Below are 121,896 nucleotides of genomic sequence, written 5' to 3' on the forward strand. Positions count from 1 at the left end.
AGATGTTTTTCTGGAACTCTCTTGCTTTTTCGATGATCCAGGGTATGCTGGCAGTTTGATCTATGGTCCTCTGCCTTTTCTAAATCCAGCTTGAACATCTGGAAGTTCACAGTTCACGTACTGTTGAAGCCTGGCTTGAAGAATTTTTAGCATTACTTCGCTAGTGTGTGAGATGAGTGTAATTGTGTGGTAATTTGAACATTCTTTGACATTGCCTTGTCTTCTTAGATAGGTTTATTCCTAGGCATTTTATTCTTTTTGTTGCAATGGTAAATGGGATTGATCCCTTAATTTCTGATTTTTCATTGTTAGTATATAGGAATGCAAGTGATTTCTGTGTATTGATTTTGTATCCTGCAACTTTACTAAATTCACTGATTAGTTCTAGCAATTTTCCACTAGCATCTTTAGGATTTTCTACATACAATATCATGACATCTGCAAATAGTGAGAGTTTTACTTCTTCCTTATCAATCTGGATTCCTTTTCTTTCTTTCTCTTCTCTGATTGCTGTAGCTCCTTTTGTCCCACTTCTTTTGTTTGTGGTACCCGAGTGGTTCTTGCAGCGTGTGGGTCTGTGGCCCCTGGATTAGATGGTGTCAGTGATTTCTCCTCAACCTTGAGAGTTGCTGTTTTTTGATCCACGTCACCCGGCCCAGAGTGGTCAGGGCATTCATCAATATTTAGGTCTTAAGCAAAGGGTCCAGGATGCTGGGCTCCCTCAGTTCAGGACTTCTGAGAAGCAGGAACATTGGGGATGGCCATTGTTCATGAATGGTCACTGTGTTCAGGAAGGTCACTGTGCCCTGTGACATAGAGTTTCAGTGAACACTGGGCCCCTGCAGCCTGCCCTCCCTGGACCAGGGGCTTGCATCTCACTTGAATGGAGAAAGGAAGTAATGGAAACATGAACAAGGAGATTCTGAAACCACGAGGGATGGTGCTAGGATAAATGAGGACACACCCATTCCAGGAGCAAGACAAGGTAATTACTTAACCTCTCTGTGCCTCAGTTTCCTCACCTGTAAGTTAAAAATAGTGCCTACCTCTCTGGGGGATTGTGAGAAGCAGAGTAAGAAGCCCTTTGGGTTACTAAGGACTCTGTGATCTAGTCCTTTGGCCATCATGACTCACCACTGGTTTCAGGAAAGAACAATCTATCTCTATTTAAAAAACAAAACCTGGAGAAGGAAATGGTAACCCATTCCAGTATTCTTGCCTGGAAAAGTCCATGGACAGAGGAGCCTGGAGGGCTGCAGTCCATAAGGTTACATAACTGAGCATGCATGTATGCATGAGGGTGGAGGGAGATGAGTTGGTTGCAATAAACTGGTAGAACTAAAAAAACTAAACAAAACACTTTCCACTTAAGCTAAGCTTGTATTGTATTTTACCCACCAGAAAGTTAGACAGAAATTACTTAGAGATAAAATTCCACATTACAAGTCCTTCAGTTCTATGTGCTTTTTCAAATATTCTCTTTCTAAATGGGCCTCTGGTGAAGATAATGATTGGTTCATTGATTTGTTCCCAGGAGAACTGGGTAAAATGAAGTCCTGTTCATCAAATTTTTTATTATTTTTTGTCTAATTACTTTGGAAAGGCTTGTATACCAGTTATCCTTCTCCAAGCTCTCCCTCTTTACCTTTGCCTGTGATCCTTTCTCAACTCTCAGGCCACAGGAGGAATCACAGAGTGGTGTTGCTCTATGAGGTCCTTCTCAATAAGATTTCTCTCAGACCACACTCTCCAAGCTGGGTCTACTCTTTCTTCAACTGAGATCCCTCCACTGGGACAGGTGCTACATCCAGTTGGAGACCAGTATATTCAGAGCCGCTGTTATCTGCCTCTTCTTGGCTCTTCAACATTGTCTTCAATCAAACGAACCTCCCCTCAACTTCCATCTTCCCATAACTGCTATTTTTTAAATTTATTTATTTATTTGGAGGCTATACTAGGTCTTCCTTGCTGTTTATGAACTTTCTCTAGTTGCAGTGAGCAGGGGCTATTCTTCAATGTGGTGCACAGGCTTCTCATTGCAGAGGCTTCTCTTATTGTGGAGCACAGGCTGTAGGCATGTGAGCTTCAGTAATTATGGCACATGAGTTAGTGGTTGCGGCTTGTGGGCTCTAGAGCACCAGCTTTAGTAGTTCTGGTGCATGGGCTTAGTTGCTCCATGGCATGTGGAATTTTCCTGGACCAGGGATCAAACCCACATTCCATGCACTGGCAGATGGATTCTTATCCACTGCACCACCAGGGAAGTCCCCATAACTGCTATTTTTAATAGGGAAAAGTTGGTTCCTGCTGCTTGCAACCTAAGAACCCTAGCTCCAATATGGTACCTCAATGGTGAGAACAAGGGAATAAATGTTAAAAGGGAAGTGTTTCTATCTGAATTTCAAAACGGTGACAGCAGAGCATTAAACCAAGCATGATCCCTTCTAGATGAAGGTTCCAGTGTGACTGAACAGATCGCACACACGTGAAGCCAGCCCTGCCTGCCTGTTACTTCCCCTGAGTGTACAGTCCCAATGCCTGCCATTGACATTTATGCAGCCAGTCTCCCTACATGTCCCCTCCAGCCCTGAGCAGAGCCACATAGGACCCCAAAGGAACAATATTCTTCCTTCCTCATCCTACTGTCTCTCTCTCTTACTCTCTGAGCCTAGGAAACTTGATCTTCCCACCATAACCACACACCCCCATCCAGGCATATGTCCTGGTCTCCATCCTCAATGTTTCTGGCCTATCCTATGCCTCCTCTGTACAGTTCTTTTCCTGTTTTGGGCAGCAGTGGTATCCTTACAGCTCATGCCCGACCTTTTAAATCACCTTCCAGTCTTTTCCTGTCTTGGGTTATCCTCACACACTCCTCTCACCTTAGCCTACTCCTACTCCATCTCTCACCATCGTTCTCAAGGCCTTTCCCCATTTTTCCCTCTGTGGTCACCAAGTTTCTGCCACACACAAGAGTTCTGCATGCATCTTGGCAATACTTCAATCCCTTATCATAATCCTGTACAGAGCTGTATAGTACAGCCATATTTTAAAGATATTTTATACAAAAAGATACACACACCCCTTTGTTCATAGCAGCACTATTCACAATAGCCAAGACATGGAAACAATCTAACTGTCCATTGACAGATGAATAGATAAAGAAGATGTGGTATATATATATATACACAATGGATATTATTCAGTCACAAAAGATAATGAAATAATGCCATTTGCAGCATGACAAATGGACCTACAGATTACTATACTAAGTGAAGTAAGTCAGAAAGATTAAAAAAAATACTGTATGATATCACTTACATGTGAAATCTAAAATACAGCACAAACAAATCTATCTCCTAAACAGAAACAGACTCACAAACATAGAGAACAGACTTGTGGTTGCCAAAGGAAGGGTCGAGGGAGGGATGAACTGGGAGTTTGGGGAGTCAGTAGATCATTGACTCAATGGACATGAGTTCGAGCAAAGTCTGGGAGATAGTGAAGGACAGGGAAGCCTGGTGTGCTGCAGCATATGGGGTCACAAAGAGTTGGAACCAATGCGACTTAGTGACTAAACAACAAAAAAGATGCCAATTATTGCATAGAATGGATAAACAACAAGGTCCTATTATATAGCACAGGGATCTATATTTAATGTCCTGAGATAAACTGTAATGGAAAAGAATATACAGAAGAACGTATATCTGTGTATAACTGAATCACTTTGCTGTACAGCAGAAGTTAACACCACCTCAGAAATCAACTATACTTCAATCAAAAATTTTAAAAAGATATTTTACAAGTGACAAAAGATATCTAAACATTTATTTCATAATAAATATCTTTATCAATGAGAAAACAGAAATTTGGATGGGTGAGATAACTTTTCCAAGGTCACACAGCTAGTTAGTGGCAAAGCCAAGGCAGGATGCTAGCACCTGCTGACTTCACGAACAACTCCTATGTCATCAGGGATTCATGGAGTCATAAAGGAATGAGGACATAAAGGAATAAGACAATATTGTGATTTTCAAAAACAACAGCTATATATTCTTCACCACTAGTAGGAGGTAAGACCTATGTTCCTTCGCTTGTGACTGCTTTGACCAACAGACTGGAGTGGAAGAGATATTAGGTCTTCAGAGATCTGCCTGGGGACTTCGCTGTCGGTCCAGTGGCTAAGACTCTGTGCTCCCAATGCAGGGGGCCCGGGTTTGATCCCTAGTCAGGGAACTAGATCCCACTTGCTCCAACCAAGAGTTTGAATGCTACAACTAAAGATTTCACAGGCCACAACTAAGACCCACCACAGCCAAATAAATAAAATTTGGATTTCCCCCTCAGAAAAACAAATATAAAAAATAAAAGATCTGCCTGGTTCTCCTGGGAGGTTCATTCTGGGGGAAGCCAGCCTCCATAGAGGAGTATCAAATACCCTAAGATTGTCATGCCAGGGAAGACACATGTGGTACACTGGTCTACAGCCCCAGTTGAGTTCCCAACTGACAGCCAGCATCAGCTAAAGGACATGTGATGAGCAATCCTGGATGTCCAGCCACTTGATCCCTCAGAAGACTCTAGCCTCCAGCTGTAAAGTGACTCCCTACTATATGTCTTCCCAGCTGAGGCCCCAGACATCATTGAACAGACAAGGCATCCTCAGTGTTGCCCTGCCTGAATTCTTGACCCACAGGCCCTGTGAACATAATAAAATGGTATTTGGAAGACAGTTTTGGGGTGATTTGCTATGTAGCAGTAAATGGAATAGACACATACAACTCGTGCATCTGTCCAGTGATATTTAAGTCATTAATTTCACATGATTTCCTCTAACAGCTTTTCAGAATTCTCTTAGCAGGCACTGAGAAGGTGCCACTTTCAGGGAATGTGCTTAGAGAGAACAGAGCTCCCCCGCCTCCTCATCCATACTCCTCACTCCAGTGAGGTCTGCTTTCTGAAAGTAGAGAGGCGGGGGTATTAACGCCAGTGTCACGTTAACCTCTCTTTAGTTCCATTCCTCCTCTCTCAAGTGAGAGATGGAGAGTAATTCATGGATCTGCTGGACAACCCAGGAAAGCGAAGCTGGGAATCTGCTCTAGGAATGCCTCAGGGTACTCTAAGGATAATCATGGAGGCCACCTCTGAAGGCCTAGTCTGTTTCCCCCTCGGCCCAACCAGAGCCCCTCCTTTTGCCTTCATGTCTGGTAGATACTGACTCTGCTGAAATAACTTTCTCAGCCCAAGCTATTAGCTCTACAGAGCCTCACACAGCTGCCATCCTTCCCCTCTTGTTTGCACCTTTCCAATAAAAGCACTGCCTCTTTTGATTACAGGAGAATTCTCCACTCTAATTGACTTCCAGGCATTAAAGTTTTACTGAGATGAGCTCAGAGGCTCCCTGGGGAGAGGAGAAGTGCCGGAGCATCAGCGCCCTTAGGGCCCTGATGCTAGCAGAGAGTTTCTAAAACCGTTTGCTCTAAATTTTGGCAAGGCACCTTCTGGTGAATATAAAGAGCAGCTCAAGGCATCGGCAGCTGGGTCCCAAGCTCCCTGACTTCTCACTGACCTCTGCGACATCTGGCAGAGCAGGACACAGACCTGGAGACCCTCGAACCTGTATCCCTGCCTACCTCTGTTCATGGGGGTGCCTCTGCAGAGACACAGAGAAGTGAGAGGCATGGCGACTGCCCTAGCAAATCAGCAATGCGCGGGCACACATGACCCATGCTGAGACAATGTGAGACAATATAATAAGGTGCCAAATTCGGCGGCATCATCATCACTAAAAGAGGTAAGTTGGAGGAGGAGACAGGAGCAGGAATTAAGGATGATTGAGGAAGATTTCCTAATAGGAGAAAAAAAAATGTTAGGCCTTTGAGAACAATGGTAATAGTAAACACCTATATATTACTTGTGTGTGTGTGTGTGTGCACGCTCAGTCATGTCTGACCTTTTGTGACACCATGAATTGTAGCCCACCAGGCTCCTCTGTCCATGGAATTCTCCAGGCAAGAATACTGGAGTGGGTAACCATTTCCTCCTTCAGGGGATCTTTCCAACCCAGGGATCGAACCTGAGTCTCTTGTGTCTCCTGCACTGGCAGGCAGATTCTCTACCACAGTGCCACTACTTGTTTGGTGCCAAATCCTGCCACGTTGCCTTCAACGTATTTATTTCTCATAACAAACTTTTGAGACAGATTCTGGTTTTAATGCCTTTTCTTAAAGGTTTTTTTTAAATGTGGCCCATTTTTAAAGTCTTTATTGAATTTGTTACAATACTGCTTCTGTTTTACGTTTGGGTTTTTTGACCACAAGGTATGTGGGATCCTAGCGACCCAATCAGGGATTGACTGCACTGGAAGGCAAAGTCTCAACCACTGGACCACCAGGGAAGTCCCTAAGGCCCTTTTAATAGATTGGAAAATCATGGCGTGGAAAGCCTGAGTAAGAGTCAGCTAGAGTCAGAAAGCCCAGCTAGAGTCAGAACTAGTAAACAAGAGAGCCAGACTGTGGAAACAGAAAGTCTGACTGAGATTCTGTGTTTTTCTGTACTGTGCTGCCTTTCAAGGCATTTATGCCAGGAGAGGAAGAGGAAGAGGAAGAGAAAGGCCTTCCACGCAGGAAACACTATAGACAAAAAGGCGCAGAGTTGGGACTGTGCTCTCTATCTAAAGGCCAATCATCTTTCCTCTATCTCCTGGGGAGAAAAAAGAAATAAATCACATATGTGGTTTTTATATGCTCAGAAAATTTCTGGACTAACAGTCAAAAAATTTAACAGTGATTATCTCTTAGAAACGGAAATAGAGGAGAGGGGAGAAATGGGAAGAGAGTTCTTACTTTTTATTTTATACTCTCCAAATGTTAGAAAATTTTGTCTCCGATCACTTAGACAATTCCATACTGTTTTGCTTAAAAAAAAAATGAATAGAGAAAATTTTGCCTCCGATCACTTAGACAATTCCATACTGTTTTGCTTAAAAAAAAAAAATGAATAAAAGAGACTCTTCTCTTATTGTCCCCACAGTTCCTCTAGGGAATAGCTGCTAAGAGGACAAGCAGACGAAGTCAGAGCCAGTCCCTGGGCTATAGGTGTGTGCTCAGAAGATATGCCTCTGCATCCTGCCCTCCACTCAGAGGGAGGTATGGACCCACTGTCCTGCTAGTAAGAGGGTCCATCCAACAGGCCCAGGATGCAGGCTCCCCCCAACCCTCTTCTTTCTTCTCTGAGCTTCCCTGGCTTTCCACTCATCACCACGTGTTTGCAAAGATCCCCAAGAAAGCTGCAGACCCATGTTTTGCCATTTTATTAAACTGAGGACATTTAAAAACTGAGAAATTCCATATAAACATCAAGATTTATTTCTTCTTTTAACCAGACCAGAAGATCTGGAAATTATAGACCTGTTTTCTCACTGGGCTCCTTGAAGCTGAGTTGAGGCTGCTGTCCCTTTTGAAATGACACAAGCTATTTGCCTCTGTCTTTGTTGTTGCTGTTCAGTCGCTAAGTCAAGTCTGACTCTCTGCAACCCGATGAACTGCACTGTGCCAGGCTTCCCTGTCCTTCACCATCTCCCACAGTTTGCTCAAACTCATGTCCATTGAGTCAGTGATGCTATCTAACCATCTTATCCTGTTGACCCCTTCTCCTCTTGTACCCAATCTTTCCCAGCATCACGGTCTTTTCCAATGAGTCAGCTCTTCACGTCAGGTGGCCAAAGTATTGGAGCTTCAGCTTCAGCATCAGTCCTTCCAATGAATATCCAGGGTTTATTCCCTTTAGGATTGATTGGTTTGATTTCCTGGCTGTCCAAGGGACTCTCAAGAGTCTTCTCTAGCACCACAGTTCGAAAGCATCGATTCTTTGGCACTCAGCCTTCTTTATGGCCCAATTTTCACATCTGTACATGACTACAGGAAAAACCATAGCTTTGACTATATGGACCTTTGTCAGCAAAATGATGTCTCTGCTTTTTAATATGCTGTCTAGGTTTGTCATAGCTTACCTTCCAAGGAGCAAGCATCTTTTAATTTTATGGCTAAAGTCACTATCTGCAGTGATTTTGGAGTCCAAGAAAATAAAATCTGTTACAGCTTCCACTTATTCCCCATCTATTTGCCATGAAGTGATGGGACCGGATGCCATGATCTTAGCTTTTTGAATGTTGAGTTTTAAGCCAGCTTTTTCACTATCCTCTTTCACCTTCATCAAGAGGCTCTTTAGTTCCTCTTCGATTTCTGCCATTAGAATGGTATCATCTGCATATCTGAGGTTGTTGATATCTCTCCTGGCAATCTTGACTTCAGCTTGTGCTTCACCCAGCCCAGCATTTCGCATGACGTACTCAGCATATAGTTAATAAGCAGGGTGACAATATACAGCCTTGATGTACTCCTTTCCCGATTTTGAACCAGTCTGCTGTTCCATGTCTGTATCTAACTCTTGCTTTCTGCCCTGCATACAGGTTTCACAGGAGACAGGTAAAGTGGTCTGGTATTCCCATCTCTTTAAGAATTTTCTACAGTTTGTTGTGATCCACACTGTCAAAGACTTTAGCATAGTCAATGAAGCAGAAGAGCTTTTTTGGAATTCCCTTGCTTTTTCCATGGGCTTACCTGGTAGCTCAGATGGTAAAGAATCCACCTGCAATGCAGGAGACCTGGGTTTGGTTCCTGGGTTGGGAAGATTGCCTGGAGGAGTGCATGGCAACCCATTCTACAAGTGAAGGCAATTTGATCTCTGCTTCCTCTTTACCACTCCCTATGTTCTCACATATAAGTCCACTGTCGTTTATATGCATCCATGCAATTGCTTTCTTATAAGCGACAAGCTCCCTCAGGTACATCCCCTGCTCAGTCCTGGTAAGCAGCCAGATTTGCAGTATGTAGTTTAGATTGCAAAATAATCTCCAGTTATTTCACAGTTCTGTTCCCCCCAAGATCTTGAGTGCAGGAACCAAATCCAACACAGCCTTTTCATTTCAAACATCCTCTCACAGTGAAGCTTTTCCTTGACAGCCTGATGAACTGATTCATCATAGTTAAGATAGAGAATAAAGCCCTGGATTGCAATCCATCCAAAACTGGCTGTGGCCAAATCATTCATGTACCTCGGTGCTCAATCCTCAAGAATGGGTTGTGCTTTTATGCCTGGAAACATGGATAGAAACACACTGCTCTCCCCTCAGCCTGTAGTTTTACTAAAAGTAACTGCTGGCTTCTGTTTTATATCTTTATAGACAACCTGTATTCCTCTGGCTGATCTTTCTTCCCTCCTTGACAATCAACTTCCCATCACATCACTCTCCTGCTCATACTTACCACATGAATGATACAATGAAAAAAAGGAATCCCTTTACCTTCTACTTGATAGAAGGTAAAAGTGAAAAAATAATGGGAAAAAAAGTGAAAAAAAAAAAAAACTTTTCCTGTCATGCTAAAATTCTTTCACACCTTTAACCTAACTTAATCCTTACAAAAACCATAAAAGAGGGATCCTCTGGTTTTTAAAATGGGCTTCCCCCTCCCTTACAATTGACTCACTTTATAAAATTTTTTTATTTACCTGTATCTTTTTTTTTTAATGTGGCTGCTGTGCTGTAAAGGAAAGACGAGCAGCCAGTTATATCAGCAGCTGAATTTCTCATAGACCCCAAAGAGCAGCTTCTGTGAGCCAGTCCAGCACTTCCATGAAATTCAAGTCTGGAGCAAGTAGATGTAGCTGTCACAGGGAAACCTCACTCCTCTTGGAGAAAGGAACAAGGCCAGTGATCTGGAGCCAGGTTTGCAATCTTCACTAACCAAAACACAACACATCTAGAATATCTTCATGCCTAGGGCACCCTATAAGCTCTTCAGTTCAATTCAGTCAGTCATGTCCAACTCTTTGCAACCCCATGGACTGCAGCATGCCAAGCTTCCCTGTCCTTCACCATCTCCCGGAGCTAACTCGAACTCATGTCCATTGAGTCGGTGATGCCATCCAACCATCACATTCTCTGTCATCCCCTTCTCCTCCCACCTTCAATCTTTCCCAGTATCAGGGTCTTTTCAAATGAGTCAGTTCTTCACATCAGTTGACCAAAGTGTTGGAGTTTCAGCTTCAGAATTAGTCCTTCCAATGAATATTCAGAACTGATTTCCTTTAGGATGGACTGGTTGGATCTCTTGCAGTCCAAGAGACTCTCAAGAGTCTTCTTCAACACCACAGTTCAAAAGCATCAATTCTTTGGCACTCAGCTTTCTTAATAGTCCAACTCTCACATCCATACATGACTACTGGAAAAACCATAGTTTTGACTAGATGGAACTTTGTCTGCAAAGTAATGTCTCTGTTTTTTAATATGCTGTCTAGGTTGGTCATAGCTTTTCTTCTGAAGATGGGCACAACAAAGGACAGAAATGGTATGGGCGTAACAGAAGCAGAAGATATTAAGAAGAGGTGGCAAGAATACACAGAAGAACTATACAAAACGGATCTTCTTGACCCAGATAATCACAATGGTGTGATCACTTACCCAGAGCCAGACATCCTGGAATATGAAGTCAAGTGGGCCTCAGGAAGCATCACTACTAACAAAGTTAGTGGAGGTGATGAAGTTCCAGGTGAGCTATTTCAAATCCTAAAAGATGATGCTGCAAAAGTGCTGCACTCAACATGCCAGCAAATTTGGAAAACTCAGCAGTGGCCACAGGACTGGAAAAGGTCAGTTTTCATTCCAATCCCAAAGAAAGGCAATGCCAAAGAATGCTCAAACTACCACACAATTGCACTCATCTCACACACTAGTAAAGTAATGTTCAAAATTCTCCAAGCCAGGCTTAAATAGTACGTGAACCGTGAACTTCCAGATGTTCAAGCTGGACTTAGAAAATGCAGAGGAATCAGAGATCAAATTGCCAACATCCGCTGGATCACCAAAAAAGCAAGAGAATTCCAGAAAAAGATCTATTTCTGCTTTACTGACTAAGCCAAAGCCTTTGACTTGTGTGGATCCCAATAATCTGTGGACAATTTTTTAGGAGATGGGAATACCAGACCACCTGACCTGCCTTCTGAGAAATCTGTATGCAGGTCAAGAAGCAATAGTTAGAACTGGACATGGAACAACAGACTGGTTCCAAACTGGGAAAGGATTACATCAAGGCTATATATTGTCACCCTGCTTATTTAACTTATATGCAGAGTACATCATGAGAAATGCTTTACTGGATGAAGCACAAGCTGAAATCAAGATTGCTGGGAGAAACATCAATAACCTCAGATACGGGCACAAAGCTCTTACAAAACAGAATTAAGGAATTCTTAGAAAAATGTTTCTGAGGATAATTAGTCCTAGGAAGAGGTTACTTTAAGAGAATTCACTTAAATGAGAAGCAACAGTTTAGAGCATCGAGTGTGTGTGGGGGTGGTGTGTGAATTGGAGTTTCATCTTAAAAGGAACTAAAAATTATGACAGTAAATTTATTTTATTTTATATTTAGTCACATTTTGATCATATCAGCAAAAAATGGACTAATTCTTAAAACACAAAAATGAATCAAGACTTGTTTGGGCCATGTTTTTTCTGGAAAAATATTATGTGACAGCAAAATATGACATCAATCGTTTCTTATTTGACTTTCACAAAAAGGTTTTTTTACGGAAATTTTGTAAAATAGTCAAGGGCTTCATCATTTTTCCCCAGGACCTCTCCAAATCCTTTGAATTTCCAATCATCTCCTACTGAGGCCCATATTATTATCTTTGTTGATTCGCTCTTTTTCAGTTGTAACCAAACTCTGCCAGACTCTCATTTCTCGGCAGTTTTCCAACAATTATTGAATCAGTCCTTCATCATCACTTTATTTATCTTAGTGGAACCCTGCATTTTTTGCAAGATTGGCAATTTCACTTTGCAGCTGGTACACACAGTAAGCACAGTGACACTCTGACTGGGTGTGGGGTAGAGGCTGTGTTAAGCCAGAGGAAGTGTGAAAGCGGACTAGCTCTTTAAGGACTGATTTGTTAGTGAACATTTCATGTTGGGATGACCTTTATTTCCCAGCTTGTAATTATGGGTACTCCAATAGTAAGAACTCTGATAATGAAGTTCCCTTGCACTTAAAAATACGAATTAACATTGCAGGTTCAAGTGAAAGGACTCCACTGGGAGAAGAGTGATGAGTCTACTACTGGTGACGGTGGTCAACTGTAAACCGTGTGATGCTGGCTGAGGGACTGACTAAGGTTCCTCCAGGCTCCGGCTTCCAGACCCAGTGTGTTTAAACCCTAAAGGTGCGTCAACACCTAAAGCTAAAATAACTGAAAAGGAACACAAATATCTGCTTTGTGACTACTGCCACCTACTGAAATTAAGCTTCATTTCCAATTTTATTATTATTACTATCATCAACACAATAACTGACTCTAGGGGGCAGTGCATTGCAGTCTATCACTTGGATAGGTTGATGCTGCTGCTGCTAAGTTGCTTTGGTCGCATCCGACTCTGTGCGACCCCATAGACAGCAGCCCACAAGGCTCCGCTGTCCCTGGGATTCTCCAGGCAAGAACACTGGAGTGGGTTAGCTTAGCTCTAAAGAGAAGCTTTAGAGAAGCTTTGCAAGGTCTGGTAAGGTTTAAAACCCCTTCTTCCTGTTGGGAGTCTGTTGGGAGATTCTGGATTTGTGTCTGGTTTGGTCTGGACTGGGTGAAGTTTGGCTCTACAAGTCTTGAAGTCATGTGTAGTAATTGGGAAATTCATTCTTGAAATATAGTTCATTCTTTCATGTCTGCTTTGCACACAGTCAGACACTGACTTTGCACAGTTCTTTATACTGTTCTCCTGCAAGATCAAATTTCAATGTCCCTTCTAGAAAGGCTTTCTCAACCTCCCCAAAGTTTTTCTCCCTTTCCTCTGTGTTTCAGATAAGTTTTACTCAGTTCTTTACAACACTCACCATGTGCAACTTAATTATTTAATAGCTCATTTCTTCCTCTAGACTAAAGCTTTTCAGGTATAACTGCCATAATTTATCTTGTTAGTATGTGTTTCATTAACTAGTATATTGAAGATACTCACTAAACATTTCTTAAATGAATGACTAAATACTATGATCATGCCAAATGGCTCAAGGTTGCATCAGCCCCCTAAACGTGGGAGTTTCGTTTGTCTGCTTGCTTTTGTTGAAGTATAGTGGATTTGCAATGTTGTGTTAATTCTGCGGTACAGCAAAGTGATTCAGTTATACATATACATATACTCCTTTTTTTTTTTTAATTGGAGGATAATTCATTTACAATGCTGCATTGCTTTCTGCTGTACATCAATACGAATCAGCTGTAAGTTTACATATATCTCCTCCCTTGTGAGCCTCCCTGCCATCAAGCTTTTTCATATTCTTTTCCATTATGATTTAGTACAGGATATTGACAATAGTTCCCTGTGCTATATACAGCAGGACCCTGTTGTTTTGGTAGAACTCTTTTGACTTTTTGAACTCTAATCATGTAATTTTGTTAACAGAATTTAACATGTAAACAGCTAATTCTGTTAAAGGTAAAAGCTGAAAATAGAAAAAAGATAATACAGGTAGAAGTTTTAGTATTTTTTTTTTTCTGACCTCTAGTTTGAAAACCTTAACAATAAGCTCCTGCATCAACAGCAGGACCTGTGCCCCTTGACCCCAACACAGAGTCTGGGATGTGAACATAAAGTTTTAGGAAATGAATGAAGAGAAACAGACAAAAACAAGTTACCTTAAGAAAAGGTCCTTCAAGTTATCGAATTATTTAGCCCCTATCATATAGATATGATCTAACTTGTTTAAGACTGACATGGAGCTAGACAAGTTATTTCCATATCTTTCATATCAATTTTTCTGTGGAATAAAAGAATAGAATCTAGAAAAATGGCATTGGTTTGTTCATAAGAGATAGTTTAATCTTACACATCAGAGACTACCATCACAGATAAGTTGGGATTTTACATTTTGATTTGATAAGTGGAAGATTATAAAATGCTGGTTTTCAACTAGGGGAGGGAATGGAAGAGAATCACAAGGGTAGAAATGCTGAGGAAGGGTACCCATAGTTTGAAGAAAAACTACTGTTCATTTAAGAACCACTAACATTTATAGGAAGCAGTGAAAATAGAGTCAAGAGGGTGGTTTGTGGTTCTGGCTTGCCACTTACTCACCTAACCAAGTCATTTGGTCTCAATTTCCTGTTAAATGCAGAGGGCTGCACTTGATGGTCACTAAGATTCAATTAAGTCTAAAAATTGTTGTGTGTTCTACCAATATCCTAAATGGCAAAGTAGGTCAGACTGATGTAGACAAGGAAACATTTTTATCTTTAAAATAGAAATAAAAACATTTTGGAAAAGAAAATAATATTTGATTTGAGCTTAGAAATTTACCAACTAAGTACTATATAATTCTATTTTTGAGTAAAATCAGTGTACTGGATACAGTTTCTTTACATGAAAATACCATGGTGTTTTTATCAAGGCTCTTTGCCAATAGCTTCTCTATTTCATAAATTCTATTTAAGATGCTATTTTCTCTTTCTGATCTCTATGTGGCTAGGAAAAAAGAAGGTATGCTTAAGTAAAAAGTGATGATACTCATCTCTTACTTTTTGTCATGTTCATTTCTATAGTCTACTGCAATTATGTTTCTTTACTGAGGATGGCTAAAACTGAACCTGCAGCAAGAGCCTGTAAATCCAAAGTAAATGCTTGATTAGCTGCAATTAGGGGCTTATAAAAATAAATACCAGGTGACAGTTTGCACTATTCATCAAAGAGCATTAATGGAGGAAAGGGAGAGCATACTTTTTTCCTTTTTAAAAATAAATGAGGAAAAGTCATCTTAGAGAAAGCCCCCTTAAATAGACTGCATCATTAACAGTCTTCTAATCCTTTTCCTGGAGCTATAGCAAACAAGTGATCCACAGACACATTTCAAAGGCTTAGCACCCACACAATCTTTCACGTACAAAAAAGTCTGTACGTGCCATAGCTGATCTAGGGAGGAGACACTGCCCCTGCCAGAAATGATGCCCGGAGCAGAGAGGAAGAAATTCCTTGGCATCTTCCTTTCTTTTTTCTGAAGACTCTTAGTAGTGCTAAAACTGACCAAAAGTTGACAAGAGTTTGGAAAATGTGGGCTCCAGGAGACAATCCCAGTCAACCAGGGCAAAGCATGAACAAGCACAGAATCAGCATAGTCTCCACACCTACCCTTATGCTACTCAGCATTCATTCCCATCCTTTAACCCATTCTTAACTCTCTGAAATGACATCATGCTTATACCTAACACAGAATGGCAGCATAAGTGCCTGACATTAGGCTTTTGACTGTTCAGGCATCCATTTCAAAAGATAACTTAAACAAGCATGTTACCAGTTGCATAACACAGCTACGGGCAAATAAGGAATTAGGGTACCACCACCAATGCAGTTTCTTTCAGAAAGCCCTCAGTAACCTAGATAACTGACCACTTGAGCAACCCCACTTCTTCCCCTTTCCTGTACCCCAATTCCCACTTTTATGCTTTAAAGAGCAAACCCATGACAACACTGTAAATTAACTATCCTCCAATAAAAATTTTAGAAAGTAAAAAACAATTTAAAGGGGGGCACAGTTCAACAGAGGATGAGATGGTTGGATGGCATCACCAACTCAATGGCATGAGTCTAAATAAGCTCCAGGAATTGGTGATGGACAGGGAAGACTGGTATGCTGCAGTGCATGGGGTCGCAAGAGTCAGACATGACTGAGCGACTGAACTGAACTGACAGCTCCTGAGGCATTAGCCTACTGTATTCCTCCTTTGCCTGGCAAAGAAATAAAGCTACTCTTTCCTTCTCCTCCAGAAAAAAAAAAAAAAAAAAAAAAACATGGTGAACCCGTGAAACCCTAAGAAAGGCATAATATTCACAAGTGGAAGTTTGACTACTTTTTTCCTCGACCACCACTTTGAAAACCTTAACAATAAACTCCTGCATTAATAGCCCAGTGCACTGGGCATTAATTCTTTTGAGGTATTCCTTTCCCTGGCCTCAGGTTATGTTCTCACATCTGATCAGTATTCCCGGGAATACTTGAGGAAAACCCTCTATAGGCTCCAGGTTTCTCTCTGAGTGCAATTCTCTCCTCCTTGGAAGCCTATCCTAAGAACTCTTGCTATCTTCTTCTCCTCCAGATTCTCAGTTCCTTCTCAACTCAAGGAGTCCCCAGACTCTGCCTGGGTTCACTTCTTATACCAACACCTGGAAATTCTCTCAAGGAAGGGGTCAATTCCTATTTCTCATCAGGGATCACTGGCCTCTGTTGCTTGATACTGAGTGTCTTAAAAACCACTGTTTAATGTTTTGTCTGTTTTTTAGTTGTCCTAGACTAAAGATTAAATCCATTTCCTATTATTTCATCTTGACTGGAATTGGAAATCCTCCCTGTCATTTGTCTTAATTTCTTATTTTCATTGCCTGAGCTTAATTTGTTCTTTTCCTAACCTTCTGAGTAGAATGTTTAACTCATATAACATCACTCTGATTTATAATGATATTCTTTTTCATCACAGCTTTAACCATAATTCATAAATTTTGCCATATAGAGTTTCTCTTATTATTGCTTTCATTCTCTCTATAGAGAAAAATTTTTAATCCCCAAGTGGTTGGGGTATTTATTGTTGGATCATTTACACCATTGTTATTATTAACATGTGGTTTTCCCACATTATGATTAAAGGCTGTAGGGAAGCATATCCATGGTGGTTAGCAACTTGCATTCTTTCTTTTCTTTTCATTTATTTTTATTAGTTGGAGGCTAATTACTTTACAATATTGTAGTGGTTTTTGCCATACATTGACATGAATCAGCCATGGATTTACATGTGTTCCCCATCCCGATCCCCCCTCCCGCCTCCCAGCAACTTGCATTCTTGAGTCAGAAGGCTGGAGTTTAAATTCCTGCTCTTTTTTCTGCCTATATGACCTTGGGCAGAGTATTTAACCTAAGGGTCAATTTCTATATTTGTAAAATTGAGATAATGATAACACCTATCTCAGATGGTTGTCCTGAGCATTAAATATAATAATTGAATCCACCTGCCAATGCAGGAGATGCAAGAGATGTGGGTTCAATTCCTGTGTTGGGAAGATCTCTTGGAGAAGGAAATGGCAACCCACTCCAGTATTCCTGCCTGGAAAACTCCATGGACTGGCAGGCTGCGGTCCATGGGTCACAAAGAGTCAGACAGAACTGAACAACAAAGCACACAGACACAATTCAGGTGGAAACTTCAGCACATAGTAAACATTCAACAAACCTTAGTTAATTTCTATCTGGGGGGATTTACAGAAGGTCCTTTGTGGTCAACTTTCAAAGTTTAAGTGGCACTTGCAAGAATTAAAAAATGATGTTCTCTGTAGGCATAAAATTCATCATGGAAGCACATGCTCTTGACCCCAACTGCCTAAGCCCTTGGTCCTCTCTGAATCTGCCTGCAGCTGTAGGGGACAGTGAGCTGACAGTCCCTTCAAGGATCTGCACACCTCTGCTTCTCTTCTTGAAAGTACTCAGCAGGGTCTGGGACTTAAAGCCCTCAGAGAATATTCTCAACCAGTTAGGGATGGGTAAAATTGGATAAGTACCTTATCTTTGCTGTCCTGGAAGAATCCCCGGAGTAACTGAGCTTCAGTTACCCATGGGACAACTTGCTCATTTATGAATCCTGGCTGGGGTTTTCCTCCTTCTTGTTTTACCGTCTTTGCTCTTTTTCTTGTGTTTCTGAGATTACTTCCTAAGTAAACCAGCTACACTAAGACCTCACATAGAATCTACCTTCTGCTGGACACAGACTAACATAGATACATATGTATTAGATTATCCTATTAATTGTATTGCTCACGACTTCTAAGGAATGGTTCTCAAATCTCATTTCATATTATAATCAAGTGGAGAAAAAAGGTTTCTAGGGACTGTCAAAAATATCCAGGTTTAGTAAAGAGAGACTTTATTCAAAAGGATTACTGGGTTAAAGCTCAGGGAACTTGGGAGAGACTCTTAACCAAAGTTTGGTTAACAAACATTTTGTTCTGATTGGCCAACAGGGACAAGCAGTCCAGTTAATCATTTATGAAGTCAAGAATGGGAACTTAGAGGCTAGGCTTGTCATAGGTAAACAAGAGGGATGCATAAGTCTTACCTAAGTCATATAGAAGAAAATGTTTCTTTGCAGTCTTTTCCAGAACACAAAAGAGGCTCTGTCCATGTGTGCATGTGTGTGTGTAGGTTTCTTTAACTATCTGTTTCCCATGAGTACAGGGTCCAGGTAAAATTTAACATTGTCAGGATAAAGCCTGGACTTCAATACTTTCTAGAAGCTCCCTAGGTAATCTATGAATTTCAATAAGAGACTTGAAAGACACATCAACTAATCAAAATGCATGGACGTTATTCAAATCCTAATTCAAACAAAACTATTTGTAAAAATGACTTTTATAAAACAACTGGGAATTTTAATGCTGAATCTTTGATGAAGTAATACTGCTATTTTTTAGGTAGTATAATGATACCATATCTATAAATTTTTAATTTTTTAAAAAAGTGATATTGGCATTTTGGTTATTTTTTTAAAAAGATCTTTTATATTTTAGAGATACTGCCTGGAGGAAATGTTTATAGATTAAATGATAACAGTTTCTGGGATTTGCTTCAACATAACATAGAAGGGGAGAAAGGGGGTAGGGAAAGTTGGCCAGGAATTGGTAAATGTCAAAGTTGGGTGGTGGACCACAAGAGTTCATTAGCTTAGTCTGTCTACTCTTGACTGTTTGAAATGAAAAAGCTTTCCTAAGGAAATTCCTTGGGCTTCCCAGATGGTGCTAGTGATAAGGAATCCACCTGCTGATGCAAGAGATGAAGGTTGGATCCCTGGGACAGGCAGATCCCCTGGGGTAGGAAGTGGCAACCCATCCTAGTCCTGTATTCTGGCCTGGGAAATTCCATGGATATGGGAGCTTGGAGGGCTACTGTCCATGGAGCTGCAAAGAGTCAGGCGTGACTGAGCAACTGAGTACACACACACAAGGAAGCTCCCTAACTGACCTGCATAGGCAGCCCATGTTGAAAACTGCTATTATAAGCCTTACTTATTTTTCTGTCTATTCAACTGCCAAGCCCTGAAAGAGGTTTGTTAAGGGCTCTGTTCCCACGGCTATTGTATTTCTATCAGCTTCTCCTTGTATTTTATGCAATGCTTCATTTATATAATTCATTGTTTTATTAGTTGTCTCAGTAAGATTTATGAACCTTAGGAAAAGTTCCTTTTCCTTGGGAAAAAATGTTCATGGCAAAAGTAAAGGAAAAAAACTCAAGCAGTATAAAAAGGTATATACAGTAAAAACTAGATTTCTCTTTCATCTCAGATTCGCAACTTTCAGTCCCTCTCTAGAGTGTCAGACACAATTTATTCATCTCCTCTGTCTCTATCAAGGAACAGTCAATGTATACGTGAACACACATACATATGCTACTGCTAAGTCACTTCAGTCATGTCTGACTCTGTGCGACCCCATCCCTGGGATTCTCTAGGCAAGAACACTGGAGTGGGTTGCCATTTCCTTCTCCAATGCATAAAAGTGAAAAGTGAAAGTGAAGTCGCTCAGCCATGTCTGACTCAGCCTACCAGGCTCCTCCGTCCATGGGATTTTGTATACATGTACACATACTTGGAAGGTAGCTATGCTCACCACTATATCACCAATGCCACACTCAGGTACATATACTTGAATGTCATGTATATGTGTGTGTGTGTATATATATATATATATATACACACATATACATATATGTGTATACATATGTGTGTATATATATATATACACACACACACACACTCTCAGTCATGGGCTTCCCTGGTGGCTCATATGGTAAAGAATCCTCCTGCAATGCGGAAGACCTGGGTTCGATGCCTGGGTTGGGAAGATCTCCTGGAGGAAGTCATGGCAACCCACTCCAGTATTCTTGCCTGGAGAATCCCCATGAATGAAGGAACCTGGCAGGTTACAGTCCATGGATTACAAACAGTCGGACATGATTGAACAATGAAGAACACACACACACACACAAAATTGGGACCACAGGATTTTACACTCTGTTAGACTTGCATTTATCACTTAAATCTTGTACAGAAAATGGCTTCAGTGGAAAACTATGCACTTGGTCAACTTGCAGCATTACTGATTTTGTTTCTATGAGAGTTATTTTACTACTCTGTAAATTATAGATAACTGATAATAAGGCAAAATAACTCCTACCTACAGACATGCAAGTCAATTCTGTCAGGTGCAGGGACAAACCCCCCTACAACAACTGTTGAAAATCAGTTTATCCCTCATTTGCACATTTCAACCTTCCTTTACTGCATATGAATCTTTGCTCCTTGACTTCTCCTTTGAACCAGTTATGACATCTGCCTAGCCCTCCTCTATACAAAGTCTTTCCCTGTCCCTATTTCTTGTTTGCAGGAAAACTGCTTCTGTCTCCAGGCCTTCCCCGAGTTCCAAAAAGCTAGCTCAAGAAGTTAATGATTAGGAAAAGAGAGTCACAGGACTCCTGGTTCCTTCTGAAAGAAATATAGATAACAATCTGATCCATATCTTTGAGCTGTTCTGCAGAAACTAAGACCCTCACCCAGGTGAGGCTGGGGACGACATGCTGATCACAAGCACTAGAACACAGACTGGCTGGAACCAGAATGCTGAGATTCCTGAATCATCATCCTGTTACCTTGCCACCAACCAGTCAAAAGAAGTTTCACGAGCTAATCAGGCATCTCACCACCCTCTCCCCCAACAGTGTCTTTTAAAACTCTTGCCTGGAAGTCATTGGGAAGTTCAGGTCCTTTGAACACATCCAGCCCATTCACCTTGCTTGGCCTTTGCAATAAACCTTTCTCTGCTCTGAAAACCAACTTTTTGGTTTGTTTGACCTCAATATGTGCTAGACACATGAACTTAAGTTCAGATAAGAGTTCCTTCATTTTGAGCAAAATTAAATCTTTAGCACTTGTTAATTTTATGTCTGTATGAGAGTCATGGTTTTCCTTTCTTCGTTTTTGAGAATTATCCTTTAACAGTGCTTTGCAAATAGGCTGAACGTACAACTCTGGCATTTGAGGAAAACCCAACTATATTTTTGTCTCTCATTGTCCAGTGTGTGTAACTGTCTAGATACATCAACTCATTTAATCCGTCCCAGTTATTTGCTTCAACAAATATCCTTTTACCTGTATTTTTAAGTCAAATGTAATTACACTTGTAGGATGAATTTCTAGAAGAGAAACTGCAAAATCACTCTCCAAAGAGATTAAACCAATTTACCCTCCCACAGAACAGTATATAAAATGATGGGTTTTCCACATTCTCTGAACACAGTACATTATCAAACTTTTAGATCTTTTCCAGTCTGGTAGGTGAAAAATGTAATCTTACTTAAATATGTATTTCCGTCATTGTGAATGAGATTAAACACATTTTCATACAATGTAAGCCACTGATTTTCTTCTGTAAGCTGCCTGTCTATGCCCTTTGCTCATTTTTTCCATTGTGTTTTGATATTGTTCATATTAACTTGTAAGCTTGGTATATTAAGGAAATTGGTTTTCTGTCACGTGTGTTGCATTGCAGTGCTGGGGCACCATGAAGAGATGGAGCAAAACAAGCATACTACAACTCAGTAGACTGAGAATATAGCTGCATCTAGAAAGGCTGCAAATCTCATATCTCCTCCAGCCCTCCAGATGTGACTGAGCTGTTACCTTCTCATTCACAACCGCTCAGCAATGAAGATCTAATTGAAGTGCAAGAAAAAAGGTGCACTGAAAAGTTACCATGGAAACTGCCCCTCCCACAGCATTTACCATTCAAAGGCTTCTGCAGGCATTCATGTACAACAAATTAGCAAAGAAAGATTTCCAGACTCACAATCCTAGTTTTGAATGCAGTTTAAAGGTGTTTGGAGGCATAAAGAATACCTGTGGTTTCTATAGTGAGATTACCAGGAAAAGAATTGTCTTGGGTTCAGCTTCTATGGACGATAATTTGTTGAGACATTAGAGGGTACTTTGTTTTTGCTGCTATTTTCCCTCGTTCCCCCACCTTCTGCTGATGGTTGCCAGTTCATAGTGCTTGCTGATCTCAGGAGTGGTTTATAATACCAGGCCTGAAGCTTAACAATTACCTCTTGTCTTGCCTTTAGTGAAAGCCCAAGCTCACTGAAGAGGTTAAGCTGTGAATCCAGGTGGGAAATGGTGTGCAGGGGAAAAATCCATACTGTCTGTAGGGCAGAGAAGGCAAGGAAAGATGGAAGAAAGGTTCCACAAGGAGTAAAGACCTGTGCGTTCATGTTCGGTCACTTCAGTCATGTCTGACTCTTTGCAACCCTGTGGACTGTAGCCCACCAGGCTCCTCTCATCCATGGGATTCTCCAGGCAAGAGTACTGGAGTGGATTGCTGTGCCCCGCTTCAGGGGATCTTCCCAACCCAGGGATCGAACCATGTCTCCTTCATCTCCTGCACTTTGGGTGACTTATTTACCACTGAGCCACCTGGGAAGCCCTGAAGACCTGTGACCAATGTTGAAAGTATCCCGGTTGGTGAGAGATCCTGGTCAATGATGGCTATGTATCTTAGGTGGGTAGGGCCCTGGGCACTGGAATTTCTAGCTATAACAAAAAACCCTAGTTAGTCCCAATGCAGGAAAAGAACAGAGGCCTGGACACTTTCAAAGGACACTGGGCACTTCAGTTGGTGCCTCCCCATATATGACTCCTGGTCATTTGTAAGTGACCTAATGCTGGATTAGGAAGGCAGGAGAGTCTTAACAATGACTGAGGTTGATATTTTTTCCGTCATTTTGGCTGTCTGGGACCTCAGAACTATAAATAATTTCAATAATCGAATATGATATACTCATATATCAGAATTTTGCAGTAAGATTCACATCCACTGTACTTTTTTGGACTAGGATTTTAAGAAGCCTTAGCCAGTTTAGTTCCTGTACAAAAATCCCACCACAAAAAAAGCATATTTATGATGTAGTTTTTTTTGTTCACTTAATAAATATATATAACTGCATAAATTTTGCTTTATTTCCTCTTATTCTAACAATAAATTATGGTTTTTTATGGGAGTGAACAGGCTTTCTGAAAATGTACTTTGATTATGACATTTTATCAGTAGGAATTAAGTATTAAGGATTTTAAGGTCTGATTTGTCACATTAAAGCCAGTGAGATTGAAAATCAGGGATGGCCTGGATGGTTCTCTGCTGCCCTCCAGTGGGAAAGCCAGATGAGGTCAAACATTTTTGGAAAGAAGAGATTGGTTTCTATTTCTAATATTGGCATGTAAAAATACAGACAGAAAAAACTTTTTTTCTAGTGTATTTAGAAATAAGTTAAAGTTGAATAATGAGCTACTTAGTACCATGGCTTCTAAGACTAATTAAAACTGAGGATTTGCTGACAATCTACAATCTAAACTAACCTACAACATTTGACATAAACCTACAACTTCTGACATATTGTAAACATTCTGAGTCTCTATGTTTACTTATATAATATTGTTTCACTTACACATATTTGTTTAATTATGACCTTGTAGTCTATTATGATACCCTATTTCTTTAGGGAAACCTTCTTTTAAAGAAACATTAAACAATTATAAGGAAATAATGACACTTCTCACTTTCTCCATAAATCTGGTTGATATAATGACAGGCTTACATTAAAAAGTTTATTAGGTACTTCTGCATTAACTGCATGAGGGCTGAAGTTCTATTCTTTTTAAAATTCATCTTTAAAATATCCACATTAATGCAATAAGCACTAGCAGACAATAGTAGCTGCAAACCAAGGCATTCATGATCATGTGTCTTTAAACAAGTTTTCAAAACACATTAATTTCTCTAAAACAATTAAAACAAAAAACAAGAAAACATTCATGTCTATCTCCTGATGACGGTAAGAAGTCTGGGGTATGGTTTAAAGACATACCTGGTCACCTTCACTTCCTCCAGTAAATGGACCATGGAGCCAGAAAACATGCATTTAAGCATGTGGACAAATCTGTAAAAAGGCCTTATCATTTCATGAATCTTTTCCCAGGCTGTTGAAAATAAGAAAGTAGATAAGAACGAAAGATTATAGTTCAAGCTTGTTTGAAAATTTTAAAAAGTAATAGAGCCTACATTACATAAAAATCTATCCTAGGAAATTACAGCACTTTGGTAATGTTATTATAACACTTTGGCATAGTTTCCTGAGCAAGGTGATGATTAAAAATAATACCTAAAGTATACTGAATATTTCCTACCTACCAGGTACTGTGTGAAGATTATTTCATAAGAACTATATGAAATAGTACTGTTGTTATTCCACTTAACAGATTTTTTAAAAACTGAAGATGTAAGAAGTTAATTAACTTGCTTAAGTAACTTGACAGAGGGAAGGGTCACCCTCCAAAGCAAGATTTAACAAGTGTGGTTTATTTGGAAATAGAAGCTTTCTAGAACTCTTTTACTTTTTATTAATGGATTGTATTTTTATTTAATATTAAAGTAGTTTTTTTTTCAGGATGTTAAAGTTTTCATGTTGTCTAGGAGTTTAAATAGAGGTCTCAAAATCTAAGAACAATAATAGTAGGTGTCAAGGCTTCTTACATTTTGTATAAAGGTGCCAATCTTCCTATGTAGAAAATTCTGAGATTGATAAGGGAATTCTGCCAGGATAAGCCTCCTGGCAGTTATACAACAGAAGACAAAGAAGTAAATGGTGAGTGATAAAGTTTATGGTGAATATATCTCTGTAAAGTTGTGAAAGTTCTGTGACACTTCCCCTGCTCATGGAGAAGGGAGAGTATACTAGTTATCTATTGCTGCATAACAAATTATCCCACAACAACATATATTTATTATCTCACAGAGGTTCTGTAGTGGGAAGAATTTGGGAGTTTAGCTGAATAGTGCTGGCTCAGAAATTCTCATCAAGTTGCAGTCAAGATGTCATCTGATTAATCACGCTGAGTTCCCATGCACACACTCTTGCTACAAGATGTCTAGAAAAACTGAGTAACTGCCTTTCTCACTTTCTGTAAGCAGTGCTCACTACCAAGACACACAGTGGGGAATTCCTCAGACACAGAACGAAAACTCAAATGATGGACAGCAAAAAATAAAGCCACAAAACTATCAAATGTAAAGTCATCACTTTGGCTGCTCTACAGCAAATAGCCATTGCTTTCAATGATTATACTTCAAAAAAGGTTGCTATTTAAAATATTGCAACTATTCTTAACACAGTCAAGGATGCACGCACTCTGTCACTCTTCAAAAGAGTCAACCCAATGTTTCATCAGTTACTACATCCATTTCTAAGTCTAGAATCTCTAGTTGCTATCTATTCCTCTACGATATACTAAATAATGAAGTTTACCAACAATATCACACCTCATATATAATAATGAAGTAAAGGGTAAAGAAAGAAAAGTTAAAACACATGAAAGTATACATCAAGGACTTCCCCTGAAGTCCAAAGGTTAAGAGACTACCTTCCAATGCAGGGAACAAGGATTCCATCCCTGGTCAGGGGACTAAGATCCTACCTGAACCAGAATGCAGCCAAAAATAAAATTTTTAAAAAAGTATACAGCATACACCAAGAAAGGAAAGGAAAGATAACTGCTCTCGTTTCTTCCCCTGACTATGAGAACTTCACTTCTCTTTATGAATTTCTTTTTCCACTAGTCATTCTTATTTTTCCTTTACCTTCAACCAATACCTTCATTTCTAAGAGATCTGAGTCTCTGATGAACCTATCTGTTTTATACCAGCAAACCTATTTTTGCTTCATGACCAAGATTAATTACTGGCACCAAAATCCTAAACTTGTTCTTCTCCTTCTCTTGCCTATTCAGTGACACAAGACATGCAAAATGACTAGGTGGCTGTCCCAGCTCCAAATCAGTGGAACCACTGTTCAGTCTTGTTGGAAGAATTCCTTTCCTTGGTTAAAAAAAAAAAAAAAAACACCTCTAAACTAACAAAGCTCAGACTCTCAGAGAATGGCGGTTAAAAAAAAATTGTAAATGGGGTCCATTAGGTATAACATCACTTTGTTCCTAAACCCACTAATGTTGGCTTTGGAAATGTAGTGGTTTTAAAACATATCCACAGATTCCTTGACATTTCTTCCATTTGAAAAAGGAGTCTCCAAGGAGTTCAAATCAGTGCTCATGACACCCTAGAGGAGTAGCCTGGGGTAGGAGGTGAGAGAGAGGTTCAGGAGAGAGGGGACATATTTATACCTATGGCTGATTCATGTTGATCTGTGGCAGAAACAAACATAATATTGTAAAGCAATTATCCTTCGATTAAAAACAAATGAATTAAAATTTTTTTAACTTTTTAGATATAAACAGCCTTAGCAATTAAGTTCTATGAACCAAATGTGCTTTGAAGTTACTACAGTGGAATCATGACTTCCACTGTTAGTTTAGAAAAGGCATTACAGTTCCTACCTGGATTTCTCTCTCTCTTGGGATGCTTGCCCTTGGGATCCAGCTACTATATTGTGAGAAATCAAACAGCACTGTGGAAAGGCCATGAGTAGGTGTTCTGGCCACAGACTCAGCATCAGTCACCAGACATGTAAAGGAGTGGGCCTTTAGATGATTCCAGCTCCCAACTTATTGCTGTCCCAACTGACATCAAATGGAAAATGAAACACAGATAAGCTGTCTTCACTGAGCTCTAAAAAAGTTACAAATCACAAATCTGTAAGCAAAGTAAATTTGAATATGTTTTAAACAATTAAGTTTTAGGGTAGTTATACAGAAATAGGTAACAAGAAAAAAGAGTGCCAAATACTGCACACTAGTTCAAAGCATACACTTCATCCTATAACACAGCACCAAAAAGGGCTGTTTCCCAGAAAGCACCATAACTAGGTCTTCAGTAAGACAAGCATATTTAAGCTTAAAGTAAGTATATTTCAGAAAGGACAAACAAGTATCGCTTCCTCAATGGTGGGGAGGGCCAATGAAATATACTTGCCTCCAAGTGGTTGACTGGTCTTCCTGGAGCATGAGGTCTATCACCACCTCAGGACTGGTATCTGCTGCTAGCAAACTGAACACTCAGCAGTGACTTGGTGATCCTATGCACAGCTCTAACCTTGTCATCACTGCCATTTCATTCATGAGTCCACTGAACAACCACTGAGCCTGGAAAAGGAGGCTAAGTTTCATCCACAAAGTGGTTCATTTCATCCAGGTGATTCTTGACATTTATTCTGCAAAGTCTATCACCATATTCCATACCAAGTCTTCCTTGTCATCAGTTCTCCAATCATGCTCTTTTCATGTCCTTGACCAACTAACTGACCAAATAATTAGCCTTGTACAATGAATTATTACCAAAGACTTATAGTGAGTGTCAGGAGAATTCCCTCAGGTCAAACGTTCAGTCAGAAAGGTCTAACTGTCCCAGAATAAGAGATGGTTTATACCAGATACTAGTGTGAGGCCCAGTTCCTTCAGGATTTGGAACTTTGTTGTTGCTAGGAACAATTTTAAATAGTGTATTTCTTTGCCTTCTTATGACAATTTCTCTCTCTCTCTCTCTTTTTTTTTTTTTCAGCCTCACGGCTTGCAGAATCTTAGTTCCCCACCAGGGATCAAACCTGGGCCTCAGCAGTGAAAGCCCTGAGTCCCAACCACTGGACCTGGTTGAGGCTTACCTGCCCCAAGGCCACAGAAGTAGAGCCCAGAACTAAGGTCACCGCACAAGCTGACCGAGCCCCTTTGTAACTACTGCCAAAAGCTCCTGATAATCACTAACAAGCCTCCTGACTCCCAATTAAGCAAAGATGCCCACTCGAGTAAATACCCTATAGGGCCCCAACCAATCACCTAATAACTCCAACCATCCAGTAGAACTTTTGCCTTGAGACTATAAACATTGGCTGCTAAGTCACTTCAGTTGTGTCTGAGTCTGTGCGTCCCCGTAGACAGCAGCCCACCAGGCTCCCCCATCCCTGGGATTCTCCAGACAAGAATACTGGAGTGGGTTGCTATTTCCTTCTCCAATGCATGAAAGTGAAAAGTGAAAGGGAGGTCGCTCAGTTGTGTCCGACTCTTAGTGACCCCATGGACTGCAGCCTACCAGGCTCCTCCATCCATGGGATTTTCCAGGCAAGAGTACTGGAGTGGGGTGCCATTTCCTTCTCCATAAATATTGGCTATTACCCACAAAAACTGCCAGCTTTCCCTGGTCTGTCAGGAGGTCAGCCCCTCTGCACTCCCAGTGCCTATGTTATCTCTGCTCTTTGTTCTTAACAAACTCACTCTCTTCCTGAAATGCTCTGTGTCTGGAAATTCTTTCCCAACCAGTGCTCAGACTGCCTCAACAGACCACCAGGGAATTCCCTCTTTCTTATTTAATCAGATACGCGGCGCCTCCTGAAGATGGGGCGACCTTCTTTGCCAAACCTTCTACTTCACCTCCTTCCAGGGCAGTTTATAATTCTCTGCCCTTTAAGGTACTTCATGGTAAATATATCGGATCCCCTAGCTGCCAACAAACGTTTGAAAGGGGTAGAGGTGCCATCAAAGGCCCCATTCCCAGCATTAATTCTGTCAGCATTTTTCTTCTACTTGGGCCTGAGGAGACACTGGAGAACAGTGCGAGCCAGGGTGCAGGCCCACATAGAGCTAGTTTCGGACAGCTTCCTCGGCTCACAAAATGGCTCTCTCTCCGGCAGCATTATATGCACGCAACCGTTTTTACGTGTTTCTCTCATACCACAGGGCCACCACTGGGACACCAGCCTCAGCTTCAAGAAGCCCTTGAGATGAACACCATCAGGCCTTGGCCGAACGGGAAGAGGCGGGACATCCGCCCGGTCCTGGCCACTTCCGGAAGTGACGTAGGACTGTCAACATGCAAGATGGCGGCCCATCACCGGCAGAACACGGCAGGGCGGAGGAAAGTGCAGGTAGGAAAGACCAGCTCCTTGACCTTCCGGGCGTGGCTGGCAGCCCCGGCCCCACATCCAGCAAACAGATCCCCGGGCCGCGGTCGCTCAGGGTAGCGGCTTGGGGCAAGCAGGACGGGGCGTGCCTGGCGGCGAGGGGTGGGGCCGCGGCGCTAACCGCTTGAAGAAGGGGCGGGGGGCGGCCGGCTGGACCCGCGGAGGCCCAGTCCCGGGACCCTTGGACGCGCAGTTGGGAGCTCGGGGTTGCAGGTCATCCGCTGTCTCGTAGGCTAGTGCTTTGCGGTGTCGGGCTGGGCTTGTTCCCCGCCCACCTGCCTCCCCCTTCCCTCGTCTCCCAAGTCCTGTGCCCAGCGGCGTCGGGGCGCAGGCCTGCGGACTGTTGCCCGCCCGGCGGACAGCTGAGTGAGTGGGCCCGTGCGGGGGCGTGGCGTGGCTGCTGAGCCCTGCCGGGTTTTTGAGGAGGTTCTGCACTTGGGAACCCCCCGTAGCCTTTTGTGCGTGAGTCTTCTCCCCCGCGAGGTGGAAACGACGTGGGAGTGTGCCGGTGTTCGTGGGAGAATTGTAATTTTCATTGTTTTGGAATTTAATATTTTCACCATTTCTTCATCTTCAGTGTGCATCCTTGAATTTTTCTGTCTCTCTAATGTATAATATTATTCAGAAGTAAAGAGTTACCTAAGCCTCCCGTGTGTGCTTTATGTCTTCATGAATACAGTTTTGTTTTGGGTACGTTTGAGTTATTGCTACCTATTGTTTTCAACGATCTGAGGAGTAAAAGCCTTATTACAGGTGTTTACCTGCAGTTCAGTTCAGCTCAGTCGTGTCCGACTCTTTGCGACCCCATGAACCGCGGCACGCCAGGCCTCCCTGTCCATCCAACTCCCGAGTCTACCCAAACCCGTGTCCATTGAGTCAGTGATGCCTCAACCATCTCATTCTCTGTTGTCCCTGTCTCCTGCCCGCAATCTTTCCCAGCATCAGGGTCTTTTCAAATGAGTCAGCTCTTCGCATCAGGTGGCCAAAGTACTGGAGTTGCAGCTTCAAAATCAGTATTACTAATTACCTGCAGTATGTTGTCTGTAATGGGGATAGTACGGTGCACTTACTCAAACATTTACTGAGCCTTAGTTTGGACCTCAAAATGTGTAAAGAATTGTAGGAAAGAGTGCAGGAATAAGTAGCACCCAAGCTTTCTTTATAAAACGCAGCTGTATATGTAGTGCTACATATAAGTCAGTGAATATTTGGTAATCTGGACAAGGGATTTCTTCATTGAGGTAACCCCAGGAAATGGCTGTTGGCCATAAAATCTTCTGACCAGTTCACTTCTTTCTTTTATTGATCTCATTGATCAGTACGGTGTCCTCAGCTCTGATTAGATATTTGTTGAATTGAGTGACATTAACAAGAATCTAAAATAGCATACCCTGTTAGGTGATTTTTAAGTGCATAGGGCAGGTGGTGAGAATGTATGTTCCTGACTAAAACTTAATTGTAACAATTGTTTTCTAGTGTTTAGAAAACTCTCCTTACTGCCCTAAGGTAGGGCAGTGCTACCCTACATTCCTTAGGGTATTAAGGAGAGTTAATCAGGTGTCTTAGTTTCTTGGATTTAGACTTAAAAGGCAATATAAAAGTACAGGATGAGGGAATATAAGTCAGCTGCAGCATGTGTGGAAAAACTGAGTGTTTTAATAAGCTGAATATGAGCCATTGTATGCACAATGAGGGAGAATGATATATTCACTCTTCACCAATCAGAGTGCAAAACTGGAACTTGGGAATCAGTACTTGGCACTTTGTTCTTAATAGGTACAGCAGTCAGATTGGTGAAGTGACTTGAAACTGATTCCTAGGAAGAGCATTCACAAGAACTTTCTACTATCAGTTGGCTGCAGAGAAAATTCAGTGAGTCTTGTTTAAGTCTTTCAGAATTTGCCCCTAAGGTATAGAACCAATATGAGAAGGCTCAGAGGATTTTTATATCAATACAAGGATGAACTTTCATTCATGAAAGTGTTTTTTAAACTAGAGCATGTTCATTGCACAACAAAACAAAAACCACAAACAGTACAAAAGTATAAATGATTATTGTGCTCCACTCTTCACAGAAAACTGTTTTGGAGAGTGTGAGATATAATCCCGACCCAGGGTTTTTCACTGAGTGCTATTGACCTCCTGGGCCAGATAATTCTTGATTGTGGGAGGGCTGTTGTTTTGCATCATCCTGCCTTCCCACTAGACGCTGGCACCTTCCCAGTTGTGACAACCAAAACTGACTCTAGACATTTTCAAATGTCCTTCGGAGGATAGAGTTGTTGTTGGTTGAAAATTAATGTTCCATGCTTCTTCATGTATGTGTACTCAACTTAGGTGATTTCTTTTTCACTCTAAAATGGAGTCATGGTATTCACTGGTTTGTCTTTTGCTGTTTGTTTGAAATTTTAAATATGCATTCCCTTTGATCCAGCAGTTCCTTGTCTGAAAAATTGTTTTATCAAAGTACATATGCATCTATCTTTTGTCATGTGAGGATGTTTATTATAGGAATGCTGTCACTGTGAAAAACAAAAATCAAAATGTCTATAAGTAGTCAGTTGGCATTTAAGTTAGGTACTTTCATATAGTAGATTACTTTGCAATTAAAAAGATAAGCTAGATTTATATTAAAGAAAAGATGTCCAGAGGTCAGAATAGGAAATCAACATAGCATGGTCCCATTTCCACACAGGAAATAATGCATTTTCAAAGTCTGCAAGGATATTAACAGTGATTATCTCTGAGGTATTAGATTATGTGATTATTGGTAAGGCAGGAAACAAGATACCTTTTACCTTAAAATATGTGAACCTTTTTATTTTTTTAGCATTTTTATGATATTCTTTGGTCTTACAAATTTTAAAAAATCTTTCCATTTTGGAAAAAATATATATGGCTACAGAAATATTTTTTGCCTCTTGGCTCTCTTTCTTGTACCAAGAGGCAGTAGCCCCAAGCTCCATTATCAAATAGTAGGCCAGAAAGAACCATTGAGACTTATAATATTGATAAATAACCAATGGAGAAGGGTCCAAACATACTGTTTATTAATTATAGACATAATGAAGAATGAGCACAAGTCCTACTATCTTCAACTTGAGGAAGCTGGACGTGAGTATGAGGAGAAGGGGTGGATTTGTGATTATCTGAAACATGAGCAGACAAATGTGTGAATTTAGATATATGATGGAGCTTCCAGTAATCAATGTCAAAGCAAATCTTTTCAGTCCCTGGCGTTCCCTTTAATGTTATGATTTTCCAGCAGCGTGGGTCTGTGATTGGTTCTCTCTTCCATCTTCCCTTGTGGCTCTTTCCTTATTTGCTTCAGAACTCTTGCCATGAGGTTCAACAAAAGTCACCAGTGTTCCTGGTAGAGGAGCAGTAACCATGCCCTAGTACTCATTGTTGGTTCAAGAATATAAATACTTGGTCTTTCATAGCCAGAGGATTTTTTTTTTTTTTTTTTTTGGTTGGAAATGAGCCCCAATCCAACATAACCAGGTTCACATAATAAACTTATGTGTTGACTTATGTAAATGGTAACTCAAGAGGTGGTGCTAGTTTCATGGAAATCTTGAACCAGTAGGCTTTCTGTGACTCTACCCTGAGAAGTGATGTAAAATCAGCTTTAACCTTAGGCTGCCTACAAATTGGGGTTTCCCAGGTGGCTGAGTGGTAGAGAATCCACATGCCAATGCAGAAGACATGGGTTCGATCCCTGGGTTGGAAAGATTCCCTGGAGGAGGAAATGGCAACCTACTCCTGTATTCTTGCCTGGAAAATCCCATGGACAGAGGAGCCTGGTGACCTCCATGGAGTCCCAAAGAGTCGGCACAACTGAGCACTCAGACACACCTACTCATTGTCCTTACTGTTTCCAAACTCCTAGATCTAGGCCTTCCCTTTTGGTGGCATGGCGGCCTCTCCTGTCCTGGACTTCATGTCCTTTCACCATCCTATCCGTGGAACAGAAAGTCTCTTAAATACTCCCTGCACAGTTTCTCCTAAGATATGCTTGCCTTGAGAAAAACATTGAAAAGAAGCGGGGGATAGAGAGGCAACCAACAAATGTCTTTTCTACCAATACTAACCCCTTTCCCTGTCAAATATTTAGTTATGCTAGACCTAGTAAGAGCGCAGCTTTATCTTTACACCTGATTCTGAGCCCCAGTTCTGGGTTGTTGAATTTTCGAGACTTTCTTAAGGTTGTAGAATGATGGCAAATCCTAGTTTCTTAAGGAAAGACCCTTATAAGCTAGCCACATGTCCAAGGTGAGTTACTTTTTATATAGGATAGGTAATAAAAATTTCAGTGCCAGTATGACATCCAGTAAAACAGGGGTCAGTAAACTTTTTCGGTAAAAAGGTAGATATTAATATTTTAGGCTTTGTAGGCCTAAAATATGCAGGTGTCATAACCACTCAACTCTGCCATTATAACATGAAAATAGCAATAGAACACTACCCAAAGGAGTAGGTATGGCTATGTTCCAAGAAAACTTTGTTTACAAAACAGGCTTTGACCTGGATTTGGCCCTTAGGTGGTTTTTTGCTAACCTCTGTAGGAGCTTTTTACTAACTCATGACTAGAAGTTAGGCTAGAAAGTGTCCTATTTTTATTTGCAAGACTGATTTTTAGAATACTTTTAAAAATCAACGCTCTTGAAACATAGATGGAAGCAGAAAGTCATGGTCCACAAGATTGAACAGGAAAACCGCATGTAAGAATTATTTGTATTTGGCCGATTTTTTGGCCAGATTTAGCTGGAGAGCTGGAAGTAGCCTTAAGTAAAAGAGCTGTGTGGTTCCATTTATAAGGTGTAGAACAGGCAAAACTAATCTCTGGTGAAAAAAGTCAGTTCTAGATTGCCTGGGAGTTGGGTGTCGGGGTTGAGAAGAGGATGAGGGAACTTTCTAGGGTGGTGATGTATATATCTTGGTAGGGTTTTGTACTACACAGGTGTATTAATTTGTCAGAAGTATTTTTGTATATTTAAGGATTGTACGTTTCACTGCATGTAACTTTTACCTTCAAAAAAGGAGCCATAAATGAATAATGAACTCTGGTCGATGATATACATGCTGAAGTATTTAGGAAGAATTGTTACTGATGATGTGCAACTTAATGTGAAAGCTATCGAAAAATACGTGTCAAATGGATGGCTGGGTACAAGATAAAACAAATATAGAATATGTTAATTGTAAAATATGTTCATGTTGGTATATCGATGTTTGCTATGTAATTCCTTCAACTTTTATATGTGCTCTAAATTTTTCATAATATTATGTTGAGGGGAAAATAATCTTTGAATGTCAAAAATGGTTAGATAGGGAAAAGCAGCAGAGGAGGGTATGTGGAATTTTGTTTGTGGTGGTCAGAGAAGGTCTTACTGAGAAGCTAACTTTTGTGTAAGTATCTGAAGGAAATGAGATTTGCCACCTGGGAGAAGAGCATTCCAGTGAGAATATCAAATGCATAGGTCCTAAGGTAGGAAAGTAGCTGGCCTGTTTGCAGAATAATGAAGTTGCCATTGTGACTGCCAGTGGAGTGAAAGAGGAGAAGAGGAGCTAGAGCTGAAATCAGAGAGGTAACTGCTGACTTACTATTAGGTGAGACAGGAAACATTGGTGGATTTACTAACTAACTAACTTAGGTGAGGTAGGAAGCATTTGGTGGATTTATAGCAGAAGAAGTGTGTTTTCTTAGGATCATCTGACTGCCAGTGAACAAGGGCAGAGCACAGAAATCAGTAACTATTTAAGCTATCCAGGTGCTATGTGATGGTGGCTCCACCCAAGATGATGATAAGTGGTTGAATTCTGGATGACAAGACTTGCTGGCAGGATGTGAGATGAGAGAAGTTTAAGGCTGGCACTAAAGTTTTGTGCCTAAGCAGCTGGGAGAACGGAGTTGCTGTAACTTCATCAGTGAGGAAGACACAGGAAAAGCTTCTTTGGAGAGGACTGTGAGGAGCTCAATTGGAAACATGCAGTGATTAAAGGTGTCTGTTAGACATGCAAGTAGAAATGAGTTAATGACACCTCGGGAAAGCCTGGGGAATAGCCCAGAGTGTCCTCTTTGCAAGCCTGCAATGCTTTTAGGTCTGCTTTCTTTTCTTAAAAATACTGTGATTTAGTACTCATTCTGTAATATGTCCACATTTATTTTTATACAAAAAATTGTTTAGTTACTATAATAACAGAATCCCCCTCCCCCCAAAATGCCCATGCTCTAATCCCTGGAATTTGGGAATATGTTATGGTTACATGATAAAAAGGATTTTGCAAATGTAATTAAGGTTACAGACCTTAAAATAGGAGGATTATCCTGGATTATCCCAGTGGGCCCAATCTAATCATGTGAACCCTTAAAAAGCAGAGAACTTGCTTTGCTGGAGGCAGAAATCAGAGAGAGATGAGGTGTGAGAGGGCCCTTCTGTTGCAGGAGAGGGCACATAAAAAGCATGAGAAGGGTTACAGGCAGTCTCCAGGAGCAAGCGTGGATCGCTGGCTAAAAGCCAGCAAGGAAACAGGGCCCTCCAGCCTACATCTCCAGGGAGCTGAATTCAGCCACTGAATGAGCTTGGAAGCAGGCTTTCCTAGTGTAACCTACCTGGAGGTTGCTGCTGTGGGAATACCCTGTTGTTTTTCTCCCTGGCTGAGTCTCTTTAATTCTCTCTTCCAAATACATACTTCCTGCTGAAGGGCTGGCCTCTCATCCCTTACGGAGTTCTTTTTTTTTTTTTTTTTTCCCTTACGGAGTTCTTATATCTCATTCCTTTTTTTTTTTTTTTTTTTTTTAAGTCAGTCAAGTCAGATATGAGTGCTCCTCTTCTCTGCCTTTGCCTGTACTCTTGACTTCGCCTAAATGAAGTTTTTCTGGGACTTCACTCACTCATTTATTGCTTCTGTCTCCAGAATTTTCCACTTTTCTTTTTCTTTTACATCCATCTCTTCTGCCTGCAAAGCTTGCCTATATCTTGAGAAGAAAAAGCCTCACTTAACTTGCTGGAGCATTCTTTCTCTCACTAGAATGTTCTTTCCCCACTAGAATGAAAGCTTCAGGAGGGCTTCTGTGCTCAGTGCTATATCCTCAGCTACTCTATCCTAACTACTCTATCCTTTAGAATAGAGCCTGGCAGCTGATGGAGGCTTAAATCAGTATTTGTTGGAAGACTTGAATCCTGTTTTTCTTCTGTCTACAGCCAATGTTTTTTTGTCTTTAACAACAAGTTTTACATATCATTGTTTGTAATTCTTTCTTTAATGACTGCATGGAATGGATGGACTGTAATTGATCTAGTCATTTTCTTATTGAAAATACTGTTCCTATTTTGTCTATCATACTAAAATTTACTAAAAAAAATTAATAGCAAAGTTATAAAATAGTAAAGGAAATCTTACAAAAGTAAATAAAAAGATAAAATAGGATGCATAAAAGATGGTCAGTTTCAAAGTTCAAACATCTGACTGATGAAGTTTAAGAAGGAGCAAAGAAAACAGAGATAGTTACTGATAAATTTATATAAGAAGATTTCCTAGAGCTGAAAGTGTCTAAATTGAAAGGATTTTCCAAGTGCATAGCAAAATTAATGATAAAAGGACCACAGATGATCATGATTTAAAAAAAAAAAAAAAAGAAAGAAAACAACACACACCAAAATAATACCCCACCAAGTAAAAAGAGAAGATCCTAAAATCTTGGAGTGTTGAGGTTGTGGTGCCGGAGAGAATGAAAATGAGGTCACCTTAAAGTTAAATCAAACAGTGGCATTGAACTCTGGCAGCACTGGATGCTAGAGGAGGTTAGAGTAGCTTCAACTTCTCTTCAGCTTCAGCAGCTGACTTCTTCCTACATGGATTTCTTTCTCTGCCACAGCAAGTGTAAAAGTGAGGACCTCTTCAGGCATTCAACAGCTAAGTCGCCTCCCATGTACCTTTTTCTGTGTTATTTTCTTAGGGTCCTGGGGATGTACTTTGGGAAAGTGAACAAGGAAAGGAGACACTGGAATGCAGGAACCAGTGGCTCTAACTCAGAAGAGCAGTGAAGGGAGGCACTGGAGGTGACAGCTGTATCCGCAGCCGGAGAGGGCAGCCAGGCCAGACTGAAGCGAGGAGGTGGGGCGGGGGTGCAGACGCCTCCTGGGAAAGAGGGTGGCCAAGCTGGGTTCTTGCCGGGCTGTCATATGGTGCAGCAGTTAAAGAAAATTGAAGTTAAAGTAGTGGGAACCGTTGAAGGAAAGGAGGAACTCAGGAAAAACGAAAAAGTCTCTGAGGAGGGAAATGTATTTATAATATAGTACTTGACTAGTCAATAGACAGCAGTTACATACAGTCCAACAGTGTCACACTGATTATTTATTCAACTCAAAATAGTGGTAGATCTATCTATATTGCAAGAGTAGAAAGAAGAGAAGTATTGGGGGAAGTTCCAGAGCTACATCCTAATCTACCATAGCTTGAGTAAATAGGCAGTGTCTAAAATGGATGTCAGAAAGTTGTAGGATAAGCAGTATGGCAGTAGCTATCTAACAGAAACAACCAAGAGTTGAAATTAATTACCTCTGAGTATTAAGACTGGGTGTGGGGAGTCTTACCCAAACAACAGGGAGACAGTTTTTCATTATTGCCTTTCAGTACTATTTGATTTTCTGAATACAGGCAAGAATTAGTTGGATAAGAACTGTTATAAATTCAAAAAACTAAGTAATATATACCTGTTATAAAACATACTGAATTAAAAAGGCATGAGTGAATGACAGTCACAGTAGTTCCATCGCTCAGAAGTAACTACTGGTAGTTTTATATATGTATAGCCTTCTAAACTTGTGTGTTTATTTATAAACATATATTGAATATTCTGCAACAGTTTTATAGTAGTGATTATTGTACATTAACGTGTTGGGCCATGCCTGTGTCACTTAAATATATCATGGTTTTCTTCGTGTGTCAGTCAGTCTAGAGTTGCACCACTGTTTTTAATGATTAAAGAGTGCTCACTTTTGTAGATGTGTGTGCCAGAATTTATCCAACGAGGATACTTCTAGTTCTTCACAGTTTTTAATCACACATCTCTAATAGACGCCCTTAAAGAGGTTGGCCCAGACCTGTTTTGCTAAGAGTTCCTTTCCATCGGGGATGAGGACCTAACACATGGTGTTATTCTCTCACTCTTTCCCACTGGGCCAATCAGATCGTCTCCCAGAAATCTGAAAATAAAAATTCAACATGCTCTTCCATCTGCATTAAAGGAAGTGTACTGAGAAACAGAGGTGAGGGGCCTTGAAGCCCCAGAGAGAGACACATCAGGAGAGACTGACACTCACATTGAAGCCAGCTTGCTTCCTGATGGTTTTTCAGTATCTAATTCATGCAGCAAACGTTTGTGAAATGCCTTTTATATACCAAATACTATAGTAAGGATACAGTGATGGGAAAACAAGGTAGACAAGTTCCTTGCCCTCTTGTAGCTTTTTTCCTAATGGAGAAGATATGGCAAAAAATACAAATATGCAGCGTGGTAAGAACTGCAGAAGTAAGTAGAGGAAGTGATAAGGGAAGGAAATCGAGGAAAGCCTTTCAGAGATTACTTTTCTGGGAGGGCTTCCCTGGTGACTCAGTGATAAAAGAATCCATCTGCAATGCAGGAGAACCGGGTTCAGTCCCTGGATTGGGAAAAGCCCCCAATGGCAGTCCACTCCAGTATTCTTGCCTGGGAAATCCCATGGACAGAGGAGCCTGGAAGGCTGTAGTCCATGGAGTTGCATAGAGTTGGATATGACTCAGCGACTAAACAACAGCAGCTTTTCTGCTAAGACCTGGTGAGTGAAGGGTAAGCCAGACAGGGTAAAAGCTAGGAGAATAGTGTTGTTTTGGAGATTGGAGACAGGAGAGATCTTGGCACATGGAAAAGTAAATTTGAAGGCCCTAGGGTGAGAAAGAGCTTGATGTGTTTGAGGAACAGGAAGGAATTTGGTGTGACTGTTGTGCAAGAGCATAGGGGGACTTAGTTTGAGGTGAATGTGAAGATGCAGGGTAGAACCAAAGCATGTGGGGAATTTGGACTTGACTTTAAATGCAGTGAAAAGCTTCAGTAGAGAAGTGCCATGATTTTATTTTTAAAATGTCTCTTATGAGTCATGACTGTATTTCCTGCCCTTGGGCTCTGTTAGATATCCTTGTTAAATTCATCTTGAATTCTCCTTTTTAAATAAAACAACTTAAGCTGGTTTGAGTAGATTTTAGTTACAGTTACTTGCACCCAAAAGACTGGGTTAAGACATCTTCATCGTCTTTGCGTATGCCGTCCTGACCTATTTCACAGCTTTCATTATTTTTGTTTGTTGGCTATTTTCTTGGCTTTTTAAAAAATTTCCTCTTCATGACCTTACTTACTCTTTCTCATGGAGAGTTTGACTTTTTCTTACTGTTATCGAGGGAATCTTTGTATGTTGTCAAGAGTAAACTTTTGTCTTTTGTATTCATTTTTTCCCATTAGATGTTTGCCTTGTAACTTTGCTCCTGTTAATTTTTGACACTCAGAACTTCGTTTTGTTTTAAAAACAGCTTTAGTAAGATAAAATTCACATAAATTTACCTTCTAAAGTATACAGCTCACGGATTCTTAATATATTCACAAAGTAAATCGATCACTTAATTTCAGAACACCTTCATCCCGACAAAGAAATCCTATACCCAATAGTAGTCATTCCCCATTCTTCTCTTGTCCAAGCCCCTGGAAACCATTAATCTACTTCTGTCTCTGTGGATTTATGGAACCTGTTCTGGACATTTCATGTAAATAATTTTATAACCTTTGTGGCCTTAGCATAATGTTTTAAGATTTATCTGTGTCCTAGCATATTTCAGTACTTCACTCCTTTTTTATGGTTAAGTAATATTGCATTGTGTGGACATACCACATTCTGCTTATCCTTTGTCAGTTGATGAGCATTTGAGTTATTTCCATTTGTTGGCTATTGAGTTTAATGCTGCTGTGAACATTTGTATGTACAGAAAGTTTTGGCTTATAGTTTGGTTTGGATCAGTGTTCCTCTTTTCTTTTGCAAAGAGTGCCATCTTTCTAAAGTATTTTCATGATTAAATTATTAAATTTCAATCTTTACTCCTTAGGAAAATTCATTTTGGTTTAAGATTTAGAAAAAGAATATTTTTCCCAATAGATGTTCCTAGATAATTTATTAAATAATTTATCCTGCCCTCATTGATTCAAAATCTGTTTATATCAAAATTTAAAATGTATATTGGGAAAATATGCTTCTGAATTTTGTTTTATTCCATTGATCCTTTAATATTGTATTGTGGTCTTCCTTTGTAATTCTGATAGTTTTGCAATACCTTTTAAGATCTTTAAAGAGTATATTTTCATTTTAAAAAGTGACAGGGTTAGCCCCTCAAGACATTGTGCTTTTTTTAATATTTTTGTCAACTTCTAGGAAAAAAATCCAGTGAACTCTGACCACAATCAGGTTAAAGTCACAAGGTTAGGAAAAAATTGTTTCTTTTGAATCTCCCGGTGCTACAGTACGGCATGTCTCCTTTATTCAGGTGTTTCTTTTATGTACCTTCTCCTGTGGACTGGGCCTCCCTGGGGGCTCAGGCAGTAAAGAATCCGCCTGCAGTGAGGAGACCTGGGTTCGATGCCTGGGTTGGGAAGATCCCCTGGAGGAGGGCATGGCAGCCCACTCCAGTATTCTGGCCTGGAGAATCCCATGGGCAGAGGAGTCTGGCGGGCTACAGTCCACGGGGTCGCAAAGAGTCAGACAGAACTAAGCACAGCACAGCATGTATCTTCTTTTCAAAATGAATTTCTAGATATTTATTTTTGTTGCTGTTGTAAATGAAGTTCCCTGCCCCCATTATAGCCTTACTGGTCATTTCATTGAAATCCAAAAGCTTTGCTTCGGCTGTCACCCAGTTTGTTGAGTTTTTCTTAATTGTAGTGGCTTTTGGTTGGTTCTCTTGGGTTTTCCCGTGGAGCAGACAGAGTGTTATTGTTACCAACAACAATAAAGTAGGGGAAAGTGGTCTGAAGGAAGAAGTTTAGTGTGTTAATGGAGAGCAAAGCCTTATTTTGTTTGGCAGATCGGAGAAGGCCTTTTTGAGGAAGCATCATTTCAACAGAAATTTAAAGACTGCAGTGGTAGTCAGCCAGACAGTGGGAGGAAGAGCTAGACAGAGGGGATCAGCACGTGTGCCGGTCTGGAGGAACATGTGCGTGGGGAGTGGGAGCGGTGAGCAAGGCCGAGGGCTGAGAAGCGCTTGAAGAGTTCAGACCCAATCCTGAGTCTAGTGGAGTGAGCACCCAGAGAGCTTTCTGAGCGGAAAAATATTTACGTTTTTTTTAAAAGACATTTCTGTTTACATGTTTTAAAGGTTCAACCAGTTACCATACGTAAAACAGACAGCCAGTGGGAATTTGCTGCATGACCCAGGGAACTCTAACTGGGGCTCTGTAACAACCGAGAGGGGTGGGGTGGGGAGGTTCTTGGGGGGCGGGGGTTTAGGTATGCCTGTGGCTGATTCATGTTGATGTTTGGCAGAAACCAACACCATACTGTAAAGCAATTGTCCTTCAATTAAATTAATTATATATAAAACAGATTCATCCAGCTGCTTTGTGGAAAATGGATTAAAGACAAACAAGGGAGAAAAGGAGTCAAGTTAGGAGGCATTTGCAGTGTTTAGCCTCAGACTTGCTTATCTTGGTCTAAGCCAATGTCACTCTTCTCTGCTCAACCCTTCCGTCTCTATGTTGTTGTTCAGTTGCCAAGTCGTGTCCAACTCTTTGAGACCCCATGGGCTGTAACCCTCTATGCTCCTCTCTCCATGGGATTTCCCAAGTAAGAATTCTGGAGTGGGTTGCCATATCCTTTTCCAGGGGATCTTCCTGACCCAGGGATTGAACTCACATCTCCAGCATTGCAGGAGGATTCTTTACCCCTGAGCGTCTGGGGGAGGCCTCAGTCTCTATAGAGCAAAGTAAAAATTTTATCAAATTGGGAAATAAGTTTTATATTTGAAATTTGAATTTCAGATTGGCCACTAGAAGGCTAGATTTTATTATCACATGTTTTATAACTTCATAAACAGCCAATCTTGATGTATTTGTCAGGTTTCCTATGTTATTCGAGATGAAGTGGAGAAGTACAACCGAAATGGGGTCAATGCCCTGCAGCTGGACCCAGCACTTAACAGACTTTTCACGGCCGGTCGAGACTCCATCATAAGAATATGGAGTGTCAATCAGCACAAGGTAAGCCAGGGATTGAGTTTATATTTTAAATCTATACTCAGTGAATTTTGGTCTGTCTAATATGGTTCCTTTCACAGTTTCAGATTTAATCTCTTTGAGCACTCAGTTATTTGGTACACTCTATAAATAAAGACATTGCAACCAGAATTCAGTAAGCCTCTGAGAAAAACACCCCAGGGGAGTTTTAGAAGTGTTTTAGCTAAGGCATGGACTCCATAAACTGGGTTTGTGATAACAGCTCTTTGCTGCAAAGGAGCTTAGAGATTTTTCTGGTAGGGGAATTCTTTTCAACAATTTATTTTTCTGTTTTAAATATGTTCCCAAAAAGCTTTCTTGGCATCCTTTTTTGGTGCTACTAAAAAAAGATTGAATATGCTCTCACATTTATAATTAACCTTGAACAAACATTTGTTTTCTTCATTTAAAAGTGATTAGGGTGGGGATTTCCCTGGCCATCCAATGGTTAAGACGCCACACTCCCAATGTGTGTGTGAGGGGGATTCAATCCCCAGTTGGGGGACTTAAGATCTTTCATGCTGACAGTACAGCCGAAAAAAAAAAAAAGTGGTTACTGTACCCACAAGACCCATAGGGTCTTATTATATAGTATAAAGTTGATGTAAAAATATGAAAACAGGAAATAGAACTTAATGATATGTAACGATAAGTCCCCAGTCAGATGGAAAGGAGCTCTTTTTGTATTTTGTGTGAATGCCTGTATTATGAATAACATTGAAAGGAAGATTCCAGGAAGAAGGAACTCCTAGCTTTGTACCAGAGCAGTTTCCCAGATTATTTCTCACAATAATCCTTCAAGGCAGATGTTATGATCCACTTTCCCCTTATGATGGGAAAACGGGCTAAGAGAAACAATGGTTGAATACCTAGTTCATGACAGAGAGTTAGAGCCCAATCTAACCTTGAAACCCTGAGGTTAGACTTTGTCATTTTATTTTATTCTTTTTATTTTTATTTTTTTTTACTTTGTCATTTTAAAAGGCTGTGTCTTTTAGCAAGCTCTACAAGTCTGATGTTCCATCTGAAAAAGAACCACTACTTTGCACAGTTTGGATAGTTTCTTTAAATGGACTTTGGCCCAGTGAGTTTTGAATTCTTTGCCCAGTGTAAACAGTGGGGGTCCCATATTAAAAACATAGAAAGTAAGAAAATTGTGGCTCTGAAATGCTTTTCAGAACCTATTTTTGAATTGGAATGTCACCTTCCTAGAGATTTACAGCATTTCAAACAAATTAAGGAAAACACAGTAACTAACCAGGAAGAGTTAGAAAGCTGCCTATTCAGCCCTCAGACATTTCTTTCTGGTTCTCATTTCATGACAAGATTGAATAGCATCAGTTCTCAAATAGACTTGTAGAGAGCTATTGTCTTTGCCCATGAAGCATCTTGAACTTTCCTGTCTTAGAATGCAGGCTGTAACTAAACAATCTTCTTTAAAAGGCCTCTCCTGGTAATTGAGCCCAGGGAGAGCATGAGAAAAATCTTGAGTTACTGAGTTGAAATGGTGATCCTTGAGCCATTGGCTTCCATTTCCTCTTGGAAAGACTGTAGCACTGTGAGGAAATGTTCAGTTCACAGGTAAAAGCAACAGTAGGAAGCTAAGGGCAGAAGTGGGCATCTTCGTCTGCCGTCCGGCTAGGCGTCTCACCACTCTCAGCAGCTTCCTTTCTGGCCCCGCCGTCTGCTTTAAACCTTCACCACTGCTGAGTCAGATCCCCCAGATCTGTTCATATCTCCTTTCTAGTGAACCCCTCCCTTCCTGTTGCACTCGGGTCACATACAGGGCCTAGCCCAGGTCTTGTTGCCTTCACTAACTTCAGGGCTTTGTCCTGGAAACCTAGGCTTTTGTCAGTAATAAAACTGTTCTGAAAGAAAACTTCTGTTTACATCTGCCCTATGGAAGCATCAATCATTTGGTGAAATTCTACTCAATTCAGTTGTAAATTTGAAGACTTTAAAGAAGTGTGTCACATTAATTGAAGAATCTAAACATGATCATATTTTTGTGATATATCTGTGACATATTTTATCCTCTAATATATTAAAGACATTTTTATGATTTATCTTGTAATTTCAGCAAGATCCATATATAGCATCTATGGAACACCATACAGATTGGGTGAATGACATTGTACTCTGTTGTAATGGGAAAACATGTAAGTATTTATTTGGATTGTTGAGCTTCTGGAAGATTTTAATTCAATTTGATTTCTTTTTCTTTTTTTTCATTTTTTATGTAAGCCTTTTTCTTGAAGTATAACATACATACAGAAAAGTACACATATCCTGAGAGTATAGCTCAATAAAATTTTACAAGGTGAACACCCATATCAAGAGAAAGATTACCCAAATCCCTCTTATGCCACCCTTTCAGTCACTGTCCCTTGTCCTGAGATCACTGTGCTCATGTCTTCTAAGCACTGTTGATTAGTTTGCCTGCGTTGTCACTGTATATAGATAGAATTGTGTGATATGTATTTTTCTTTTAACCTGATGAGTATCTTTTTGTTCTCTTTATGGTAAGATCCATTTCTTGATTTTGCAGCCTGTGTTAGAGAAATTTTTTGTAGTCAGATTAGTTGCACCTTCAGCTGGAACATTGAAGAGTTTGTCTTGCTTATTTAAAAAAATATCTGAGACAAAATACAAAAAGTTCTAGAAAGAACTTTTAGATACATATGTGTATGTGTGGATATGTAAATGTTAAAATATTTGAATTAACATTAGGAATATTATAAATATTCAACATACATATTCAAATATTTATGTATGAACATTTTGTATGTATGTTTTGTATATATGAAAGTTTGAGACAGTGTTAATTTTTTTAAGTTAATTTGTTAAAATGGTGTTAAGACACACTACTAAGGGGTTTGTTCATTCTCTGCCTCTTCTAGTGATATCTGCTTCTTCTGACACAACAGTAAAAGTATGGAATGCACATAAGGGGTTTTGCATGTCCACATTAAGGACGCATAAGGTAAGACAGCTAACGCAGTTTTCCCTGTCTCTAGTGCAATACTAGGATCTCAGTACTCTGTGTGGCTCATTTGCTGATTGGTCTACAGAGTAGATCATAATAGATATGTTTTGTTACAGGATTATGTAAAGGCCTTAGCCTATGCCAAGGATAAGGAGCTCGTAGCATCAGCTGGGTTGGACCGACAAATATTCCTTTGGGATGTGAATACTCTAACAGCACTGACTGCCTCAAATAACACCGTCACAAGTAAGGTGTTTGAAAAAATTTCTTTGAAAGTGATCCAAGTTGACATAAATAAAGAATGGTTTATAGAACAAATTTGATAAGTTTGCATCAAGACATTGGTTCTGCCTATAGCATTCTAGTCCTCAAGAGTGTTTAGAAGCTAGTTCCTCACCGTGGTCTAAAAATGGTAACTTCTCCAGGTGTAACCTGGCCATTTTTGTACATAGCATGTTAGCTCCCTAGCTAACATATAAGCTTTCAGAGCACAAAAGTATCTGTCTTATTACTTTGTGTTAATATATCTTACAGCTTTACCTGGCCCCGGGCCACACTCTAGGCAGATATTACTGATGAAAGTAGTGATTACCTGGCCAAAAGTAGGCAACTCTTGACTTTTAGAAGTGTTGTGCTTAGTCGCTTAGTTGTGTCCGACTCCTCTCTGCGACCCTTTGGAGTCCGTCAGGCTCCTCTGTCCATTAGCTTTTCCAGGCAAGAATACTAGAGTGGGTTGCCATTTTCCTACCCCAGGAAAAGTGTTACTGGATACTAGCAGCCTTCACGTTGATAAGCACATGGGAAAATACCCAAAGGAAAGAAAGAAGACTTTTAGTGCCAATACGGTAGGACCCTTTCAGAGCAGCCTTAAGAATCCAGCCAATTCCAGAAGAGTGCAGGAAGGCTGATCCTAGCTTCTAGAGACGATTCAGAAACCTTCACAGCGAGTTAATAGCATGGATGCCTTATCAACTAAGATCTCAGTTACCCAGTCAGACCCAGACAGGTTAGACTTGAAGTTCAGCCTGGTGTCAGTAGGGACTCTTAGGAGCATATTTTTAGCTAAGCCTGACTTAGAAGATCTGTGTTCAAGATGTGGGCCTGAACTATCTGGATCCCTGCATGACAGATCCAATTTGTCGTGACCGTGTAATACTCATGTTGACATAGCTAACAATTCTAATGTAATCTAGTATGTGTCAAGAAGAGCAGGTTGGGAGACTGGTGTTTATAATTTCTTAAATATTATTTTGCCCTTTTTTCTCAGGAAATATGTGAAGGTTTAAACACTATTCTTCGCTTGTTCTCTGTGATTAATGTATGCAGTCTCAGGGATTCAGCAGCTGGTCCCTACTGGGGCTGTCATAATGCATCATTTCACTCTCTCTAACGTAAGACCTGCCTGAACGAGACACTTACGAGAGGGAGTGAAGCAGAAAAAGGAGGGTTGTCCCACGGTCAGAGATGAGGCCTCGTGGCATAGATTCAGCAGCAAATATATTCTACTTAGAACTGTTTAGAGAGGATATCAAACACGCTTTTTATCATTATGGAAATAATGATAATAGCTAACATTTATTAAGCATTCAATAGAAGCAGTTACTTTTCTAAATGCTTTATATGTATTTATTCCTTTAGTCACAATCAGTATGTTTGTTTATCCTTATTCTTTGTTGTAAAGTTGGAATCATACTGTATAGACAGTTTTGTGTTTGTGCCTCAGTGGTATTGACTTCTCAGTGAGAGAGCATGAATATAGTTCTTGCTTCATAGTGCCTAATTTCCTTCCAGAAGAGTTGTACCAAATTATCCTTCCACAAGTAATGTGTGAGAGTGCCATTTTAACTATTTTTTTTGAGAACCAAGTATATTGCCTTGTTTTTTACTAATTTTGTCAGTGAAAATAGTATTTTGTTTTGATTTGTAAAAAGTGAGTTTAGCTGTAGTTTTCATTTTTATTAGCACATGTGTATCTTTGAAAATATATTACTTATATGGATAACTTTTTAAGTGGCAGTTCAGTTCAATTCAGTAAATATTGAGCACTTGTGTATGCTCAAATCCAGAAGGGATGTAAATATTACTAGTATTATTTAGAATTATCTCATAATAGGTAAATTTCTTTTCCTTAAGAGTCCTCATAAAGATAAGATTTTCTCAATCAAATATTTAAACTTGCAGTTTGTGCTGACTAGCTACTAAACAGCTGATGATTTTAACATTTAGCTCCATTTGTTCTTAATAGCTTCTTCTTTAAGTGGGAACAAAGATTCCATTTATAGCCTGGCAATGAATCAACTGGGAACAATCATTGTATCAGGGTCCACTGAGAAGGTAAGGGGGAACTTCAGGGGTATATTTAACTCTGGAAAACAAAGAAACCAAAATAGTCTGATCTTTGTAATTACAAAATACATAGACAGTGGTTTTGCCTGGTGGATACTAAAAATGAAGGCTTTATTTGAACAAGTAAGGGTGTAACTGTATAATTACTGTCGTGTTTGTGGTTCTGGGGGCAGAGGGTGGAGTGGGGAGGCCTGTGCTTCTTTTTTTTACATTAAAGAGGCTTCCTCCCACTTAAAAAAGTTGGGAGCCTTGGACACTGGAACACTTGTCTATTGGCTGAAGTAGTACTACCATCACAGAACTTAATGGTTACCATTTGATTTATAGAAGTCACCTATTATTTAAATTTGATTGTTTGTATGATACGTTGTATGATTCGCAGGTTTTAAGAGTATGGGATCCAAGAACATGTGCAAAACTAATGAAGCTCAAAGGGCACACAGATAATGTTAAAGCATTGCTGTTGAACAGAGATGGCACACAGGTATGCAGTTCACATGAGCATTTACCTACTGACCTTGTCAGAAATTTCATACAGCAGAAGCTCCCCCACTTTCTATATTGTTGCATAGTTGGTTTAAACCAAAAGCTACACACATTATAAACTGTGGTCTGATTTTTAAATCCTTAAACTACTCAGTTGTACACATAATAATCCACATTTTGAAATTATCTTGTTTGCATAACTTTTAAAGGCAGGCCAAAGGATATCCTAAGAATAATTCTAATGCAGGTGAGTATCTGCAATTATGTTTTCTTTTTTTTTTTCCATTTATTTTTATTAGTTGGAGGCTAATTACTTTACAATATTGTAGTGGTTTTGTCATACATTGACATGAATCAGCCAGGGATTTACTTTGCAATTATGTATAGACTAAAATAAGGGCTTCCCAGGTGGCTCAGTGGTAAAGGATTGCCTGCCAGTGCAGGAACTACGGGAGACGTGGGTTTGATCCCTGAGTCGGAAAGATCTCCTAGAGGAGGAAATGGCACCCCACTCCAGTATTCTTGCCTGGAAAATCCCATGGAGAGAGGAGCCTGGCGGGCTGCCGTCCATGAGGTCTCAAAAAGTCAGACAGAACTGAGCATTCATCCATAAACACACACATATATATAGGCTAAAATCATTTAAAATGCTTCCTTTTTTGAAGCAGAAGGAATCTTTAGTATTGAATGCTTTCTGGCAGCGGAAAATATCCTCACAGTGGGTCTGGTTTCTTAGGCAGGTCCTGTCAGTTGACTATGTAGATATGGACTGTAGTTTTGTTATCTAACATCGAACTTAAAGTCAGCATTTCAAAGAAAAACATTTTGGTAATGTTCGAACATGTATTAATATTCAGCCACATAATTTGTGAATTATAAGTCACAATTCTGTCTGTTCTATAGCAGTAGAGAAATGACCTTTCATCAGTGTAGACAGTAAAAAACAAAAACCAAACACCATTTTATGTTGTGACACGCCTCTCCCGTGTACTGCTGCCGTTTCTTCATAGGCCCGGATCCTTGGAATTGATTGTGACGGGGTTGGAAAAGGGAGAGTACGAATGTGGCAGGATGAGAAACACCGTCAGTCCATTACTCCCATGAACTTTATTTGAGCGTTTCTCATGATGTACTCTGCATATAAGTTAAATAAGCAAGGTGACAATATACAGCCTTGACATACTCCTTTCTCTATTTGGAACCAGTCTGTTGTTCCATGTCCATTTCTAACTGTTCCTTCTTGACCTGCATACAGATTTCTCAGGAGGCAGGTCAGGTGGTCTAGTATTCCCACCTCTTTAAGAATTGTCCATAGTTTGTTTTGATACACAGTCAAGGGCTTTGGCATAAGTCAATAAAGCGGAAATAGATGTTTTTCTGGCACTCTCTTACTTTTTCGATGATCCAGCGGATGTTGACAATTTGACCTCTGGTTCTTCTACCTTTTCTAAATCCACCTTGAACATCTGGAAGTTTACAGTTCACGTACTGTTGAAGCCTGGCTTGGAGAATTGTGAGCGTTACTTTACTGGCGTGTGAGATGAGTGCAGTTGTGCGATAGTTTGAGCATTCTTTGGCATTGCCTTTCTTTGCGATTGGAATGGAAACTGACCTTTTCCAGTCCTGTCGCCACTGCTGAGTTTTCCAAATTTGCTGGCATACTGAGTGCAGCACTTTCACAGCATCATCTTTTAGGATTTGAAATAGCTTAATTGGAATTCCATCACCTCCACTAGCTTTGTTCATAGTGATGCTTCGTAAGGCCCACTTGAGTTCACATTCCAGGATGTCTGGCTCTAGGTGAGTGATTACCACACCATCGTGGTTATCTGGGTCATGCAGATCTTTTTTGTATAATTCTTCTGTGTATTCTTCTGTGTATTCTTGCCACCTCTTCTTAATATCTTCTGCTTCTGTTAGATCCATATCATTTCTGTCCATTATTGTGCCCATCTTTGCATGAAGTGTTCACTTGGTAACTCTAATTTTCTTGAAGAGATCTCTAGTCTTTCCCATTCTATTGTTTTCCTCTATTTCTTTGCATTGATCACTGAGGAAGGCTTTCTTATATATGGTTATAAATGCACTTCACCTCAAGGCAGCTTCACTTACTGAAAGCACAGATGGTGGTTGGTACTACTTTAAAAGCTGCCTGTCTGCCTTAGAGTGCATAATTAAGCCAGTAATTTTTCTCCTCTAGTTCTCCTTTTATCCATTTTCCTTATTGGTGATAAGAAACTAATGTAAATTTAGCCACCAACAACGTGGCATCTTTACATTAGGGGATTGATCAGGAAAACACCTAGAATAGCCACTTACCTGGCGAAAAGAGAGAAGGGAAAAGAAACATTTACTTACTGATTCTTGAACTTTTGCAACATGGAAGAGACAGTTATTGGTTACTGGACCAGAGTATATATTAAATCCTGTAGAGTTGCCCTGCAGCTTCTCATGTAGCATTATAAGCCTTCTCTGGTGGCATTGTAAGTCAGGGACTTGTGATGAGATACGTATAGGAGGCCAGTGAAGCCTATTGGTGTCAGCCTGTTGCCTCACTTTCTTTGTTCTGGTAGGATATTTAGCAGATCTTACTATTTGAGGTCTCTCTTCACTGCAGTGGTTTTGATTGGTGCCAACATTCCCGGGCCAAGCCAGCTGACTTTTCATTCCTTGTACTTGCTCAGTCAGTTGCTTGAGGAGATTGGGGCAAGCTGCCATCTTGTTCTGAGTCAGTCACGTCCTTGCGTGTCACTCACAGGGTTTTCCTTGCTCATACAAATCTTGCTGAGTCTAACTTAGAGGCCCAGGGGCTCTTTGAGCATTAGGCCACTCCTCGCGCCTGACGTGCCCACTAGGCTGCTCTCTGTTGGCTGTTACAGCTGTGCATCGGTGACCATCCCAGAAACACCATGTGTTGATCACCGGCAGTCTTGCCCCAGCACACTGGTACTTCTCATCTCTGTTGGCAGAAGCACAGAGCACCTGATCAGGCTATAGGATCTGATCCCCTGAGTCTGACTTAGCAGAACCATTTGGGGCATTCTGCCTAGTCCCAGAAGCCACATCGTAATGAAGGGGTCTTCATGTTTTTCCAGTGGAAGGTTGGGGTCAGTGGGAAGTGTTTGGATGAACCCTCTAGGTCCTAAAGGACATCAAGAATTCCTGTAAAATAGGCACATCTTCTAACCATACTACCTAATACTACAAACTCATTTGCTAACTTGGTGCTTTAAAAGTGATTGCTGTCTATTTGGGGGCCTGCTTTTTAACAGTCTTAGAATACTGATTACTACCAAAGATTATTTTGTATTCTGTATCCAGGTTGATGTAGAACTCTAATTTACTCTGTATTTCCTCAACTGCTTTCAGCTGTGCATTCTGGGTTTGGGATTTACCTCTTTACTGTTGTAAGTTACTCAGCCTGTGGGGACTTACAACCCATCATCTTTGCCTTCCCTATGCTAAAATTGTCAGACCTTATTCCCTGTAGATATGTGGTCTAGGAGCTGGGTGATCGAAGCTTTACTAGCAGCCTTGCCACCTCAGCAAAGCATCTCATCCTGGAATGGGGGACTCCTCCCTGCCTGCTCCCCATTACACTACCGCAGTGCTCCTACACACGTGGTGAAGGCCTCCTCACAGCCTCACTGCTGACAGTGTCTTTACTGGCTAGTCTCGGTTCTCTCGCGAACTAGTTACAATCAATGATTAAAACACTGCTGCTCCTGACAGCTTATGGGGGAGTCTGTTAGTGCGATGTTTATTTAATTAAACATGTCCAGAGTTCTGAAAGCCTTTCAAGTCACAGAGCAGGCCAGTTAATCCTTCGTATTCCTGAAGGCCTCACCTGTTCAAACACTATCCAGGTCTCCCAGCCCACTATCTTCTCTTCTTTGAAGTTGTTTGCCCGCTTGATTTCATATACCAGCACCAACAGTTGCTGTCTCCTCAGGACTATCCCCCCCCAGATAAGTTTTTCTCCCTCTCCTCGGGTCACCACAGTAACTGGTAGAGAATACCAGGCCGCTGAATGCACATGTGGGGTGGCTGGTTCTCCCTGTTAGTGTCACACGCAGTGTGCTCAGCTCTGATTTGAGTACCAGCAACTTGCATATGGTTGAGCCTTCAGAAATTGTCAGAATTGCCAATATTAACTCTGAATGGTGAGGGTTTGCATTTTGTATTAAGGGGTGTTGAACTTGAGGCTCATGGGGAAAGTAGCCACGCTCACACAGAGTGAGTGGCAAGCTGGATTTTGCATTTGACTCTTGTCAGTAAAATCCAGGAGACCTGGCGAATCATCATGAGTCCAGAGCAGTGAGGGAGAGGACAGAACAGAGTGGTGACCCAGGGCTCTGGGCTAGTGCAGTGCTTGTCAAACTTGGCGTAGCAGACAGAATGACCTGGAGAGCCTGTCAAAACCCAGATTGCTGGCCCCCACCTGAGTTTCTGCCTCATTAGGTGTGGAATGGGACTCAAGATGGTGATGCTGCAGGCGGCCAGGCACCAAGGAAGTTTTCCTCAGAGGGTTCCCTGCTTGAGCCTGTATTGTTGCCTTTGGTCATCCCAGCCTGTGATGAATGCTGATCAGAAGTCTGTTATCAGAGGCAGGAATGCAGGTTATTAGAGATATGTTCTGACAGTATAGAGTCAGGAGAGAAGACAAGAGGAGAGCACAAGAAAGCAGGATCTTTTTTGGCAGGTTTCTGACCTTCGCTTTCTCTCTTCCCAGTGCCTTTCCGGCAGTTCAGACGGGACCATCCGCCTTTGGTCCCTCGGCCAGCAGAGGTGTATAGCAACGTACCGAGTGCACGATGAAGGTGTGTGGGCTCTGCAGGTCACTGATGCCTTCACACACGTGTACTCTGGAGGGAGGGACAGGAAGATTTACTGTACAGACCTAAGAAACCCTGATATTCGGGTGCTAATTTGTGAAGAAAAAGCGCCAGTTCTCAAGGTATGTCGTGTGTTTTAGTTTTACGATTTAGATTGTTACATGCACTAGCCAAATCCATCAAAATCAATATTAAAACCTGAGTCACCTGTTAGGTTGTAAAAAAAGATACCTCTTAGCTGCCCGTAGAGGAAATGGTGACTTCCTGGGAAAGTCAGGGATGGATGACTGTTGTGCTGGCGAATCCTGTGAACTGACTCCACGGTGCCCCTCAGCTCTGCTGGCTTTCCTGACCTGTCCTTAGAGGAGGAATAAGAGGAGTTCGGGTATCTGTGAGTGGATAGTGAAGCAGAAATGTGTCCACTGGGTCAGGTGGGGGATGTAGAAGAGTGCTCCTGAAGAAGTGGGGAGAGGCAGGTTCAAATTGCACACCATCACTGCCTCAGAATAGTCCTGGGAGGTGGGTACTGGTGAAGCCATCTGTATTGACATCTGCTAAAAATGAAGCCTAGCCTAAAAAAATGGCCAGTCATCATTGACAAGATATTCAGTCTCACTGATATTCACAGAATTGCACATTAAAACAAAGGTGAGGAAATTTCCAGGTTTAAAATGGAGGCATAAAGACAGCACTCTCCCCTTTACCAACCCCTTCTCAGAGATCATCTGAAAACAAGGAAAGCAGGAAACAGAACTTCAAATACCCATCATCTACAAAACTAAGTGACATCTGACACTCAGACCACAGTATAGGAGGAAGAGCTGACACAGAGAATAGAGGTCAAATGAGACACTTGAGAGGATGCCTGTGGTCTAAGAGCTCGCATAATACTGGCCAAGTACAGTTCTTTAAAGCAGATGGCACAGCCTAATGGACAGAAGCCATAATCCTTTAGAGAAGCAAGAGAGTTGAGGCCAAAATCATAGAGACACAGCCTGTGAGCAGGAAGCATGCTGATGGGGAGACAGGTGTGGAGGAGAAACTGCGCTGCAGGTCCTGCAGCTGCCAGGATCTCTGGGCTGTGGAGGAAAAGACGAGAAGTATTTAGCACAGGCATAAACATAAGGAGCGTTACTTTGAACTAAAGAGGATTCCTGGTTGCCAGTGTTTCAGCCCTGCCCTCATGTCTCCAGGCCTGCAGTTTCCTGGTGCAGGAAGAAGAGTGGGCAGGTCACTTCGTTTGCATAATGTGTACATAGATGTATATTTATTTTTATTTGTGCAGTATTTTAAAAATACAGGAGGACACAGTAAACTGTTCCCAATGTACAGTTATGTTCCTGGGTGGGGAGTAGGCATGGTACATTGCATGAATACTTCTTACTTTTGCTGTCTTGTTAGAATGGTTATTTTGTTTCTTGCTACAATCATTACCAAAGAAAAAAGAAACTTCTTTTCTTGTGATTAAGAACATAAAAACAAAAGAGTGGTAAAACCAGAAAGGAACAGTAAGTCATCCTTTTGACTATACCCAGTTAGAACCCTTAAATTAACCACAGTTAAAACTTGAAGCCCTTGTTTTTAGTAAGATGTCACCCCATTCCATTTATGTAGGGCTCTAAATTCCATTATCAGAGAGACTCTTTCATTCTTTGCATCCCTGGCTTTTAACACATGCCTGTGGTATCATCACCATACAGTGTTGAATGAAGGAGTTGATATTTAATTTTGTTTAGCTGGTCCTGGCAGTTCGGAAGAGTCAACATTCCATACAGCGGTATCTTTTGCCTTGTTTCAGATGGAACTTGACAGATCAGCTGACCCCCCTCCTGCGATTTGGGTTGCAACAACGAAGTCCACAGTAAATAAATGGGTAAGTGAGCCGCTGTACCAAACGCTCAGCGTGAGCCTGACTCTCCGTCAATTCAGTCACTCTCAGGTCTGACTCTTTGCAACCCCATGGACGGCAGCACACCAGGCTTCCCTGTCCTTCACCAACTCCTGGAGCTTTCTCAAACTCATGTCCATCGAGTCAGTGATGCCATCCAACCATCTCATCCTCTGTCGTCCCTGTCTCCTCCTGCCTTCAGTCTTGCCCAGCCTCAGGGTCTTTTCTAAGGAGTCAGCTCTTCACATCAGGTGGCCAAAGTATTGGAGCTTCAGCTTCAGCAGCAGTCCTTCCAATGAATGTTCAGGACTGATTTCTTTTAGGATGGACTGGTTTGATCTGGAGGGACTCTCAAGGGTCTTCTCTAACACCACAGTTCAAAAGCATCAATTCTTCGGCACTCGGCTTTCTTTATGGTCCAGCTCTCACATCCATACATGACTACCGGAAAAATCATAGCTTTGGCTAGACAGCTTTGTCGGCAAAGTAATGTCTCTGCTTTTTAATATGCTGTCTAGGTTTGTCATAGCTTTTCTTCCAAGGAGCAAGCGTCTTTTAATTTCAAGGCTGCAATCACCATATCCAGTGATTTTGGAGCTCAAGAAAATAAAGTCTGTCACTCTTTCCATTGTTTCCCCATCTATTTGGCATGAAGTGATGGGACCAGATGCCATGACTCCCAGTAGCAGGACAAAAATCCAAAATTTAGACAGTGGCAAAAATCTGAAGGCCCTGTGAATGCAGGTGTGACACTAAGGATTGTATAAAAATTAAGGTCATAGTCAAAATACAGCTTCTGACTTCTTTGTCAGGAGCCAAGACGCACATTTAATGTGCTGAGCATAGGCACTGTGCCCTGACAAAACCAGTAAAGATCACTAACTTCTGACCTTATGAAAGCGTATTTGAAAAGAGACAGTCCAGCTACCAGTGCAGCAGGGAAGCTCATTAGAATTCTGTTTTTCTAAACATAAGAGAAAGCAGAATTGTTTTTTCTAATTCATTTCCTTTTTCTTCATAGCATAAAGAACAGGGATCGAAATAAAGGTTAAGCAGAGTGAAGTAAAAAAAAGTACTTTTAATTAAGATTTAAGAATAAATAGTTAAGTTTTAAGTTAAGAATTAAGATTTCCATTTTCTTGCTTACCAGACTGTTTGTGGATAACAAAAGAGAAAGTGTTTGCCTTTATTCTTATTTTATATGTTGGTCAAGTGGTCTTTCTTTGTACTTGTTAAAAAAAAGCATATATATCTTGTCTAAATTGCTTTGTGCCAACTTGAGATCAACATAGCTTTACCCAGAAGAGTGCCTAGTGTTCTCTCCAAAAAGACAACATTCCCTCTTAATTTTTGTTTTATATTTTTTTTTTTTCCACCTTGGATGTTTTATATTTTTTTAATCACAGTAGATAATTGTCCTTTGTGTCTAAGTATTCTTTGGTTGATGTTATTGTTGGGTTTTTTTCATTTGCTCTTTGTTTTTCTTGCCACTTTAAACCTTTTGAAAAGCTTATAAAGCATAAAATGATTAAATAATGAATTTTATTCCTTTAGACACTGAAGGGAATTCATAATTTTAGAGCCTCTGGAGATTATGACAATGACTGTACAAATCCTATAACACCCCTTTGTACACAGCCTGACCAGGTTATTAAAGGTAAGTAAGTGTATTAGGAGGTACTGTACCTTTTATTGAGGTTAATCATAGTCACTAAGAGAGTGACAAAAATAAAGGAAATGACTTTCCTTTAAATGTAATTCTGATGTCAAGAAAAGGCTAATCATACATTGACTTATTTTTAATAAAAGAAAAAATATTTTTAAAATGCTATTTAGTGACTTTAAAAATTGGACTTTCTTGAATTCATCTTTTTGCCAAGCATTAGACTAATAATCATGGTATTGGTGAAGCCAGCAACCACTCTGTAAAAGATACAATGTTGTCTTTTGGCACAAGCCAGAATGGGTCAGATCTGGCCTCTGGATTCTACATGCTACATCTGGAAGTGGCAGCTCTGATTTCAAGGTCAGAGTTTGGGACTAGAGTATTGAATGATGTGTTTGTCTATAGTTAGATGTCCGTGCCACTACCATTAAGATAGGCTGTCCATTCAGGAACCATAAAAGAGAAGTAAGATAGGAAGCAAACTTTAGTAAGAGATGGAACTAATTCAGAGATGTCCTGTCATCATTTGGACTTTTCCCAGTGGGTAAAAAAATTGTTAAGATGTTTGTTCTTTAACAGTTTTCCACTAGTAGTCCCTTGACGTGAATAAGGAGTCTTTTCATCTATAATCTGCTCTTAAAATCAGACAGTTTTTCCTTGGTTAGCTTTAAATTGCCTTAGACATAGTTATATGGTCTTCTGATTTACCTTCTCCTTTCTGGGGGCTACTGTGATTTACACTTTGTTACATGTCACTTAAAATTATTGCTGTACTGTGAGTTTAAATGTAGGATTGTTTTACTAATTGGGTGGATTTTTTTTCCTTTAGGGGGTGCTAGTATTATTCAGTGTCACATTCTTAATGATAAGAGACATATATTAACCAAAGATACCAATAATAATGTGGCATATTGGGATGTATTGAAGGTGAGTATCTTTGTAATTTAATATAGGTTACTGGATTCTGTATCCCTTTATTTTTTATTGTTGTCTGTATGTATATGTGTATATGTTGTTTGTGTGTGTGTGTGTCTGTGTGTATATAAAATAACCAAGACAATAAATATATAAATAAAGATTTAAGTGCAGCCTTATTTGGGGGTATATATTCTTATGTGAATATTAAGTAAGGCCATAGTTTATCTTTTTAAGTACCCAGAATTTGAATGGAACCATTTTCTCTGTTTAGTGTATTACCAACTGTGTTATGCTGCCTTCCCTGAAAATGAATACTTCAGAGTTCCACATCCTTGACGCTCTTGGCATTTGGGGCCCAATAAATCTGTTGCAGAACTGGGAGGGAGGATCTGTCCTGTGCGTTGTAGGGTGCTTAGGAGCATCCCTTAGCCTCTGCTCAGATCAAGTAACCACCTTCACCCCCGTCCCCCACTTCAGTTGTGACAACCAAGAATGACTAGACATTGTCAGGTGCTTAGAGGGAGGGAGGAAGAAGGATGCAAAGTCACCCTAGGCTGAGAACCGCTGTAGTACACAGAATAATTACAGCTGTTTCTTAGGATTTATAGCCATCACTGTGAGCATCCGTTATGACTTTGAGTCATGTTAGAGTGACTTCTTGGATAATTGAGATGTATTAAGCTATTCAGCCACATTCTAAATAGCACTGAAGAATTTATAGACAAATCGAAAACTTTGCTTTTAGGATCCTGACATATGGCCCTTCTTCGTGTTGTTGGTATATTTGTTCTACAAATATTTCTGGATTAAATGAATATTCAGTTCAGTTCAACACAGTGCAAAGAACTGTGTTGAGGGTCATAAATGATGAAAAATGATCCCTTCTGGTTGGAGGGACAGCAGAACACAGGATGGCCTACAAACAAAAGTGGTTACTTAAAACTGGAAAAATCAGGAGAACTTCACGTGGAGAAAGCAGGGCCTTAAAGGATTCCAGCAGGTAGATTATGGGTAGATTTTAGGAGGATGGAGTGAATAGCAGGCACAAAAGAGGAAAGACGTGCTCATTCAGGGCCAGGTGAGCAGTTTTGTATAACTGGAGACCTGAGTGAATATAAAGGATAGTAGGGGTTTAAGGATGAAAAGTGAGATTCATTCATGAATTGTAGGCTCCAGACTTGGCCGTTTTTTTTTAGCACTTACTAAAGATTCTTAGATGAGTTTAGAGCAGGAAAACTGTCTACTCTAACTAGCTGAAGTCCTGGTAGAGTCCTGCTATCTGAACGGGAGGTAGTTCTACCCAGATGGGGCACCTCGCTGACATGCACCATCACTGGCATTTTTGTGTCCCTGGCGGTGTCCCATATCCAGATATTAGACCTTGAGGTTTTAAGGTCAAGTGATCAGGCAAAACAGACATGACATTAAACAAAGGTACGGAAGTCAGGAGTGCTTTTAGGCATAGGCTCAGAGTGAACAGAGCTGCATCCTGATGGCTCTGCCACCTGCCAGCCAATGATCTCCAGAATAGTCTTACTTTTGTCTTCATTTCTAAAATCTGGGTCTTGGTAATATAGGGGATGTTTGAGAAGTATTTATTGTAATGACTGACACATTATAGTTAGGAGGTTGTTGCACTAATACAGTGAAATATGTTCCTCTGGAGTAGGGTGGGAACAAGCAGGTGTTTTTAAAAAATAGAATAATTAGATATTTAAGCCTGTGGATAAGAGTGATGCTTTCTCGATGGCTTGGTGGGTAAAGAATCCGCCTTCAATGCAGGAGACACAGAGGCGCAGGTTCTATCCCTGGGTCAGGAAGATTGCCTAGAGGAGGAAATGGCAACCCACTCCAATATTCTTGCCTGAAAAATCCCATGGACGGAGGAGCCCGGTGGGCTTCATTCAGTCCATGGGGTTGCAAAGAGTCAGACACGACTGAGTGACTAAATACACAGGAAGAAAAGGAAGGAACAGAGATTAGTGCTTGGCTTTTGGATTAGTTTGGGAGTGTTACAGGGAACATAAGAGGAAAAACAGTTATTGGGGAAAAGGGAGAGGCTGAGAGAGGTAACAGATTTGAGTTTATGTGGGATGTCTGGTAGAGGTGTTTGCCGGGCAGAGAGCTGTACACCCTAATACATGGATGAGAAAGCTGGGCTGGAGAAATGGCTCAGCTGTCGTCATCTGCAGATTGTAACTGGATCCATGAGAAGGTCAGTTTCCAAGAGATAGATCTATACTGAAAATGGAAGAAACCAAATCATCTCCATTTCAAGAATTTTTAGAAAAAGAAGCCAAAAAGATGTATAATCAAAAAGGGGTCAGAATGCTCAGAGCCAGTGGCAGCTCAAGGACTAATTGTCTCAGAAAGGAGCTTGTGGTAAGCTGAGCTAGCCTGCTGAGAGTTTGCGTGAGATAACAGAATGGAGTATTCATGTGAATCTAGTCAATCCACATGAAGAGGACAGTGTCTGGGAAGGAAGTTTCTGCCAGATGGAGTGGGTTGAGTAGTGTTTGGGAGGTAAAGAAACAATTTGAATAGAGGCAATCTTTGATGATATTTGACTGGTGAGATAGGCAGCGGAGGCAGTGACTGGAGAAGATTTAGAGATGAAAAGGTCAAGGGAGGGTTTTGTTTTGGTGTTAAGGTATTTTTAAGATGGGAGAAATTTGATCATGGTTCACTGTTTATGGGGGAAAGCCAGTAGAGACATGAGAGGGTAGATGATGGTACGATGCCCCCAAGACTCAAGACATGAGGCAGTCCAGGTCCAGCAGGAAGGGACACCTTTTTCCTTGCACCGGGAACAACAGTAGCAGAAAGTTAAGGGGATTTTGTTGAGGCTTCTCTTTTTTTAAGGAGTAGAGGTCAGAGTCATGTGCTGAGGGCAGTAAGAGAGGCGGTGGCGGGAAGGTCAGAGATAGGAGGAAAGTAGAGATTTAACAAAGATGTCGTGGGAAACTGTGGATACAAGTTCCAGGTAGCATGAATAACTACCCCATTTATAGTAGGAATGCTGTCAAGGATTTCAGAGGCCGCGATGACCTGCCTGTTTGTTGTCCACGTGAATGTTGATGTTGTCCAGGAAACAAGCAAGATCACAAGATGGGTTGCAAGACATTGAGCCAGGCTCAAGTTGCCAGTGAATGTGGGACAGTAGCCACAGAGGTTACTAGATGGCAGTGAGGAAAAGGGGGTATAGTTTACTGCAGCTAAATGATATGGGCTTAGAGAAAGAGTTTTTCCATAGTGATGGTGGAATGATGGTCTCTATGTGCCGTTAGGGAGTTCTGGGATGTAGGAGAGGACATAGAGTCACCCTTTGAGAAGATGGCTGATGAGATGGGCCCCTCAGGAACGAGCCAGGTTGCTGTTAGGAGGAAGAGGTAGAGGGAACATTCTGTCTTGTGGTTCAGAATTGAGATGAGCTTATTGGAGATGCTCTATGGCACCAGGTGAAGTTTGGAACATACTTTTGGGGAGCATAGGTATTTAGGGAATGAAGAAGAAAGATTATAATGGTCAAGAAGGAGAAACTTAAGATTGCTGCCTATGTATATAGTTATTATCTGAAGGTAGCTTCATAGTTCTCTTAAAGTGCTTACAAACTTTTTTGTTCCTTCAAGAATTTTTCCCTTCCTTTGACATTGGTTACAGATAAGTGTGGTGGTATGTTATATCAATATCAGCAAAATTAAATTACAGTTTCCAAAGAAAGAGCATTTTGTGGTTCTTTAATTTAAAATTTTACTAGGAGATAGTTATTTAAAGGTAAACGCTCTAAGATAAAAATGTTTGATGACATTCTTTCTGAAACATATTTTAATCTCAATTTTATTTAGGCAAATGTGTAAAATTTTGAGTAACTAAGTCAGAGTCAAATCAGTTGACCACTTAATAGTAATAATTATCATACTTTCTTTTTGATGTATAGGCATGTAAAGTTGAAGATTTGGGCAAAGTGGATTTTGAAGATGAAATTAAGAAAAGATTTAAGATGGTATATGTACCAAATTGGTTCTCAGTAGACTTAAAAACAGGGGTAAGTTAGCAGTTGATATTTGTGCAATTTGAGATAGTTGAAAATTTCTCATATAGCTGAGGATTAAGTATTAGTTTTAGAGTCCTGTGTTTTTAAGTTTGAAAGGAGAAGATTTTATGCAGTTTAAATGCCTTTTCATATCCCAGTATATTAAATTGTAGTTGCCTTGAATCATACAAAACACATTTTTGATTCTGAATCTGTGGCTTAGCACTCTGGTCAAATAGTGCAAATAAATAAGGATTTAGAGACTTACTTGAAGAATGTATTCAAATAGAATGCCACTAAACAATTTTTCTCTTTTGACAGATGTTGACAATTACTTTAGATGAGAGTGACTGCTTTGCTGCTTGGGTTTCTGCAAAAGATGCTGGCTTCAGCAGCCCCGATGGGTCGGATCCAAAATGTGAGTTTGTGTCCTTCCTTCCCTACCTCCTTCCAAAAGAGTAGGTAGATATGTGCTGGTTTTTTGCTATATGCTCATCTTTTTTGTTTATAAACAATATTTGGGTTTTTAAAAATTATTTTTCAAGAAATCTATATTTAATTCTGTCATATGGAAATGGAAGATATTCCATTTTAAGTGTTTTGGGATCTTGAGTTTTCTCACAATGTATGACTTAGCTTTAGCAATTAAAGCTACTCTGTACCCTTAAAGCATTCTAGAAATCTGTTAGGTAAGGATAAGTGAAGCTAGGAAACAGTTTTCCCCCCTCCAATTAAAAAAAAGCATTATTGAAGTATAATTGACATATCATGTGTTGGTTTCAGATGTACAGGATAATGATTCAGTATTTGTATATTTTGCAAAATAATCACAGCAGTAAATCTAGTTAATAGTTAACATCTATCACCATGTATAGAAAGTTCTTCTCTTCAGACTTTTTAAGATCTACTCTCTTATTAACTTTCAAATATGCAATACAGTATTAGTAAATATAGTCACCATGCTGTATGTCACATCCCCATGACGAATGTATTTTATAACTGGGAGTTCATACTTTTTGACTCCCTTCACCCATTTTGCCCATTCCATTACTCCTACCCCCCCAACATCTGGCAGCCATCAATCTGTTCTCTGTTTCTATGAGCTCTGGTTTTTTTCTTGCTTTTTTGGTTTCAGATTCCACATGTAAGTGAGATCATATGGCATTTGTCTGTGTCTGACATATTTCGGTTAACTATAAGGCCTTCAGGGTTCATCCTGTTGTCACAAATGGCAAGACTTCATTCTTTTTTTTATGACTGAATAGTATTTCTTTGTGTGTGTGTCTCATTTGCTTTATCCATTCATCCATCAATGGACAATGAGGTTTTCTGTAAATAATGCTGCAGTGAACATGGAGGTGCATATATCTTTTTAAATTAGTGTTTTCCTTTTCTTCAGATAAATACTCAGAAGTAGGATGCTAGATATGATAGTTTTGTTCTTGAGGAACCACCATACTGTTTTCCACGGTGTCTGCACCAACTTACATTCCCATCAGTAGTGCACAGGGGAACCCGTTTCTCCTCATACTCTCAAACATTTGTCATTTATCATCTTTTTGATTAACAGCCATTCTGACAGGTGTGAGGTGATATCTCATTGTGGTTTTGTTTTGCCTTTGCCTGGTGATTAGTGATGTTGAGCAAGTTTTCATGTACCTGTTGGCCATCTGTATGTCTTCTTTGGAAAAGTCTATTCAGCTCTTCTGCCCATTTTTTTAGTCACATTTTTCCATTTTTTTGCTATTGAGTTGTATGAATTTTTTATATATTTTGGATATTAACCCATTTCTGATAAATAATTTGCAGATATTTTCTCCTATTCAGCAGGTTGCCTTTTCATTTTGTTAATGATTTCCTTTGCTCGGTAAAAGCTTGTTAGTTTGATATAGTTCCACTTACTTATTTTTGCCTTCATTGCCTTTGCTTTCGGTGTAAGATCAAAAAAATCATCCACCAAGATCATTGTCAGCAAGCTTATTGCCTGTGTTTTCTTCTAGGAGTATTATGGTTTCAAGTCTTACATTCATCTCTTTAATCCTTTTTGAATTAATTTTTGTGTATGTTGAGAAGAGACTTATCTTCGTAAGAGTCTATTATATTTTATTAATTATATCTTTTATCAGTATTCTTCTAAGAGTGTAACCTGTAGAGATAACTGATATATATACAAAATATAGTGGCTTTATATGGAAATAGCTCTTTAAAGAATACAATTTCTGTTGTTGTTTATTCATTTTCAAAGAATGGCTATATCTGAACAACCAAATAGAATATCTGTTTGCTTGATATTATCACTGCTTTAAACATTGTAAGGTGAAATTTTAAATAGACTTTATGAAATACGTAAAGTCTTGCTTTTAGACATCCTTGGCATTGGGTTAGGAATGTAACATCAGAATATGTGGAAACTTTTCATTTTTATTTCTTTCCCTCTATTTTTAAGTTAAAACTAATGTTTCTCTTTTCTGTTTTCTTTTTTGACTGACTCTTTTGCAGTGAACTTAGGAGGACTTTTACTCCAGGCACTCCTAGAATATTGGCCTAGGACACATGTGAATCCAATAGACGAAGAAGAAAATGAAGTAAACCATGGTTTGTATTTTTATATTAGGATAATTGGTTTTAAAATTACTCTGAAGTTAAGGATATTTAGATTGTTATCCTGAGAATTTTAAATATAAAATTTTTTTAAGCATTTGTAAAGTATGACATAGTAAATAGTTGTGGTGTGCTCAATTTATGGCCCTCCCTTCTGCATGCTAAAGAATGTCCATCCAGTCTTAACTGAGATATCAAAGAACTTTTAATTGGTGAGACTACACGAAGTATATAGAATCAATCCAGTATATTCAGGTGACCTTTGTCCTTAAAAGTAGGCAGCTTAACAGGTTTATTCTAAAGGTACTTCTCAAGGTATTGTGGACCTGCTGGATTTACCTCCAAAGCTAGCTATTTAGCTGCATTGGAAAGGTTTGTCCTTAGCTGCTCATAAGGTTTGTCCTTATGAGGCATATTTCACATTGGCCTGAAATCTAGATATTCCCTAGTCTGATGATCTACCTGATATTGACTCAAAAAATCAACTCCCAACTCAGAAGTGTCAGGGTAAGTGACTGTGTGTAAAGAATTAATGTCATTGAGGACGTTCTGAAGCTGTGTGTGCCACAGGCAGCGGCAGTAACTCACTGTGCAGCATGGGAGAATTTGGAACTTGTGAGTTTGGCTCAGTCTGATTAAAGAAAAGAGGGGAAAAATCTTAAAACAGCACAGCTGATATGTAACCTTGAGTCCCACCCACTGAGGACTTGCTCTGCTAACGATTCTCTGCAGATTGCCTGTTTGTGGTGGTCAGCAGTGATGAAGCCCTCCTGCCAGAGAATGTTGTGGCTGACTGATTCATCCAGAATAATTTTTGGAGTTTAAATCTGTTTTGCAAGGATGACATGCCTCTCTGTAAGTCAGTGTCCTGATGTCCCTGTCAAAGAGAGGGCACTGACCCCACACGTGATGGCGTTTCTTTTGTCACCTGGCTCACTTCATTCCCCTTCTGAACTGTACAGTGAACTGTGAGCCAGAGTCAGTGGAAAGATTTGCTCACAGAGGGTCGAGAAAGCTAGGTTCTGGTATGGGCTCTGCCATTTTATCAACTCTGCAGCTGTGGGCGTGCCGCTTCCTGTTCTTGACTTGTCTTTCTCCATCTATAACCTGACAGGGTGCCCTCGGAGGCCCAAGGAGCCAATAAAGACTAAGTAATGAAAACAAAGGGCTACAGGCAGCACCTCTTGAAGGCAGACTTTGGTTGGGGAAGTAAAGAATAAGTCACGGGAAATGCCAAATCATCCTTAAACTCAAATTGGCGTAGTGAAGGCAGGGCAGGACCGAGCCAAGCTCAGGACAGGGCACTCCACCTGCCTGGTGATCCTGCTGGACCTGCGCAACACACAGGGGACACGCAAGCTGCTTAGGTTACATGTGGTGCGCAGCTCGAGTATTCGGAGGCCTATAGAGAGTTGTAAGTGACGATAATAGAGATAGATGGGCATGGATCCCTCCATTCAGGGCCTAGCATTCTGGGTGGACAAAGCACCGCTTACATCTGCACCGCGTGATGCTGAGAGGGAGGGTCTGAGAGCGCTGTTGATTGCAGAGGGCGAGATTGCTTCCAGATTCCTTCAGAAAGTGGTTATGAACGAACTGGTACTTGAGGGGGAGTCAGCTGCAGAGAGCTGACAGAAATGAAATCTGACTAAAATGAAATCTGCAGAGAGCAATAAAAATGAGTTTATGACCTCTTAGAGATTTTGTTTTTCACCAATACCATTAGTTGTGGCTGCCATTAAATATAAATTTTTTTTTCTGACACAAATTTCTCTGAGCTTGGTGTTTTACCAATCCCCACCCCACCAGCACCACAGAAAAGAGCAGATCATCGTTTATAAAGAGACTGTTCTAGACTTCCCTGTGGCTGAAGTAGGTGGTTATGTTTTTGTTTTAGATCTCAAACATTAATCTCTAAAATGAAATCATTTCTCATGAGGTATGTCACACATTGCCATATTTCTTATTTTCAGGAGCTTTGTTTTTTACCTTTATTTCCATCTCTAGCTGACTTACAGGACTTTTTGACTTAAAAATCTTGCAATGGTTGGGTCCTGTGGAAAGAAAATGTTTAGAATCTGTGTTGTTAGCACTAACTCTGGATACTGACGCCATCTGTATTTTTTCCTAGTAAATGGGGAGCAAGAGAACCGAGTACAGAAAGGAAATGGCTACTTTCAAGTGCCCCCACACACCCCTGTGATCTTTGGTGAAGCTGGAGGTCGCACCCTCTTCAGGTATGGGTAAGAAGGGCTCAGAGTGCATCCTGTTTGCCCTGAAGTTTTGATTCAAGCAAATATCTCTTGTTAACTTCTAGGGGTGTCTGGGTTTTGGTTTTTCACCTCCCTGAAATAGTTAAGTGTCTGATGCTATTAGACCCCATCTTAATTGAGAGCTGAGCCCCTAGTGATAAAATGAGGTTGATACCTTATGGAGGTTGATAACCTTGCCTCAAGGCAGCAGCTTAGTGGTTTCTGCAGGAAATGCTTTTTCTCAGTTAACCAGCAAGACTGCCAGGGAGAGGGGACAGATGACTTCACCAGAAGTCCCCACCACAGGACAACATCTGAGGAGATAACTTCCTCAGACCAGGCCAGGGGAGGTGGACGGGGCTGCTCCTGGGAACTGTCGTGCCCCACAGTGGCTCGCCCTGAGGTGCAAGGCGGTCCTTCATGAGCGCCTGCAGGCAAGCGCCAGACTGGCCTCACCTCCAGGTTGCCAGCCAGGGCCCAGGAGATGTCACGGCAGAAAGCCATGGGCCAGAAGTAAGAAAACTAGTTGTCTTGCCCTTGAGAGCAGGATTCTCTTCCTTGATGGTGATTTCCTGAGAGTGTGGTTACTGAAAACATCTGACCCCATATTGTGTGTGGAGTGCCATGCACTCTAGCACTGGTGGGCGACCTCAAGTGCCTTGCCTACAGCCAGCTTCCGTCCTCACCCAGGGACCCCAACGGGCAGCTGCATGCATGTCTGGCCTTGGAATCTGGGAGCCTGAGTTTTACGGCTTGCTTTCACTCTTAGCAGAATGTCATTCTGCTTGCCTTCTACTTTATTTCCTCAGCTGTCGATTGGGGGTTATCCTGAATGAACTCCATAAGGACCCTCCCTCTAACATTTATTAACAGTGATATTGGGATCCGTGCTTGTTTTGTCACTTACTACATGATGGATTATGTTTAGGCTGCTCTGCCGAGATTCTGGGGGTGAGACTGAGTCCATGCTTCTTAATGAGACGGTGCCACAATGGGTAATTGACATCACTGTGGATGTAAGTGTCCTTCACTTCCACTTTGTCCTCTTATTTTTTTCCAAATCATGAAGAAAATTAACTGTATTAGACGGTATAATCTTTCATTGAAACTAGACTGCCAAGTGGAATCCTCTTCTGCTTCTGTGCAGTTCCAAGCTGCAGAGAAATATTATAATTATGTCTCTTTCTATCTTTATTTTTTTTTTGCATTATCTTTATTTTTAGTATATAAAATGTGGTTATCAAAGAAAATAATAAATGAATAAGGTGAAATTCCCATCCTTTTCCAAACACTCTCCTCCATTCACTTCCTATTCTTCCCAGAGGAAGTAAATATTAATAGCTTAATGTAAAGCCTTCAGTACCTTTTTCTGTGCATACACAAGTGTATATTATTTGTGTATATATGTGTGTCTAGATATATGTGATCCATATATAGATCATTTTATTTTGCACAGAATCTACTGTTCTATACTATTCTACAATTTGGGTGTGTTTTTTTTGTTTGTTTGTTTGTTTTTCACTTAAAAATATATTTTGAACATATTTTCATATCGGTATATGAATCACTTCTTTTTAATGACTGCATAGTATTTCATTGTATAAATGTACCGTGATTTATTTAGCCAGTCCCTGTTAACGGACATTTAGGTTGTACCCAATGTTTTCTGTTACAAACAATGCTTTAGTGAACATCCTTGTGTATATATCTTTGTGTACTTTTTAGGGTAAATTCCTAGAAGTGGAATTGCTGGATCAAAGGGTATGCACATTTTAAATTTCAATAGATACTGCCAAATTGCACTCCACCAACGGTATACCAGTTTACACTCTCACCAAGTGTGTGAGCCCAGTACCCCACACCCTCACCAATGCTGGATACATAGAATCTTTGCTGAAAGATAGACATCTTATCTCATTGTTTTAATTTTTTTAAACTTAGGATGAGGTTAAGCATCTTTTCATAGTGGCCATTTTTATTTCTTTTGTAAATTGCCTGTTTGTATTCTTTACTCGACTTTCTATTGGGTTATTTGTCTGTCTTATTGACTTGTAATAGTTCTTCATATTGACTATTAACCCTTTAACCATTCTCTTGCCTCTCGATTGAATTTTTACTTTGCTCATGATGTCCTTTGGCAAGCAAAAAGTTTTAATTTTTATATGACCAGATTAATCCTTATGGTTGTGAGTTTCATGTCTTGCTTAGGTATTTCCCACTTCAGAGTAGCAAAAATGTTTTCTTTTGTTCTCTTCTAGTATGTTTATGATAATGCTTTGTATCTAGATCATTAAAGTATTAGAGTTTATTCTGTTTGGTGTGAAGTAAGATGCTCACTTTCTCCAAATGGATAGCCAGTGTGTCAACACAGTTTATTGAATCATCTAAACTTTTCCTACTAATCTGAAATGCTGTTTTATCATATACTAAATTTCTATACACACATATAGAAATAGCACATATAGTTATGTGCTATTGACCAATTTTATGTCTATTTAAAGCCTCATGAAAAAAAGATTTAATCTCTAGAAACTTCTAGAAAATTTGTTTTCTGTCCCAGATGAACTTCCAAGAACTTAAAACCAGTCTGACACCTGATGGATATTCTAGTCTTCTCTAAATTTGAGCTCCCCATAAATCACTACTTCCTTTGAGTGTGAAACTCACTTGGATGCTTTGCTGACTTTAGGCCTGTGGCTTATTCCCCAGAGGAAACATCCAAACAGGATATGATATGAGGCTCAAAGGGGATTAATTCCCATAGCAAAGATGATCAATTAATTTTATCGTTTATCTAAGTGTATGGTTTACATCATGTGGACATCTAGGTGGTTGGCTGAACTTTCCACTCTTATTTGAAACCTCAGACCTCACTCTGATGTCAGAGGTAAAGCAAGTTAGGAGGACTTGATTGACCTTTTCAGGTAGGATAATGGACCTTACCAGCATAGAGTGAATGGTTTTGCTCAAAAGTGAATGTTGTGGGTTTCTCTCAAGACACTTAAAATTTTGTTCTGGCATTTGAATGTAGACTTGAGATTTTGGTTTATATGGCTTAAAGAATTAAAATAAAGTTTGTTTCCCTTTAATACCTTGAATTGTTATTTGAGAAGAGCCATGCTGCAATTTTATATTGCCACTGACACTGCATATAATTTGTCTTTATTTATGTTTTATTACAAAATGAAACATTATACTTTTCTAATACCCTTTCTCTAAGGCTGACATAATTTGATAGCTTACTCTAAATTTCATAGAAAGTCACTTTTAAATGTACAATAGCTATTAACTTGTGAATCATGTTTTCTTATTGACATCATTTTAGTTTATCAACTAATAGAAACTATTTTACTTTTTCATTTTTAATATTTCAGAAAAATATGCCCAAATTCAACAAAATTCCTTTCTACCTCCAACCTCATGCATCTTCAGGAGCAAAAACTTTAAAAAAGTAAGTACATGGAGTGTCGTGCAATACTTTGATCTGATTAATTGCCAGAGATTTTTTTATTCCTCATGATTACATTTATAGCACAGGAGGCAAGTACTAGATCTTAGGCTAACTTCATAATACTGAAAGTTTATATAATTTAACCATTTGCAAAGTATGGGCTTCCCTGGTAGCTCAACTGGTAAAAAGTCTACTTGCAACGCAGGAGAGCCTGGTTTGATTCCTGGGTTGGGAAGATTCACTGGAGAAGGGATAGGCTACCCACTCCAGTATTCTTGAGCTTTCCAGGTGGCTCAGCTAGTAAAGAATCCACCTGCAATGTGTGAGACCTGGGTTCGATCCCTGGGTTGGATTTAATTAATTGCCAGAGATATTTTTTATTTGTTATGATTACATTTATAGCACAGGAGGCAAGTACTAGATCTTAGGTTAATTTCATAATATTGAAAGTTTATATAATTTAACCGTTTACAAAGTACCTACTGTGGCCAGTTGCAGATGTTCAAAATAAGACATGGATTTTGTTTCTTGCCATATTCATAGTTTAGGACACAATCTGTGTATAATTGCTTTTATGGATACTTAGGGAAAGAAACGGAGAAGGCAATGGTACCCCACTCCAGTACTCTTGCCTGGAAAATCCCATGGACGGAGGAGCCTGGTAGGCTGCAGTCCATGGGGTCGCTAAGAGTCGGACACGACTGAGCGACTCCACTTTCACTTTTCACTTTCATGCATTGGAGAAGGAAATGGCAACCCACTCCAGTGTTCTTGCCTGGAGAATCCCAGGGACAGGGGAGCCTGGTGGGCTGTCATCTGTGGGGTCACACGGAGTCGGACACGACTGAAGTGACTTAGCTGCAGCAGCAGCAGGGAAAGAAAAGTGTAGGGGAAAGAAATGAATCTGTGACTATAGCTTTCCAGAAAGGTTTCTTGAAGGACATGGAATTTGAGCTAGACATGTAAGATTGGTCAAAAGAAAGATATTTCAGGTCCAGAAAATGGTTTCATCAGGGATGTGGAAGTAGGAGCTTACATAAGATATTGTTAGATTTCCAAACATACACACAAAAAAGAATAGAAGAATGAACCTCATTATCCCATCAAACAGCTTAAGTAGTTGTCAGCATATGGCTAAACATTGTGTCATCTATACCTCTATCTTTCCTCCCTCCCACTGAATCCCCCTGCCTACACACTCACACATTCACACACTCACACACCAGACACAGAGGATTATCTTAAAGCAAGTTCTAGATAGCACTTCAGCAGTATTTAATGATTGATGTTCAAGATGGCTCTTAAAGTATGAGCCTAAACCATTTGATTTGACCATTATTAACTGATGTCAGAGATACAGAAATAGGTTTGGGGATAAGGAAGTTGCTGAATCTAGTTTTGGACATGTAGAGTTTGCGATGCCTTTGGGGCATCAGCTGGAGCTGTTGGGTTGGTGAGTTTGGAGATCAGACAGGCAGTTGAAACTCAAGGTCTTGACTATAGGAGGAAGCCCTGGGAGAAATGGGCACAACCATCATCGGAGCCTAATGAGCACCAGGGGCTGCCTCCCTTTCAGGAGCATTCTGTTTGCCCATGCTCTGGGAAGGTCTTTAAGGGAATAGAACCTAGAAGCCTATTCTTTATGTATATAATCTCACTTACTTGCACATAATCTGTCTTAGGAGAGGACACTGTAAGAAATCTGTTGGGAATTGTAAAAATGGAAAGCAATGACTAAGAACATGTATTGGTTTATGTTTTTGTGGTATGATTTAGCCTTATCAAATGTTATCACCAAGGAATATGGGAGAGAATATCCAGTGATTTCCTGATGTCACCATCTGCCCTTGCCTTTTTCAGGGACCGACTTTCTGCTAGTGACATGCTTCAAGTCCGGAAAGTAATGGAACACGTCTATGAGAAAATCATCAACTTGGATAATGAGTCTCAAACCACTAGCTCTTCTAATAATGAAAAACCAGGAGAACAGGAAAAAGAGGAGGATATTGCTGTATTGGCAGAGGAGAAAATTGAACTTTTGTGCCAGGACCAGGTAAATGGACTTGAGGACACCGCCCCATTTTTTCCAGTGCTGGTGCTCAGAATTTCATAATGTGGTAGGATTGTGGTTTCCAGATCTGTTGCCTTGCGGGGGTTGAGGGGAGGGCCTCTGCTTTTAGAGAGACTGTAAGGAGTGCCGGGTCTCCCACCTATTTGTGAGGCCCTTTTTGGAGGGCTTGATTAACCCACCCTAAAGCTTCCATTTACCCAGGGGGCAGTTTTCAGGAAGGGGACAAGGAGATTGAAATGCACACGCAGACAGATGTGGATGTGCTGGTGGCTTTTTTTTTTTCCTGAAAAGAAAGCCACGTGCTCATCTTGATGTGCAGAGCAGCATCTGCTGTGTTAAAGATCTGAAGAGGAGGTGAGTGGAGCATCTGTGCAAATGCTGTAAATGAGGATCCAGTTGAGGCATTTCTTCAGAAGAACGGCTAGATGTGTCGTGTCTGCCCTAGCCACATGAGTTGCACGTCTCCCGTGCCCAGATTCATGCCTGCAGGCAGCAAGAACAGGCCACCAAGCATGGGCAAGGAGAGCTCGGCATTAGCAATAACAGCCTGAGATACTGGATACTTTTTTATTATTTATTTTTTGCTATTCAGGTTTTGGATCCAAATATGGACCTTCGAACAGTGAAACACTTCATATGGAAGAGTGGTGGTGACCTCACCCTCCATTACCGTCAGAAGTCCACGTGAAGGGCGGGCCAGCACTCCTGGGTATTCATTCATTTACTGACCTTCCTCTATGGCCCCAAGAGTAGTCCTAGGAAGCCCAGAGCCCCAATGGGCACAAGACTTCTAACGACTGATTTGGTATGGACCGAGATTATCTTTCCATTGAAGTGACTAATCAAGATGTAATATAGAATCCAGTCTCCATGTGTAGATTAAGCTGTCCCCCAGGGAAGGCAGAGCGCCAGAGCAGAAGAGCCCCAAGCAGGCTGTGTGTTGCGAGATGTACTGAGGACTGATGAGAGGCCAGCACAGATTTTGCTTCCTCCTTTTGTTTCCAAGGACCTTATCTTGATCTGTTAGCACTTGTCAGAGACACGTGGTAGGGCCATGTCTGTCACTGTGTTCCAACTCCAAACCCACACTCGGGAGCTTTTCTAGGAGTACATTCCATCTACGCAGCACCTATGAAGGCTTTTTCCAAGTTTGTCATTAAAAAAAACAAACAAGTTGTTTTCACCATTTAAGACAGTTATTTTTAATAGGAATTGGCTGTTGCACAATTCAAGAGCCAGCCCATTTCATAATAAATGATTACTGTTGGGCTTGTTTTTAATACTGCATCTCAGATGTGTTGTAGGCAGATCTGTTGAAACCCCAGTGCTGGGTCACAGCGCTTGGACTGCCAGCCTAGAGCGCGCCCAGCCGTGCCCAGCTGAGACGCCTGGACTGCACTGCGTGGCGGCCGCAAGGAGGCGCAGCTCTCTCACTTCTCCCTCCACTGTGTTTTCTTTACGGGCAAAACCGGTGACTCCACAGGGTCTTGCTCTGGGTGAGCAGCATGACACCATCAAAACTTAAGACCATGATGAGATCCTAACTTCATTTAAATGCTACCTGATATTTTTGGTGTCAGAGTAAAAGGATATAATGAGTTAATTTGATATTCATGTCCTGGAAGTATCCATGTTTGTTTTTTCCAGTTTTATATGCAGGTTTGTGTTGTTGTTGTACCTGTATCCAGATTTCTTTTCACTGTTCTTTCTAACAATCTAAAGCTTTCATAGAATCATTTGGATCTTGTACAGAATATAACTTATTGGGGGTAAACACTTCAATTTTTGGCAGAAAAAAAAATACTTTGGATTCTCCCCAAGGTCATTTGTACTTGGAATGGAACAATGATCCACCCCCATAAAACTACACGCGACAAGCCTCCTGTGTGAAGCCAGAAGCACAAGTGCCTTCAGAGGGCAGTTTATTCCAACCCAGTTGCCTCCCCAGCTTGTGTGTGGCCTGTCCCCATGATAGCAGGGACTGTGGAGGGGGTGGGGAAGGCTTTTTCTTTTCTACATCTTCACGGGTTCAGCTGGAGGCAGCTGGTGGGCCTGGGTCCGGACCTGACCATTTGAGATACTCTGATCCGCACAACTGTAGAGACAGGGTTCACTCACTGCTGGGGAGCCTCCTTTGGAAAGTGGACTGGTCGTTGCCTCGAGCACTTTGCAGAAGTGAGCAAAGACGCCACGTTTCCAACGAGTCTGTCTCCCTTATGCAGAGAGCAACGGCTTTTTTAAAAAAAAATCCTTTCTATCTGTTGAATACAACGGTGCACTTTCGGTGCACATTTTTTAGCAATAGTTGTGAATTAATGGCTTAAAAAAAAAAACAAAAAAAAAACCCTCATTTCCCAGCCCTCAGCTTTGTTTGCACGAAGGGCCCTTGGGCTGAAGGAATGGGTCTCGCCGGGCCGTGCTGCCCCGTGTGCCGAGTCTTGAGGGGCGGCTGTGCTCCCTCCCCATCTTAGATCTGACACCCCTGCCCCAGCATGGTTGTTTTTTTGTTGTTCCAGTCAAACCCGTAATAGTTTCCAGAAGATTTGACAGTCTGCAATGCCAAAAGGGTAAAAATCTGTATTTCACAGTTGTATAGAATAAAGGCTTTAGTTAAAATATTTCAAAGTGTACAGTACACATTTATTTCCACTTGTCATTTTCCTTCATAGCAGATTACAGAGAAAGTAAGAAACTTCTGGTTTTGTGTTAACCCTGGAAATAATTAGCATTGATATCCATTTTAGCCCCCAGTTTAGGGAGGGGAGTATGTTAACGTGAGGGCGGGAAGAACCAGGTCCCTTGGGTGAGGGTGACTCTGGGTCAGGCTGCCAGGTTAGTGAAGGGAAACTGGCTTCAGAACAGGCCTCGCCTGATTCTACTTCTGGATTCCTGCAGGCAGACACTGGGCTCCCAGACAACCCAGGAACCAGGTTCTGGCACTGCCTCTGGACACAATGCCTCCCTACTCTGCAGGCTTATCAGCTGCTCTAGTGGACCTGACGAGGCTTTGCTTTCTAAATGCAGTCACAGTGCAGGGAACGTGAGGTGTTTGCTGATACGGGGCCCTCCCTCCATATCTTTGGTCTCTGCCCCCCAGAGCAGACTCCCTCCATATCTTTGGTCCGGGCCCCTCTGTGAGCCTAACAGAGCTCTGAATTCCCTGTAAGGGCACACATTCCAAATCAGATGGTAAAGGTGGGACTTTCGACTGGGCTGAGGCTAGACGGCCAGGCTGGAGGCAGCTTTCATGGTAATCAGCAAGGGCTGTGGGAAGGTGAGGGATTCTGGCCAAAGAGGAGAGGACTTCAAGTGATAAGGATCACCCCTGCACAGAGCCCTCCTCTTGCTGTGGGGACCTAGGCAGAGCAAGACACACAACCCAGTCTCAGCCGCCTGAGGCACTGGAGGAGAGGGGAACAGCCCCCTCCTGTACTGTGGAAAATAACAGAGGGCCCTTACTCACTCTTGTCCAGGCGCCTCATCCCTGCTTGGGATGGGAGCTGTGTGTGAAGAGCTCCAGGCAGGAGGACCAGCTCTGAGAGCCTGCTTAGGATGATGAACTTAAATTTGTTAACTTTTATTCACCACTAGGGTGGCTAGATGACTTGTATATTTAAAAGAGATGGTTGTAGAAGTTTGGGAGTTGACAGGTGTCCCGTCTGGGGACACTAGGTGCGTTAGATATGGATGCTCGGGAAGCAGCAGCATCATGGCCCAAGCACAGGTGAGTCTCTGCTGAAGGGCCTAGAATTTCCAACTGTCCCTCAGGAGAAGGGGGCAGGTTCACGGGAATATGTGGTCAGCCTGAGCCAACTGTGCAGAGTAGCACAGGGTAAGACAGTAAATGGGGCGGCAGGGGTCCCCAGGGCTTGGGGGTGCCCTCCATTACAGATAGGCTGTCTGTAATGGAAAGAATCAAGGCAAGCCCTACAGAAGGATTAGGCGAACACTTGACACAACCCCTCCCTCCCTCACCCCATCTTCACACCTGATGGTGCCTGGACTCTGCTACCTGCCGTGTAGCCACAGTGACTGGAGCAGGAACATGTAATGGGCACGTGGCCCAAAGATGCCCTTCCCCAAGGCCCATGGCCTCTACCAGTGGAAGTTCCATGCCCGACCCAAGCAGCAAAGAATCCTCTCCTATCCCAGCTTCTGGAAAACTTAACCTGGTGCTGTTCCCAGCCCCCTGCTGCGCCAAAAGTACTTGATTGAGATTCTTAGACAAGTGCCCAATTCCCCAAAGCCAGGACCATCAGGCAGAATGACTGCTGACAGGTTGTCTCTTGGAGACCAGTAGGGTCTGAGTGGACACAAAAGCGCCCTCCACAATCAGCAGAAGACACTGCCCAGCACTCAGGGCCTCCCTCAGCCCAGGAAGCACTAAAACAGGGGCCACCCCACACCGCGTGGCCTCAGCTGCCTCCCTCTTCCAGGCCTCATGAAATGCCATCAAAGGGCCTGGTCATAGCCCGGAGTGGTGTTCAGGAGCGCAGAGCTGGGCCTGGCTAGGAGCCCCCCCGGCCTCCACCCCGCAGTCTGGGCTCTCTGGGCTTGCTGGCTCCTCCTCCGCCTGGGCTTCGAGCAGCTCAGCAGACAGCCCGTCTTCGGGTGAGGCGGCAGAAGTGAGGCTGTCGGGAAGGGTCAGCTGAGGCAGGTGGTCGGGCTGGGCCTGGGCGCCGGGGCTGTCTGGGAAGGAGACCTCAAACTCGGACCCAGACCAGGTGGCCTCACCTGAAACAAACAGGGTGGAGCTGAGGAGGCCCACAGAACCGGGGCCAATGTGGCCTGGGGCAGTCACCCCACCGACCCCCAGCTCCCGCCCCCCGTGTGGACGGGATGGGGGCGCCAGCATACGAGCGCCTTGATGTGGCTGCCCTCCCCCAGAGGCCAGCCTCTAGCCAGCTAAGACTCAGGGCCGCCTTCGCCACGGCCCGGGGTCCCTCCCAGAGGGGCCGCCCCTCACCACCACGCTCGTGAGACCCACGGCTGGAGCAGACGTCCTCCAGCTCTGAAGCCGAGCCCGCAGGGGGGGTCAGCTCTGCGGAGGAGGGCAGGCCGGGCCAGACGCTGGCGTTGCTGCTGTCCAAGAGGGAGAGGCCAGACACGTCCAGGAAGCCTGGGGGGAGGCAACTCTGTTGGCGCAGAACCCTGACTGCTGGAAGGCCGGCGCCTCAGGCTCACTGTGCCCAGTCTCTGGGGTATCTGGCCTGGCCTGAGGAGACAGCTGTTTGTGAAGCCCAGCCAGCCCCAGAGGCTCCCCACAGCCAGTTTCTGAGGAAGGAGAGGCGCCTGGGCTGGGTGATCACAGGACTAGCCCAGCAGCAGAGGGCCCTGCCCCTGCCCTGTGCTCAGAGTGCTGCATGACCGAGCAGCCCCCTCTCGCCTCTGGACGGCAGCCTCCCCATCCGCACACTGATCACATCATCTGCGACTAGCCTGGCAGGTACGACATAGCTGCCAGCGCCCAGCCCTCAGCTTGCTCCCGGCCTGCTCGGTACCTGGGTCCATGACTCGCTGCAGTGGAGGCGGAGGCTGCAGAGGAGTCTCCATGGAACGGGGCAGGTCTCCGAGGTCTTGAGCGCCCTGGCCAGGACTTTCAGGCCCAGGGAGCTGTTCCTCTGTGGAGGAGTCATGTGCCTGCAGCAAGGCCTAAGGGGAGCCGGGGAAAAAGAGGAATCAGAGGCATCTGTCAGGACAGGGCTAGTCCAGCCTAACCCCTAGCCCACACCTACCCCGGGAGCACCACTCAGCTCATGGGAGCAAACAGCCTTGGGGACCTACTGCTTCTTTTACAGCAGATGTGCAGTCAGGCAAGAGGGGCCCCACTGGCCTCCCTTGAGGTGCCAACATGGACTTGGGGTCCCCTCCCCACTCTGCTGAGCAGCCCTATCTGTGACCCCCGGCATAGTCCATGCCTGGAGAGTAGTCCCTGAGTGCCCGCATGCAGACTCCAGGCACCAGCCTGATGCCCAGAGGCACCTGGGCCAGACACACAGTCGCTGGCCTAACTTTCCGACAGACTCAGGGAGGCACAGGAAAAGGCTCTGTCCACCCCGAGCCTCAGTTTCCCAGTCATTAAATGAAAATGACAACCAGTGCCTCGCACTCCCCTCACCTGCAGACCCAGGTGTCCGGAAAACCGAAGCAGGTTGCACGGTCCCGGGACTGGCCCCATCTGCTCCCCCTGGGTCCCACAAGCCAGGGGGCTTCCCAGGGGCTCCACAGACAGGCTCCTGGTGAGGACAGCCCCAGTCTCCTCCTTTCCCAGCTGCAGGCCCCTCTGCCCACGTGAAACTCCCCTCTTGCCCCAGCTGGCCACGTACCTCCACGTAGTCACCCTGTTTGGAGCCTGTCTCCAGGCCAAGAGGGGCAGCAGAGTCCTGGGGGGCGGGTCCAGGCGACGGGGCACCGGGCGGTGGGACACTGGGTGGCGGGCCACCAGGCGGCTTCTTGTGGTGGCTGGGGGGCTGGGTTGGGATCCGGTGCAGATACCCGTAACCAATGCCACAGCCCAGGCTGCCAAAGGCCAGAAACACCCTCCTGGGCTTGTCCCACAGCCCTTCCTACCCCTGCCACCCCCACCTCCCAGCAATGAGACGGTCTCCTAGACCAACAGCAGCCTCAGGACCCCTGGGCCCAAGGCCCTGCCCTCCACCCCCACCGTGGGACACAAGGTCCATGCCCACTGGCCAGGCGCCACCCAGAGCCCCACCCCGCCACCCTCCGGCCCCAGGAAGTACCTGCCCTCTCCACCCCAGGCTGCATTGGGGGTGACAGTCACCTCCCGGCAGGAGTCGGACTCAGAATTGTAAACCATCAGCTTCAAGGGCTTCCCCTCGTGGGACTCGATGAGCGAGAAGAAGTCCTCGGACTACGACAGACAGACGCGCCTAAGCCCTGTTCCCACTCTGGGATGGGAAGCCTCACAAGACAAGACACTTCCCACGGACAGCACCCCATCCAGCGGGCCGGGGGAGGGGGGAGGGAAGCCTGCCCTTCCTCACCTCCTGGAGGATCTGGTCCGAGCCCACAACGTAGTCTGTGTAGGGGCGCAGGCCCGCCAGGGCAGCAGGTGAAGAGGGCTCCACATCCTGAGGAAAAAGAATCACGAATTACCCAACTGTCAGCCTTGCCACTGGGGGGCAGCGCGTGGACAGTTGTGTCTTCAGGTGGTGGGTAGTGGACCTGTCCTCTGTCCCCAGGCCAAGACCTCAAACCCAGACTCGCCCAGCCCAGCCCAGCCCCTCGTTCCCCGGCCTCCCGCAGTCCACAGTCTGCCCAGCAGAGGGCAGCGCTGCGTCACGGCGCGCATTCCAGCTCCCGCATCTCACCATCCGGTGCTGTAGACAGACACTTGACCCCTCTGCCCGTTTCCCCACAGTTAAAAGTAGGACATGTAGTACTAGGCAAAAGGTTGCTGAGAAGACCAAAAAAAAACACACGTACAGAATGAAACCACATCTTGTCCCACAGTAAACGCCCCACTTTATTGCTGTTACTGCTGCAGGCATGGGGCTGAAGATCTCAGGGTAGGGGGGAGGTGGAAGGCACGGGTGGTGAGAAGTAGGTGCAAGGATTGCCTTCTCCCTTGGAAAGTTCCACTCCCACCTCCCAGTCTCCCAAGAAATGTGGAAGGATTTGCATCACCACTCCCGCATTGCACTCATGGACGAACTGTAAGGCCAGCTGAAAAGGTTGAGGAGACTCCCCCAAGGGGTCAGTGAGCAACAGAAGCAACCAGACCACTGAAATGTTGTAAAGTGATTGGCCTCCAACTAATAAAATAATATTAAAAAAAAAAAAAAAAAGAAGAAGAAGCAACCAGACACCACACCAGCCCATTTCTAGCTCAGAGCTCCTTCCATCCATCAAGCTGCAGGACTGAGCATTCGAGAACCTGGGCACAACCAGTGACTGTGCATGTCACGTGTGCATGTACGTCCATGAACGAACATTAACAGCAACAGCTGTGACAACGCAGTCACGGAGATTCTTTAAGGTTCAGACCCCAGGCACCAGTCGAGTGCCTGAAGGGGCTCTCACGTGACCTGCCCCCAAAAACATAGTACTGGTATACCCTAGAGTAGACCAGAAAAAAACACTCTTTTTAGATAAGGACTAAAGCAGTGGCAGGATTTCCCAGGTGGCACAGTGGTAAAGAATCTGCCTGCCAACGCAGGAGACACAGGTTCAATCCCTGGGTCGGGAAGATGCCCTGGAAGAGGGCATGGCAGCTCACTCCAGTGTTCTTGCCTGGGAAATCCCATGGACAGAGGAGTCTGGTGGGCTACAGTCCACGGGGTTGCAGAATCAGATACAACTTAGTGACTAAACAACGCAAAGCAGTAATAGCATCATTCTGGCAGCACAGTGACCCTTCCAGCAGATGGCGGCCCCATCTTTCCAAAGAAGATACCAAGGTCTAGACTGTAAGAAACTACCCAAAGTCAGAGGGCCCTGTGCAGGTGACGAGGAGTTGCCCTCTCTGGGACCCTGGAACAGGGAGACCACACCCTGCCCTCAGAATCCCCTGACAGACCCATTGGCTGCTGGCCTTTCCTAGGAGGCCTCCCCACACACCCACCCCCCTGTCCGCCCGTGATCCCACACGCCACGCCCCCACTCACCAGCACGTGCCACACGTGCTCGCTGGCCCGGCGGAAGCTGCAGAAGCGGACGCTGGCGCCCAGCAGGCCCTGGCCGCCCCACATGTTGCTGGGAACCACCTCCACCTCACGTACTTTCATGGTCTTCATGTTGAACACCTCCAGCTTCACTGGCTTCTCCACGTTGGCCTTCAGCAGGGCTTTGAGAGTGTCATTCTCCTTGTTCTGTAGGGGCAGCAGGGCTGACTCCCGGAGTGACCCTCAACACCCAGCCAGGCCCCCCAGACAAGTCTGGGTCTGATACAGGGTGAGGGCGTTGGGGGCCAGCTGCCCCCGAGACACCTGGTGCAGGGCTGGGTCCACAGGTCAGGGCTGGGCCTGCAGCCACTGGACCCCCAGCATCCCTAAGCCCCGCTAAACCTTCCTCCCTCGGGCCCCCCAGAAAACACCACAAGGGAAGCAAAGAGCCCCGAGTCCAGAGCACTGCCGCGCGGCCCACTCTGAGAGGCCCCTTCCAGAGCCCTCACCCCTCTGGGCAGGCCTGGAGGCTTTGTGGACAGTGCCCCCTGTCTCCGGTCCACCCCGGAGGGTCCAAGAGCTAAACTCCAGGCGGGGCCCCCATCAGGCTCAGTGTTGCCCTGGAAGAAGAGGAGATGGGCTTTGGCCTCCCTCCAGCAGAAAAGGCAGGCAGGGCTGGGGTTCCCATGGGACAGCAGGAGACAGACAGACAGACAGGCAGACAGGCACACACACACAGCAGAGGCAGGAGAGGGGCCTCACCAGTCTTGAGTGCCCGATGGTGATGATGAAGTCGAAGTAGGGCTCCAGGCCTGCCTGCTGGGCGGGGGAGTTCTCCTGCACCTGGGCAGCACAGAGGCTGTGGTCACTGCGCTGACCCCAGGACTCTCCCAGAAACCCCCAGCCCTCAGTTCGAGAAACCACCCCACTCCCCTCGTCCCAAAGAGGACACAGACCCCAGCATGAGCTGTTCCAGGTGGGCCGCACATGGGCACGGTCAAGGCTCACTCCATCCTCTCTCGCTACTTTCCTGGGCTTATGTTTTCCTCTTTCAGAAAACGACTCTTTCCAGGTCGTGATCCACAGACTATGCTTCCAGACAGCCTCACAGATGAGCCCAGGGCAGGAGGTCATGGGGAGGCTGGGTGACTCAGATGCTGCCCCAGAGGCCTGCGCTGGGGCCACTGGAAAGCCAGGAAGGTTTACCAGAAAGGTTCAGATGTGGGCAGGAAGGGAGTGCCCCAGGGTCGTGCCCAGAAAGACAGGAGTGGGGAAGACAGCCTGTGGCCAGATCCCAGAGCGCCCCTGACCCTGTGGTGACAGATCCAGGCAGGGTTGAGGAGGGCTGGCTGGGGAGAATGGACCCTGGGGTCGGGCCTGAGCCTGAGCCAGGAAGCCTGGTAAACAGCGCACAGTTCCCTTCGCCATCCAACCTCCCCACGCGGGCCAGCCCCTCCAGGAGCAAGTCCCAGCCCAAGGGTGCTCCAGTGCGGCCTTGCGCTCCCAGACTCCCCGCTGTCTCCAAAAGCACAACAGCCAGGCTTGCAGCTCTGGTGGAAATCCATCTCAAAGGCCCCATTCACAGAGCCTCGCTCAGACAATGCAGCCTTTATCCCAGTTCTGGATGGAAGGTGGGACCCACGCCCTCCAGCCTTTGGCTGTGAGCACTTGAAGCCCAGTGTCAACCAGGCCCCCAACCCCCAGGGCTCAGGCGGCCTCAGGTTCTTGATGCCTGCTTGAGGGGAAGGCCCTGTGGCTTCTGCCACTCCCCAGGTCCTCCAATCACAGAGTCCGCAGACTGAAGGAACCCTCACCGATGAGGCTGTGGATTCAGGCCAGTCTGCCCCTGGGATCAGGGCTCCCTCCTCACAGCAGTACCATCAGAGCGTCTTCTTGCCACCTCTAGAAGCTGCCACGGCTTCCACTGAGGAGCCCAGAAACCCAAATCCAGCCCTAGTTGGCATTGCCCAGAGGGCTGCTCTTGGGAGCCCACTTCGCCATCCCTTCAGGGGAAAGTCTGGGGAAGAGGTAGCTTTTCAGAATCGGAGGACAGTTCATCTGGGAGAGCGGGTGGGGAGCTGCTCCTCCCTGCTGTGGACCACTCCACTCCACCTCCCCTGGGGAGAGGCCACCGCTCCTGAGCAGGCTGGTCGCCCGGTACCCTCCTCCACCCGCTGTCAGCCCCTCTCGGTCACCAGGGAGGCCCCGAGGCTCAGGCCCCAGTGCGCAGGCGCAGGCTCTGTCCCAGGCCCCCAACGCCTCCACCTCCTCGCTCCTGTGGCCTTGTCCTTGGTCTGGTGGTACTCCCCTGCCTCTGGCCTGGGCCTTGTCGTCGCCCGCTATGGCTCCACAGCAGAAATCATCTGGGATGCCGCCCACCGCACCCTCAATCCTGAAGCAAGCGCCCCCTCTGTCTGGCTTTCTCCCAGGGGCTCCTGACATCTCCAACCCCACAGCCTACCACGGGTGCTGCTTTCATAACCCGCTCCCCATCTCCCATCAGGGCACCTAGAGCAACTAACCGCACCATGGCAGCTTACACCTTCTGAGGATTGGCTAGGTGCCAGGCGAGTGCACCACCCGCTTCCCCCGTCATTTAACCGGCTCACTAACCCCCAACTGACAGGGAAGGAAAAGCACTGTTATTCAACAACAGCCTGACCCCAGGAAATCCGACCCAGAGCTTGCTCCAGTCCACAGCCCTGTAACAGCCTGCCGAGCGCAGTGACTTCTCCCCCATGCTCTGCACACTGTGGGAAGGCCAACAGTTAGAGAAAGCAGCCCACTTGTTCTCTGTTCGGTTTTCTTTTTACTATTAGGGAGGCAACATTACACTTTTACTTAAAACCTCCTGATGGTACCATACCTCAGCATTAGATCCTAAATCCCCAGGACGACACACAAGGCCCCACACAATGTGGCCTCATCCTTTCCCACCCTCCTCGCAAGGGCCTGGCCATTCAAGCACACCAGTCCCACCTCCTCACTGCTCAAGCCCAGTAGCATAATCCCACCTCATCGTCTCCCTCTGCCCTGAACACTCTTCCCCCGTATCTATGTGTGTGTATATAGATACATACACATAAATATATATATAAAACAGGAAAAAATTTATCGTGGAACTATTAAAGACCAATGACTTGAAGAAGGAAAGAAAATGATCAAGCAGATTAAAAAGCTATGTAGGGTAGTTAATTGCAAGAGTGACCAGACAAACTTCACCTTGCCTACTGTCCACTCCTTATTTTTGAGTGTTGGTTCAAACGTGACTTGATCAGAGGCCTTTCCTGACCCCTCTATCCAAAACAGTACCCACTCATCACTCTGGACCCCTTACTCTGCTTTATTTTTCTCTCCAGCAACGGTCACCACCTACCATACATTTCAGTTTCTAGTCTGCTCCCTTCTCTCCCGGCTGCCACCCAAATGAAAGCTCCATAACAGGGACAATGTTTCTTCTGCTCACTGCTTTATCTCCAGGGCCCAGAAATCTACATGCCATAGCGTATGTACTCAAAGTCACTGTTTTTGGCTATAAGGATATATCGTACAACACAGGGCACATAGCAAATATTTTTATATAATAACTATAAATGGAGCACAGTCTTTTAAAATTGTGTATCACTATATTGTATGCATATATAAAATTATACAACTATACTTCAATTAAAAAACTAAAGCTGCACGTATGAAATGAAAAAAATAAATGTTTCGTAAATGAAGACCCAGTTCCTCAAACTTTCCACTCTGTCCCTCTCCAACAGGCCCTTCTTATCTTCACTCTTACCATCCACCCCCAGGCCCTGCCAACAGCCTTAACTTGCTTTCCATCAAACCTGTTGGAAGACCCTTCTGGCTGGATGCATTTCACTGTCCACTTTTTCCGTCTGGTACCAGCCCATGGTGTCCACTAGGGAAAGCCTATCAGCAAGCACAAATCCTGTTACCTCTGGGTCCTGGAGCCATTCTGCTTTTCCTTTTAGCAAACCTCTTCCGTCCCCACTCTCATTCCCCAACCCCCCACCGCCTAGTTGTTAATGACAATAACAGAGACCACTCAAAAGTAAGGCACCAAACTGACAAGCTACGCCCATCTCTGCAGCCATCCATCTGGGCACAAGGGAAAAGGGAGTCTGGCCCACCTGCGCTCCGGAGACAGACACCCACCTACCCTCTCATCTCCGTTACAGCCCCGCCCTCTCCGAGGTACTAATCACTCCACACCTCTGTCTGGCTGCGGACCCTTCTCCCCACCTTCAGGCCCTGGAACTCACTCCATCTCCACTTCCCTCGGGACTGCTCATCCAGACCTCTTTGTGGCAACATGGATGACTCATTCTCTGCGGAGGCCCTACCGCGCTTCTCCGCAGTGTTCCACCTGGGGACCCTCCCCCTGCAACAAACCTATCCCCGAGCCCTCGGCCGCATTCTCTCTGCTCTCCCGCTCCCACTTTCCCTGTGTGGTTCTCGCTGGTCTTCGGCCTCTCGAAGCCTTTCGACCCCAAGAAGCGTGGGATGAGAGCCGGCGGGCTCCCCGGCAGTTGGCAACTCCTTGGATCCAAGACGGCCGGGGACTAGGCTGAGCTGGCTCTCTCCTCAGGCCCAACATGGAGCGCAGTGCACAGCAGGCGATCATAAATGTGTTCACACAAGTGCACGAATTCTCCTGACTGAACCTGGTGCGTTCACTCTCCACCCGGGACAAGTGCCATTCCGGAGCTGCCCGACTCCACCAGGAAACGCTCCCGCTTCCTGCAGAGCTGGCACTCGGGGCTGGCGCCGGGCCGACCGCGGCCGCAGGCGGGCCGGGACCCGGGGGTGCCACGGCGCCTTCTCTCCGGCGACGACTCCCACCGAGAAGGGGTACCACCCTCCCCCGGGAGGCCACCCAGGGCCGAGACCCCGCGGCTGCCGCCCCCGGGCCGGCGATCTGGCGTTCCCGCGCGTCGGAGCGGGTGCCGCGCCAAGACCTCAGGCGCCGCAGGGGCGACTCACCCCGTGCAGGTGGAAGCCCTCGGCGCCGCCCGCAGGCTGCTCGGCGCTGGCGCCCAGGCCCATGGCCACGGTCAGCTCGGGCGACGGTGCCCGGGACCTCGACGCCTACCCGGGAGGCCCAACTGGGTGCCCCCAGCGCGGACTCGCCCTCTCGGCGCTCGACTACCCGCGCCTTGTCACGTGGGCGCCTGGCCACGCCCACCCCAAACGCTGACGCCCTTAGAGAACAGCCAGCCGCTCCGTTTCCAAGGACGCGCGAGCCTCCGACTTCCGGCCGCGACTGGCGCACCCAGGACCCTGACTTGGGAATCTCGCTCTGCCCGGCACCACGAGACCCCGACTCTAGAGCCGCGGGCGCGCAGAGATGAGCAGCAATGACTCCTCCCTTATGGTGCGTGACCCGGGCACTGCTCCTCCTCTGGCCCAGTCAGCCCCGCGACCTGCAGCTTCCCTGTTACCTCTCTGACCGCCACCCGGCTTTCGCTGTCCCCGGCCTCTTCAGACGGTCTTGGCGCCTTCTCGCCTCTTTCCGTGGCGAGCACATCCTGTCTAGTGTTCCCTGTGTACCCTGAGCCCCTAGCCATCATCCCCACCCAGTCTTATCTCCGAGCTCCCCCAAACCAAAGCATAAAAGCCCATCACCTTGCCATTATCCGACCCCCACCCCCGGCTCCAACCGCCTGTACCTTTTCTGTGTCCTTCACCCTAGTGGATAGCACCACCGTTTGACCCCCCAGCCGTTACTCTTCCCCACAGCCATCTCCAGCTCCTGTCTATCAGCAGAAAATATCAGCTCCTTATTTTATCTCCTAGCCCAGTATCACCACCCTCTCCCCTCTGGGCACCTGCAACAGCCCCTCTCTCAGCTGGTTTCTCTACTTCATCTCTCTTCACCAGTGGTCTCCCTACCACCACCACCGCCAACAGCAACCACCCCAACACACACACACAGGAGCCAGAGTGGTTTTTGCAAAAACACACATCTGAACATTTGCCCTACCCCCCGCTATCCTCATGCGTAAAACCATTCCAGCTGCTTCCTATTACCCTCAGGATGATGTCTGGGCTCTTTCATATGGCCCACAAGGCTGTTTACAATCCAACCACATCTATCCCCAACCCCAGCATCCACAAACCTTAGGGGAAGTGAGACTTCACTTTGAAATCTCAGCCTCTCTTATTGCATGATGTTTGTCAAGCCACAGCCTCCTTGGGCTTTGGCTTCCTTAATTGTGAAGAATATGGAGAGAATAATACATAAGATAATAGGCGTAAAGCCCTTGATCCCCTTCACCACAGGTGGTTAGCCCACAATAACTCACAATTCTAACTATTGGTGTCATGATTCTTATTACTGGTCCTCCTCCTTCCCCCTTATTCCCTTCATAAGGCAAAACCTGAGTTGAATTTCTCATCAACTTTTGAACCAGAATCTGTGCTTAATTCCCAAACAAGCCATCTCCAAACTCTTTCCTAAGAAAACCGTATGGAGCTGTTTCTGTGGCCGGGGAGGAACAAGATGAGACCAGAATATCTTTCTCTTCTCTTTACAGAACTGGAGGAGGAAGAGGGAATAGGGGAGGGAGAAGATCGGATCAGAGACATGGGCCTGAGACTATTGCGATTTTGCCTTCCTCCTCGCAGGCTGGGATCATTTACTACAGCAAAGAAAAGTACTTCCGCCATGTGCAGCAGGCTGCAGCTGTTGGCCTGGAAAAATTCAACAATGACCCAGTGCTGCAGTTCTTTAAAGCCTATGGAGTCCTCAGGGAAGGTGAGGACCCATCAGTGTTGCCTCCTGACCTTGGGCCCTCACTCAGCAGGAACGCACCGACTCCACCTGGATGGCTACTTCTACCCCAGTCATGTTCCCCTGGAAACAGTCTTATACAGAGTGGCTAGGTTTCCAGGTTAATTCACAGAAATCTGTGTAATCTATATCTAGTTGACTTTCAAGACTGGAGAGCTCTCTCTCCCTGTTCTGCACCTCAGTTTCCCTAAAATGAGTTTGGAGGGAGAAATGACCACAGGTTTATTGAACCAACCCCAGGCTTGATTACTGAACCAACCTCAGGTAATGCAGGAAAAGGAGGAAGTGGTGGGTGTGGGCACAGTCATGTGTGGGATAGAAGCAGAGAAAGGAGTAGGGCCCCTGCAGTAACAATTCACTGACATTCAGAAGGTGGTCCTGGGCCGCCCATGGCCAATGTCAGTGGACACGGAAGGATAAATATAGTCAGTGGCTCTGGGGTTATATTTTATAGCTAGCTGGGAATGCCCAGAGGTCCTTCTTCAAAACTGATTCAGGGTGTCCTTGCAAGTACTCACAGGAACATCTCTCAGCTCCAAATCCTCCATCCCCTGGCCACGCAGACCATGGTGCCAGCAATGCTTTCAGGAAGCTTCAGTCTTCAGGGAACTTGGGCCATTAGGGACCTGTGGACCAGTTAGTCCAAGCCTTGGGTCAGATCACACCAAGCCTTGAGTCAGCCCTGGGTCTGCCGTGGAGCCTCCAGCCCTCTGAGCATAATAACCATGTGGGTTCTCTTCACAGAACGCATCCAGGATGCCATCAGCAGCCTGGAGAGCATCCAGAATCACCCAGACGTGTCCCTGTGCTCCATCATGGCCCTCATTTATGCTCACAAGTGCTGTGAAACCATTGGTGAGTGCAGGCATGCTCAGTCAAGCCTGGCCCAGTGGGGAAAAGAGAGCCCTGCTCCAGACACAGCCCCCTCTTGGGCGGCTGCAGGAAGTGTATGCACCCCTGGCCACAGATGCTATGAGGAGTGGCTGCCAGTCCCGTCCCCACAGAGACCTCAGAGACGACCCCATGCCCAGGCCTGGTTGAGTGGGAGCCACAGGCAGAACGCCTGACAGTGGGAGGGGTCCTCCTTTCAGATCCCAAGAACTGGGGAGACACCCTGCTTGCCTTTGCCAAAATCTCGTCAAGAAAAACCAAGCCAAAATAAAAAGTTTCTGCCCCTAAATTTCCACCTCTCTAGGATCAGCAAGAGATTCCACAAAACTATGTACAAACTATTTTCCCATCTGGAATGGACTATGGGCCTGAGGTGGGAGATTCCGGTCTGATCTGTCTGCCCAGAAAACTCCTGGGCACAGAGGAGAAACGATACATGTCAACCAGCAAACCCAAGTCCAGGGCTGGGTGGCTCCCGTGGCCTCACAGGGGCTGGTGTTGCTGGTTCCCAGGCCCTGGGCTGTCGTGTGGTCAGCTCCCGTGTGTTGTGGGAGGCTCAGAGTGTCCAGGGGAAGGACCAGACAGACCTCCCTGTCCTAACTTGTCCTCTTTCTCCTCTCACGAATTCCCAGACCGAGAAGCAATTCAGGAGCTTGAAAGCAGCCTGAAGGAAATCCGCAAGACAGCCAGTGGGACCGCCCTGTACTATGCTGGCCTCTTCCTCTGGCTCATGGGCCGCCATGACAAGGCCAGGGAATACATTGACCGCACGCTGAAGGTCTCCAGCAGCTCCAGAGAGGTACAGGCCCCTGGCATCATGGGGGCAATAGCCAAAGAAAGCAGCGTCCAAACGCATCATACAGAGTGGCTCTGACTCCCGTGGAGGGCGCTAGGGCTGTGGGAGGGTCATACCCAGGCACCAACAAGGCCCATGCTGGCTCAGGGGCTAGCCACCTATAAACTGGACTTTGTCCACAGAGTCCAACCTGCAGATAGGTGTTTTATGGCCTGTGCTATACAGTTTTAAAATCTTGAATTAGTTGCTGGCATTTTGAAATCAGAAGATTTTTACCTAAAAGTCCCAGATTTCTTGGTTCTTTTGAGAAACTAGATGAGCTGGCTTCACCGGGCCTGCATTCCCTCCGTGCAGAGATCTGCTCGGTGCCTCTGGTTGCTCACACAGTAGATCTCACCTGTAGTAGTCTCATGGGCCGAAGGACTGTAGAATTGGAAGCCTCAGTCTAGGCCTTGCATCTCAGCAGGGCATGTATCACCCCCAGCCCCCCACTCAGTCAGTTCAGTCGCAGACTCTTTGCGACCCCATGAACTGCAACGTGCCAGGCCTCCCTGTCCATCACCAACTCCCGGAGTCCACCCAAACTCATGTCCATTGAGTCGGTGATGCCATCCAACCATCTCATCCTCTGTCGTCCCCTTCTCCTCCTGCCCTCAATCTTTCCCAGCATCAGGGTCTTTTCAAGGGGGTGAAAATTGGTTCTTGAAGGAGAGGGTGAAAAATCTCATTGGTTGTATGTAATACACAAATGTACACACAGAACATAAAATCAGTCAGTGTATATGTGATACTTAATTTTCTTGGAGGGGGAGACAATGACGAGGGGGAAACGTCTAAAAAGGCTCCTTTGTTGTTGGTCAGTTGCTCAGTCATGTCCAACTCTTTGCGACCCCATGGACTGTAACCCGCCAGGCTCCTCTATCCGTGGGATTCTCCAGGCAGAAATACTGGAGTGGGTAGCCATTTCCTTCTCCAGGGGAAAAAGCCTCGTTTGAAGGGCAGCAATGGAAAAGAATTAAGAAACCTGCTCTAGGCTATGAGCGGTGCTTTGGGACAGGGTCTTCCAGGCGCCCCTCTGATCTTGCCTCCCAGGCGTGGCGTCCTTCCCTGGTACCCTGACCCCGGTGTAAAGTAAACAGACAGTGACGAGACAGGTGGTAGTCCACTCCATAAGGAGCAAGAGAACCATGGGGGTTACAGCGAGAGCCTCACCCTAGCCTGGAGGGTCAAGGAAGGCCTCCTCCAGGACGGGCCTCTTCCACTGAGTTTTAAGACTGGTGGTGGTTAACCAGGTGAAGGGACCTGGCTTAGGGGGTGCATGCTGGGAAGGGCTTTCCAGGTGAAGGAACAAGAGGCCTGAAGGCCCAAGAGAGAGAGCAGGGCTATGCTGGGATCTGGGAGCCGCGGTGCCCAGCAGGGCCTCGGAGAGTGGAGTGACAAAGAGGGGGAGATGGGGCAGGAGAGGCAGTTGAGTGGAGGCGATGCAGGAGCAAGGACTTCATCTTTCTCCTTGTTCTTATGCCAGGGCTATGTGCTCAGAGGCTGGGTGGACCTCAGTTCAGACAAACCCCACACGGTGAAGAAGTCCATCAAGTACCTGGAGCATGGCCTTCAGGACACCAAAGACGTCCTGGGGCTGATGGGAAAGGTAGGCAGTGGGAGGCGGGGGGTGGGAGTGTCCCCAGCCAGGGACTTCAATCTCTCAGCCCCCGACCCGGTGGATGAAGAGCAGAGGCCCAGAGAGGGTCAGGGTCACAGAGCCGCCCTGGGCCTGCCCCAGTCCTTCCTGCATTCTGCCCAGTCTGAGTTTCTGTCTGTCTCCTGCCTCAGATCTCCTCAGGAGCTATGCTCCCTGGGTTCTGGTGGGCTTTTTTCTTTCTGTCCCTTTTGTTTTCACCCACTGTCCCTTTTCTCTGCATTTTCCTTTCTCATCTCATCTGTTAAACTCACTCAATTGATCATAAGAGAAAGAAGGTATGTGTTTTATATTTTCTGATCTTAAATTGTTGCCTTTTTCTGATGTGACCCTCGCTGAATCAATCTATGAGAGAAAAATCATCCTCTTACCTGCTTCTGTTTGTATATACTTTTCTTATAAAATGAATACGTATGCCTGCATGCATGTTCAGTCATGTCTGACCCTTGTAACCCTATGGACTGTAGCCCGCCAGGCTTCTCTCTCAATGGAATTTCCCTGGCAAGAATACTGAAGTGGGTTGCCATTTCCTTCCACAAGTTACCTTCCCAGCCCAGGAATCAAACCCACATCTCTAGTGTCTTCTGCAGTGGCAGACAGATTTTTTTTTTTTTTTTTTTTTTTTTACCACTAGCGCCACCTGGAATGAATGCGTGCTCATTGAAAAACCAGAAGTCAAAAAAGTCAAAATGGCATCCTTTTAGACCTGCCACCCCCGAACAACCCACAGCAATGTTTTAGGGCCGTGTCTCCTAGTCTGTCTTCTACGCTGCTTCTACATTGTTTCAGGGTGCACCTTCAGTGGCTTGCTGGGGAGCAGAGGCCATGAAGTTATCACACAGGAGGTTTATCAGTTTGTGCCCTTGGGACCGACATGTGTAGGGAAAGTCAAAGAAGCAGGAGGGAGAACTCGGACTGTGAGGCAGCCCCAGTGGCGGCCTCAGCCAGCTCTGCTGGGAACTGTGGAGCTGGGGTGGCCCTGCCCTGACCCCCTCACTGACAAGATGTTGGATGTAGGCTGCCCCTCGGGGATGGGGGCAACCTGGTACCTGGGGGCTCCCTGAAGCCACAGGGGAGCCCAGGAGGGAGGCTCGTCCAAGAGATATCAACAGCCACCTCCCCTGGTCCTGAAGGGGGTCACACACAGCACCTGCGACAGGACAGGAGACAGTGGGATTTCATATGGTTGTTATCACAGGGCATCTTACCATTTGGTCTCTCTCTTCATGTAGGGTTATGTCATAAGCACATGTCATTTTGACATAAAGTCAGGCCACTACTGCGTGGACCTAAAATAATTTTCCAACTTTGCCTCCTAGTGTTTGTATATTAAGGTTGTTTTTAGTTGTACACGTAGAAAGCAAGCTACGGTGAACACGTTTATACATAAATTTTTATTTAGAATGCTCTCCCTCTTGTTTTTAGTAAGTCTCTTAATGGAAGGTTACTGTAGGCCAAAGCCAGCCTTTTGGAGTCCAGTTTCAAGCCTTTGGGAAGCACTGCTCTCTGCCCCTCAGGCATCTGTGTCATGACTTGCTCAAGAGAGCCTAGTGGCTGGCTGCATGCAGAGACCGTGACCCCAGCCTGGTGAGCCTTGACAGAGAAAAAGTCCCGCAGACTTAATATGTGGGAAGAGGGTTACCTGCAAACTCTTGCTGACTCCCGGTGGCTGCTCTGGCCCCAGTGAGCAGTTTTCAACGGTGATTTTTAGGAACGTGAATGGGAAATGATGGGCCTTATTTGGAAATTTAAAATGCTGAACCTCCCCACTAGGGGGCGCCTTCCCATGACTTTGCTCTGCTCCAGGCCCGCAGGGGCTCAGCTATCTCAGCTACCTCCTGTAGCCCCTGCCTTGTTGTGGTTCATTCCCTCAGGCGTGTCTGACTCTTTGCGACCCCCTGGACTGCAGCACACCAGGCCTCCCTGTCCTTCACCATCTCCCAGAACTTGCTCAAATTCATGTCCACTGAACTGGTGATTCCATCCAGCCATCTCATCTGCTGTTGTCCCCTTCTCCTCCTGCCTTCAGTCTTTCCCAGCATCAGGGAAATGAGTCAGCTCATTTGCATCAGGTGGCCAAAGTATTGGAGCTTCAGCTTCAGCATCAATCCTTACAATGAATATTCAGGATTGATTTCCTTTAGGATTGACTGGTTTGATCTCCTTGCACTCCAAGGGACTCTCAAGAGTCTTCTCCAACACCACAGTTTGAAAACATCAGTTCTTTGGTGCTCAGCCTTCTTTATGGCCCAACTCTCACATCCACACATGACGACTGGAAAAACTATACCTTTGGCTAGATGGACCTTTGTTGGCAAAGTAATGTCTCTGCTTTTTAATATGCTGTCTAGATTTGTCACAGCTTTTCTTCCAAGGAACAAGCGTCTTTTCATTTTGTGGCTGCAGTCACCATCTTCAGTGATTTTGGAGCCCAAGAAAATTAAGTCTGTCACTGTTTCCATTGTTTCTCCATCTATTTGGCATGAAGTGATGGGACCAGATGCCATGATCTTGGTTTTTTTAATGTTGAGTTTTAAGCCAGCTTTTTCACTCTCTTCTTTCACCTTTATCAAGAGGCTTTTTAATTCCTCATAGCTTTCTGCCATAAGGGTGGTATCATCTGCATATCAGAGGTTATTGATATTTCTCCCAACTGATATTTCTGGCAATCTTGATTCCAGGTTGTGCTTCATCCAGCCTGACATTTCACATGATGTACTCTGCCTTTAAGTTAAACAAGCAGGGTGACAATATACAGCCTTGACATACTCCTTTCCCAATTTGGAACCAGTCTGTTGTTCCATGTCTGGTTCTAACTGTTGCTTCTTGACCTGCATACAGGTTTCACAGGAGGAAGGTAAGGTGGTCTGTCTTGAAAAATTGTCCATAGTTTGTTGTGACCCACACAGTCAAAGGCTTTAGCATAGTCAATGAAGCAGAAGTAGATGTTTTTCTGGAATTCTCTAGCTTTTTCTATGATCCAGTGGATGTTGGCAATTTGATCTCTGGTTCCTCTGCCTTTTCTAGGTCCAGTTTGTGCAACTGGAAGTTCTCAGTTTCCATACTATTGAAACATAGTTTGGAGGATTTTGAGCATTACTTTGCTAACATGTGAAATGAGTGCAATTGTGCAGTAGTGTGAACAATCTTAGGCATTGCTCTTCTTTGGAATTGAAATGAAAACTGACCTTTTCAAGTCGTGTGGCCACTGCTGAGTTTTCCAAATTTGCTGGCATGTTGAGTGCAGCACTTTAACAGCATCATCTTTTAGGATTTGACATAACTCAGCTGGAATTCTGTTCCCCTGCCTTGCCTGTCAGAAAACCCCAAGACTGCTGTGGACCTGATTTTTCACTCAGTGATGGCTCCTGCCCACGTGTTAGGCTCTGCTCCTGTCTTGGTGGGGACACTGATGCCCACCGCTCATTTTGGGTGAGCACTGATGAGGGCTCTTCTGTTCGGCTTTCAACAGGTGATGTACTTCATGATGATGCAGAACTACTCAGGTGCCCTTGAGGTGGTGAACCAGATCACCGTCACCTGCGGGAGCTTCCTGCCTGCCTTGGTCCTAAAGATGCGGCTGTTCCTGGCTCGGCAGGACTGGGAGCAGACGGTAGAAATGGGACACAGGTGAGGGGCGAGGCTGACCTGATGCTTCCTTCCTTTGCCAGTTCAGTTCAGTCGCTCAGTCGTCTCCAGCTCTTTGCAACCCCATGAGCTGCAGCACGCCAGGCCTCCCTGTCCATCACCAACTCCCGGAGTCCACCCAAACCCATGTCCATTGAGTCGGTGATGCCATCCAACCATCTCATCCTCTGTCATCCCCTTCTCCTCCTGCCCTCAATCCCTCCCAGCATCAGGGTCTTTTCAAATGAGTCAGCTCTTCGCATCAGGTGGCCAGAGTATTGGAGTTTCAGCTTCAGCATCAGTCCTTCCAATGAATATTCAGGACTAATCTCCTTTAGTATGAACTGGTGGGATCTCCTTGCAGTCCAAGGGACTCTCAAGAGTCTTCTCCGACACCACGGTTCAAAAGCATCAATTCTTCTGCACTCAGCTTTCTTTATAGTCCCACTCTCACATCCATACATGACCACTGGAACAGCCACAGCCCTGACTAGACTTCCTTTCCGGTGGAGGGGACTAATTGGTCCCGTCTTGCACAGTGGCAGGATGGGAGATCCTGTGTATTTGATGGGACAAGCCATAAAAGTCAGCATTGTCAGTGGGAGTTATGAATAGTGATATGGTCACATTGGGGGTTGGGGAGCAGAAGGAGGATGGACGTGAACTAGGCACTCATTTGTCACAGCAGGAAGCCAGCAGTGGAGGCCTGTGATGGACAAATCAAGAAATAGGCCTCTCGGGACTTCCCTGGTGGTCCACTGGTTAAGACTTTGCCTTTCCATGCAGGGTGTACGGGTTCAATCCCTGGTCAGGGAACTAGATCCCACATGCCTTGTGGCCAAGAAACCAAGAAACGTGGAACAGATCAGTACTGTAGCAGATTCAATGAAGACATTGAAAACGGTCTACATCAAAAAAACATCTTTTAAAAAAAATTGGAAAAGAAATAGCCCTATCAAACGATCTAAGCATAGTGTTTAGGAGAGAAAACTACCAAAGGAACTCAAGGCAATAAGAGTTAGAGGTAAAAAAAAAAAAAAAAGAGAGAGGTAAACAGCAGTTGTGTCTGAGGAGTGGGCGGGGAGGAAAGAATAAAGGCAGAAAGGAACTATTGTAGTATGTAATTTTTAAAACTGTGGGTGTAATATATGTTAATAAAAACTGTGGGTGACAAAGGTCATTGCCTGAGAGAATACTTTAGTAGCGAGCTGAGTGCATCAGGAAGACAGCAGAGGGAGGATTCAGGAGTAATGGGGACTTGTGGAAGCCCAATTCCAGGTATAGGGTGATCCTGAAGCACTTTCACTGTGAACAGAGATAAAGATGGCTTCAGGGAAGGAATGTTTGATGGAGGGTTTTTGAAAATGGAATTTTCTAGATAACTGAAGCTTATCTCTCTAAACTCTACCACTTTAACCATTTTTATCACAGTAATCATAAAACATATAGTACTAATTTTCTTCCTAAAAAGAGTTCATGGACTGTTTTTTCTGAGTGATCATGAGTCACCAGTACAGTTCAGTTCAGTTCAGTCACTCAGTCGTGTCTGACTCTTTGCAACCCCATGGACTGCAGCACACCAGGCTTCCCTGTCCATCACCAGCTCCCAGAGCGTGCTCAAACTCCTGTCCATCGAGTTGTTGATGCCATCCAACCAACTCATCCTCTGTTGTCCCCTTCTCCTCCTCCCTTCAGTCTTGCCCAGCATCAAGATCTTTTCCGATGAGTCCATTCTTTGCATCAGGTGGCCAAAGTATGGGGAGTTTCAGCTTCAGCATCAGTCCTTCCAATGAATATTCAAGGACTGATTTCCTTCAGGCTTGACTGGTTTGATCTCCTTGCAGTCCAGATTGTGTGTTTGTGTGTGGAGGTGGAATACAAACATACCTCTTCCTTCCCTATGGAAGGATGATAACTGGAATGGGAGTCTCACACAGAGGCACTGGTAGGAAACTGAAAGTGACTCCAGCCTGTGCCAGGCCTGGGCGGGCCCTCAGCGGCCTTTCTCACAGTTGGCTGGTGTCCTTGGCAGGAACTCCTGGATCGAGAGCTTGCTTTGGAGGCTCCGCTTTGGGCCCACAGGATACCTGGAAACACCTGGCTGAATGCTTTGACCATGGGTGTGTGCTGCCTCCCTACCCAGGTCCTGCTGCCCAGACCTGCAGGCAGACGGTGTGTGGTGTCCATGGTTGAGCCCAACGCCTGACACCTTCCCTCACAGAGGGTTCCCCAGCTCATAGACTTCTCTCATTGCTCTTTATTTATTTTTGGTTGCACCACTCAGCATGTGGGATTTTAGTTCCCCAATCAGGGATCACAACTATGCCCCGTGCAGTGGAAGCAGTTGTTGTTCAGTTGCTAAGCCACGTCTGACTCTTTTGTGACCCTGTGGACTGTGGCCTGCCACACTGCTGTGTCCCTGGGATTTCCCAGCAAGAATACTGGAGTAGGTTGCTGTTTCCTTCTCCGGGGGATCTTCCCGACTTAGGGGTTGAATGTGCATCTCTTGCGTCTCCTGCACTGGCAGGTGGGTTCTTTACCGCTGAGCCGCCTGGGAGCCCGTGTGTTTCGTTAGTGTCATGTAGTTTGCAGTGTCAACCTTAGGATGGATTACAGAGTTCTAACCACTGGGGCCCAGGGCAGTCCCTCCCCCATAGCTCTTTAAATTTCTGCTCTCTGTAGATGTGTTTCTCTTTTCAGCCCTAATATTGTTCATTTTTTCCTTCTCTTTTAGTTCTCTCCACCAGTGTTAAAATAATTTGTTTCTTCCATTAGTCTTGTTAAAGAACCAGCTTTGAGTTTTGTTGATGCCATGATATCCTTGTTTTCTAATTGATTAATTTCTGCTGTTTATTATTTCCTGCTAACTACCTTCTGTGGAGGTACTCTGTTGTTATTGTCTAACTCTTGAGTTGGATGCCTGGCCATTCTTAATATTCTTTTAGAAGATAAGCATTTAAGTTTATGGATGTCCCTTGAGGGACCATTTAACAGTGTCTACACATCTGGATATTTCAGTAGTATCTTCAGTATCATTTGGTTCTGCGACTTTTCTAACATTGGTTCTGAATCTTTTTTAGTCCATACGTCTTTTTTAAAGTTTTGTTTTGTTTAAATTATGAAATTCACAGTGCCTTCAAAATCATCATAAATGCCTAGAACTCTGAATGTTGACTGTGCCTGGTTGTGTTGAAAGTTGATATGTCAATTAGAGTAACTGTTAAGCAGAAGGACCATTCCCTGATCCGGCTGAAAAATATGAAGTTTCCTAGAAAGAAACAAAATATTGAAAATTCCATGGAATTCCCTGGAGGCTCAGTGGTAAAGAATCTGCCAGCCAATGCAGGAGACATGGGTTCGATCCCTGGTCCAGGAAGATCCCACATGCCCCACAGCAGCTAAGCCCGTGCACCACAACCTCTGAACCTGTCCTCTAGAGCTGACAACCCCCCACTGCTGAAGCCTGAGTGCTCTAGAGCCCGTGCTCTGCATGGCACCACATGCCACCACAATGAGAAGCCCACCCTCCACAGCTAGAGAGGAGCCTGTGCTCACCACAACTAGGGAAAAGCCCCTGTGGCAAGAAAGACCCAGCACAGTCAAAAATAAATAAATAATTAAAAAAGAAAGAAAAGTCTGTAGTGTGATCAGGAGCCGTGTCTTCCCAGCGACACATGATGGAAACCAAAGTTTCCTTCCCATCTTACAGCTGCAGACTGACCCCTGTCCCCTGACCTTGGTACCACAGTCATGCCTGTGTTGTTTGGGATATAAACAGGTTTCTGTCATGAAGACACCCCCAAACAAAGGACTTAACATAAAAGGTTATTCCTCTCTCAGGGAAAAGTTAGGGTGGTGGGCCAAGACTAGGATGACAGCTTAACTCTCTAGGGTCCCAGGCCCCCTCTGCCTGCTGTCCTGTTCCTAGGATGTTGCTCACATGGCCCACATTCTGGCCGGCAAGAAGGAGGAAAGAGAAGGAATGGAAGGCATGCTGTAGGGACACCACTGGATATACCCTGGGCACGTTCACTTGCATCCTATTGGTCAGAACATAATCACGTGGTCACACACCAGCTGCAGAGGGCAGCTGGGAAATGTAGTCTTTATTGCGGTAGCCCCATGCCCCAGCAGTTCAGCAGGCTCTATTAAAAGGAGAAGGGGAGGCCAGAGCAGGCCGAAGGTCCCGAGACCGGCAGGGGAGGCTTCCCTGCTGGCCCGGTGGTCACGAATCCGCCTCCCAGGGCGGGGGACACAGGGCCACTCCCTGGTCTGGGGGGATCCCGCCTGTCACTGAGCAACTAAGCCCGGGCTCCACGGCTGCCGAGCCTGAGCTCTGGAGCCCGGGAACCGCAGCGACAAGCCCGAGGGCCCCGGAGCTGGTGCTCAGCAACAGAAGCCACGCGCGGCAAGGAGGGAGCAGCCCCCGCTCGCCGCGACGGGAGTGAGGCCCGCACGGCAACGAAGACCCCGCGCAGCCAGAAGGAAAAAACTTAAAAGGGGGGGGCCTACAGAGAGGTCCGACCCCAAGGGCCCCTCTCGCTTCCCAGTGGAGGGAGGAGGCTGCGTGCTGGCCACAGGCTCATTCCCCGTAACGCAAAGCGGGGGAGACCCGATTGTGGAGGTCTGCTGCTCTGGGTTTCTGCAGGAACCACCCCAGGTCAGAAGTCCTAACACAGCAGGAGTGGAGTGGGAGGAGGGGAGAGCCCCGGGGGTGAGCGTCCGATGCTCACCACCCTCCTGTCCGCACAGAGGACAGGGTCTTCCTCGAGAGAAGTCACTCCCAGCTTTGCTGCTCAGAGTCCGAATTGTCAGCAGGTTTTCCCAAGCGGAGACACACGCGCGGAGCCTGGGCACCCAGGCACTGAGTTTAGTTGCTCTTTTTAATTACAGTTGCTATTTCGGCTCTGCTGGGCCTCCCTTGCTGCGCACCGGCTTCCTCTGGTGGCGGCGAGCGGGGTCTGCCCTGGTCACGGTGCTCCGGGTCCTCACTGCGGTGGCCTCTCCTGCCGCGGAGCTGGGCTCCAGGCGTGCCGGCTCGGTCACCGCGGTTCCCAGCTTAAGTGCTCCGTGGCGTGTGGGAGCCTCCTGAACCAGAGATGCGACCCTTGCGCCCTGCGTTGGCAGCAGAGTCCTAACCACTAGACCGCCAGCAACGCCCCAGACGCTCAGCGTAAACACCAGCGCTTCATCTGCTCATATAGGAAGCACTGCCGCCTTGATCCCACCCCTTCCCCAAAATTCACTTAAGGGCCGGTGTAGACGGGGACAAACAGCAACAAATGCCACCCTCGCTGTCTGCAGACCTCCTCCAGGCCAGCGCCGGGCAAGGCTGCCGGGGAGGGAGATACATTATTTGTATTTTGAATCTTTGAGATCTCAGCTGTGTTGTGTGCTGGACAGAGGGATTTGTCTTCCCAACATCAACATATTTTACTATGCATTTGAAACCATTTATTCTAATTAACTATAAATAAAAGATGAAATATCACTGAATAAAAATAGGGAAACACATGAAAATACACTTCTGGAGTAAGAAGTTCCTGGTTTTAGGCCGACTCAGCAGCTAAATTAAACGATGAGAAAAGTGCAAAAAAAAAAAAAAAAAAAAGGAGAAGGGGAGCGTAGATGTTAGGAGACAATCAGAAGATGCCACCACATCATCTTAACCTTGCCTCTGCATGCTCTCAATTCACGTGACTCCTCTTCCTGTTTCAGAATCCTCGAAAAAGACGAAAGCAATATCGATGCCTGCCAAATTCTAGCTGTGTATGAGCTTGCAAGAGAAGGAAACATGACCGCAGTAAGTTCTTTCAAGACTCAGAAGTTGAACCTTGAAACCAACCCAGCCAAGGAGGGACCCTTCACAGCACCTCCACCCCACAAGGCCTTGGAGGGGGCTCCCTGGGACTCAACTCCCTACCCCCATCCACATACTCGGGGCTCTGGTTTGGTCTTTGAGTCACACAGTTCGAAAGGCCGGCAGTGAGGCTAACACACTGCTCTGGTTCTGCCTCATGTTCCCTGTGTGACCTGGGGAGGTGTCTCCACCTGGATGAGCCCCAGGATGCTCATCTGTAAAAATGGAGATAATTCCACCCACCCTGTGCGGTTGTTATAAGGTCCAATTACAGGACACGTAGGACGACTGGGAACAGTGCCCAGTGCGCTACAATAACTTGCTCCATTTTAACTGATAGAAGTCATGATTGTGGTTTGTTGCCGGTTTTGGTTTTGTTTTTGTTTTTGCCGCGCCGCATGGCTTGCGGGATCTTAGTTCTGTGACCGTGGATTGAACCCAAGCCCGCAGCAGTGAAAGTACTGAGTCTTAACCACTGGACTACCGAGGAATTCCCATGGTTGTGTTTCTTGTTTCGGGAAATGCCTTTTTTTAAGGGGATGGTTAGGATTGTTCAGATATTGACCAGGCGGTACCTGGCCCCACGGGCTTCCCAGGTTGCTCAGTGGTAAAGAATCGACCTGCCAATGCAAGAGGCGTGGGTTTGGGCTCTGAATCCCCTGGGTCAGGAAGGTCCCCTGGAGGAGTAAATGGCAACCCACTCCAGTATGAGAATCACATGGACAGAGGAGCCTGGCAGGCTACAGTGTGGGGTCACAAAAAGTCAGACACAACTGAGCAACTTAGCATGCAGCTGGACATGAACTTGCTCGTAAGACTTGTAGTTTTCCAGAGAAACCCCAAAGAGTCCTCAGATGCAGTCAGAAGCACCTCAAATTCATAATGAAAACCTCCATGCCCAGACACATTCTTATTTTCAAAAAGAGTTTGTGTCTTCAGTGAAAAGCCTGCCTTCTGAATAAAGATATTGCCTCTGCGGAGAGTGTGACCAGTCAAGAGGCCCTAAGGGGTCATGGTGAGAAGAGGAAGTTTCTGGTTCCTTTTGCCCAACTCTGAGGTTATGGATTTTGTGGGGTGGGGTGAGGCGGAGGGCACGGTCTGTATTTGGTAGGAACCCTCGAAAAGGGCCCTAGCCCTGTCTCTGGGTAGAAACAAGGGAATAGGCCTGTCCTCAGCTCCCTGAGAACATGGGGCCCTGAGCAAGCCTTCCAAGGGCCTGGCCTCACAGTTAGGCCCAAGGGCAGTTAGCATTTAACGCCCCTCCTTTGCCCCCATCTCAAACCCTGGGATCTGCCCCTCACCCCAGCCCAGGCTGCACAGTCCTAAGCTTGCAGCTTGGGATCCACCCCATCCCACATTCTCTTCTGGTACTTCTTTGCAGCTGCAGACTAAGAACTCCCTGCCCCCACACAGTGAGTGGGCAGAGGAGTCCACGAAAGAACACAGGCCTTGGACTCAGCCAGCCATCTAGATGGCTGGGTAACCTTGGTCAAATGACCTTAACCTTTCTGACCCTTCATCTTCTAGACTGGAGAATTCAGGTACACTGACTTTCAGAGTCCCTGGGAGGATTCACTGGAATGACAAGAGGGGCATCAATGTGGTGACTCAGGTCAAAATGGAACAGAGGTTTGGGGCCAGAGCCCCACCCTGCCGTCTTGCTCCTGGGCCAGCCCAGGTGGTTTGCAGCCAGCCGGGGGGACTGCTATGTGTGCACCATGAAGCTGGCTTCTGGCACTGTTTGGGGGTGTCTCAGAGGGCAGCTGCTCTTCCCAGATTCATGAATAAAGGGGCAATGCCGGCTCTGGGGGGAAAGCCCCTGCAGGGCCCCAAAGTGATACTGAAGCCTGGGCACACCCAAGGCCAGTGAACTCTGAATCTCTGGCGTTGGCACGGAGGCCCGAGTGTGTTTAAGATCTCTCAGCTGGTGCTCCGGGCAGCCACCCTTGAGAACCTTTGCCCCACTCCCCTTTTACCTACTGCCTTTGACGTTGTATTTTGTTCTTGCAGGCTGCCGAGCACGTTAGGAATCTGATTAAGGCACTGGAAACAAGAGAGCCCCAAAATCCAAGCCTCCATCTTAAAAAAATTCTTGTGGTGAGCAGACTGGTAAGAAAGCTCCTCCCTGGTTTCTGACCTAGTGCATCTTGTCTTGTTCCCAGGGGAGATCTGTGGTCCCCCAGAAGCTCCCTCAGGACCCCGTCCCACCCCTCTCTGGCTTAAACTTGACCTCTCAGTCTAGTGATCCAGGCCCTGGGGCCCCTGCCTGCTTCTGTCCTGTCACAGTATAGGGTAGCCTCTGTCTCCTTTGCCCACGTGCCCTTCAGAGATGCTGTGAAGACCACGGAAGTGCGATCTGGAAGTGCTTTCAGAGTGGGAGGCACCCTATTTGGGGAAAGAGGGCAGCGACACAGCTGTGGAAGAGCAGGGTGCTGGAGCCCCCGACTCCCATATTCTTTTTGTGAAAGAGACCCAGAGAGGCCAGCCTGGCTAGCCCTCAGTGCAAACGGAGCAGGCTGCCAAATCTTCTGTCTCTGTCACAACCTTCAGCCCCAGAGCAGAATTTACTAGAAGGGGGACTTCCCAGGTGGTCCCATGGCTAAGACTCCACTCTCCCAATGCTGGAGGCCTGGGTTCCATCCCCGGTCAGGGAACTATATCCCGCATGCTGCAACTAAGAGTTCACATGCCACAACTAGAGATCCCATGTGTCCCAACTGAAAAAGAGAAAGATTTACCATAAGGAATTGTCATAAGAGCAGGGGCAGCTCTGGGGAGTCGAATTCCACTGGGATGCCCTCTGTCCCTCCACCTCTGTCTGATTCTCTCTGCTCATTCTCCACGCGCAGCAGGGACTGTGGCTGCTCACAGCCCTCAGGGCCACTTCCCATTAGTGTTCCCCTCATGCAGCTTCAGCTTGTGAAAAACCTCCTGGTGACTTGCTGGACCAGTGACTATGGCCAGACACAGGGCTAGGTCCCTTCAAGGGCTCCATGCCTGGAGGCGGTTCCATACATATGGCTACCAGGGTTGTGGGGGAGAGGTTCTTTGGAAGCTGGACAGCTTCCTGGACACACGGTACTTCTTGGGCTCTCCCGAGAACCCCCAAGTCCTGCCAAAGTGACCCCCATTTGTAACATGGCCTTGTTTAGGCAGGTTGGAGTGACTGGTTTCCCCATCCCCATGTCTGTTCCTTCCAGTGTGGGAGGCACCCGGCGATTCTGCAGCTGGTGTGTAGCTTCATCGAACGAACCTTCATGGCTACATCCTCCGATGCCCACATGGCCACCGAGCTGGGCTACCTCTTCATCCTGCAAGACCAAGTAAAGGAGGCATCTCTGTGGTACTCGAAGGCCATGAAGCTGGACGAGAGCAGCGTGGCTGCCTTGACAGGTCTGTGCAGGCTGGGCAGGGAGGGGGGTGGCAGGCTAGGGGGTGAGAGCCAAGCAGGGTGACCTCCATGAATCCAAAAGAGAGGGGTTGGCAAGCATTCTTCCCAGAGGGTATGTGAGTTCGGGGGTGCACTGTAGGATGGGGTGCCTTTTGAGGCATCTACATGTAAAGACGTAAGAGGCACAGGAATTCTCGAAAGCAGTCAGAGTCATTCTCATCTCCTTCAGACCTCTGATAGCCACACTCTGCCTGACATGCTGGGTCAGCCCGGCCTCCTCTCAGGCCCCACCAGGCCAGCGCCCCCCGCTCCCTACAGCCGCTCACCTCACCTCTGTAGACTCTCCCTCTTCAGGCCCCCGTGCTGAAGGGCCAACCAGAGTGAGTAGTTTTGAGAGTTTTGCTTCCCTATGTGTCCCAGGGCTTCCCTCCCACTTTATACAAATGTCAAATGAATTTTCCAGGGCCCAGTTTTCATTTTTTACACAAAACTCTCAAATCTGTGGTCTCTAGCAAATCCTGAGACAGAGATATTGGATTTTAGTGGAGGCATCCTTGTGATCAGTGCCCCAGGCAAACCGGCTTCCTGCCCCGGCTCCGAGGAGTTATGTCTTTTGGGGGCAAAGTCAATTCTCACTAAACTCCAGACACACCTGTGCGGCACAGTCAAAAAAGCAATCCAAGTGGTTGGTCTTGATTTCTGGTTCAATGCATCAGGCTGACTCCTCGTTCATCGCTTCTTCCTCCCTCCCCAAATCCCCCCAAAGTCACAGCCGACATTTTAAAAAGATGGTGAGTCCCCGTAGCAGCCCCAGAAACAGGGTAAGGTACCTTTGGTAGACCAGAAACTCTGAAGAACTTCACATTTCTAGAAGATATAAAGCAGATTGCATTCAATCTGGAAGCTCTGAGCAAGTCTAGAAACCTATAAGCCAACATGGGCAGGAATGGGGCAGCTAAAGAAATGAGTAGATCAGCTTTCCCCAGAGGGCTCCAGGAAAAAGAAAAATTAAAAAAAAAACACAAGCTTGGGGTCCTGAGAAGCTGGGAGCAAAATATATCATGGGGTCATCATCGAGCTAACAGGAGGGTTATTGGAAGCCCAAGAATGGGATCAAGGAGACTCTTACCAGGTGGTGGGACAGGACAGAGCAAAACAAAGCCCCCCATGATGTCCGACCACCAACAGGGACATGAAGGACAAAAAACTTGAATGCCCAACACATAGGCAAAATCCCCTGAAACGTTCCTCCACTAGGCTGAGTCCTGGCCCACTTCCTCAATTCAAGGGAGAGCCCCTGCTGGTCAGCCAAAAGGGAAGTCCACACACAGTTCACGCATATGTGTCCCTGACTCATCCATCTTACCTGGCCCGTCTGGGAAAATCAGGGGCCTTAACAATTTGAGAAATCTGCCCTGGTTGCTAATAGTCATCACTCTAGTCCATTTATAAATCTGCTAGCAGTTTGAAAGAGGGGGCCAAGTGGAACATGCAAAGCAGTGGCCCTCTGAGGAACAAAGTTAAGGCCAGATACAGAAAAGCCTTTGTCCCCAAAACAGCTCCTATGCTGGCTGACTCTAGAGTCTGTTAGGTCTGTGAGTAAAGGACATGCCACTAGGAAAAAATACAGATAACAAAAAAAAGAGTTGCTGAAAATTAAAAATATGATTTTTGCAAAGTAAAAATGTCCATAGATGAGCCAAATAGTGGGACGGATATGACTGAAAATCAAGATGGTGGTGAGGAAGACAGTCAGAAATAAATGTATCCAAATGGTCAAGGAATAAATTGTAAAAGAAGAATAGTAGGAACAGAGGGATTTGTCCTCCCAACATCAAAACACATCAAAACAAGAGTAGTTAAGGACTTCCTTGGTGGCTCAGTGGTAAATAATCCGCCTGCCAATGCAGGAGACACAGGTTCGATCCCTGATCCGGGACGATCCTGCATGCCTCAGAGCAACTAAACTCGTGCACCACAACACTGGGCCTGTTCTCTAGAGCCTGGGAGCCACTTCCTGAAGCCCGCGAGCCCTAGCGCCCATGCTCTGCAACAAGAGAAGCCACCACAGTGAAAATCCAGTGCACCGCAACTATAGAAAATCCCACACGGCAGCAAAGACACAGCACAGCCAAAATAAAAATAAAAAGTTATTTTTTAAAAAAAGAAGTCTGTTTGAGGCCAATCCTGGAATAAACAAATAGATCAACAGGATAGAAACAGGCCTTATGATAAAAATGACATTTCAAACCAATAGAGTATCAATAACTCATGGTCGGATACCTGACTATTCTTTATGAAAAGAAAATAAAGGTAAATGCTCATTTCACATTATCCTCAAAAATAAATTCTAGATGACTTAGATATTTAAACATAAAAGTTAAATTGGACTTGGGTTGCCCAGAGAATTCTAAGCATAACTACAAACTCAGAAGTTCTAAAGGAAAATATTTGACCAATTTATGTAAAAATTAAAAGTACTGGATGGCAAAAAGGTAGGGGAAAAATAGTTAAAAGGTAAAAGGCAAACTAATGGAAAATGTTTGTAACAAGGAATATATATAAAGAGAATAGAGAGAGATAAAAATCCATCCAAAGAAAACAGGAAAAAGCTATAAACAGGAAAGTTACAGTAGAAAAGGCCACTAAATATATAAAAAGATGTCCATTCTCCCTAAAAAAGTTTTTTTAAAAAAGTGAACTAAAACAAGTTATTCACTCTTTAGCATAGTAAAGAGTAAAGCATGTTTGTGAGGTCGCGGAGAAAGAAAAAACACTTCCAAATTCTTGACAGTAATATTAATTCAAATGTCCTTGGAGGGCAAGCTGGCCTTAGCTATCAAGGTTTTAGACGTACATGCCCTTTGACCCATTAACTCTACTTAAGGAGTTAGAACACACAAAAATGTTGACCATGGCATTGTAATATTTAAACACTGAAAACCAACGAAATGTGAAATGAGGAGTCCTTCAATAGTGCAGTAGCTAAATAAATGGTTACATCCGCAGTGCAATATTATGTCACCATTGAAGAGAATGGGGTAATTTGTATGAACGGATGGGAAAATACACTATACACTAATAACATACAAATGCTTTGCTAGATGTTTGAAGAAGTACACTCCAGTCTGTTCATATTGATTCTCTCTAGAGAAGGACACGCTGAAAGCCAGAACGTGAGCTGGGGATGTTTTCCTTGCCCTACGGTTTGAATGCTTCACCATGAGCACATACCACTCTTTGAGTTTATGAAGACACAGGAAAGGGTCCCTGCTGTCCACTGTCCCTTGGCCTGCTGGCTCTGCCACAGAGCCGGCTCTTCATCCCAGTTCTGTCCCCTCTCAGGGATCATCTGGTGCCAGATCTTAGATGGCCACCTGGAGGAGGCCGTACACCAGCTGGAATTCCTGAAGGAGGTGCAGCAGTCCCTCGGGAAGTCCGAGGTCAGAGCTCTGTGCGGGCCGGGGTTGCTCTGGGATCCTGCCCCCGCCACACCCCTACCCTCTTCCCACCCCCAGTTTCCAGTAGGGCAGCCACGATGGCCTTGGACTTCTGCTTCTCCTTGGCCTGCCGGCTCTGCCTAGCGAGCATTGCTTCCAAGACCCAGGCCTGCCCCCCACAGGTGCTGGTTTTCCTCCAAGCCCTCCTGGCGTCCAAGAAGCACAGCGAGGAGCAGGAGGCCACGGCGCTGCTAAAGGAGGCCGCCGAGCTGCACTTCTCCAGCATGCAGGCCCTCCCCATGAGCTCCGAATACTTGGAACGGCTCGACCCCGTCTTCCTGGTCTGTATCGCCAAGGAGTACCTGGTCTTCTGCCCCAAGCAGGTTAGAGGAGGACGCTTCCTTGTGGCGGGGTGAGGGGAGGGGGTTGGACTGCAAAACAGGTCTGGGCAGGGGCAGGACCTGCCTGGTCAGTCACTAGGCTGCTTGAGCTTCGGGCAGTCGGGGAGCCCAGTGCTTTTCACACTTGCACGTGCAACAGGCCAATCACCCAGGAAGTGGGCACAAGCCCTGCATCTCCCAGGCGACGCTGATGCTGCTGGTCCAGGGACTGCACGTGAGGATCGGGGCACTGGCCTCTGTTCATCCCAGGGAGGAACTGGGCTCCCTTTTCTCCCAGTGTCTTCTAAGAAGTATTTTGGTCTTTCCTTGTTTGTCCGGCCTTCCCAGATAATCGAGATTCCCTGTGGGCAAGGATCGTATCTTACAGGCCTTAATATCCCCCAAGTGCCTCGTAATGCCATCCCACAAATATCTGTTGTGCCAGATGCCATGCTTGATAGGGGGGACTCAACAGTGAACAAATAAAGTCCCCATTCTGAGGAGCTTATGCCCTTGGACTAAGTAGTACAGAGTGGATGGTAAATATGTGTGTGGAGCATGAAAGTGTTAGTCACTCAGTCATGTCCAACCCTTTGTAACCCCATGGACTGTAGCCCACCAGGCTCCTCTGTCCATGGGATTCTCCTAGCAAGAATACTGGAGTGGGCTGCCATTCCCTTCTCCAGGGGATCTTCCTAACCCAGGGAATTGAACCTGGGTCTCCTGCATTGCAGCAGATTCTTTACCATCTGAGCTACCAGGGAAGCCCATCCTTGTGGAATAAAGTAAAATAAAGTAAATAAAAATAAACAAAGTAACTAAAGTAAAAATAAAATAAAGTAGGATAAAGTAGACTACATGTGGAATAAAATCCCTTCACTGAGAGTGTCTTTTCTGAGCGCTCCAGGAGTCTTTTTCTTAGAATAGGACAAGCCGCACAGCCAGACCCTTGTGTTCCTACAGCCCCAGCCTCCAGGGCAGCTCGTGTCTCCCCTTCTTAAGCAAGTCGCTGCGATCTTGAATCCTGTAGTCAAGGTGGCACCAGCCCTGATCGAGCCACTGTATGTGATGGCCCAGGTCAAGTATCTCTCAGGTGAGCCAGTGAGTCCTTGTGGCTGGTGGGGCCCCGGGTGGGTGTCTGCAGGCTCCCTGCCTGGGACACTCCACACACACCCCCTTACCTGCACAGTCACCAGATGGACCCACTGTTCCCAGCCTCCAACACCCCTGACTCCTCACCAGCAGAGGTCTCTCCCACCCTCCCTTTTGCTGACTGCTTGCTTGATCTGTGCCAGCTGACAGTCACTGAACTCGACGATGCACCAGCAGTGCTCTGATCCTAGGGGACTGCAGTGCTCAGAACAAGAAAAATGGCACCCCGGAGCTTATGTTCTAGTAAGGGTACGCAGACATCAAGCGTAGTGGTGTTGTGAGGACATGACCATGCGATAGAGAAAGTGAAAGCCGGGGAGGGGATGCGGGGGTGGCAGTTTTTAAAAGGCAGTCAGGAAGGCCCCGAGAGAGGGGGGACCCTGTGCCATTAGACTCGCAGAGCCTCATGGGCCAGAACGGTCCCCATCCAGCCTCTCCTATCTCAAGGCCTGGATCCTGGAAAAAGAGGGAAGGATGGGGAGAACCCTTGTGGGGGCCTGTTGTGCTCTCTCAAGTCTTTGCTTGCCGTGACCTTTCACCCCCATCTGCCTGAAAGTCAAACTGATCTCTGGCGCCCAGAGGCTTCAGAATGCCATGGCACATCTGTGTGCTCTGCATTATATGGGCTGCGCTCTGCCTAGAGCTCCAGGTCTTCATCCTCAGTCCTCCCAGTATTCATCAGAGTGCCAAGTTTACCCACTCCTTCAAGGTCTCCTGGGTACCAGGTGAGGGCAGGCCCTCCCTCCCCTGCCAGACACACACACACAGGGATGCTGGCAGATACCAGCGCTTGAGGGACAACAAGGTCTCCAGCTGCTCAGGTTGTCATGGTGACACCTTCACATTTCTGCAGCACAGTTGAAGGAGCAGGGAGTTTGGGACCCAGAAGCAAGTGCTCTCCACCCACTGGGTGATGGACCCCAAGCAGGAGCTATTGAGGAACCTGGCAGCAGAGGGAGGAGGGTCTCCCACCAGCTCACTGTACCCTGCCCCTGAGTTGCCACTGCCTCCCACTTAGGGCCAGCTTGGCAGCAGGAAGGCCTCTAGGCCTCCACATGCCAAGGCATTCAGAGCTCAGTCCCAGGAGCCCATGACCCTGGACATAAATACTGACTTTGTCCCTTCGGAGCTGAGTGACTTATATCACTGAAGTTTCAGTCCTACATCTGAAAGACAGGCATGATAATACCAACTTGGTGGGGGTGGGCAGACATGAAACCAGCCTTTCCAAAGTACTTTGCCTGTGTTGGCACAGAGCGGGTGCTTCTCAAGTTGTGGCTGTCATGGTTGCTGCTATTATTAGGTTTTGTTCTGCTCCTAGGTATGGGAATTGAGACTTCAGTGTTCCCCTGAGCCTCCAGACGGAGCAGTGAAGTGACTTAGCCATCTCCCTGAGGGTACAGAAGGAAGGGAGGTGTCACACCAAGGTTTGAGTCTCCTGGCTGTTGTCTGGGTCAAGGCAAAAACTAATAGTAGTTCTAATTTTAGGAAGAGACCTCTGAGTCAAGCTGAACAGACACTGGGTAAAATGCCCAGCTTGGGTATTTCTGGGAAACAGGACACGTTAAAATTCCTTCTGCCTTTACGTGCTGGGTCCTGAGAGTCCCCAAGGATCCCTGAATGTAGGGGTTTGTTTCCTGTTTCTAGGGGAGTTAGAACATGCGCAGAGCACCCTGCAGCGTTGCCTGGAGCTGGACCCCACCTCCGTGGACGCCCACCTCCTCATGTCTCAGATCTACCTGGCTCAGGGCAACTTTGCCATGTGCTCCCACTCCTTGGAGCTGGGTGTCAGCCACAACTTCCAGGTGGGGGTCCCTGATGCCCTGTCACTGCTCAGCATCCTACAGTCCCACTGGCTTCAGCCCCTACTCGCCTTGGGAGAGTAGCCCCAGGAGCTGCCAGAATCCCTCAGCCCCTTCTGCTGGCCCAAAGGCAGGGACTGGCTCCGTGGGATCCTGTGGCTTTCTCCCCTCTGGGAGCTGGAGCCTCACACTCTGCTGATGCTCCTCTAGGTCCGAGACCACCCCCTCTACCACTTCATCAAGGCCAAGGCCCTCAACAAGTCTGGGGACTATCCAGAAGCCATAAAGGCACTGAAGATGATCATAAAATTACCAGCTCTGAGGACGGAAGAGAACAAGAAGTTCCGTGGACCCTGTGTGCGCCCCAGCGAGCGGGTGTCCATCTTACTGGAACTGGCAGACGCCCTCCGGATGAACGGGGAGCTGGTGAGGAATGCCCTGCTCTGTTCTCTTGCTGCTGGAGCATGCTGGGGCCAGGGTAGGCCTGGGGACCAGGCTCTTTGATTCTGGCTGGTGTTTCCTTGCACTTTATTTTAGCTTTTATTCATTTGGGAGTATCCCCCTCCCCTACTTTAAAGGCTTCAGTGGCTCCCATACACTCAAGATAAACTGCAAACCCTCCTGAGTCCTGCATGATCTGTCCCCTGCCGACCTCACTGTCCCCAGAAGGATGTCAGGGAGGCAGAGCACCAGGCCCACCGGGGCCACCACACGTGGTTGTGCAAGTTGGGCAGTGCACCTCTCCAGTGGATGCCACTTATGTCACCCTGGAGTTTTGCAGGGTACAACCTGCTCAACGGTATGGGGCAGCCCTGGGACCTTGGACGGTCTGGCTGGGCAAAGGCAGGAAGGACCAAAATGGGCAAAGAGAGTAACTTTGTTAGAATAATTGAGAGTACAGATGCAATGAAGAGACAATTCAAATATACCTTTATGTGCCCAATTCCATGGATAGAGGAGCCTGGCAGGCTACAGACCACAGGGTCGCAAAGAGTCGGACACAACTGAGTGGCTAACACTAACCAACCATAACATTGAAATACCTTTGACTGAAAGCAGGACGGTATAAGGAGATGCGCCTATAGGTCTCTCATAGGAAGAAATCACCATCAGACTTTGAAGTGCTCGGAAACAAGTTCTCCCAGTCAGGGATTTCATGTCCCCCAGCTGGCCCTGCCCTCAACACCGAGAGGCTCTCTCTCTTTCTCTCTCTGTCTCTGTCTCCTTCCTGCCGCTCTAAAGTGGGGATGGGCCATCCTCTCCCTGGCTTCCACGTGTGGTGGGTGACAGCAAATGGAGGGTCCATTGGGCTTCCTTGTCTTAGCACGAGGCCACCAAGGTCATGCAGGACGCCATCAACGAGTTCAGCGGCACGCCGGAGGAGATCCGCATCACCATCGCCAATGTGGACTTGGCCCTGAGCAAGGGCAACGTGGACCTGGCGCTGAGCGTGCTGCAGAGCATCACGCCCAAGCAGCCCTGCTACATGGAAGCCAAGGAGAAGATGGCCAGCATCTACCTGCAGACCCGCAAGGACGCCCGCCTCTATATCGGGTGCTACCGGTGAGCCCCGGGCGGCGCACTGACAGCCCTGGCCCCAGCGGCGCGTCAGGAGTGTTTTCCCCAGATCGTCGTCTTCTCCCCGGGCTTCAGAACGTGTTCTCAGAGTGTGTTTGACAAAAGTAGGGAATTTCCCATGGTGAGAATCTGAGTGTGATCAGTCGATCAGTCAGGCCAACCTGCTGCTGAGTTGTAAGGACACAGGAGTGAATCTTCCCTGAGTTCTGCTTGCCCCTCGTTATGGTTCGCATCCTGGTGGGAACCATGGTTCTGCCCCAGCCCCTGGCATGGCCTGTCCTTGGGGAAATGTTCAGTGGCTTGGATGTAACCAGTGTGAGTGAAGAAGGAGGGAGAGCCGGGATTGGGAGCCCTCAGCGGTTTTCTCTACAATTTGATGTTGGGACCTCAAGGGTACCTTTCCTGTCCCCTTCCTTAGGCAAAACTCCATCTAGGCAACTCAGGAGGAAGAGGAGTTGATGCCAAGAGCAGTGGGAAACCAATAAACAATGAGATGACATGGTCTCATTGAAGGTTTAGAAAGAGTAGGCTGGGACTTCCCTGGTGGTTCAGTGGTTAAGACTCAGTGCTTCCATTGGAGGGGGCTTGGGTTCAATCGCTGGTCAGGGAACTAAGGTCCCACATGCCATGTGAGGCTTGGCTGGAAAAAAAAAAAAAGAAACAGGTTGCCTCATAAAGAAGGTTCTAGGCGTTTGGGGTGGAGGCCAGAGGAGTAGGTGGAAGTCCTGGCCATGGTCCAGATAACAGATGAGGGGAGCCTGAACTAAGGGAGCTAGCACCGTGTCCCATCTGAGCCGGTAAGTATTGGGTGATGAATAAATGAGTGAATGAATGGGTGTCACAGAAGGAGTGAGAAAGAGAAGAGATGGATTCAGGAGTAGGAAGGATGCACAGAGCTGAGCTAAGGTTTTGGTTACTTTTGCAGGGAGCTCTGTGAATACCTGCCTGGCCCCCACACCAGTCTGCTGCTGGGTGATGCTTTCATGAACATTCAGGAGGTGAGTGAGGGTCTCGTGACCTCACCAAGTGGCTGCCATCCCCCACTCCCGCCCCACCCCAATCTCGCTTCTCCAGTAAGAGAAGAGAGAGACGGCAGCCCCTTTCCCCACCAGCCAGAGAAGGCCCTGGAGGTCTACGACGAGGCCTACAGAAAGAACCCGCACGATGCGTCCCTGATCAGCAGGATCGGGCAGGCTTATGTGAAGACCCACCAGTACACCAAGGTCAGGCCATGCTGGGGTAGGCAGGGGCGGGGAGGGCCAGCCCAGCAGGGAAGATGGAGGAGGGTGCTTGGGTGGGAGGCTGAATGGGAGGGGAGACCCCCCCCCTGAACAGGGTGCCAAGGAGAGGGCTCAGCAACTCTCCACCATCCCCTAACACCTGCTGAGCCTGAGGCTCAAGCCCTGTGCCAGGCGGGAGGCCATTGCATCAGGCTTCTGTGTTCTGGAAGAGTACACAGGCATGGTGATTGCAGGGTTGGGGGGAGGGACACAGAGTGAGGTGCCCACGTATAAAACCAGACCTGATGCCCATGTTTCCTGTGTGCACTAAGGCAATTAATTATTATGAGGCCGCCCGGAAGATTAGCGGACAGGACTTTCTGTGCTGCGATTTGGCGGAATTGCTCCTGAAGTTAAAGAAGTTCAACAAAGCAGAAAAAGTTTTGAAGCAGGCACTGGATTATGACTTTGGTGAGCGCACCCTAACTCGCTCCCCTAGCCTGCCTTCAAGCAGACACTCCCTCTTCTCCTTCAGGATGGGGCAGGGAACAGGCACTGGCTGGGGCTTTGAACCCAGCCCCCATCCTCCCCTACACCCCCACCCCCAACCCCCGCTCCCCAGGGGCCAGGAAACACTACTTTGATTTTGCACTAATTTGATTTTCCATTTTGCAGTCAAAGACATCCCATCCATGATGAATGATGTCAAGTGCTTACTTTTGCTGGCCAAGGTTTACAAGAGTCATAAAAAAGAAGATGTGACAGAAACTTTGAACAAGGTAATTGACAAGTAGACTCAAGCTGTCTATCTGCCATTTCCTGATGGAAGCTGAAGATAGGACTGCAGGTCTGGAAGACTCCAGGCCTGGTCCTCTAAAGAGGATCTAGTTTACACCTCTGACATCCACCTTCCATTTATCCCCCTACCCTTGCTCTTTTATTGATTGTGCAAGGAAGTGCTCGAAACCTGCCTGGACTGAACTGGAGAAGGCAGGGAGGAAGACAGTGCCTTTGTCCTCAAGGATGCTTGTGCTGTTAATAATAGACAATGCCAGCAGCTCTCATGGGTTGAATGCTGTGTGCTGAGTTCTGTACTAGGCTTTTTGTCTTATTTAATTCTCACAGTAGCCCTTTGAGCTAAGCACTGTGACATTCCTGTTTAACAGATAAGGCTCAAAGAGGTTAAGAAATGTACCCAAAGTCACACTGCTAGTAAGCGGTGGAGCTGAGATTTGAACCAGCTTTGGCCTGTCCCAACCCGTAGTCTCCTGCGGGGAGTGCCGAGTGCTTGCTAAGTCGCTTCATTCGCATCCGCCTCTTTGCGACCCTCTGGACCATAGCCCACCAGGCTCCTCTGTCCATGGGATTTTCTAGGCAACAATAGTGGAGTGGGTTGCATGCCCTCCTCCAGGGGATCTTCCCGACATAGGGATTGAACCTGCATCTCTTACGTCTCCCGCCCGGGCAGGCAGATTCTTTACCACTAGCTCCACTGAGAAGCCCCTGCTAGGAGACTCCTGGCCATTTTTTCCCCTCCTCTTCACTCTTTCTACCCAAGGGTATGGCCTGGCACTTGCCCCTGGGGCGTGTGCCTGTGGTTGTAGACCATCTCTGACTGTTTAACGTGACTTATCCCCGGGGTTTCCCACTGGATTTCCATTCCTCGGTCTGGCCTTCAGGGAACCCAGGGCTGATCTGTGCCCACTACCCAAAACTTAACCCCAGCCTCATTGTTTGCCCTTGCCCCAGCGCTCTCTGGCTACTTGCGTCATGGCTATTTGTGGGGGCTGCCTCAAATTCCCAGCAGGACACCACTCAAAACAAATGCACCCAACAAAACACAGCCGTGCTGAACACCTACTGTGTGCCTGTTCCAGCCTACTGGGCAGCTGAGGTAGATCACACACAGTGAGTGCCAGGTGTGATGGAAACAGGTGAACGAGCCGAGTACAGTGGAGTGTTTTGTTGTTTGAGAGCCTTTGCTTCTGCTCCTGCCCCCGCGGCATGCCAGTTCGCCTCCTGGGTACTCAGCCAGAAGCCTTGCCTGTCCAGAGCGACCCAGATTTGCTCAAGGGGACCTGAGATGCCCTTGCTTAGACAGCTAGCTCTGAGATGAGAGCTCGGAGGCTTGCTGCGAATTGGCCTGAGACCTGGCACATCAGGCTCTGGGCTGCTCACGCAGCGTTTCCTGGTTTGCCTAGGCCATGGACCTCCAGTCTCGGATCCTGAAGCGTGTTCCCCTGGAGCAACCGGAAATGATCCCCTCCCAGAAGCAACTGGCAGCCTCCATCTGCGTCCAGTTTGGGGAATACTACCTGGCAGAGAAGGAGTATGCCAAGGCAGTGCAGTCTTATAAAGATGCCCTCTCCTACACTCCTGTTGATAATAAGGTGGGGTCCTTGGAGTGAGACCCTTGTCCTTGCCTTGGGGCACAAAGCCTTGCAGAGCTCCCTGACTATGGACGGAAGCTGGTTCCTTCTCTGTGGTTCCCTGCAAGGGGCACAGACCCCTGGTGTAGGCGGGCGTGCTGATCCCCGGGTCCTCACCCACTGCAGCCCTCGGTGGCAAGTGTAGCGTTTTCAGGTCCCCCTTGCAGGTGGGGAGAGGACATTGTGGCTGCCAGGGGCTTTTCTGGGCATAAAGCCCAAGCTAAGCTTCCAAGGAGGTGTAGGGTCATGTGAGAGGCATGGCTCCAGGTAGGAAATGGTGGCTGCAGTTCACTTGAGGAGAGGAGATGAAGAGCTTAGTGACAGACCCGTTCATTTATTTAACGTGTTCTCATTTAACAGATTCCCAATATGTGCAAGGGAATCCCTAGCCCAGGTACTGGGCTAGGACATGGAGACGCAGTGGGGCAATGCAAGGTCCCTGCCCCAGGCACTGGGTACAGACAAATACATAGGCAATTCTAACAGCCTGTGATACCCACAGGGGGGTCAGGACACTTGGGAACTCAGATAAGGGGTACCTGTCCCGGAACCTGGGGCACAGAGGGCTTCCCTGAGATGAGATCGGAGCCGAAACTGAAGGATGAGTATGAGCTCAGCGGGCCCTGCCTCTCAGTGGTTAGTTGGAAAAAAGTCATGACGATGTGGGGGAGAGCCAGAGACATCATCGCGGGGGGTCAGAGACACGCTTTCATGCTTTGAAGGCAGAGCTGACAGACGTGGGCGTGCAAGGATGAGGCCTGGGTGCCCAAGCTTCCCCACGACGCGCATTGGTCGGTCACTGTCTCGGGGCCTGTCCAGGTGGTGCTGGAGCTGGCGAGGCTCTACCTGCTGCAGGGACACCTGGACCTGTGTGAGCAGCACTGTGCCGTCCTCCTGCAGACTGAGAACCACGAGACAGCCTCCGTGGTGAGAGGCTGCGGGCCCGGGTCCCCACAACCACAGGCGGGCTGCTTCCTAGCCCGGTGACCCCGGATGCCCAGCGGACCCAGCCCTGCGGGGTCCACTGGGTCCGTCACCCCGGACGGGAGGGGTGGGCTGGCAGCAGGGGGCAGCAGCGCCCTCCCTCCTGGGCCACATCCAAGGGGAGTGGGTAAGGCTGATTCACTCCAGGGGAAACCACACCCGCTGGTGAAGGCCAGGCTAGGACAGGTTCGTGGGGCTTCGGGAGGTGTGAGGAAACAGCCCTCCCCAGTCCTACCCCACTCTGCCCTGTCACCTGGACCACCTCCAGGGCTGTCCCCAGTGGAGGTGGGTAGCCCCCATTACACCCCGCTGCCCACATCTGGCAGTTCTCAGACATGGGTGGAGGAGCTGACTCCACGGTGTCCACCCTCGGCTTTTCCTTCCTCCTTCAATCCTCACCCCCACCCCTCTCCCCAGGCTGGCCCACCTCCTGTGGGACCTTCTCCCAGTGCCCAGAGATGCTACCTAGGAAGTTTTCTCCTGCCTTCCTTCCTTTCCTGTCCCCGCTTCCCACCACAGCCTCCCCACTGCACCCACGCAAGCTGCTATCGCAGCAGCATGTGTATTCTGATAGACGATGGCCGACCTGATGTTTAGAAGACAGAAGTATGAAGCTGCCATCAGCCTCTACCACCAGGTCCTGGAGAAAGCACCAGGTAGCTAACGGCTGCCATCGTGACTGCCTCTGTCAGTTCCCACCCAGCAAGGTCTGCTCTCGCCCAGAAGGGTGGGCCCTGTCCCCTCCTTCCTGACCGGGCAGAGGAAGCCCCTTCCTCTCTGATTGTTCCCAGAGAGGCAGGAAACTGATAAAGTCCCACTGGAACGTGCTGGCCCTTTCCCAGTCCAAGGGGCCAGTTCCCGGTCCTAGGCAGGGCAGTGCTTGGTCCTGCCTGTCTGTCCCCAGACCCCAGATACCATGGCTCAACCTGAGTTCCCCCTGGGAGGTCACAGCCTCCTGGAGGTGGCTAGAAATTCTCCCTGGCACGTAGCTCTCTTCCCACTCAACTGTAGCATAAAACCACCCTGTCTTGCTGGGGAAGGGGCCAGACATGAATAAGAGGCTTAGGCTGGAGCTCCAGCCAGGCCCATGTCAGTCACCCAGAGGCCCAGCAGATCACAGCCATTAGGAATGCAGGTCTTGGAGCCAGACCTTCTAGGTCTGAATCCTGGTCTTCCACTTACCTGATGTGTAACTTTTGGCAGATTACTAAAAAAAAAAATTTTTTTTTTTTTACTCAAATTCTTTGTGCCTCAGTCTTCTCATCTATAAAATGGGAGCAATAAGAGTGACTACTTCATTATGTCTCAGTGGAGCCGCTGGGATGCCCATGTTCAACCCAGACCGCTAGTGTCTCCTGGTTCTCTCTGCTTCCCCCTACCTGATTCAGCTACTGGTTATCACAGCCTGGAGGTTTCTGCTTTCTTATTTTAGACAATTTTCCTGTACTGAACAAACTAATCGATCTGCTACGAAGAAGTGGCAAACTTGAGGATGCCCCAGCCTTCTTTGAATTGGCCAAGAAGATGTCCAGCCGGGTGCCTTTGGAGCCAGGGTTCAATTACTGCAGAGGCATCTACTGCTGGTGGGTTGGGGTGGGTGTCTTGGCAGGTGTGTGTAGGTGTGTTTAGTCACTCAGTCGTGTCTGACTCTTTGCAACCCCATGGACTGTAGCCCTCCAGGCTCCTCTGTCCATGTGATTCTCCAGGCAAGAATACTGGAATGGGTTGGCACTCCCTTCTTCAGGGGATCTTCCTTACCCAGGGATCGAACCCAGGTCTCCTGCATTGCAGGCAGATTTTCTACCATCTGAACCACTAGAGTGTAGGAGGCTCTCCCCAACAGACATGCTGGGCTTTGCCAGGGAAGCCACATCAGGAAGTGGGGAGACCAGAGATCCTGCCCTTGCTTTGCGCAGATTCTCGGAGTGACCCCTGAGTGTTCTTGGTCTCCCTGGGCCTCAGTTTCCCTGTCTGATTCTTAGGGTTACTCTTCTCCGCTGCAGGCACATAGGACAGCCCAACGAAGCCCTGAAGTTCCTAAACAAAGCGCGCAAGGACAGCACTTGGGGCCAGAGTGCCACCTACCACATGGTGCAGATCTGTCTGAACCCAGACAACGAGATCGTGGGCGGAGAGGCTTTCGAGCACCTGGTGACCGAGAGCAAGTGAGGGCCCGGCTGGCTGCGGGTAGGGAGGGAAGGCAGGGAGAGCCCTCGGCCTCTGGACTGAGGTCTGGAGAGGTCCTCGTGGGCAGGCTAGACCAGCGCCCTCCTGCTCAGCCTCAACGCCCGCAGCTTCACCAGCAGGAAGGAGTTGGAGCAACATGGCGTGCGCACCGCCGAGAAGCTGCTGCGGGAGTTCTACCCACACTCGGCCGGGGGCCACACCCAGCTGCGGCTGCTGCAGAGCCTGTGCCTGCTGGCGACCAGGGAGAGGGCCAACGTGGAGGTGGCGCTGAGCACCTTCATCGAGATGGCCCAGGCCGAGGTGCGCTGGCTGCCAGGACGGGCGGGCGGGCGGGCGAGCGGGCAGGCGGGTAGCATGTTGAGGCGGAGGGCCGGGCGCCCAGATGCCTGCTTCCCGCCTGCACAGAAGGAGAGCATCCCCGCCCTGCTCGCCATGGCGCAGGCCTGCTCCCTGCTGAAGCAGGTCCCCAAGGCGCGCACGCAGCTGAAGCGTTTGGCCAAGGCCCCATGGACACTGGCTGAGGCCGATGACCTGGAGAGGAGTTGGCTCCTACTGGCCGATATCTACTGCCAGGGCGGCAAGTTTGACCTGGCCTCGGAGCTGCTGCAGCGCTGCGTGAAATACAACAAGGCGAGGCGTGCACCGCCGTTGGGGCTGGGGGGGGGGGGGGGGGGGCGGCGGCGGTATGTGTGTGAGAGGCACTGGGGCTTTGGGGGCAGAGATGCAGGGATAGCAATGAGATGAAAAGAGGCAGGACAGGAGGGGTCCCGTGGACCACAGAACAGGATGGGAAAGCAAGGCAAGAAGAAGCGAGCAGGGTCCAGTCACCTGCAGCGGGGACACAGAACGGGGAGGAGAGATGAGAAGGGTTCAGGAGATGGGAGGGTGGCGTGTAAGGAGGCTTTGGTTGGGTCAGGAGGGGCCTTTGCAGGTCAGAGCAGGAGGGCTGTGAAGGCAGGGGTCATTCCAGTGTAGGAATAGCTGAGAAGAGGGCACCCAGTTCACCCTCTTGTCAAGCCAGGAGGTACTGCCGGAGTCCCTGAGTGGTTTGGGTTACTTTGCCCTCTGCCCAGCCCTTGCCCCCGCTGGGTCCCACGCTGCTCTGACCGGCTTTCCCTGCAGTCCTGCTGCAAGGCCTACGAGTACATGGGCTTCATCATGGAGAGGGAGCAGTCATACAAGGACGCGGCCACCAACTACGAGCTGGCCTGGAAGTACAGCCATTACGCCAACCCTGCCATCGGTACAGCAGCCGGGCCGGCATGCGTGCATGCAGGAGGGACCAGGGCCGGGGGGACCCCCTTCCCGACCCCACAGCACAGGGCCTGTGATCTGTTTGCGGTGGGGAACCAGAGGGGTTCTCGGGTCATCAGAGTGCCACCCATTGTCTAAATCCTCCCTACACCTGGACAGGCTTCAGGCTGGCATTCAACTACTTGAAAGACAAGAGATTCGTGGAGGCCATTGAAGTCTGCCATGATGTAAGCCCCTGATGGTGGTGGGACGGGGGTGGTGTGGGGCTTGGTGCAGTGGCAGGGAGCCCTATCTGGTGTTTCATACCCTTTCTTTCTCTGTCCCAGGTCCTCAGGGAGCACCCCAACTACCCTAAAATCAGAGAAGAAATTTTGGAAAAGGCCCAAGGGTCTCTGAGGCCCTAGCTGTGGTCAGTGGGAACCAGGGAGGGTGGAAACTATCAACCTACAGAAGTTTCATGGAGGGGGTAGGAAGTGGGTCAATGGAGAAGAGAGTCAGAAAATAACATATTCTTCCCCATTTCTGTGTGTGTGTGGTTTATTTGAATCAAGCCTAATCTAGTCTAAAGGACATCCCAAAGCTTTAGGTTTTTAAGGCACAAGGAGCAATTTGACTCTGAGGAGGAAAGATGTCAACCAGCTTAGCTTCCCCTGGGTTCACTGGGCAACTTCTCATGGACCCCACTTTTATCCTAGACTCTCAGGGGCCAAAATGGAACAAACAGGTGGTTCAAAAAATACCCTACAGCTACTTTAATATTTTTCTGTCAGCCCATACCAGCCTCCCGTCTCCTCTGTGGTCCCCAGAATCCTGAATTACAGAAGCAACTGCTCCTCCCTGCCAAGCTGCCCACTGGCAGGGGGCCCAGACAGGCTCCCTCTGTCCATACGTTCTGCCTCCTCCTCCTCAAGGCTTCAGCAGGCCTCTGCTGGTCCTTACCAGTTTGGGAGTTTGGGACAGACCTGATCACTCTTGCTTCAGGCAGGAAAAATTACATCCCAAGAAAAACTAACTCTGTGCTTCAGCTTCAGTAAAAGACAGTGGCCAACTAATTCATCTTCCCGAAACCCTTTAACACCTAAGGGGACAAAAGCAGGGGTCTCTTTGTAGATGAATAACATTAACTGTGACTGGCAAGAGGGTGACAGAGGTCACCTTTGCTGTGTTCCCAGTACCTCTCTTCCTGTTTTTCAGGATGGCAGTAATGGGCCAGGCTGACCGCAGGGGAAGGAACTCTGAACTGGGAGTCAGGAGGCCTAGAATCTCCCCGTGTGACCTTCCCCTCTGGGTATGTGTCCCCATCTGTGGCAGGAAATTAGACTCGATCTCTGTGTTCTCAAATTACGGTACAAATCCCTGCCAACGATATACAGCAAACATCTGAAAGTTTCATAACTATGCGTTTAAATATCATCCTTATATAACAGAGAAAAATAGCACACACAGCCATGAATTTGTGAGTGCTGTTACATAGAATACTTCTTACTTTTAAGCATATTGATATAATCGATAAAAAGTAAAATATTGCATGGGCTTCCCTGGTGGCTCAGTGGTAAAGAATCCACCTGCCAGTGCAGGAGACACAGGTTCAGTCCCTGGGTTGGGAAGATCCCCTGGAGGAGGAAATGGCAACCCACTCCAGTAGTCTTGCCTGGGAAATCCCATGGACAGAGGAGCCTGATAGGCTACAGTCCACAGGGCTGCAAAGAGTCGGACCTGACTGAGCAACTAAACAACAACAAAATATACTTAGTATGAGTAGAACACAGATACGGCAAAATTTTTAAGTTGTCCAGTGACTAAGGTTTGGGAACAGTGAACAGGTTAGGGTTCCTTCTAGAACAGCCTAAGTCATCCCTCATGACT

The 121,896-nt window shown here is 45.7% G+C and overlaps 3 protein-coding genes across 17 annotated transcripts; 2 read left to right on the forward strand and 1 right to left on the reverse strand.

Moving 5' to 3' along the window:
* The first annotated feature begins 28,981 nt into the window (after window positions 1-28,981).
* WDR48 (WD repeat domain 48) lies at window positions 28,982-74,529 on the forward strand. Of its 2 annotated transcripts, XM_065933033.1 has the most exons (20): window positions 28,982-29,048; window positions 42,223-42,363; window positions 44,459-44,537; window positions 45,279-45,361; window positions 45,481-45,610; window positions 47,610-47,698; window positions 48,093-48,194; window positions 52,929-53,153; window positions 54,830-54,904; window positions 56,474-56,576; window positions 57,415-57,512; window positions 61,441-61,548; window positions 61,858-61,954; window positions 64,036-64,131; window positions 66,269-66,374; window positions 67,318-67,405; window positions 68,115-68,150; window positions 69,764-69,840; window positions 71,701-71,893; window positions 72,504-74,529. In XM_065933033.1, exons 1-20 carry the CDS (start codon window positions 29,001-29,003, stop codon window positions 72,597-72,599), a joined length of 2,070 nt encoding a protein of 689 aa, XP_065789105.1. In that variant the 5' UTR covers window positions 28,982-29,000; the 3' UTR covers window positions 72,600-74,529. The 2 variants fall into 2 exon arrangements, with proteins under 2 accessions (XP_065789105.1, XP_065789107.1); XM_065933035.1 differs by lacking the exon at window positions 68,115-68,150.
* Window positions 74,530-85,712, reverse strand: GORASP1 (golgi reassembly stacking protein 1). 4 transcript variants are annotated; one of them, XM_065933038.1, is made up of 9 exons: window positions 85,534-85,712; window positions 81,301-81,381; window positions 80,542-80,745; window positions 78,919-79,005; window positions 78,655-78,785; window positions 78,238-78,430; window positions 77,413-77,563; window positions 76,878-77,030; window positions 74,530-76,645 (listed from the first exon to the last, which is right to left on the reverse strand). In XM_065933038.1, the coding sequence occupies exons 1-9, from the start codon at window positions 85,594-85,596 to the stop codon at window positions 76,377-76,379; spliced, it is 1,332 nt and encodes a 443-aa protein (XP_065789110.1). In that variant the 5' UTR covers window positions 85,597-85,712; the 3' UTR covers window positions 74,530-76,376. The 4 variants fall into 4 exon arrangements, with proteins under 4 accessions (XP_065789110.1, XP_065789109.1, XP_065789108.1 ...); XM_065933037.1 differs by lacking the exon at window positions 85,534-85,712 and adding an exon at window positions 81,495-82,977 and having other exon boundaries at window positions 76,899-77,030; window positions 80,542-80,762; XM_065933036.1 differs by lacking the exon at window positions 85,534-85,712 and adding an exon at window positions 81,495-82,957 and having other exon boundaries at window positions 80,542-80,762.
* A 47-nt stretch (window positions 85,713-85,759) lies between these two features.
* TTC21A (tetratricopeptide repeat domain 21A) lies at window positions 85,760-121,318 on the forward strand. 11 transcript variants are annotated; one of them, XM_065933025.1, is made up of 30 exons: window positions 85,760-85,924; window positions 87,178-87,307; window positions 88,088-88,198; window positions 88,867-89,033; window positions 90,556-90,678; window positions 94,199-94,356; window positions 100,072-100,156; window positions 102,224-102,322; window positions 103,414-103,606; window positions 106,950-107,047; window positions 107,227-107,427; window positions 108,388-108,517; window positions 110,224-110,381; window positions 110,589-110,804; window positions 111,703-111,941; window positions 112,882-112,954; window positions 113,069-113,179; window positions 113,509-113,647; window positions 113,852-113,955; window positions 115,378-115,566; window positions 116,425-116,532; window positions 117,164-117,245; window positions 118,022-118,172; window positions 118,593-118,754; window positions 118,844-119,076; window positions 119,159-119,406; window positions 119,899-120,019; window positions 120,190-120,257; window positions 120,357-120,439; window positions 121,225-121,300. In XM_065933025.1, the coding sequence occupies exons 1-29, from the start codon at window positions 85,898-85,900 to the stop codon at window positions 120,432-120,434; spliced, it is 4,002 nt and encodes a 1,333-aa protein (XP_065789097.1). In that variant the 5' UTR covers window positions 85,760-85,897; the 3' UTR covers window positions 120,435-120,439; window positions 121,225-121,300. The 11 variants fall into 11 exon arrangements, 9 of the variants coding, with proteins under 9 accessions (XP_065789097.1, XP_065789098.1, XP_065789096.1 ...); XM_065933026.1 differs by lacking the exon at window positions 120,357-120,439 and having other exon boundaries at window positions 121,225-121,318; XM_065933024.1 differs by lacking the exon at window positions 121,225-121,300 and having other exon boundaries at window positions 120,357-120,491.
* The last annotated feature ends 578 nt before the right edge of the window (window positions 121,319-121,896 follow it).

Source organism: Muntiacus reevesi, chromosome 4, assembly GCF_963930625.1.
Source record: "Muntiacus reevesi chromosome 4, mMunRee1.1, whole genome shotgun sequence".
Lineage (NCBI taxonomy): Eukaryota > Metazoa > Chordata > Mammalia > Artiodactyla > Cervidae > Muntiacus > Muntiacus reevesi.

Bases quoted from the DNA above. Each gene is read 5' to 3' on its own strand.
- WDR48 (XM_065933033.1), top strand. From the start codon at position 29,001: ATGGCGGCCCATCACCGGCAGAACACGGCAGGGCGGAGGAAAGTGCAG. The intron at 67,406-68,114 runs GTAAGTGTCCTT...TGTACTTTTTAG, and splicing joins TAATTGACATCACTGTGGAT to GGTAAATTCCTAGAAGTGGA. The intron at 68,151-69,763 runs GTATGCACATTT...TTAATATTTCAG, and splicing joins TGGAATTGCTGGATCAAAGG to AAAAATATGCCCAAATTCAA.
- GORASP1 (XM_065933036.1), bottom strand. From the start codon at position 81,672: ATGACCTCCTGCCCTGGGCTCATCTGTGAGGCTGTCTGGAAGCATAGT. The intron at 79,006-80,541 runs GTGAGTGGGGGC...CTTTTTCCTCAG, and splicing joins AGCACGTGTGGCACGTGCTG to GATGTGGAGCCCTCTTCACC. The intron at 77,564-78,237 runs GTACGTGGCCAG...GGCTCCCCTTAG, and splicing joins AACAGGGTGACTACGTGGAG to GCCTTGCTGCAGGCACATGA.
- TTC21A (XM_065933025.1), top strand. From the start codon at position 85,898: ATGAGCAGCAATGACTCCTCCCTTATG. The intron at 108,518-110,223 runs GTGAGCCAGTGA...TCCTGTTTCTAG, and splicing joins CCAGGTCAAGTATCTCTCAG to GGGAGTTAGAACATGCGCAG. The intron at 113,648-113,851 runs GTGAGCGCACCC...TCCATTTTGCAG, and splicing joins GGCACTGGATTATGACTTTG to TCAAAGACATCCCATCCATG.